The sequence below is a fragment of the Telopea speciosissima genome, chromosome 10 (assembly GCF_018873765.1).
Source record: "Telopea speciosissima isolate NSW1024214 ecotype Mountain lineage chromosome 10, Tspe_v1, whole genome shotgun sequence".
Classification (NCBI taxonomy): Eukaryota; Viridiplantae; Streptophyta; class Magnoliopsida; order Proteales; family Proteaceae; genus Telopea; species Telopea speciosissima.
In genome coordinates this window covers 46,757,992-46,879,231 of record NC_057925.1, presented here as the reverse complement: position 1 = coordinate 46,879,231, position 121,240 = coordinate 46,757,992, and the positions used below count along the sequence as shown (strand labels likewise).

Genomic DNA, 121,240 nt, shown 5'->3' with positions numbered 1-121,240 from the left:
TAGGAATATAAATGCATAATTAAAAAATCCGTATTTGATTCGTGTTGATATCCGAATATGTATTTGAAAAATCGGTTTCGAGAACTATCAAAGCCATTTGGAAGCTAATTGAATAAGGATATGAGATTAGATGGTCCAGCTTAACCACATAACGACCTATATATTGGATTTCACCACTTGGTTAACAACGTCAGTTTGATGCTCTAACTTCATCATATAACTCGATATATTGGATTTCTCTGAATCCTAACCCGACCTATAACTTTACCTATTTGACTTTATAAGACATTTTCAATCTTCTTTTTTTTTTTTTTTTTTTTTTTCAGATGCAAGTTTTAGATTGGCTGAAAGTTATACATTGATGGTGATGGTGGGCCTACCAGCATCAACTTTGGGTGCAAGGTATCTCAGTTATTAAGCTAAGCTGCCTTGTGACAGTAATAGGTGGGCAAAGGTTTGGTGTGAAGTGGATACGGCTGTACTATCTCACATTCGCTTTTTTTGTCACTTTCGAAAAAATGGGACGGGGAATGCTACGGCGCAGAGAGCAGCTTCCACTAAAGAAGGGGTGGGTGATCCAATCGTCCAGCCAGGAGAGAGATATTTAAAAAAGAGTGTGGTATGTAAGTTCCAAAACTATATCTGGGAGTGTCGTGAGGCTATCTCTCTCCTCCTCGTATGAAAAGCCACCTCTGCTCCTTGTTTTGAGGAAGAGAGATATAGACACATGGAAGTGCTGGCATAAACCACACTCTTTGACAGAAAACTGCTTCCCTTCTAAATATTTTGAGCCAAACAAGTCGTTAAAAACTAATGGACCGAGTTTCTCTGCATCATGGCTAAAGGGGAATCTCTACAGCTATTATTCCCATGAGTACCACTAGATTGCATTAGGGAGGGGTAATTTTATCTTTGTCAAAAGGGGTGGTGGTGTATTAATGATCACTCAATGGAGAGAAATATTTAATGAAACTAGAGAGTGTGGGATGTAAGACGGCCTGTAACAAGAATCTGCACATTTTTTCTCTTAAAAAAATATTTCTAGAACTCTATCCTGGAGTGTGGCCTACACCAGCACTCCCATGAATCTATCGCTCTCCTCCCCATATGAAAAGTCACCTCTGCCCCCTTGTTTTGAGGAGAGATATAGACACATGGAAGTGCTGGTGTAAGCCACATTCCCGGACAGAAAATTACTACCCTATCAAATATTTTGAGCCAAACAAGCCATTAAAAACTAATGGACTGAGTTTCCCCGCATCATGGCTAAGAGGGAATCTCCACATCTATTCCCATGAGTACACTAGATTGCATTAGGGAGGGGTAATATCTTTGTCAATAGGGTTGGGAGTGTAATGATCACTTAATGGAAGAAAGATGAAAGAAAACTTCTTCCAAAACCAATTTCATTTAGAAGTGAGTATCGATCATGGTTCAAGTAATCTAAATCAGTTACAGTATCAGCCTCCGCTGATTCCGATCCAGCCGGAATCTATAGGAACAATTCTGAACCCTAGAAAAGTATACTGGATCGACCGACTTGGATCAGCCGGAATTGGGATCGAACACTGCTGATTACAATCGAATTGGAAGATTAAGCCAATCCACTCCCGATTCCTTATGTCCATAGTGAAAACACCTCCGCCAGAAATTCCTCTTACGTTATTATTGCGGATACATGGCTCTCACGCAAATTGCATCCTTGTTTTCATGCTTCAATTCCCTAAAACAATAGGAATTGGAGTCCAAGAATGACTGAATAATCGTCCCAAAAGTTCAGTAAATCTTAAATCTTAAAGACGTACAATTGGTACTTGTATCCATCTCAACCTTTCGGTGAAGGATATTAAGAAATCACAAGTGAATCAATGTACTCAAAAGAACACCATCACAAAATAAATCAGCCACAAGAAAATGTGATTCACTCAAAAGGATTTCAACAGATTACTATACCCAATTTTTATATATGTATAACCCGATAAATAAAATGAACAATTAATTTTTTTCCCAGCTTCCTATTCCTGTAGTCAAGTGTAGAGAATGGCTTACACTCTGTTGCAGTTTAAGGATCATCAGTGTCATTTCCAGTATTTTCTTGTTGTGCCACAAGAATAAGCATCTCCAGCCGCTGGTCAAATAAGGCGGCACTCTCATCTCTCTTGTCAAGCTCAGCAGCTTCAGCCTCGAGCCACTTCTCCCGCAGGTCATCAAGAATATTTCCTTGGTCAGTGTTCACACCAGCTCCTGGAGCGCTTGGAAGGGTGGTGCGAAGTGAAGAATCTCCAGAGGGTGGGGGAAGTTCCAATAGCATTGCCCGGAACTCACGTGTATCAGCAAATGTCTCGAAGTTGCAAGAAATAATATCGAGGCAGTATTCCCTTATCTTTAGAACAGAATACCTACAACACGACCAAAAGATACGAGAGAAAAATGAGCTTGTATATGGATCCTCTGAAAATAATGAAGAGGACTTCAAAAAGACTGACCAAATCTGTGGCTGGCTAGATGGGTAAAAGATTTTCTCAAGGAAAAATGTATTTATTGAGATTGTTTTACAACTGAGTGGATTTGAATAGACAAGCCACTTATACATTTGAAGGGCTATGCTCGATCAAAGTGTTTACCCATTGATTTGGTTCATGTGTTGATGGGACATATGTACAGCTTATCAGTGTACTTTAAAGTTCATAGATCTGATTTATAGTCTTCCTCAAATACAAATACTCTTTAATTGTACTATCTCACAGAAGGATAAAAATTCTAGGGTTACTGTTACTCCAACTATCAATCAAGGACGGGGAAAAAACAAGAAACGCAAAATAAAGCACCATACATATCTGATAGCATCAGCCATTGGCACAGTTCTGCAGGAGAGACCATTTCAAGGTGTGGCAACAATGCATCAGCTACAGCACGCTTCAGAGGAAATAATAGATATCTTGAAGCAGCATCAAACATTTCTTCGGCCTACACAATCATAATGCAAACAGTACAGCACAAGCACAAGCTGATTAACATCCATGCAAGCACATGTGCACCCACACCCACACAAACTCACACTCAGAGAGAGAGAGATTCCCAGTGTCGACAAAATAACATACCTGGTTTGGATCTATATCCTTCAAACCATCTGTGTACCTGAAATCATTAAGTAGCAGAACTAAGTAGTGATAGCACATTCTAACCAAAGTCAACTGTTTACCATTCTAAAAAGTGGTAATAGGTATTTCAATTTTTTTTTCCAGTTTCCATTTTAGGCAACGGAACTTACATATATTCTATCATCTTCTCAAAAGCCTCTGTGCTTAAATCGTGTTCTTCAAGACATGGAAGAGTATCACCCGGCAATCTATTGGTCCCTTCAAGAAATTCAGTCATACGAGACAACCTTGCTTTGAAGTATTCTGACCTTGATGCTAATATCACTTGATGGCAGCGGAAAATCTTGCCATCAACCCTTATGCAAATATCTGCAAGATCATCTCCAAAATCACTCATCAGCAATGCCCTAACTCCAGACACTAGTTCCTCAGTACCATTTTCCAGATTTTCTTCCCTACGGGACTTGGCAAGGGAACATTGAAGAATTCGGTACAAGGCTGCAGGAAGCCGGTCCTCCTCTGGAAGGGACAGGCCCTGTAAGATAAATCGTTTCTGAGAATTATCCTCATCCCTCAGTGATTTATAGTCAGCATATTTTTGGTGGATCAACTCTTTCCCAAGAGCCTTCTGAAGTTCTTCACATTTGCAGACTTTGCAAATTCGTATGAGATCTTCCATGTCATCCACTGCAACCTCAAGTCTGTCAGAATAGAAGAAATGGAAGAGGCTGTATAGGGCAGGATAAGATAACTTTCCACTTGAGAACCTCACTTCCCTGCGGTTTCTCCAATCTGACTCAAATTTCTTCATATAGAAAGCTGACCGAGCACTTAAGATGACTCTGTGAGCTTCAATTGGCCTGCCTTGCACAAAAAACACCACATCGGGAGGAAACTGACATGAAGTGGATGTGTCATTTGATAAAGTACCTGCTCAATTATCAATAGTCCCATATCAGTATCTCGGTAAACAGATTTGTATTGACAAAGAAGAGGGGGGTTGAGGGGAACATCAAAAATACCACAAACAGGAAAAATGTTGATGGAGAGCAAAATCATTTCATAAAGAGTCAATTTCTAAACACAAACTGTCACTTAAACATACAATTATCAAAGAAACGTCCTTGTGAAAAGTTGACCAAGTGCCAACCGGAACACAATTTTGATACTTCAAATTAATTTCAAATTCATATGGTGGTACAAGACTTCAAATTCCTCCTGTTTGTTAAAGCTAGGCCAGAATGAAAAGTTAAGGAACAACACATGAGGAACTTTAGCCAAAAAAGCTGCAGAAGTAATTCTTGAATGGTCATATGCACCAATAAGAAAGAAATTACAACACAAATTAGTCATGTAGCTCAATTGGTTAGAGAGTTTCTCCCAAGTCCCAATACAACAGCCAAATACCTTGAGGTTTCAAACCCCATGAAAGTTCCATGCTCGGAAAGCTTCAGACACCAAGTGCAATCTCTTTATTATATATAGGGTCTTAGCAGAAAAGATAACAGAACCCCACAGAACTCTAATTTGTCCAATATGAAAGTGACAGACCAAAGAAGCAAACCAGTGAGGGGGGGAAGAAGGGGGGGAAAACCCTAAATGAGGCCTCCTGAACAAGTGATTCAGTTAATGAAGTTACAGCACAACTTAAAAGTAAACCTGTCAAAAAAAAACACCTTTCGGCTATAGTGCCACTTTAAGTAAGTTTTCAAAATCTAAAGATTCATACGAATATAAGATCTAATGTTTTTATCCAAACCTAGTACCCTACAACAACTCTATACTATGATTTAAATATTTTTTACTTTGGATTCAATTCCTAAGTGTAAGTGACTGCAATCAGTACTGATCTCACCCTGTTGTCATTCAAAGGTACAATCCGAACCTCAAAATTTGTTGCAGTTCATGATAGTGGAAATCTTCAAAATGTTAGATATATTTCTTCAAGTGATGGGTGGAGGGAAATAGTAATTTTAAGAATGAAAGTGGAAAACTAGCAGAATCCATTTCCAATGCCCACAAGGTCTTATTTCATCTTTTAAAACCAATCTAATTGTTCTCATTTCCACTGGGATAGCTCATAGAAATGGCAACACAAGCACTAAAATCTAATTTTTGTCAAATCCCATACTCTACTGACCAAGCTCTTAAAACCCCAATACAATGACATTAAGAGGAACACCTTCACCAACAAACAAGCTTAAAGAAAACTGCAGTAAATATTTTTTTTGATAGGCAAAGAGAGAATACTTTTAAAAAGAAAGGCAAAACAATGAGAAAATAATCTCTAATTGATTAGAATTTGTTGACTAGAAGGCTAGTCAAAGAAAACAATGTCTTTGTGACGCAGTTACACAGTCACACACAAGAATAGTTTCTGTTTTGATGTTAGATGGTTATGGGATTTTGTTTTTAATGTTGTTAGTTGTTATGGGCGCAATAATAAAGCACAAAAATTTAGTCCAATGGGGGTGCATGAATTTTACGTCTTTTCCTTGAACCATTAAAAGCTTGAGAGTCTAATTGCTTGTTTGGTCCTAGCCAAATTACAATTTCTGAAGTTGTTTTTCATCTTTAATTTATAGTCAGTTTAGGAGTCTGATATGCTATTTCTAGTCTACTATTTTAAAGTAATGGTTTGAATTGTATTAGGATTAAGGTTTCAGCATCAATTGAAGGCATTTCCTCCATTCCCCTTCTTTTCTTCTATCAATCCCTGCTACTCTTCTCCGATTTCTATCATTGTTCTTTTTTATTTCTTCAAGGTTAGTTCACAGTCTCATAATATTAAGCCATATCGATTGAGTTTCACTTTGATTAGGATTCTTGTACAGATTTCCTGTCTTAGATGTATTTTCATAATTTTGGATTCTTGGTCGGCAAGGTAATGTAATTTATATATTTTCAATATCTCCTACATGGTTTGCGTAGAGTGCCAATACAATCTTCTTCTTCCTCTTGAGATTTATGAAACTAACACAAAACAGCACCTGATTTCTTATTCTTCCTCTAATTGGTTCTAAAAACCGCCCAATCAATTTTAACCTAGCACCATCATTTCTTGCGGTTCAGCCTTAGAAAAGCCATAACCCTAGACTGAGCTGCATCACTTTGCTATCTAATAAAAAATTATCCTAGATTGTAATTAGTATCTAATAAAATATCATAAATTTCACTTCCCCTTGGTATCATAGTTTCCTTCCGTCCCTCTCTTACCCAACCCCTCCCCTGGTAAACAAGATTGCTACCAAAGGTGCAAATGCTAAATGGTACTGGTGTGGTTGAAGTGGAGTGCCAGAACCAAGGTCTTAAGGATTATCTGATCCTCAATAGGATGACCCAGAACAGATCTAGAATAATACAGATCAAGATCAATCAGGATCAATCCAATTCTTGATCCCAATAACTCATTTCTTTTCCTGAACCCATACACCAAAAACGACCAAGGTGAGAAAGATGTGCCTTTCACAAAGTGACTGCACATTAATAACGCTATTCTCAACAAGATGGTGAAGAATATCTTCCCCCATGAGAACACTTCAAGATGAAAGATAGCTAGTCCAGCATCCGGCTGATACCATTCGATGGATACAGTAACAAAGGCAAATGCCGGCAGATATGCCCTCATTTATGAAGTTCCAAAATTAAATAAAGACCATGTTCTAGAAACAGTTTTGATGTGAAACCTCTTATGATACAAGACCAGTTTTAAGATTCCAGTTGAACCCATACAATGCCCTACTACATTGATTTACTGCAACCAAACATAAGGTCACAAGCATTACTAAATGTATTTTACAGTCTTATTTATGCGATTACTAGTAAGATTCTGAAAGACAGTAGCTAAGGCACAGGAATATGTGAAAAATGTATACATGACAATTTTAATGCATACTTGAAGTAAATAAATTTCTATATCATTAAAATCAAATTAAGGTTTTTTAAAAGTTATTTCAGATTCCAGGTGAAATTTCAAAATGATCTCAATTCAGGATCTAAGAAAAAGTTCTAAATTTTTTATTTCAAAATATACCCTCAGAATTGTTATTGTTTTGATTGTCAATTATAAGGAGGAGAACAAGGAAGGTGGGAGACTGGGAGCAAGGAAAATATCTTTCAAGCAACAAATGTATTAAAAGTAACCAATCTAAATTCAACTTGTTATCCAGTTTGACCCGACTTCCTCGATCCAATCTGCAGGAAAAGTAGGGCGAATTTTTCTACTGAATACCCTTTAGATGCATCCTAATGCACAGTACATAAAAGCAACAAGACAAGCAGCACCTATGAGTAACAGATGAAATACACTCCACACACACACACACACACACACACACACAAACTAGACTATAGATACCAAGTTTTAAACTAAAAAAAAATAAAAAAATATTATTGAACCTAGACGGTTCTAAGTACATAATGCGTTTTGGATATGAAAACCTTATATGATGTGTGTTTGGGAGTTCTAACATATTTGTTAATATGCTAAGAGAATGATGAAACCCAAGTACTTGAGGTGGAACACTTGAAGGAAGAGACGGTATGTTAATTGGAGAAAGAACTATTGTTGACAGACAACTGTGTGGAGAAAGATTCAAGAACTTCAAGTTACATCAAAATTGAAGAATCTTTCAAATTTAGGATTGGTTTTATATTTCTATATTCTTGTAATCCTATTATAAGATATCCGATGAAAAAGCCCAAGTAAAAGTCACCAAAAAAAAACATAAATGAACAGACCCAAGAAACTAGGGGTTTGACATACAAAAATGTCTAAGTTTATTGTTCATGGCCTTCTGTGAGTCGGTGACGAACATCTGTGCTTAAAGAGAAAAGAAAAAGTTAGACTAAGTTCTCTCGGATGAACTATCACGCTTATTATTGAGTGTCCGTGGAAGATCCGACAGACTTTCGAATCTATCTTCCATCCTAATAGAGACTAAGGTTTCGGATTCCCTATTCCACAAGTTTCCATGGAAGTCGCGTGCACTTCCATGCGGAAAGCATTTAATGTTCCGCGCTAATACAAGGTTGAATATTTTCAACACATTGAATGCACCACTTGGACTCTAACCAACTATGTGGGAACTCTAACATCTTCATTAATATTGAGGACCTCCAACAGCTAGTTTAACTTGATAAACAAACATGATTTTCAGGAAACTAAAATGGTTTGAATACTTCCAATAGTTGGGAAAAACCATGCTCGACTCTACAAGCTAGTTTGTTGACTCTAACAGCTAGTTTGTTGCCTATATAAAGCCTAAGTCATTTGAAAATAAAAATACTGAACCTACACGAAAAATATCTTCTTGAGAAGGGCTATCAAGAAGTAAACTTGTGTGAATAATTGTGAGCTTAATTGGTTCAGTTTTCAGGCTTGAGGAAGAAGCCATTTGGTTGTTTGTACTCCATGTACATGTTTGTGGATGTGTTCACTGTTGAGAAAGAGTCATTGGTCTATGTGACCCGGGTACTCAATCCGAAGGACTATGATTGAGAGGTGAAGAAATCCTTGGTTTGTGTGACCTGGGTGCTCAATCCGAAGGACTTTGATTGAGAGGTGAAGAAATATTTGGTATGTGTTATCCGGGTGCTCAATTCGAAGGACTGTGATTGAGATGTGTAAGGCTTGATTACTGCCATTTGGAAAGGGATCGTTGATAGTGAAAGAAATCATTGGTCTGTGTGACCCGGGTAATGGATGTAGGATCAGTTGGATCTGAACCACTCTAAATCGGCTGTGCACTCATTGCCTCTATCTTTATTTCTCACTTGTACTCTCTACTTTTTATTTAATAATTGTTTTTGCACTGTTATTATAATTGTTTGATTTATATTTTACAAGAAAAATCCATCATCCAATTCAAACCTCCCCCCCCCCCCTCTTGGGTGTTGCCACTGATCCTACATTCCTATTCTTAGGTTTTTGGATGGTGCTGAAATATAACATTCTTTCCCCATACATTCGTATCCTTAGCCTAGTTTGGATTGCTACGAGCTTAAAAGTCAGAGTGAATCTCATTTTGGCCTACAATGTGGCATTGATGGTCTTCAATGGAAGGAAGACCATGAGAATCTGGGTTTTGTACATAAGTTTCATGCCTAAATGACAAAGTCTTGGGTAGTGGCAGCAACCTATTTAATCTTTTTCAATAAGTGACCACTCTTAAAAGGAAAGCATATGCCTCAGGAGAGTAATATCCACAGAAAAAGATGAACAGCATTGAATTCACAATAAACCCTTTGACATGAGATATCATTTCCCCCTCTTCAATTGTATTAAACCATTGTCCCCGTAAGTTCTAATCTAGTGCAGATTTTAACCAGAAAACTCCTCTCCAAATTTTCTCTCCTCTTGGAGAAGTGACCAAAATGCTCGATCTCTCCATTTCAGTTAATTAATTGGTATCTTCAATTAATATTAATGAGTGATGTGGTTGGATGGCTACAAGCACATCCCGAAATTTTACAGTTTCTCGTTTGTTTCAGGGAGAGAAGTAAGGTTTGAGTTCTATACCATTAAAGTAAACGGGTACCCATTGATTGTTCCTTCAATTCAGAGGAAACAGGTCAAACAGCTCCAATCCAATCAAGCCCAAAAAACAACTAAAGAAAAAAAAAATAAACACAAAATTGGAAGTTGATTAACAGACCATGGAAATGGGTAAGATTATCCGACTGTTCGAAGTAAGTTCGATTGGCTCTGGACCCAAGGAATGTCTCTCTCAAAGCAGCCTGCAACGGCCCCAACGGAGGCGGCCGAGCTTCAAAAGCCTTGAGCAATTTCCTGACTTTAAGGTTCAAAGAAGCATAATGACATCGATCGCCATCGAACGTGTGCTCGGAGCATATCGCACCGCTTTCTAGAAGCATCCGAGCTGCATCGAGGTGGCCGGCCAAGCACGCGTAGTATAGAGCAACAGAATCCCATTGATCTCTGGCATTTACGTTTACCCCTGATTCGAGCAGGTAACGGAGCCTCTCGACATCTCCAGCCCTGGAAGCTTCGAATACATCGCCGGTCGGAACCTTTTTGAGAGGAACTGAAGCTTTGAAGTCTTCAGGATCAAGATCTATTCCGTCCAGATCGGAATCGATGGTCCATTGTTGTCGGTCCGACATCTTTAGAAATTCTCTGTTCGTTTTCTAGGGTTTCGATACCCTTCGTATTACGATTATTACGAACAAAATTCATGTTTTCTCGTACTAGAGTTTTGATTTTTGCCATTTACGAAAGATGAAATTCATATAACTAAGCATCTTCCGAGCGGGCTATTCACAGTAGAGAATGGCGAAGCTACGAAGAGTCTGTCAGTCTGAACTCTGAATTAAAGGCGCGGGAACGTCGCGCAAGTGCAACAAAGATAAGCTTTTAGTTTTAGATGATATTTATATGGTGGACTCTTTGAATGTGTGGCATACTGGCATGGGATCATAAGATTCTACCAGTTGGGTTTCCTTATAACGACGAAAACCATGCTTGTACACGTGGCCTTTGAGTATTTTATGTATTAATTAAAGGAAGAACAACACCATCCGGTCGTGTAGCCCTGCACCAGTGCAGTGGCCAATGAGAATGGCACGCATAGACATCAACATAGATGAGATTTTACCTTCTAAGATATCAGATAAAATTGGAACAAATCATGGAACCATGGATGAAAATTTTTTTTTCAAGAGGGTGGATAGGTAATTCTACGCACTCTTGTATCTAAGGCCATGCGACGAGGGAGTGTTATTTTTCCCATTAATTATTGGGCAAGTGATTGTTGCATGGATGTGTGGCCTCAGATGAAGAGCGCACATAAGCATCAACATGAATGAGATTTTTTATTTTAGGGAGTGGGATGGTAATTTCACGTGGTCTTGTGTCTGGCGGGTTTGTGCGTTATGGTCATGTGTCCCCTGCACTAGCGTAGGGACCACCAATGAGGGTGCCGCACAGGACATCCAACAGGAGGGATGTGACTGTCATTTTCACCCCCTCCTTGTGTGCAGGTGCAAGGGAATGCGACGAGACAACGTTCTTTTTCCCTTAATTTTAATAGAGGATTCACCAAGTTATCGACATGGAAGGAATCTCCTACACTACACCAATGGCAATACAAAAATTTTGTCAATAAAACCCCGGATCTGGCTCGTCTATGGCCTGGGTGTGAGTGGCCATCGTGCTACCCACAAGCCCAGGCCCGACACGTGGGATCCTTCAAATCTGATGGTTGTAAATTATTAGATTCAAAATTCATAAACCATACACAATCCCTAAACCCCTAACCCGGTTTTGGTTCACTAAGGGTGTGTTTGGTTGTGTAAGTCTATTAGAATATGGTTCAATTCTGTACATGATTAAGCTGGAATCTAATTCAGTGGAATCGTAGTGTTAAAAGATTAACTGTTTGGTTACTACGATTCTGAGAGATGAATCATCTTGGAAAACTGTTTGATTACCCTGAGTCTATCAGTTGGATTCATTCTGAATCTTTCTGAAAATTTGTTTGGTTACCCTGAGTCTGTCAGTTGGATTCATCCTAAATCTACTTGAAAAATTGTTTGATTGACCATGATTCTATGAAAATGCTCAAATTCTCATTTTAAGTTACACTAATTCTAAAATCAAGTTTTTTTTTTTTTTCCCAATCATTTGTTACTATTCCAAAGCATTGCATTATAAGTCATACAGTTCCTTGTCATATGTCAGGCTTCTCTCCTCCCACACTTCTTTACTTGTTGATGTCTATTTTCTCAAGGACATGCTCCAACGTTTTTTTAATGCTGCTCATATACCCTTCTTAGTTGTTCAAAACCTTCAATTGCTGTCTGGGTGTATCCCTGCAGATAGTTTGTGGTGGGATTTGGTGCTTGTGTGGTAATAGTTGGACCCGCATAGGAAGAAGACACTTCGTGCTTTGAAGATGAAGACTCTCCCTCATCTATAAATTGATGCATTCCACAACTATTGTTTTTTCCCTGTAAACTATTGAAAAACATATTTATAAATAATTTTCATCTAATGAAACAAATATCGAAAAATATTAAGCTGAGATTCCTTGTCAAATTTAAATAATTAAAAAAACAAAGGTGTGTGTGAAAATCACTTTCTTCTTCTCCGTAGCAAAGCCTTTAAACACCTAGCATTAAAGAAATTAATAAAAATCATAAACTTGGGGGGTGATTCTGCAGCATTAGCATAGATCAGACTCTAGGTTTCCTTATTATTGTGCTTAATGTGCAGTTGCATCACAGTAGGTAGAAGCAAGATGTCAATCTGGCCATCAAGGAATAGTGTATAGGCTCCTCCATCAGTTAAGGCAATCAACACCTCATCATAAACACAGGCCTGCAAAATATGTTTTTCTCCTCATCTTCCAGTACAGGGTTAGCAGCCACAAGTGCATCCTGCACTCAAATATAGAGTGAGTTATAGATCTTCCAATACATATCGATGACCTTCCGGAGGTTGGGTAGAATAGACCCTATAGACCGTAGCTCAATTCTAATGTAATACTGGTTTAGAAAGCTAAACAGTACCAATAACAGAAGTACAGAACTGAATCCCAGAGATAGAAATTTAGATCAAAGAGAACTGACATATAATCAAATCAGATGGTCCGAAGTCGGTTAACCTTTTGGGATTGGTGTGTGGTTTGTCTGATTACATTTTCATCAAAAAAAAAACCAAAGTTGCGCCGGGTGCGTAGCTGTGTGGGTTTAGTCCCACATCGGGTGCATGCGTGTAGTGTATATATCCACCATTCCACGGTCCTAAATGTTCAGTTAACCTTTTGGAATTGATGTGTGGATTGTGTGATTACACTTTTGTCAAAAAAAAAAAAAAAAAATTCAGATGGTCCAATTAGACCAAATTCAAATCAGTTCCTGTTCTAAAGTATAGGTGGTAATCAGTTGGTTTGGACCGATTTCGGTGTGAGAATGAGTGAGTCCAAAACATGATCGATCCAACAAGGGTGCATCGGTTCCGATTTGGTCTGATCAACAAGAATTTCTAGTCGAAGGCCTTGTCTAAGGTGATGAATAACTCTTCAAAAGTTGAGGATGCTCTGTTGTTCAGATCTCCTTAGCAAGTTAAGGTGTAAAAAAACACTTGTATATGACATCCTTCATCAAAATATGAATTGTGGAAAACAAAGGATGACTTACTTGATCAATGGAAAATAAGAAGGAAGAACAACCATAATAGGGGTAAGTAAGAGAAGTGTTCTCACCATAAGATAATATTGGGATAAGCTAATGGGGAAGGCTATCTACAACTAGGGGGGAGAGAGGGTATATTTTTGGCACAATACGCAATCCAATCTATCCCTTGACCTCCTGGGGGCATCCACTCAACTGACAAGCCACCAACCAACCAAGCTAGCGGTTGTTTGCAACTTTTTTACCCATGGTTCATACCCATCAATCGAGAGTATTGTCCTCTAGAGCCGATCCCTAGTCATATCCACATTACAAAACATCTTTTAAAGTCTAATTAGGTGATAGCCCCAATATTAAAACAAAGAGAGCAAAAGAACTTTATTCGAGATACCGGACGAGGAGAAATGACTGCCCCTCACCCATGAAAGTTCAAAATCCTACCCCTGTCGATGGCCCTATAGATGACTGCCCCCCACCCATGAAAGTTCAAAATCCTACCCCTGTTGATGCCCCTATAAATGCCTCAAGGTGCACTCCCATTGGCCCCACGTTGAGGCAGGGGCCACATTCCTTGACAGAAAATTCTTTCCCTAATAAAGAAAGAGACATATAAATTGAAGGGGCGCTGTTCTCTGTGCTGCAGTGCAGGCTGCACCCATGAACATGGGGATAGGCGCAATGACCACCCTGCCCCCTTCACAGGCTGCCCATGTGCCTGGGCGCGGCGTAAGCACAGAGAACATTCTCCCTAAATTGAATCATAGTTAAATTTGGACCATCGGTTCAACAAAGGTGAACAAAAAACAACTAAACACAAAAGAGATTTAACAAAGAGAAACTAGAGTTCAACCAAGAAGAACAAAAAACAACTAAACACAAAAGAGACTAGACAAACTAGGCTGGCCTCTTCTTCTCTTCAATCTCCTGCGGGAAGGAATTCAGATCTGCATCAAGGATCATAATCAATTGCTACTCTGGAAACTGCTTAATGACAATGGCAATCCTAGATTTGAGATCTGCTGCTTGCTGTCTCACCTTCGCACTCTTGGTAGTCAAGAGCAACTCTATGCTACCATATATCACGGGAAGATAGGGTTTCACTCTAAGCCCAAGAGCCTTAACCACTGCCTCAAACCCATTGAGCATAACGTTATCTTCATCACTGGTCTGCTGTTGTAAAGCATATAAGCTTCCATCCATAAGCTCCTCTTCCAAACGATTATTAATATCAGAAGCACCCAAGTTCGTAAGAACCTTCCCAATTGTCTCCATTACCATCCGCCTATATGGTTCACTCTCATCTTTAAGATCCTCAAATAATCTCCCTATTATATCAGCAGCACCAACTTTGTTTGCAATCTCCACAGTTGTATCTAGCAGTTGCCTATAGTTTCTGGGATCCAGTGCCATCGATCTAACCCAGAAATTAGGAAAGAACTCAGGTAAAATCATAGTACGAATGTAGTCAGCGTCTAATTCTGTGTTCATACACTGCTTCGTGAGGGACGCGAGTTGTTGCTCTATCTTCTCCCTCTCTTCCTCGTCTATGGATGCCATGTTTCCTTCTCAGAATCGTTCTCACAAAAAAAACAGAGGTTACAAAACCCTAGGATAAGGATTTTAAATCGTCAAAAAACCCTAAATCTTCACTTGTTGCTCCCACGGGAACTGCGAATTCAATGGAAGAGTCAGTAAACAGATTAGGATATCAATTACCGACTGGTAATGGAGACATAACAAAATTGATTCATATTAGGATTCAAGATTCAGGAACAGAGTTTGAAATTGAAACTCTATAACTCAAAAACTAAAACCCTAGGCATGAATAAACAAACCCGATCGCTCTCTTTCTTCTCTCTTGAGCTCTCCCTTCCGAGTTACTTGAGATTATGACGATGACATTTGCGAACTATCTATATGATAAAGTCGGTTATCTGGCTAGCCGTCTGATCAAGATTAGCTTTTTTTTGTTTTTTCTAATCCTGATCAGATGGCTAGCCAGATAAAGATTAGCCACGTCACATTGAATGAATTGGTTCCTCTCTATTTTTATTTCTTTTATTTATCAAATCACATGGTAGGGAAAGGTATCTAAGAGTATTGTGAAAGGGAGTACTAAAAAGGATTTTTATCCCCTCAACTCCTAATTTTACAATTTCGGTCAATTATCCCCATAAAATCATGATATGTGGTATTTTTCAATCCAACGGTCATGAGAATATCCAATCTTAACCCAACCCCCAACCTCCAGCACTAACCTAACCCAATCTCTCTCCTCTCTCACTCTTCCCCTTCTCTCCCTACCTTAGTTTCTCTTTCTTTCTTCATTCTTCTTTCTTCTTCTCTGGAGAACACTACAGTCATGGACGGTGTGTCCATTCTCTAAGAGTTTTTTGACTTTTCAGATGGATACGCCATTGGGTTCAAAATGGCCTCTTGTATGATACACAAGTAGAATTAGATTTTGAGTGGAACTTCAGTCCTATTATCTTAACTAATTTGATTTACGAGATGATCCCCAAATATATATGCAGCTTGGGTTTCCTCTCTTTGAACAGTTGAAGCTGCAACTATGACAAATCAATGGTCATGATACCTCCAATATTCACCGGGCCAATCAACGGCCACCACGTGTCACAGGGCGACCCGCTCCAAAACCAAGGGGAACGAACCGGGGTCCCAGCACCCAGGCACTGCCTCACCTAGGCGCGGCCACACCCAGGCGCGGCCACACCCTGGCGGCCTCTCACCCAGGCGCGGCCACACACCCAGGCGCTGCCTCACCCAGGCGCGGCCTGCACCAAGGCACAGCATCATGGGCACAGACGTGAGGTGGGGGCTACTCACCTATGACCCGATCGTATCGCTACAGACTCATGTCACCACCAGGACTCTAGGCCACCGCTTAGAAGTCACGTCACCCAGACGGATTCAAGCACCAATGACGTTATCACCACACACGGGTATCTATCCACCAAGGATCTTGATACCACTAGGACACTCCCTCCCGCAGGGAGATGGTCAATCAGGATAGAACCCCGTTACCCAGGGCCTCTATCCACTCAACGGCACAATCGCCATCAAACTGGGACTCTCCACACCGCCATACACTACTATAAAAGGCAAGGTACACAACCCCATCAGGGGAGATCAAAACTCATACTGACTAATCACTATTCATCTATTTGCGCCAGGAGATCTAACTTTGGCATCGGAAAGCCCTAGGCCGGAACCACACCGGTTCTCTCTGTTGACCCCTTGGTCCACTTGCAGGTGATGGCACTCGCAGGACCGCTCGACGATTTCTTGACACAACAAATTGGCGCCGTCTGTGGGAACGACGCTAGCCATTACAGCTACTAGCTCGCTTCCATATTCATTCAATGGCACGAAGGAAGACTACCACCAACAACAACGGAGCAAGGAATGGATCACCACCCCCAGAGTGCTCTCACCGCAAAGCCAACGACAAGGACCATGTCCCTCTGGAGGAAGAGATCCCCCTTAATGACCAGTTTGTGGTCGACGAGCCCAATAATGACGAGGTAGACGATGCGATGGTGGAGGTGATACCTAACCCCAATGCTCCAGCCACTGTGGGTCAGATCAACGACCTACAACGACAGATCCTAGATGAACAACAACTCTTTCGAGAATACTTGACACAGTGTGCGACGTCTCATCGTCGAAGGACTTCACCATCAGCAAGGGTGGAGTCCGTACCTCGACAAGAGCCGAACCCTAGGAGATCATCTCCCAGGAGCGTGAGATCAGAGAGTTGCGCGACAGGCAACCCCCACTCCGCAGCGGGGGGAGCCTTCCCAGCGTCCCAGGAGAACAAGAGACCTCTCACCACGGTCAGAACGTGGGAGGACACCAACACCCAGGGCGAGGGTGTCTAGCCCGCAGAGATCGGTCCGGAGGTCTGTGTTCGACGGACGACTTGAAGAAGGTCACATACCACGACGAAGCCAGACCTACAGAGAGGAAAGCCCCTCAACTTCACGACAGGGGTCATCACGACGTGACCATTCACCATCCCGCCAACACTCAACGTGGGAGGGGACATCCAGGAGAGAGCGTGAACGGGGTGGCAACGAACGTCCGGCCAGGCTTGAGGGACAGTCACGGGACGAGGAGCTCGATCAAAGACTCCGCGACCTGGATGAGAAGCTGGAAGGGTTGAAGAAGCAGACCAAAGGTGAGGCACATTCTATACCCAGACAACACCCATTCTCGATGGAGATCATGTCAGCCACGCTACCTTCCAGGTTTCGACTACCCACCTTTGAACTCTACAGTGGTACCACTGACCCTAATGACCACATCAACTACTTTAATGGCATGATGACGCTGTATGGTGGGTCGGACGTGGTCTCCTGTCGGGCATTCCCTGCATCCCTCAAGGGAGCAGCCACATTATGGTTCTCCAGGCTACGACCGAGATCTATATGCTCGTTCGCAAAGCTATGCGAACAGTTCGTCACCCGTTTCCAAAGCAGCGTCAAGTAGAAGAAAACCACCGTCAATCTACTGAATGTGGTGCAGAACCCTGGGGAATCTCTTAGGGAATACATTACCAGGTTCACCAAGGAGTCCCTGGAGGTTCGAGACTTGGATGACCAGACACAACATGCAGCCCTAGCAGGAGGCATCAGGGATCTGGACCTGATCAAGGACCTGACACGTCATGAGACCAGGACTATGAAAGAGCTCCTCGAGCGGTGCAACGAGTTTGCAAATATGGGCGAAGTACTACAAGCTAGAACGAAAATAATCGAAGCCAAGCCACAGGACAACAAGAGGTCAGCACCTGATGACCGCAAAGAGGGTAAGAGGTCGAGGATAGAGCGTCGACAAGAGAAGAGCGACCGCCCATCTAAGAGGACAGTCCGCCGCCCAGAGAGAAGTGAGAGGGCAAGCACCCCTGAGTTCACACCACCAGGTCCCAGATACTCATGCAGATCCAGGACCGTGACCTACTCCACTGGCCACGACCCATGCTAGCAGAACCAGAGAAGCGAAACCCTAACAAATATTGTCTCTTCCACAAAGAGAATGGGCACGACACAGAGGAGTGCTATCAATTGAAGAGAGAGATAGAACAACTGGTAAGAGCAGGAAGCTTGAACAAGTATGTGAAGGGGAGACGTGACAACCTCTCAGACCAAGGAGATAGAGGTCGCGACGGAGACAGAGTGGAACCGAGATGAGAAGAAAGAAGAACAGATCGACAAAGAGACCGCCCAGAAGAGCGGAGAGATGCAACAGAACCTAGTGGCACCAAGGGACCTCCTATCCTCACCATACTTAGAGGATCGGGGCAAGAGTCCACCAGAAAAGCTAAAGCTTATGCCAGGTTCGTGGGAGTGGCAGAGAAGCCAAGCAAGATAGCCAGGACCGAGGCGGTGATCTCCTTCTCGGATGAAGACCTAGAAGGACTAAACTTCCCGCGTGAAGATGCTCTGGTAGTACAGGTGGAGGTAGCCAACCGACTGCACATGCACGTGGTACCGATAGACACAGTGCGTCGTTGACGTACTCTCCTTGGACGCCTATCGGCAGTTCGGGTTTGGGGACGACCAGCTCAAACCAGAGCCCACTTATCTCCATGGATTCTCAGGTGCCACCGCCTCCATCAGAGGTACCATAGAGCTACCCATCACCTTCGGGGTACACCCTCAACAAGTAACCATCATGGTGAATTTCATGGTAGTCAAATCCGTGGTATCCTTCAACGGCCTCTTAGGGCGACCATCACTGACAGCCCTTAGAGGAGTTATATCACCACTTCACCTGAAGATGAAGTTCCCCACCGAGAATGGGGTAGGCGAAGTCCGAGGAGATCAGAAGAAAGCAAGGGAGTGCTATGCCACCTTCATGAAAAAGAACAATGGTAACACCCGTGGAATGGCACTCTGCCTAGAGAGCATGGTCAGTGACCAGAGAGATGAACTGACAGAGAGAAGGGGAAGGCCAGTGGAAGACCTCATCCCATGGCCCCTCAGCCGGGACGACCCCTCCAAGGTCGTTCAGGTCGGCTCGCTGCTAAGCAAGGAACAGAAAGAAGGGCTTGGACACCTCCTCCAAGCGAACATGGATGTCTTCGCACGGTCGACCTCCGACATGTCGGGAATACCACGTTCCATAGCGGAACACCGACTACATGTCGACCCAACCAGGAAGCCCGTTCGACAGAAGCGGTGTAACTTCGCCCTTTATCGACAAGCAGCAATCAAGGAGGAGGTCGAGAAGTTAAGCCGATCAGGATTCATCAGAAAGGAGAAGTTCCCAACCTGGCTCGCCAACGTGGTCATGGTACCAAAGCCAAGTGGGAAATGGAGGATGTGTGTCGACTATACCGACCTGAACAAGGCATGCCCAAAAGATGAGTACCCACTGCCCAGGATCAACCTACTGATCGACGCCACCGTCGGCCATGAGATGCTGAGTTTCATGGATACCTACTCCGGATACAACCAGATCCTCATGTATGAGGATGATGAGTCTTACACCGCATTTCGGACGGACAAAGAGAACTACTGCTACAACATCATGCCGTTCGGGTTAAAGAATGCAGGGGCCACCTATCAGAGGATGGTCAACAAGATGTTCGAGGAGCAAATCGGGCGCAACATGGAGGTATATGTGGATGACATGCTCGTGAAAAGCATCCACACCAACCAACACCTGACCGACCTAGAGGAAGCATTCACAGTACTGAGGAGGAACCAGATGAAGCTAAACCCTGCAAAGTGTGCCTTCGGTGTAACGTTCAGAAAATTCCTGGGGTTCATGGTCTCAGTCCGTGGAATAGAAGCCAACCCATCCAAGATCAAGGCCATCCAAGAGATGGCACCTCCTCGGACGGTCAGGGAAGTGCAGAGGTTGAATGGAAGGGTCGCCGCCCTTTCCAGGTTCGTGTCACGATCAGGTGATAAGTGCTTACCATTCTTTAAAACGTTGAAGAACCTCCGAAGCCCTAAAGATTTCACATGGACAGAAGAGTGGCAAAAGGCGTTCAGAGAATTGAAGGAGTACCTAGAGAGCCCACCACTGCTTGGGCGACCAGAACCTAACAAAGAGTTGCAGCTCTACCTGCCGCCACCCTGTCATTGTCGGTAGATCTTTATTGAAGGAAGAAGACAAAGTCCGAGAGGCCCATCTACTACATCAGCCATGTTACGATCGATGCAGACCAGGTACACTAGGATCGAGAAGGTAGCCTATGCATTGGTAATTGCAGCCAGGAAGCTACGACCATACTTCCAAGCCCATACCATCATAGTCCTCACAGACCTACCCCTGAAGAAGATACTGCACAAGCCGGACGTCTCCGGGCGATTGATAGCATGGGCGGTGGAGTTAAGTGAGCATGACATCAGGTTCCAATCAAGGATAGCCATCAAAGGCCAGGCTCTTGTAGATTTCATTGCAGAGTGTACCCTATCTGAGATCGAATCAAAAATAGGGGAGCCCGAAGAGAAGGATCACGGATCGTGGGACATGTTCATGGACGGGTCGAGTAATGTAGCGGGAAGCGGCGCTGGTCTCATATTAACCAGCCCCGAGGGATTTCGTATCCAATATGCTCTCCGATTCACCTTCCAAGCATCCAATAATGAAGCAGAATACGAGGCATTACTAGCTAGACTCCGGGTGGCCAGAGCCATCCAAGTCACACACCTATCCACCCAGAGTGACTCCCAGCTCGTGGTGAATCAGGTGAATGGAGAGTATGAGGCGAAAGATGATAGGATGGCATCATACCTAGCACGTACTTAAGCATTGATCGAGGGTTTCGTGAAGTTCAAGATGGTTCGAGTTCCCGACGCCCTATCCAGGCTAGGCAATGAGGAACTCCGAAATTTGGCTAGCGCAGTCTATGTTGAGATCCTGCATGAGCCAACATATAAGGAAAAGCAGGTTAACGAAATCGAGGAGGGACCTAGCTGGATGGACCCTCTACTCAACTACCTCCAGAATGATGTCTTACCAGAAGACAAGGCCGAGGCAAGGAAGATCAGGATGAGAGCTGCGAAGTACACCGTCCTAGACAGGGTACTGTACAAGCGGGGGGCAACAGCACCACTACTCCGGTGCCTAGGACCCAAAGGGGCAGAGTATGCCCTAGCTGAAGTCCATGAGGGGATATGTGGAAGCCACATGGGGGGACGAGCCCTAGCCTACAAAATCCTCCGTCAGGGACAATACTGGCCACGAATGCAAGAGGAGGCCATCCAATATGCCAAGAAGTGCGAGCAATGTCAGTTGTTCGCCCCAGTACCCCATCTACCCGCCACCAAGCTGACATCAATCCTCAACCCCATACCTTTTGCCATGTGGGGACTAGACATCTTAGGCAACTTCACCGGCAAGGAAGCGAAAGTACCTGGTCATCGCGATTGACTACTTCACCAAGTGGGTCGAAGCTAAACCCTTGGCCAAGATAACAAAGACAGAGATGGAGAAGTTCATCCGCGATGACGTCATCTACAGGTTTGGGGTACCACGGATCCTCGTCTCAGACAATGGCAAACAATTCAACAACCCTAAATTCCAAGCATTCTGTCACAGCTACAACATCGACTATCGGCCTATGTCGGTAGCATATCCACAGGCCAATGGTCAGGTAGAGGTCACCAACAGAACACTACTGGAAGGAGTCAAGAAAAGGCTAGAGGGAGCCAAAGGAAAGTGGGTCGAAGAGCTACCAAGCGTCCTCTAGGCATACCGGACTACAATACGGACACCCACAGGAGAGAGCCCATTCCCCCTAGCATATGGCACTGAAGCATTGGCGCCAGTAGAGGTCTGCGCCATGTCCCATAGGGTTCTGCACTTCAACGAACGTACCTATATCGACGGACTACGGATGAACCTAGACTTTATAGATGAGGTCCGTGAGAGAGCACTACTAAGGAACGTCGCCTACTAGCAACGTACTGCCAGGTACTATAATGCCAGGGTCAAGGAAAGGCTATTCCACCAGGGAGATTTAGTCCTACGGAGGGCAAGTGCATCACAGCCATAGAAGGCAGGGAAGCTGTCACCCAACTGGAAAGGACCCTACATAGTCTCCAAGCAGATACGTCCAGGGACCTACCGCTTGAAGACTCCAGGAGGCAAGAAGGTAGACCGTACCTGGAACTCAGAACATCTGAAGAAGTATTACCAGTAGAAGCAAACAGCTCCATCAAGAGTAGCCATCAAGAGTAGCAGTAGTGGTAGTGATAACAGCAATAGTAGCAGTAGCAGTAGACGACATCACTGTTTCAAGGTCAATTTGAATTTCATTCAAAATAAAGAGATGTTTCAGGAATACTTGTCTTCTTCTACCACTCAATCGAATCACTGCCACTACATCAAGGCGTCATGCCACCCTAGAGGCTTTATGCCTAAGGCAACATGCCACCACTGAGGCTTTATGCCTAAGGCAACATGCCAACACTGAGGCTTCATGCCTAAGGCGACATGCCACCACTGAGGCTTCAGGCCTAAGATGTCATGCCACCACTGAGGCTTTATGCCTAAGGCAACATGCCAACACTGAGACTTTATGCCTAAGGCAACATGCCAACACTGAGGCTTCATGCCACCACTGAGGCTTCATGCCTAAGGCGTCATGCCACCACTGAGGCTTCAGGCCTAAGGCGTCATGCCACCACTCAGGCTTTAGGCCTAAGGCGTCATGCCACCACTTAGGCTTTATGCCTAAGGCAACATGCCACCACTGAGGCTTTATGCCTAAGGCAATATGCCACCATTGAGGCTTTATGCCTAAGGCAACATGCCAACACTGAGGCTTCATGCCTAAGGCGTCATGCCACCACTGAGGCTTTATGCCTAAGGCATCATGCCACCACTGAGGCTTCAGGCCTAAGGCGTCATGCCACCACTGAGGCTTCATGCCTAAGGCGTCATGCCACCACTAAGGCTGTATGCCTAAGGCGTCATGCCAACACTAAGGCTCTACGCCTAAGGCGTTAACCCACCAAGGTCCGAGGATCACCAAGGCACGACGCCACTACCAAAATCCCATGACTATCAAGGGTCAGAGAGCATCAACGCACAAACAATCACCGAGAGACAATGCAATCAAAGAGAAGCAAAAGCGATCACATAGAAAAGTCATAGTAGTTACAACTCAAGTTCAAAAAAGGGAAAAGGTTGAGACGTCTACAGGATCGGTACGGTCGTAGGGTCAAGGACCACAGAGTGGTGGGTCACCTTCGACCCAGCAGGAGACATCATGTCCACCTCAAGAAGACGCGTAGCAGCACCCCCCTCAGGCAGGGCAGCCTCTACCTCTGACACTGGAATGCTCTCCACCACAGCTACACTCGAAAGCGCCGCAGTAAACTCAGAGAACCCCAAGACAGAGAAGTCATAATCGGGGGTCACCTCCAGGACACAATCGGCTAAGTCCCGGACCCCTCCCTCATAGGCGGGCTGAAGCTGCGCCTGATACAGCGTCGAGAATACAGAGGACGCAGCCACAGCTCGCTCACCTGTAGATGCCAGCTCTGCCTCATGCCTTCCCCTCAACAAATGAAGCTCCTCCTCCAAGGCAAGAACCCTAGCCAAGCTCTTGGCCGCACCAGTAGAGATCACACGCAACTCCTCAGACACCTCCAGGAGCTTCCCGGATGCCACCGCGAGCTCCCCCGACGCCCTCTACGCATCAGCCTCGGCCCTCTCACGGGCATCGATCTGTCCGTGGAGCTCCCTCTCCACGTCACGCAGGGTGTGCTGTATCTGCACCTCATGAGAAGCGTGACCCTCCAATCGAAGCATCGCCTCAGCAACATGGTGATGGACCTACAATCAACATGGCAAGCGATAAAACAATCTAAGAATAAATGGAGCAATGAACATGACGAGACAAAAAAGGGATAACTCACCAAAGCCATATCATGGTAGAGAGTCTGGGCCAGACAAGCATCGCTAAGCCTCTGCAAGGCCACCCTTGCGGTAGGGAGCCTGCCCCTGTCCATCCACTCCAGCGACACGCCGGCTCCGGCCAAGGTTGAGCCCTCTGGCACGCCTAAGGTGATCACCAGGGACTCATCCAGCGTGGGAAGATCAGTGGCAATACTACCAGAGGAACTCACACCTTTCCCCTTGGAGAGGGGCAATACAGAAGACCCGAAAGGAGCGACAAAGGAAGGCAGAGGCACAGAGCCTGAAACGCCATCATCATCAGGAAAAGTACGGGGAAGGAGGACACGCACACCAGAGCTCGTCACGTGGGCATGTCCTGGTCCACCCTTCCTCTTCGCTCCAACTACCACAGGCGCAGAAGCACCACCAACATCGGTCACTCCAGCAGATGGACCACCCTGGGAAGTGGCCTTCCTCCGCAAATTACCACGGAGCAAACTGAAGTCCGGACGCGTATCCACTGCATAGACCGCCCAACCAATCAGATGACATATACATTCAAATACCAACATGCCAATCAAGTACAAAAGACAGTGCTCTTACCAGGACTCAGCTTCCAGAGAGACAGGAAGGCCTCCGAGTCCAACTCTTGGACGTGGAACGGATCGCGACCCAGGCACAGCTTGAGGGAGTCACCCTCAAAATCACTCAGCTCAAGCCCCGGATTGACCCTCTTGAGGTCAATAACTTCCCTAACAGTCCATAGTGGGCATCGAGGGACCGTGGCAAAAAAGAAGCGATCCCTCCAATACTTCATGTGGCTAGTGATCCTCGTGAGAGGCTCCACAGAGGCATAGGGCCCCTTGAGCACGTGGCGAGCAAAGTGATAACATCCATGGTTCCCCTTCTTCAACAGATAAAAGTGGGAGAATAGGGGAACAGTGGCGGCAGGCCCCAGGTGGGCGAAGAAGACATAGAAACCCAAGATCACCCTCCAAGAGTTGGGCAACACCTGCCCAGGGGTGAGGTGCCAATGCTCTAACACCAACTCGACAAAGCGAGGGATAGAAGGAGAAGGCCCTGGAGAAAAAATAAACAGTAGACAGATCTCATCCGCATGGTGAGAGAAGGCATGCTCGCCAGGCCCAGGAGTACGCAACATAACCTCAGCGGGAATATGGAACTCCTCACGGAGGGAGACCAAGTCAGAAGGTGATAAGATGCTAGCAACAGGGCCCAACCTATCAGCAGGACCGGCGGCTGAGGAGGCCGCCCCAGAGGATCGACGATCCCTACTGGGACCGGAGACACTAGAAGGTCCCACACCTCCATCAATAGCATTAGGGGAGGGTATAGAGGATGGAGTACCCACAGAAGAAGGCGATCCTGGGGAACGCTCCTCTATAGATCCAACCCCGACTGAAGCAGGGCTAAGGTCACCCGGGAACGACATGAAGGACAAGAGAGGAATGAACTACTTACTCAAGAAAGCGATCTCCCAGAAGCTAGCAAGAAAAAATGAAATGAAGGCCACCTGCAAAATATAAACAGCAGATCCATCACATACAAGAAGAAGAAAAGTGAAGAAGCGCGAGGGTCCATCACAACCACGCCGCGGCAACCAAGCGGCCTCATGCCCCACAAGAGCGGCAACCCCGGCCTCGCCCCAGTAGGCGCGGCCACCCAGGTGCGGCCACACCAGCAAGGCGCTGCCACCCCAAGCGCGGCCACACCCAGAAGCGGCCACCTAGGCGCGGCCACCCAGGCGCCTCACCGAGGCGCCACCCTACAAAAAAAAAAAAAAAGAGGGAAAAGAAAGAAAAGGGATCGAACTTACCTCAGGGGGAAGGCGATCGCACGGGGAGGTAGGCACACGATGACAAGGCCACACCACTAGCACGATCAAGTGAGAGACACCACCAAAGGCAAAGCACTCAAGCTAAGCACCACTCAAGCCCTCCCAGCAAACAAGACACCAAGTGAGCACAAAGCAAACACAAGGGCCCAAAATAAAAAAAAATGGATACTAGTCTAGGTGACCCAAAGACAAGCACATGCTGGGCACCAAAAAGAGGACAAAAGACAAAAAGTGGAATGCAAAGGAAAAGTTAAAGGAGACCAAAATGGGAGACAAGCAAGAAAGAGGAATGAGAAGTGAAAGAAAAGAAAGTAAAGGAGAGGGACATATGTCTACAAAATATAAAAGATGAAAAAGTGCAGGAGGAAAGGTTTGAACCCCCAACCTCTCCTACCTCATTACTAGATTTACAGACAAGCCTTGCAAGGAAAGTCTATTCGTAGCGGACCCCTCACTATGTAAAGGCATCTACTCTCTTGGACATCCTATCCCAAGAGAGTGGGGGGCAAATGATACATCCAATATTCACCGGGCCAATCAGCGGCCACCACGTGTCACAAGTCGACCCGCTCCAGAACCAAGGGGAATGAACCAGGGTCCCAACACCCGGGCGTAGCCAGCACCCAGGCGCGGCCTCACCCAGGCGTGGCCTCACCCAGGTGCGGCCACCACTCTGGCGCGGCCTCACCTAGGCGCTGCCACACCCTGGCGGCCTCTCACCCAGGCGCGGCCCCACCCAGGTGTGGCCACACACCCAGGCGCGGTCTCACCAAGGCGTGGCCACACCCAGGCATGGCCTCTCGCCCAGGCGCGGCCTGCACCCAGGCACAGCATCATGGGCACAGACGTGAGGTGGGGGCTACTCACCTATGACCCGATCGTATCGCTACAGACTCATCTCACCACTAGGACTCTAGGCCACCGCTTGGAAGTCACGTCACCCAGACGGATTCAAGCACCAATGACTTTATCACCACACGCGGGTATCTATCCACCAAGGATCTTGATACCACTAGGACACTCCCTCCCGTGGGGAGATGGTCAATCAGGATAGAGCCCTGTTACCCAGGGCCTCTATCCACTCAACGGCACAATCGCCATCAAACTGGGACTCTCCACACTGCCATACACTACTATAAAAGGCAAGGTACACAACCCCATCAGGGGAGATCAAAACTCATATTGAATAATTACTATTCATCTATTTGCGCCAGGAGATCTAACTTTGGCATCGGAGAGCCCTAGGCCGGAACCACACCGGTTCTCTCTGTTGACCCCTTGGTCCACTTGCAGGTGACAGCACTCGCAGGACCGCTCGACGATTTCTTGACGCAACAGGTCACATGACAGACATGTCGTTCCCCCATAGAAGCATCTGTTGCAGCAGCTAATATTTGATAAAGAAAAATGGATGCAGGTTGTGTTATAGGCGGTGCACATAGGCAAATGTCTTTGTGTTTAGGCCGATTCACATTGGATCTGATTCCATACTCTTGATTCAAAAACTTTTTTTTTCTAAAGGGTTTGGGCCAATTCTCTCTCTCTCTCTCTCTCTCTCTCTCTCTCTCTTAAGATCGGTGTCCGTGACTGTTACCGGTCAGAGTGAGTGAGAGCAAGAAAGGCAATGGCGGACTGGGCACCATTTTTTGATAGGGGTACTGCTATTCGTACTCCTCTCACCAGGCTCCCCTTTTAGCTACCAAGGAACAATAGCCATGTGGAATTCGGTAACTTCAAGACCAACGGCAAAGCCATCGTTGTCCATACTCTCATCTTCTTCCCATCTTCACCATCCTTATACTCATCGTCGGCAGCCACCACAAAACCATTTGTTAGAAACCAAGGCAGGGAGGGACGGGGAGGATTGAGAGAGGAGAGAGAATGGGTTAAGTTAGGGTTGGGGTTGGGGTTGGGTTAAGGTTGGATACTCTCATGATCCTTGGATTAAAAAGTACCACATGTTATGATTTTAAGGGGATAATTGACAGAAATTGTAAGTTTAAGAATTGAGAGGATAAAAATCCATACTAAAAGTTGATCCACGCATCACTAGGCCCAACATCGACTTGTTGAAACCCGAGAGACTGATCGATTATTGAACATGACAAGTTCAAATATTGACCGATTAATAATTAGACAATCCCGGTGCAAGGTAGTGGCTCGATGATCGCTTGATCGGAATTGAACAAATAATAATTGACCATTTATAGCTAGATTAACCCGTTTAAGTCCATTTAGCCTAATTGTAAACAGTTTAAGAACGAACTGTGTATAGCTCAATTAGTTAATTAGCACATTTAAAACCCGATTATAGCCTAATTAACCTAAGGGCAAGAGATCTCTGCACAAGCGTCTGGGCCAATGGGTGAGCACACTTGAGTATCTACCTAGGGGGCAGAGGAGTCATCTCACGGTGCCCTGTGAGAGGGCAGAGGCATCATCTCACGGTGCCCTGTTAGAGGGCATAGGAAACACCACCAAGTAGAGATCTTTTTCCATTAACCTAATTACTAGTCTTGAGCCCGATTATGAACTAGTATAAGTGATTGACCGAATAGAAATGTGTCAATACACTTGGCATAAGAGGCCTGATTACCTAAACGACTTTTAGCTAGCCGGTCATGCCAGTATAAGTGATTGGCCGAATAGAAATGTGTCAATATCTTAGCCTAAGAGGCCAAATTACCTAAACGGCTTCTAGCTAGCCGGTCATGCCACTCTTGCACTTTGTATTGACATATTTATAAGTAGTATTGGACTAGTGGTTGGATTCAATATTCATCCATGACGAGCACCAACTCTTTCTACAGTGACTTTGTAGCAACCCAGCTCCCACTATGGTTTGAAGAATTAATATCTGATTATCGATTCATATTGGCATCCACAGAGGTTGATACTGATTCATGGCCAATCTTGTAAAGATGTAAAAAAATTTGGGCAAATATAACGTAACTAGTCATGTGTTCACTTTTCTACAATGAGTTCGCAACGCGGCAACTCCAAACGGGCTTCCAGTTCCTCCCCATCAAAGAAGAACTCGTCATTCACAACCTGGAGAATAAGGCTTCTTATTCACCCCTCCCCATTACCATCATCGCCTAGGTTAATCTCTACAAGTCCAAAAGCTTTTAGGTGAATCATTAATTAAATGAACGAATGAATAATCCACAATTTACTTATGTTTTTTCCCTTTTAAAACTTGCTTCTTAAACATTCTATAAAAAAATATATATATATCAGAAAAAGGTTGGATATGCTAGCGGTATACTGTATGCTAGCACCCCATGTGTTTATCTCTCTCTTCCCCCTTTAAAATGACTCTCTTACCCTTCAAAGGGGGGAAGAGAGAGATAGACACATAGGATGCTAGCATACCCATCCGGGCCATCCCTCTCCCAAAAAAATATTATCCAAATAACCTGCTAACATTGATATGTTTTTACTACTAATCAACCTTGAATGAGGAAACAAAAACAAAAATAAATTAGGCAAGGTGACTTTCAGGAGTAACAGTGGTAAACTGGTAATTGGGCATCAACATCTGGGTAATTGAAGGCCATCAAAACCGATAGAGAAAAGGAGATTGAGAGAGAGAAGGGGTCATAGGGAGGAAGCAAATATTGGGACAAAGATGGAAATTTATCCTCTCAATTGCAATGCACTATGCCCAATGCACCACACTTGAGAATCCAACTGTCCACCCAACATTTGAAGGATAAAAGATGCCATTGCCCATGTTTTTATGGTTGGATTCTCAAGTGTGGTGCACTACGCAATGCACCACACTTGAGAGGTTGAAAATCCGATAAAGATCAATAGGGAGAGATGGGTAGATAGAGAAGGGAAGATATATTTAAATTATTAGTTTACATGATTTTATGGGCGGTTATTGCTCTTAGGTTTTAATCTAAAATTGTTAATGATTATAGACAATTAAATATTTTGTTTATGTGATGTTCTCTGTGCTGCAGTGCAGGCTGCGCCCAGACACATGGGCTATTCTTGTCATTCAAGGGGGAGGGTGGTCATTTCATCCACCCCCATGTGTTTGGGTGCAAGCATAGAGAACATTTGGCCTTCGTTCATATAGTCATGATTTTGTATGTTCTTAAGAATGATAATAAACACAAATGTAAATGTACATATATGTGTACAATAAACTGTATCGCATAGGAGTTTTGAAAAGAAAAAACAATCATTTCCCAAAAGACTTCTTGACCTAGTCAAATAATAATTCTTGACCTAACCAAATATTGAAAAAAAATAAAAAAATGTTCACAAGTATCATCCTCAAAAAACCAACAGAAGGATTGGACTCCTCTATGGCGCAGTAAACATCTTGTGGCGTTGCAGAGAAGCTCGCCACCTGGACGAGCTCCCATTTGGACGGTGCAGATTGAGTCTCAATGTCGACATATTCATAAGCAATAGTGGGTACATTCAATATTCAATCATGGCGAACATTGACTCCCCTACAACGAGTTCGTAGCAGCCCAACTCCCACTATGGTTTGAGGAATTGATGTCTGATTATCAATTCATATCAGCATCCTCAAAGGTTGATATAGATTTATCATGTCCGATCTCGTAAAGATATAATAAAAAATTTAGGTGAAAAGAATGCTAACTAGTCGCATGGCTAGCGTGGTTCTTGCACCTAGACATAAACCAATGACTCTATGAACGAAAGACCATTCAACCCGAGTGAAATAAAAAATCCCATCCAAATCAATGCCTTTATGCGCACTTTCATTTGCCCCTGCGCTGGTGCAAGGTCTAGACGACTAGTTAGTGTTCTTTAGCCCATTTATTTAAATTTTGGAGAAAAATAAAGGTAAATCTATTCTATAAAAAATGATACAGGCCAATCTGATACCGTATCCATACCGATTCCTAAATCTCTGGCTCTTGCCTCCCACCTCCCACTGAGCTTCTAATTCCACCCCACCAACGAAAAATTGATTAGCTTTGGCCCCTAAGGCTATGTATGGCAAAGTTTATGTGTTTTTATGAGTATTTCTAGGTCTAGCACAGTTCTATGTATTTCTATGTTTTTTGAGCGTTTCTAGGTCATCAAATGTTATATGGTAACACTAAAAAAAAAATATTTCTATAACTTGGAAACAACATAAACCTGTATGAGTCGCACTTAACAGAATCGTTTCTCTTGTTCACAAAAAATTACATAAAATGCTACCTATGTTGGGGTATACTAACTCCACCTCCATGAGTGTTTTGATGATAACAAACATATAGACAAGGTTGTGTGTGTGGTCTTGTGTGTGTCTCTATGACAACAGGAAAATAAGATGAGGAACTTGAAGACACAAAGTACGAGAAGATAATAAAGAGAAGTTCAAGAACTAACCATTGAAGATCAAGACCATGAAGGCATGACAAAGCTTGACAAGTGTAGAAGACATCAAAAGAGCTTTTGAAGGTCGAAGAATGACATGTGAAGCAAGGAAGACAAAGATGCTTGTGTGCACTCTTAGAACACTCATTGCATACTTATACTTGCATAACTTAAATTAATAAGTACTTACATCACTTAGAGACCTTAGGAGGTTATAAATGAACCCCTCCATGACCCTTAAATATGACCAAATTGGTTGGAAAAAGACCCGGACCAATCCCCTCAGTCAAATGATCGGAATCAAGTCTTGACTGTGATCCGATCTAAGCATCCGGTCGACCGGATCTCAGTACATGCATAGACCGAATTGGGCAGAAGCTTCATGGGTATATTCCCATTGATGATCCGATCAACCGAATCATCGTCCCACTTGATCCGGTAGATCGGACATCGACCGGATGGCCCTATTGCCCTCCAACGGCTAATTTTTGTAACGACTAGAATTCGATTGACCGGATCAATCTTCAGGTCGATCGGATTGGTAAAAATAGAGCCGTTAGAGCACTTTCTGCACATATTTCTTAGACCATTAATGAGCCTATAAATAGAGAACATGTCAGACCTTTTCACCTATTAACTACAGTCCAAAATCCTACTTTTGAGAAAGGTGAAAAGTGATAATTGCTCTCATAATTGAAGTCTTGTCCGCATCAATCAAGAGTTGACTTCAAAGGCTAAAGAACCTTCCCAAGCTTACTCTCTAAGGAATAAATCTTAAAGAAGGTCTTCATTTTGCAAGCATACACTCGCATCATTTGGCACTTGCAAGGAGTACACATCACACTCCTTGCCTAGGTAATTTTACCTTTATTTCTCTTGTATTTAGTTTATGCTTTTAAGTTTGTAAAACATTGGTTGCATTGGCCTATACTGTACTTAGGCATTGCAAAGATCCTCTTATCCTCAAAAGATTTTGGATTCTCTTATCCTTAAAAGATTGGGATTCTCTTATCCCGTGAAAAAATATTGTAAAGGTGTTCTTCCCATAGTTAGCAAAAATGAAAACGGTAATAAAACGGAGTTTTACGGTACAGATTTTAAACGGTAAAAAATTACAAACGAACGATCAAATAAAACGGTCAAAAAAATAGAGAACGGTAAAAAATGAAAAACAGACAGTATGGGTTTTAAACGTTTATATTTTAAAAAAATAGAACAAAAAAAGGGTCACTATTCTCATATAAATTGAGGACTTTTTATTTGAAATACATGCTTCTATTTTCGGTATCCATGCATTGACTTTGAATTGAAGGTGAGATCATGAAAAATATAGCCCTTTGAGTCATCTTTACGTCGATGAAAGAATCAAGCCGATCAGAGTTCAAGAGAGAGAGATATGGTCAGTTAAGTCCAAGGTTGTAAAAAAAGCCAAAAAAAGGGGAACGTGTTTTAAACTTGTTTTAAACGTGTTTAAAACGGGAATGCTTGCCGTTTGCCTTTTTTATCGTTTGTTTGGGAAGCATACTGCAAAACGTGTTTAAAACGGTAAAAAACGAAAACGTGTTTAAAACTCCGTTTTAAACGCGTTTTTGCTAACAATACTTCTTCCCACCTACTGTACTGAAAGGAATGAATTAGTGAATTCTCTCAAGGTTGAGAGGAGTGGACGTAGGCTAAGTTTAGCAGAACCACTATAAATTTGGTGTGTCTTTCTATTTGCGCACTTTGCCTCTATCTATCTTGTTTATTTTCAAAGAAATTTTAAAAAGGACAAATTCACTAGTGATAACCTATTCACCCCCTCTAGGTTATCCAACAACCTACACCGTAATTGATTGTCTCATGTTTTTTAAATCATAAAATGTACAAAAAAAATCATTGCAAACTGAAAAAATAATGCCATATTTCTTTTGGGGGTGAAGGGGTGGGGGTTATAATGGCAGTGACCAACAGGAACAAAATCGCAGTGAATTCATGTAGAATACATATTTCTATTGAGGGTGAAGGAAGTGGGGTTACGATGTTCTTATTTGAGGATTGGCTCAGGTCAAACTTTGTCTTCTCCTCCTCTATGAATTACCTTCTCGCTTCTTGTTCAGAACTGAGATGACCATGTAGTTAAGATTTAAGAGACCTTTTCAACAAGTTTTGAGCAAGGATTTGGTATATCTATGAAAGTCAAATGACCCTTGCCCACATATGAAAATGTATCGAAATTCGTTACATTTAAAAATAAGATAAAAGAGATTAAATAGTATTGGCAATAGAAGTTGAGAAAAAAGAAGAAATCAAACTCGCCTAACATCAGGTTCACTCTCGAATATAGTATTATACTATTATTAGGAAGAGTACTGACATGAAAGAAAAGACCCAAAATACTGGTCATCTCAATGGCACGACCGTTGACATAGGTTCCCTTGGGTACCCACCAAGGATGATTCACCAGAACCTTGGCACCACTGGGAAAGCAAACCAACATCAATAATGCTCTCAAGGGTTGCTGGAAGTTTCCAAGCGTAGACACTTTGAGAACAACATCCCTCAAATCCTCATACAGTCTCTTTTGGATTGGCTCAAAGCTATCATAATCAGAGTCCCAAAAAATACTCTTCTAGAAAGCTGGGAGTGCAACACAGTTCACCAACAGTACTACTTCCTCCAAACCCATCGATTGAGTTAGAAACTTCTGATAAAATCAAAGGCAATAAATAACAAAGAAATGGATTGAATTCGACCATAGATGACCAACTGAATATAGTGGATGACACCTGCATGCTATATTAGGCTAAACGCCAAGGAGCTGCACTGGATAGAGCCCGCCCACATGAAATGGCTATCAATGCCGATTAAAACAGGGACGAATTGAACCCACCATCGAGAAAAGACAAGGCGAGCTTTCTAGGGTTTCCCCCAACAATCCAATCAGTGGAAGCATCCTCTTTAAAGAAATCTCCATCATCAAGCTTACTAGAGGGAGAAGGAGAGGTACCTAGAAGTGACTCAAAAGGATTGCACAAGACGGGTTGTGAAGAACCAAAGAAGATGAGAGGTTGTCAGAGGCGTGGCGAGGTGGGGGTATCATGACAGGGGAGAGAGAGTTGTCAAATGGTCAAATCTCAGAGATCACCTGTAAGGATGAGGCAGCGTGGCCTGATTTGGCTGAGTACAAAGAGAGCACCAACAGAGAGTTGCAGAGGTCGTGGGCGAAGAGAGCACCTGAGTTTTTCTCGGATTTGTAGAGGTCGAGTGAGAAGGTAGTCTTGCGAGTGAAGATTGTGAGGTTTTAGGGCAAAACATCATCTATGTTATGTTTTTCATGGAATCCCAAAATACCCTAGCTAACTTAAGTGGGCATTGTGTTTCTCTGAAAATTGTTGAAGTGTTTCTCTAATGTGAGAAACATGATTTTGGTTTTTTTTGCAAATGTGTGCTAAAAGTGTGCCAAGTGTCCGGTTCGTTTAAAAAAAATTAAAATAAAACTGGACGTACCATATAGTTTTTAATGTGTCTCTGTTCCAAAAAAGCGAAAAAACACTAAAATTGCTTAAAAAGAACGTTGCCATACAGAGCCTTATTTGTGATATTTGTTAGGAAAAATTACAGTATTAGACATATATGGGTTTGCTCTTACAAAATTATCCACTCACTATTTTAATTAACAAACAGGAAGCAGTTTTCTGTCCGTGAGTGTGGCCTATGCCAGCACTCCCATATGTCTATCTCTTTCCTTTTTAAAACAAAGGGGCAGGACTGCCATTTCATATGGGGAGGAGAGAGATAGATTCATGGGAGTGCTAGCGTAGGCCACACTCCCAAACATAGTTCTTTTTCCCTTAACAAAAATGTTCAGTTTTGGGTTTGTATTTACAAAACTAACCAAAACAATGATTTTCCCTTAATCAAGTACATATATATATATATATATATTTACCATTTTACCCCTAATTCCTCCATCCACCCACAACCACCACTGCTGGTACCATCATCATCACTAGGGCTACAATAGGGTCGGGTTGGGCTGGGCTTTATAGAACCCTAGCCCAACCCTAAGTTCCCTTATCTAGGCCCAGGCCCGACCCGACCCTGACTCAGGGCCAGAAAAATCCAACCCTGACCCACCCTCAGGGTCGGGCCTGGTTGACCCTGATTGTCCCTGATCATAGGGAGGGGGAAAGAAATGCATAGGCTGGAACGGGCCGGGGAGAACATTATCAATTTTACATAAAATAACACTATAATAAAATGTATTATATCACTTATTGTCTTCATATAAAATATATTATATAAAATTGTGGGTGATATTTAAAGTTTATAATGTATATATATTATATCAACATATATTTTATAGTATAACTTAAATCAAGGTCGGGCCGGGCTAGGCCAAGCTTAGCCCGAAGCCTCAACCCTAACCCGACCCGACCCTGATTCAGGGCCAAAAATTTCCAGCCCTGACCCGCCCTCAGGGCCAAATATCTCAGCCCAGACCCTATTCGGGCTCAGGGCGGGCTAGGGCGGGTTCGGGCCTACAGGGCCAAACTTGCACCCCTAATCATCACCATCTCTCCCTCTTGCTGACACCTCCTCTAACTGGCCGCAACAACCGCAAACCCTCTCTGCAACCCTAGACCCCACCTAAGACCTTCCTTCTCCTGACCATCTTCCCTGGTAAAAACTACCGCTGTTGCACCCGTTGCGAGCCCTCCTACGAGCACCACCCTCATGCTAGTGGTCACTTCCCTTGCAACCACTGGAAAACGCCTTGAAAACATAGAAAATCCATTTGCCATTTTCACTAATGGAGTTGTGAAATCTGAAATTATTTCCAGTATGTCTTTGTTCCTCTTTTCTTCTCTGTCTACTACCATCGTCAAAGAGAGAGAGAGATGATCAACGCATATTGGCGGTGCTACTAGTGGATGCTTGAGGCTTTTGAGTAATCTAGAAAAGGAAAAATCGTTAGGAGGAGCCATGAGGCGATTGCAAGACTAGGGCTAAGGGGTTTCAGGGAAGTCTTAGGCAGGGTTTCAAAGAAGGGTGGGGTTGCTCATAGGAGTGATGGACATGGTGGTCAGAAAGGTAGGGTAGAGGAAATCAGGGGTAAAATGGTCAAATAATATTCATTGTTGAAAGATAATTACTGGTTTGTCTAGGTTTGTAATCTCAAACCCAAAAATTGTGTGTTTTAGTTAACTGAAACATAGAGTGGTTAGTTTTGTAAATGAAAAAAGTGTAGAATTTTGTAGTTTTTCCTATTTTTTAGGGTAAAGTACACGTACCCCCCTATGATGCACCCAATATTCCTCGTACCCCCCTAAGGCTCTGACAATTCCGCGTACCACCCCTCATAATTCCACGTACCACCCCCACTTTACCCCCTAATGCCAGACAAGTCCAAACCGTTAAGTTTAGCCGTTAAGTGCTAAAATCTTGACCATTTTACGCTTTCTTCTATTTTTATAAATTTGAAAAATCCTAAATGCCCTCACCTATTTGTTCACAATATGAAAAGACCTTTGGGCATTGAATAATCTAAATGCCCAAACTAACCCTGGGTTCATGTAACATGACCCTTTTACCCTTCTTCTTGCTTCTTCTTCTTCTTCTTCCTCCTCCTCCTCCTCCTCCAACCTATAAAACACCCATAACAGAGGAAACGAAGGTCTGGCCTTCATCTCCAGCGAGATTCATAAAAATAAACTGATCTGTTAATAGCAGAAAATTTTTTTCAGTGTTGTTTCAGAGAATTCTTGACAGCAGAATAGCCTACCAACAATAACCCAACAGAAAAGAGGACGAACAGGCTTTCACAGGGGAGAATAGACAAGGAAAAGAGGATAGAGAAAATTGAAGGATTCTGTCAGCAGTATCAGCCACAGAGATGAGGGAGAAAGGAAGAGAGTAGAAATCATAGGGAAAAAATCTCACAATCGATCGATTCCCTTATTAGAACCACAAAATGGTAGGGTTACAGCTTTCGATCGATTCCCTGAAAGCTGTTCCCTAACCATTTCGGTAAAACCTCCTTAGGGTTACAATGACAGTCCAATAGAGGTGACAAAGACTTCCACTTTCTGAGCATTAACCCCAACTCTTAGAAACAGAGATTTGTACACAATCCACTGTAGTTTCTATGCAAATTTATTGCTATCCTAAAAGATATCAGATGAAGATTATTTCTCTCATAATCAGACGTCTTGGTGTGACCTGTCTTCTTCCTTTTCTTCCGATCATCACAAAATTGAGAAATTATGTAGCTCAATGTTGAGTCAGTTCCAAGTTAAAGCCTTATTGTCGTGTGAGATATAGAATCGAACCATAATCTTTGATGATCTTTGCAGTAAAAATTTCTAATAGAAATAAGGGAGGTGAAAGGAGAAACAAGGAAAGATGGAAAGAATCAAGTAACGACAAAAGTTATTGAGCTTCCCTCACTTTCTTGTCTGCTCTGGGAGAAATTAAACAGAGCGATTCAGATCATGTGATGAGAGAGAAAGAGGGAGAGACACTGGTATTCGAGATGGAGATGGGGGCTTGGGCTTTAGTTTCGTATGGAGAAAGAGATGGGTTTACAGGTTTAGGGTATTAAAGAAAAAGAAAGAAAAGCAACAGTGGGGAAGAAGAATGTTCGTTTGGGAGAAGTTCCAGAAATGGAAGATGGATTTTGGGGAAGATGAGGGCATTTTGGTAACTATGCCCTAGCAAGGGCATTTTGGTAATTAGGTTAGATTAGGTTCTTAAAAACAAATAGCTGGGGTAAAAGGGTCTTTTGAAATTATGTTAGGGCAAAAAGGTCTTTTCATATTATGAACAAATAGGTCAGGGCACTTAGGTCTTTTCAAATTTATAAACATAGAAGAATGGGTAAAATGGTAAAGTTATTAGCATTTAACGGCTAAACTTAACGGTTTGGACTTATATGGAATTAAGGGGGTAAAGTAAGGGTGATACGTGGATTTTTCAGAACCTTATGGGATACGAGGAATATTGGGTGCATTACAGGGGGTACGTGTACTTTACCCTATTTTATTAGGGTTAATCTGTAAATGATTCTATTTATAGTACCTGTGTTGGATTATGTACAGTACGATGCACGTGAGAAGCATGAAATATACATATATATGTATAGGGTACGATGCAGGTGAGATGCATGGTATAGATTTGTAGGAAAAAGAAAAAAAAAAATCCAAAAGAAAAGGACGAAGAAGAAGAGGAGAGCCATTCGTACTTCAAATTTCGCAACTGCTGAACCACTGAACCCTAACCTCACGACGACGTTCGTGATTCCGGCCATTCCTACGGGAGACGGCATTACTTGATTCCATTCCGGCGACTCTCCGGTGAGAGGTAGGTTTTGATTTCTTATTACCCGCTCTCTTTTTTTTTCTTCTTGTAATTGGGTTCTTCCTCCGTATTCTTCTCCCGTCTGTTTCCCCCCTTCTAGTTCTTCTTCTTCTTCTCTTATTTTTCCACCTCCTCCTCCTCCGGTGCTGTTTTTTCCCTTTCTTTGATTACTTGTTTATTGATTTGATGCACGGTGGATATTATTTTGTGATAAAACCAGCCCTTTTACCTTTCTTATTCCTTTTCTTTGACTGAATCATGAATTGCATGCTCATACTTCCATATGAAGTTGGATTCTTTATCAATGGACTGTGCTAATTCTTAACGACTATCCTGTTAATCTGTTAAACCTAGTTCAGCACCCTTGTGTTACATGTACAACTCTGAAAGATTGTGCTTGTTTCATTCACGTTTGTTTTTCCTTAGCTTTGTTAAATGCTACACAATTCTTGATAGTTGAATGGGCGTGCTTCATTCTTATTTGTTCAAGTGTAAGGTTGTACTGTAGCAGTGACCAGTTGGTATAGAAGATCATCTTGATTTCGTTACCTGCTTGATCGTCAATATTTCATTTACGTAATGGAGCACTAAACCCATTCTCCGTAGATTTTGTTGTCATTATATGTCTTGTAATGCTGTGTCTTTCATGAGCTGTTAAATTATTCGTACTTGCTGAAAAATTCATGAATGTGCTGCTTTAAATGGGCTGTTGATCAGACATAATGGATATATTGAAACAGAAAAGTGGGTGCCTTGTTGCCTGCGCTTAGGCGGCCCTCCAACACCTTGGGTTGCTTAGGCATCTTGACAACTAGATATGCAAGTAATTTGGCAAAAGATCACCAAATCTGTTTTTTTTGAGCTTTCCCCCCTCTTATTGTCGAAACCAATGAAACACTCAAAATGGGTCAAAATTTAGTCCCATTCCAATCGAATGGGATACAGAAAACGAAACAGGGCCGGAATTTTTGCTGAAATGTTGAAATTTCGGTCGAAATATTGCATTCCTACCGAGTAGCACTGTGTTCCGTTTCGACCTTTGTTGAAACTGAAAAATATTCATGGGATTACGGTGGTTTCAACCGAAATCTTGCACCATATTTATTACACACTGGATCAGTGGGGATGTCGACTCAGTTCAGTTCGTATGCAGATACCAAATATTTGACTAACTGATATGATATATGCATTTTCTTTTCAGGTTGCAAAGTAAGGGTGTGATTGGCAGTGGTTATCTTTCTGCCCTCTGAATTGGTTAAACAATGTCTTCTTCAGATGGGGAGGATGAGGCTGTGCCACAGTCTGTTGCAAATTATCATTTTGTAGATGACAAGGATGAACCTATTACATTTTCTGTTTTGCCTATTCAGTGGAGTGACAATGAGAGCCCAGAATTTACAAAAAAGCAGATCTTTTTGCACGGGACAGCGGATGGGTTTCAGAAAATCTATAAGCAGGTTATATCATGGAAGTTCGAACTTTCGGATGCACAGCCTGAGATTTCAGTGCTTTCCAAGGAGAGAAATTGGATTAATCTCCAAAAGCCAAGGAAGAGTTTTGAGGATACAATCAGGACAATCTTGATCACGGTGCAATGCCTTCACTTTGTGAGGAAGAATCCAGATACATCTAGCAAATCCTTGTGGGAACATATTCGGAAAGTTTTCTGGTTTGGCTAGTTATATTATCAGATAAACTGTCTTATCAATTTTATTATAGTGGTCATTGCAGATCTTAATGAATTCTATGCATTGTGCAGCTCATATGATGTCCTACCTTCTGAGAATGACCTGTTGGATAACATGCTTGTAATTCGGGCAGCTGTTCAAAGAGACAATAAATTGGCAAAATCGAAGGTCTTTTACTTTCTTGAATACTTTAGCTGTAGCGTAGCAATAAACATATTTTTTTGTTCATTTTACGTGTATTATATTATTATTATTATTATTTCATACAACAGACTAATCAGATGGCTTTCATTTTCATACAATGGCTGCAAATTTATTGAAACTAGAGAACCATAACCAGTTTCATCAGTGATTTTATTTATTTTTTAAACATAGAACCATGACATTGCTGAAAAACTTGACCAAATAATTTGATATATGCCCATGTTACTGTCATTGCAATTATGGGGGAGAATTTTATGGTTGGTTCTCTCTTTTGTGTTCTTTGTGAATTAAAAGGAGAGGAATAGGCGTCTTTTGATGAATCTAGTAGGCATTTCAATGAATTTTTGGGGATGCTTGCTACCTTATTTTTCAGTTGGTTCTTCATTCTGCAGTAGCTTTGGATACTTGCTTGCCTTTCTCATGCGAAGATGCTTATGTCTAAGTTCTTGTATGTGTTGGGTTCTTTTGCCCATATCTTTTGTGGGGATTTGTCAGAAGTTTCTTGATAGGTAAAAAAGAGTAAAAGGGTCTATTCTACTTTACAAGCATTGAAGCAGTGCTATCCAAAGATAGAAAACGTAGGGGCTATGCAGAAAAACATTTTCCAGCCTCTAACGATATCAAGAGAACCATTCTCCATGAATTGTTTGGTCACTAGGGCCTATAACATTTCTTTCTTTTTTGTGCTTGTTAAGCAGGTTCTGCATGTCTCTCAAATGCCTCGTCATTCTATTCTTTCCACATACTCAAAGCCATGGCAGCTGGGTTGCTATTCCTTAGGTTCCTTCTTGTCCTATGAAACTGAACCTACTTTCAATTCTCTAGGAAGGTAGACAAAATCCTCTGATTACCCAGTTGATTCCCTTTCTAAATTCTAAGAAAGCTCGGTTGGTGGAGATTCCCCACCCCTTGATAAGTTGGTTTTGCTGAGATTTGATTTAGTTGTTTTGCTTAATTCAGGTGAATCGAATCAGAATCTTGCAATTTCAAGCTTTTATCGCCACATCTGACTTCTTTGTTCATTGGAATTGAAACCTTTGTAAGGATGTGTCATCTCCCATGAGATATGGGCATTATGAATTTTGGTAGGAATCTCAAATGACAGTTGATGCTAATATAGTGCTTATCTATCAAACAGCTATACTAAATTATGGGAGTTGAAACTCTTAGAATTCATACTGGTACATAATAGTTTTTTGCTTGTTATTTTTCAAAAGGAAAAGGTTGAGGCCCTAAGTCTGCATGCTTTGTAGGGGTTTGAAGAAACAAATCAAGAAAAAAATATGGTTGTCAGTTTTGTGCTATGAGTAACTGATAACAAAAAAGTTGTTGGAATAAGTGAAGGGGATCATTTAGTTCAAGATATAAGGCTATGCTTCTTGTTGAGAGATTGTTAGAGAGTGCAAGAAAGATGAGAGCGATTTTGGGATGGTGAAGTGAGTGGAAGAAATTAAGTTGTTAAGATCAAATTCGTTAAGAACAAAATTTTTAGGAATACTTTTATTTGGGTTAAAAAGTGCAAGAAAGTGTGAAAAGTTTGTGGGACAAGTCCATAGTTCGAAAACTCACTTGTCTCGACCAGGTCAAGACGACTAAGATCTTGGCGAGTTGGTGTATTTTGTTTTTGGGTATGATGTTTCGGTGGGCAAATGGCCACTTTTGGCTCCGAAACTTTAAGAGAAGCTTGTTTTAGGCTTGATAAACATATATAAATCTTCAAATTGTTAAAAAAACACCAAATTTGGTGTTTTGGATTTGCACCCTTGGCTGGTAGTAAACGTCGAACCCTTAATTTAATATTGCCTATTCAGCACATTTTTTGAGTGCTATGAGACAATTGGAAAGTAAAACAAGTAAATTATGCAATAACAGATGAAGACACATAATATTGAATAATTATTTAAGAAAAGACGCATAATATTGAATAATTATTTAAGAAATAGCTGAAGACTTAAAGTTTCTACTACAAACTACAAAGTACAGTGAAGTGTGAACAATGCATATTACATAGACACCCAACCCAAGTACAGTGAACAATACATAAGTCATAGACACCCTGATCTTCCACGTCCCAACTCCCAACGATACAATGCTATGAGTATGTGATTGCCTTTTGATATGAACTATGACGTGCTGGATTGAGTCTATTCATGGTCCGATGGAGACGATGTGCATTGTCCTCTGTTTGCATGACATATGAATGCCGCATCATAGTGTTCGAGAAGAAATAAGAGTTGTCCTCCATAGCTGCCCTATAAACGATCTCATCTACATACTGCATGTATCCTATCCTAGGGTATATGTTACCGCAATGTGAAAAACCAGCCATTGAACCATTCTCACAAGATCTATACGGATGCTTGTACGGCTGGTGGGTTGGGTTGGAGAAGAAGCTATCGACAAAGGACGATCCAATATGTCCTTGTGATTGTGAGTAGGCGTCAAACGGATGAAGAAGATGCATACTCCCCAACACCAATGAAATGCCCATGTGGACTGTACTTTGAGATGGGGCATGGCAGTGCTCACTTCCTTTGCTTTCCCCTATACTCATCCCTCCCATAGTGCTAGACAAGCTATCAATGTCCATACAGTCGGCTTGCCCATCTGCTCTGAACCGGCGACGATTCCCTCTTGTGTAGGCTGCGGCTGGACATGCTTCGTGACCCGTATCCTTTGTGGAATGATCAAACTGGGTCTCTCCAGTGAATCGAACCCTCTGTAGCCATGTACTCATCCACATCAACACCCATCTCACTGGCTATATGGGGGTCAAACCTACGACTAATTTGATCCATCCCTTGTCCACTCCACCAAGGGATTCTCATCATCTGACTCAATTTGCAAAATGTCTGCGAGCTCGATCTGGGAAGTGTAATTCTCCATACCCATGTGTATGTGCTGCATCTTTAGTCTCATATTATAGTGCACATACACCAAATCAGCGAGGCATTGGGAACCTAATAGGTTGCGCCTCTTTGAGTGGATGAGCGAAAACATACTCCAGTTTCGCTCATAGTTGGAGGCGGAACATGTCTGGGATAGGACTTTGATTGCTATCCTCAAAATTTCTGCCGAAACCCCCATTCAATACCCACCATTCAACTGCAGTACAACAAGAATCCATTTATTTACATTTCACAAGTTTAAATACATATGCAAGTAAGAAAATATACTATTTAATTACGGTTAAGATACACCAGAATACCAACCGTGGGGGTATTCTGGTCTTTTACTGTCTTATTTTTATTTCTTGTTATGTTTTATGTATTCCTAGTTATATGTCGGGTATGACTAGGGCTATTTCTGACTTTTGGCTGTAATAATTCAATCTATAAATATAAGGCTTGGCTGATCTCATCGATCAACCAAGTATTCTCTCAATTCTAGTGCTGAGACAGAATTTTGTGCTATGGCACAAGGTATTTGTGAGCTACTCTGGTTAAAAGGTTTGCTACAAGATCTTGGAGTTCCTATTCGCCTTCCTATGATGCTATATTGCGACAACAAGATTGTCATTAGTATTGCACATAATCCGGTACAGCATGATCGTACAAAGCATGTTGAGGTGGATCGGCATTTCATCAAGGAAAAGTTAGAGGAAGGCCTTATTTGTGTTCCTTATGTGAAGTCTACTGATCAGCTTGCTGATATGTTCACCAAGGGACTGCCTGGCAGGGTCTTTCATCCTAGTCTAGTCAAGTTGGGCATGAGTGATATTTTTGCTCCAACTTGAGGGGGAGTGTTAAGATACACCAGAATACCAACTGTGGGGGTATTCTGGTCTTTTACTGTCTTATTTTTATTTCTTGTTATGATTTATGTATTCCTAGTTATATGTCGGCTATGACTAGGGCAATTTCTGACATTTGGCTGTAATATTTCAATCTATAAATATAAGGCTTGGCTGATCTCATCGATCAACCAAGTATTCTCTCAATTCTGTCTTTTATCAATTACTTACCAGCATCACCACCATTTCAGCTTGCCTCTTCGACGGGGGTTCCAAAACACCCTGTTCCGTCCCTGAAACTTTTGATCTATACCCATTTGGAAAATTGTATGTGTTAGGATCCCATTTTGAGTAATCACTTATTATATTCATAAAGAACTACACAACTCACCTCATTGTTGCAAATAGTCTGTTGGGCTATATTTGGCTCCAACTTTGCAACCACTGTATTCACTGCTTCTATAAGGTCCGAATTCATCCCAAGTGTATGGCTATATTGATACTTGGGGTTTAGGTAGTATGCTGAAAATTGACATATTGTCAATTTATTACATATTTTATGAAAGTATTAATAATAAAAAGTAATGTGAATTGGACGCATATAAGTTAAATACTCTCCAGCCTTATGTAGTTGATGCATAAGTTGAAGCTCCCAGCGGTCCTTGATAATCTTTATGAAGTTCCTACTGCCATGTGGCAGCGTATTGTAGACTCTGTCTTTCACCGTATCCACAACAACATACAATTTTGGCATGGTGGACTTGAAAGCAGAGCCCACCATCCTTAGGACCAAGAAAACTGCGCCTAACACTTTTACCACCTTATCCAACTGGATCCAAAACTCCGTAGATGCAATGGTTGCCTGTGCTGCCCTACCACAAGGGGAACTCAACTCCCTCCACCCAAACCATTCTTCAGATGCAGACATAGATCATTACCCAAAAAAGAAAAAAAGATGCAAACATAGATCTGAGTCCAACCTTATTCGTCTCAAAACTCTTTAATGCAATATAGTTTGTGGCGAATTTGGTGATTCCGCCTAACCAAGTCCCCACCACACTTCTCCCTGAGAAGGTTCAGTGCAAACCCATGGTTGTAAACGAAGGTACTCATCTGTCTAGCTCTCTCAACAATACTCTGGACCAATTTTACCTATCCTATGTCCTTCAGCATCAAGTCAATGCAATGGACTGCACAACGGGTCTAGAAGTGCCAGTACTTACTGTTATTCATCTACTTTTGACCAACCTTCTTGATGTTGTTTCCGTTGTCCGTTACAATCTGGACAACATTTTCCACTCCACATCCCCAACCACCTCCTTTAACAATTTATAAATATATTTTGCGTACTTTTTGTCCCTTGATACATCCACAGATTTGAGGAATACTGTCCTCCCATCATAGAAAACCATAAAGTTGGACTTTCTTGTGGGCCCATTCCAACCATCACACATAATTGTGACTCTGTAGCGCTCCCACATTACCCTCAACTCATCTATATAGTCTTAAAGCTCTTTTTTCTACTGAGGCAAATACACATTCTGGTAATAGCGCCCCATAGACGTTTGCTGAGATGCTGTGGAATAACAACCGCTTAGACACAACCTCCTCAACCATTCCCTTCACATTACTCCACATCCCTATAATTCTACGTTGCTTGTTTCCTTTTTCTTGTATCTGCCAAGAGTATGGGGTCCACTCATGGTGGGACCACTGGAACTAGAGGTGGAGGTGGAGCTACCCTAGTATTCTAAGATAGGAGAGGGGAAATAAAGGCTGCCTACTAGGCGGACCAGCTGCTCCACTACCACTACCACCTGCCGTAGATGGACCAGCTCCTCTGTGTCTACCTTGCTCCTTATGGAAGGGCACATACACAGGGTCATCATTTTCATCATCACTATCATAGTCCCCCTGTACCAGGTTTGGGCGGGTGGCATAAACTGCCTCGCCTTCTCCCTTTCTGCTTTCCTCCACTGCCCTCCCGTCATGCTTTCAGCTATGGCCCTAGCAATCTCCACAGGTACCATGGTGCATGCCGTCACATCTATGGCATTACCATCCAAATGTTGTTTCAGTCTTCTGACCCCACCTGACATCATCGTCTTGTGACAATAGTTACATCGTGTTTTTCATTTGTTACCATCAATGAGAATACCATGCAGCCATGCTATCTGTCTTATCACCTCTTCCCCTATCGCCTCCCCCGTCTCCTTCCCTGTCAGCCATTATCTCACATCCTTACTATTGCATAAAGAAAAATAAGCTATTATTAACTGAGAAACATCAAACCGAGACCACTAAAACAACGTTCTAGGCACTTATTAATTTTCCCCTAACCCTACCATTTTTTTCATAATTAAAAATAATTTTCAGAAATTTTTTTCAATAAGATATTGGTGTAATACAAGAAAACCAAATATGGTACAACATTTGAAGCCTCATTGCACTTCAATTGCTTTACGCCTGTACCATAAAATTCCGTTATTTTTCTAAACAAAACAGAATATTTTTCTTATTTACCCTATTTTTTGAATTTTTAAATAATTTTCATAATTTTTGGATATTAAAAATATCTTGCTGAAAATAATTTCTGACACCGTGAGCCTGTAGATTTGCCAACGGTGATTAACATATATATAATTGAGTCCCATCTAGTGTATATTAACCCTATTTGTTCACATTTTTGTTGTAGGAAAATCAATTTTTTTGACCAGAAAAATAAAAAAATAAATTTATAAACAGAAAAAAAAATTCGACCCATTGAGGTCGTAGATCGGCCAATGGTGTCTGACGTATAAAAAATCTACCCTCATACAACAAGTATTTGTCATTTTTTTTCTTTCAAAAATAGTAAGAGGGCGTGCCTTGTACCAAGTATAGTCTAGGTCTTGTACGAAGTATGACATCGGATAGAGCCTCTTGGAGGGCGAGGATCCATTTAGCAGACTCCAATTATCTGAGATTCTCTTGACGTGCTGGGCTGTGCCTCTTTCCTCTTACTATCTTTTACCTTTTATATAGCATTTTTCATTTTTCTATTTATTTTTATCTTTCATTCGTCATTTTCCATTTTTCATTTCTTTTCTCTTTCCTCATCTTTTCTTTCCCATCTTTGGTTAGAACTCAGTTTTTCTTACTTTGTTTTGTTTGGATCAATGTGGCCGACCCCATTAAGTTGGGATAAGGCTGAGTTAATTGTTGTTGTTTAAGAGGGCGGGCCTTGGTGCAACGGTAAGGTTGCTCTATTGTGACCAAGTAGTCATGGGTTTGAGTTTGGAAACAACCTCTCTGCGAAACAGGGGTAAGGCTGCGTACATTATGACCCTTCCCAGACCCGGCAGTGGCCGGAGCCTTGTGTACTGGGTAAGCCCTTTTTTTAGTTTTTGAGAATAGTAACTTTAGCTAAAATAGTTGAATTTAGTCAAATCTTCCACAGTAAGCAGTAATCGTTCTCTTCGTAGTGATGTGGCAACCCCCAGTAGTGTATCCTAGTAGTATTGAGTGATGTTGTGGCAAAACAATCAAGAACCAAGGTTTTTCCCCCTTCTGTCTCCAAACCACGCTTTTGTCGAGTCTGGGTCGAGTTTGTACCTTTTTATTAGGCACTTTGTATCATTTTGGTGAGATGATACAAAAGTACCAAAATCTCGTCGAAATTTCGGTTGAGATTTTTGAATTAATGCCACTTTGAAATATCACACTATAACTCATCTTGACCAGCTCGAGTTTCTCGAGATCCCGCTGAGATTTAGAACTATGGGAACATCTGTTTTGTGTTTTTATACTCAGCCTCTGTAACAAGCCTAAATAGGAGAACGTGAGTGTTGGAAAGTTTCAAATTCCAATGCAGAAACTGATAAGTGCACAGTTGATATAAAAATAAAATAAGAAAGAAAAAGAGAAATAATAGGAGAGAGAGAGAGAGAAAATAGGAAAAAAGAGGAGTTTGGGGCTTTACGGATGAAGCCGCCGACGCCTGGCTTGTTGGGAGGTAGCCTACCTCTTTCAAGATAAACTTTAGAGAAAAAATAGGGATTCCAAAGTCCCTTTCCCTCTTAATTACTTCCACTTAAATAACACAACTTACAATTCACGTACATAACAATAACCACTTACTTAACTGACCCTACTACTCCCATTACTCAAATGACTAACCCATCCCAACTAATTCACGTACATACAATAATAACTACTAAATATTAAGTAACTATTAAATAAGATAAACATGGAGTACGTAACAATCCTTCCCCCTAAAATTGGTCTTTCCCTCTAGACCATTAAATTGTTGCAGCATTTAAATATTCCATGATGCTTCAGCCGATGATGCCAGGATTCCGTATCGTAATAGGAAAAAATCCAAATTAATAAATCAAGAATGGTCATCTCAAGGTGCGTCAATCTCATTGCAGGGAATGTCACCTTGAAGGAAGTGGTGCTTGATTTGCAATTTTGCATTGCTTCTTCTTCTTCTTCGGACATTGCAGGCTGAGCATCTATTTCTCACAAATTGCTCCACACCGAGAAGAGCACAACTCCCTCCAACAATAACAAGAATGGAACCATAGGCTCCTATGCTGGGAGCATTTCGGGGTATAGGTCTCATGCTGCTTTGAACGTCCCTGAATAGGCACATCCTTTGCTACATAGAGCGAAAGACAAGGGCACAGGACACTGGAAGAGATGGCTAAGCTCAAACTCCAAAGGAAGCAAATCAAATAGAGAGGGAGGAAGAATGCAAGCAACAAATAGTTTTCTGCTCATTGAAAGTCTACCTCCCTGAATCAATATCTCGTTTTCCCTTTGCTGCCACGGAGAGTGAAGTTCCGCCTCTTTCTTAAGTTCTTTCTTCTTCTTTTTTTTTCTTCATTATTTCATAAAGCAAAGCCAAATTTCTTGCTAGAATATACCAGGTCTCCATCAAGCAAAGCCAAATTTCGTGCTACAATATCCTGAATCTCCATAGCGTGTGAGTAATTCTCTGGCTCTAATGCCAAATGATTAGTGCACGGATGATATAAAAATAAATATTTAAAATAAAAAAGAAATAGAGAAATTTAGGGAGAGAGAGAAAATAGGAAAAAAGAGGAGTTTGGGGCTTTATGGACGAAGCCGTTGACGTCTGGCTTGTTCGGAGGTAGCCTACCTCTCTCAAGATAATCTCTAGAGTAAAATTAGGGATTCCAAAGTCCCTTTTCTTCTTAATTACTTCCACTTAAATAACACAACTTACAATTCACGTTTTCATAACAATAACCACTTACTTAACTGAGCCCACTAGTCCCATTACTCAAATAACTAACCCATCCCTACAAATTCACTTACATACAATAATAACTACTAAATATTAAATAACTATTAAATAAGATAACCACACTACTAAATATTGAATAACTATTAAATAAGATAAACATGGAGTACTTAAGAAACTATCCCAACAAGAGAACAGTTGAAAAGCAACTAAACTCAACTCAGCCTTATCCCAACTAAATGGGGTCGGCTAAGTTGAGAAGCTACTATAGAGGGAAAAAATTGTCCTCTCCCTATGATTTCATGCACTCTCCATATTTTCTTGGCAAACAATGGCTGCCTTATTTTTTTTTCTCCTTTTGAAGTTCTTTAGATGGCTGAACCTACACTACCCTTCTCTCTAAACCACTTTTTTTGTGGCAGACTATCTCTCACTTTTTGAAGCTCCTAAGATTCTGAACGCTTAGGCTGTGTTCCTAAGATGGTTGGTCTTGGGTCTCTTCCTCCCCCCTTTATCTTGTCTTCATGGCGAAAGCACCTTTTTTTTCGCGCTTAGTTTTTATGGATATTTTTTTTCTTCCAAATTGTCATCTAATAGTGTGTTAAGTTTAGCCCAAATCAATTGTCTCAGGCAGATATGTAAAGCTTCGAAAATTGGTTGAAACATTAGCAGCTCTAGTTCACTGTTGAATATTCAAAGGGTGATAGCTAAAAACATGATGGGCAATGTGATTGAGAGGAGACACTATCTGGATCATGCCATTAAGCTTGACTGTAATCTTGGTAGTTGATGGGATCTAGTTTCTGAAATGGGGTAATTTTGGTATCGGGGTGAATTTCATGCTGTATTTATTTAGTTTCACTTTTATTGTTTTTTACTGTTGATTCTGCCCTTGGTGATAAGCTTGCCCTTCTTGTGATAGTGTAGCGCTCTCCTTTGTTTTGTTTTGTTATGTTTTGTACGTTCTATTACCTAGTCACCATCAACTTTTAATGAAAGCTTGCTTATTCTAAACTATTTCTGGGATAACTTGCAAAGGTTCATATTACTTTAAGATATTTACTGTCTTCATGATAATAATGTTTTAAGCAGTATCTACTTACATTTCTTGAGGAGAAGCCCAGGAAGAGGAGCTTAGATGAGGTTAGTGCTGTTGTTGTACTCTCTAGCTTGTATTTCAAGACATACCTCTTTCTCTTATTTGGTTGATATTTTTACTTCTATTCTAAGCTATTGATCCATACCAAAAGGATGGTTTGCAGGATGTTCAATGTGGTTCAGACGCAAAAATACGTAAATTTATTGTTGACGATGAAGATATGGAAGGAGATGAATCTGATGAAGAGAATGACCTTTTTGATTCTGTTTGTGCTTTTTGTGATAATGGTGGTACCATTTTGTGGTATGCTTTTTGTCTAATGGATCTTTATGTTTGATCAGTGTCATTTCATATTTTTAAGTTTCTTTTGAGAAATCCTGGAGTTACTCTAGAACGTTATTAGTGAAATCCTGCTATATCAAATTTTACTTTTGAAGCAGAAAATTTAAACCTGCATGCATACTTATCTTCAGAGAAGACTAATCATTTTGTCATTTTAGTCTTTCCTCAGTTTATGTACTGCAGGTGTTCAATTATCATTTAATTCATTATTGAGTTCTATGTTTACTTTCAGTAGATAGAGTACCATTCATGCAGGAGCATTTTAAATTTTATAACTTCTGTTTTTGTTAATTTCTTATTTTACTTTATTTACAAATTTTGCTGTTTTAGTCAGTTTATTTCTGTTGTAAATATATATTTCTTGTTCTTGGAAGCTTCTGTTTTAGGCCATATTTGGAATATAGGTTTAATTGATAGTTAAGGTTCTGGCTCCAAGTTAGTTAGGATTATTAAATTTCAGTTCTAATTCTACTTGGTTTGAGTTTGAGTCTAAGCTCTGTTTGTTTTAGCGTAAAGTGGGTGGAAGTAAAATTAGGAATGTGAAAATTTTCAGACTGTGTTCCATCAAAGTTAAACATAAGGGACGTACAGATCTGCAGCCAGGCTCACTATGCCCAAAAACTGTAAAATATGTTATTTCCTTTGATTTTACTTCCTGGCATTTTCACCAAAGTGCTTGTTTGCCTGAATTTACTATGCTGCACTGGCTTTCGGGATCTTGAATATTAGCGTACAAACTACAAAGATTTGCCACATTTACTATGGTTCGTAGTTAGCAATTCAAGCTTTGACCAATCATGAAGATATATGTGAAAACTATCTCTCTTTATCCTTGGTTAATTAGTGATCCTAGAGGGATTATATTGTGTTATTATGCAGTTGTGAAGGGAGGTGCTTGAGGTCATTTCATGCAACCAGAAAGGATGGTGCTGAGTCTCAGTGTGAATCCCTTGGTTTATCCAGGTTTCAGGTGGAGGTATGAACCTTCATAGTTCACTTTTTATTCTGCCTTCTTTGATGTCTTTGGTTCTTTTTCATTTCTTGTTTTTTAAACTCTATAACATTATACGGTTGTTTGCAGGCCATTACAAACTTTCTCTGTAAGAATTGTCAATATAAACAGCACCAGTGTTTCGCATGTGGAAAATTGGGTTCTTCTGATAAAGCTAATCATGCTGAGGTACAAAATTTCTACAGCATCACATTCCTGAAAGTTTTGTTTAACTAAGATGGCAACTGAGAGGGGGGGGGGGGGGTTGAGTCAGTGGTATTCATAATCCAATCCCAACTGTTCGTTTCTCAACTCACTCGTCGCCGTCACAAGCACTCCGGCTCACATCCACATCACAACCACTCTTTCACAAACACATACCTCGCAACCATATCACTACCATGTGGCTAGGTCTACCAGATTTTCACATACATTCACACCACCCTGCAGAGCACTTCACAAATATACATGCATCCACACAACAAAGCAACTCACAAGACAGAGTATATATGGTCCGGCAGTGTTCCTACATCCACGGTGCAAATGACCGCTTGGGCTACGACCCAAATCCGGCTTCGGTATGATGCACAATATAACAATTCGACCGCACCCACAGTTGGGAGCACCAATCCCTAGTTTATGTGACATACATCCAAGGAAGTAAAATTCGGAACTCAACTAGGTTTCGACCTCGGAAAAAACCGAGTTGACTCAAGATTTCGGTCAAGTTGGTTTTTTTTTTCTTCCAACTCGAAGGTTGGTTTCGGTGGGTTTTAGACCTAGTTTGGGTCTGAAACTTGGTACTCAGCCTATTTAGAGCATTTAAACACAATGACACTATCAGATTTTGCAAAAACAAAGTCCAAATAGGAGTTTCACTTAGTGGGAAATTAGGACAAACACTTATTTATGCCAGAAACAAGGGCAGACACAGGACAAACACTTATTTATACTTAATATCATTTAAGTAAATTCATTTACTTAAGATATTTTTCATAAATAAGCAAATACCCCCTATTTGAATCCAATAAAAATAGTTAAAAAATAAAATTCCAAAAGGAAAAAAAGTCAACCCCCCAGTTCAAGAACAAAAACTAGATTTTCGGCGGTAGGTGCAATTTTCAACTTTCTCATGCTGGGGTTTTTCTCAAATCTAAAAATTTCATAAATCTTAATATGGTAAAACATTGCTAAAAACCAAAAGTGCAGTAAAATATTCTTTTGTTTTGATGTCCAAAAAAATATTTTCATTCAGAGTGATTTTGACAGCATTCGCACACACCAAATTAAGTTTGATCGATACATAACTTCTTCGATATAAATCAGATTTAAACAATCTTGGTCTTGATTGAAGGAGTTATGTACCAGTCAAACTTAATTTGGTGTGTGCGAATGCTGTCAAAATCACTCTGAATGAAAATATTATTTTGGACATCAAAACAAATGAATATTTTATCGTACTTTTGGTTTTTAGCAAAGTTTTATCATATTAAGATTTATGGAATTTTTAGATTTGAGAAAAACCCCAACATTAGAAAGTTGAAAATTGCACCTACCGCCGAAAATCCAGTTTTTGTTCTTGAAATGGGGGGTTGACTGTTTTTTCCTTTTGGATTTTGATTTTTTAACTATTTTTATTGGATTCAAATGGGGGGGGTATTTGCTTATTTATGAATAATATCTTAAGTAAATGAAATACAAATACAAAACCATTTACTTAGATGATATTAGGCATAAATAATTGTCTGTCCTGTGTCTGTATACCAAGGTGTGCATAGATAGGTTTCTGTATATCAAAATGGCAATCTTAGTAGAACTCGACAGAGAACTCACGAGTTCTGGTACTTTTATAAGGTAAAATGGGTCGAAATATGGGTAGGGTCGGGTCGAGATCGAGATCTTGAATCGACTGAGATTTCTACTGAAGCAGGGGTAAGGCTGCATACATTTTGACCCTCCCTAGACCCCATAGTGGTGACTAGTGAGAGCCTCATGCATTGGCTACACCTTTTTTTTTCTAAACTACAAGGGAGCACTCACCCCCAATTTAGGTAACGCCCGCTACCAAAGAGCACCAACCCCTCCATCAAGCACCCATTCAATAGTCTCAATGATTACTATATGAACAGTGAATAGAGTGTCCTAGTGCACAAGGCTCCCTCCACTGGAGGGTCTGGGAGTGGCAAATGTATGTAGCCTTACTCCCCGCTTTGCAGGAGAGGTTGTTTCCAAGTTTCGAACCCACAACCAACAGGTTGCAATAGCGCAACTTAACCGTTGCAATATGGACAGTGAATAAGTTTCAATAAATCTCAAACTAGTCTAGGCATTTCATCATTCATTTTGCTTACGCTCTAGTACATACATGTGGGAAATACAAACAAATAGGTTACCTTAAACCAACCATGTTTTTCCTTTTGTGCGGCTCACATTCACCGATGCCTCTTTGCCACTGGAGCTTCAACCAAGTCAGCACTTGGAAACTTGAAGTTTCACACAAACCCTTGGTTTGTTTTCCTCTTCTTTACAAACCCTTAGATATGTTTTTGAATGCACTTGAAGATTCCTTCACAATCTTGATGCTTGAAGCTTTAATGTCAGCTTAAAGGAACTCTTCTTGCGTTCTTCTCTTTGGAGACTCTCCTTTCCTCTCTTGAGGTTTTTCTCACTTCAAAAACCCTCTCTAGATATATCCCTCTCAAAGAGCCAAGGGCTATTTATAATATCTCAAAGCAAATGGCCTCAGAATATTCTGCATTTACGAATTTCACGCCGCAACCGGCGAGCTGCTTCCATAACTGATGCACTTTGAGCTTAAGTGCTCTCGGCCAACAAGAGCTGGTTCCATTAGCCGGTTGCTTCAGTGATCTCAGCCTCTATCAGCTGGTTCCACTAGCCAGTTCCTGATCTCTGCTTATTTAAATGGCCATATCTCTCTCTCCTGAACTCCGATTGACTTGATTCTTGAACTGTTGGAATGCTAATCCAGAGATCTACCTTTCTCATGTTTTGAGGTTCCACGAAGTCCAAATGGAGGGCAACTCAAAACACCCATGAAATCAGTGTCACTACACATTGCACAAAGCTTGCAGTTTTCAGCTTTTCTCATTTTCCCTGCAGCTTGTGCACTTCTTCACACTGGCCATTCTTTCTCTTCCACATCAGCACTGCATTCCTTCACATGTTAGTGTTTGTGGACCCACATTGACTATGTTGACAACAATGACAACAGCAGTGGTCCTTTGCACAAGAAGTTAGTCTGGTGTTTTTTTTCCTTTGGCATTACAGAGTTTTCAGTTGGCCAATGCTAGTATAACCTAAATTAATGTGTGTGGAGACTTGATATTTTTTTTGTTTTCATTGATAGGTTTCTGTTCTTGAAATTTTGTTGTTCATATTGATGTCCTTGCTGATTGATTGCATTAATGCTTCAAGAAATCAACCCATTCCATATGCCCCTTTATTTGCATGAAGCTACATCTTTCTTGAATTTCTATCCTATTGTGCATCATCATAGTCTTTGTTGTTCCCTTCACTCCAAAATTGTTGCTTTTCCTCCCTTTTTGTTCTTTTGGCAACCCTAAATTTCGTATGGTTGTTTGTTGAGCCGTAGACCTTCCATCTGACGAGCTCATTCCTTCTGTAAGATAAGTTATCATCTCAAACCTTCTTAAAGTTCTGACTTTTCAGACTTCTGGCGGGCTCTTCTACATGCCTGGGAAATAGTGCGACTTCTTGTTCTTGTTGGAGGGTTCTACTTTAGTCACTGTTATAGGATCTCTTTACTACAGATGCTCAGTTCAGTATTTTAATTGCTTTAATCATGATTTCTTGGGCCAATTATAGGTATTGGCTCTATTTATTTGGGCCACCAGGGCACTTGCATCGAAAATTGTCTTTGATTGTATTTGTTGCAGCTAAAATGTATAGAAAAGTTTTATTGCCAAAATATGAAACCTAGTACAAGATAACAGAGGTCAGAGAAGACCGCTTAATTCATGGGTCAAAAAGGACCACATAACTATGTGGTCGCTTGGGGACTCACTCAACCCAAATGTGGGATTTACTCAACCACATGAGGACCTCAAACTCAAATGGGTACTCACTCACAGCAAAAGGTTACATTGGATTCAAAATTTTCCTTTCTTTCTACACTTTAGAATACAAATATATATGGGAAGTGGAAACAAGCAATTGAAATATAGCTGTTGAAATATAGTCATTGGAAATATAGCCATTGGGAAATAGCCTATTGGGACTCACTCACATCAGGAGTGAGTCCCCATTTGAGTTTGAGGTCCTCTTGTGGTTGAGTAAGTCCCACAATTAGGTTGCTAAAGGGTTCCTAGGGGAATTGAAAGGAAACTGTCATATGCCCCTAGGGAGACTTGGTGGTGGGATGATGAGGTCCAAGCAGTCATTAAGTCTAAGAAAGCTAGTTTTAGGACATGACAAAGGACTAAGGAGGTAGAGGATCTAAAAAGGTACAAATTTTCCAGAAATGAAGGTAATAAGATTGTGGGGAAAGCAAGGGCGAAAAAATTCTGAAGTTCTTTACAACATTTGAACACAAAGGAAGGGGAAAAAGCTGTCCATAAGATTGTTAGAATGAGAGAAAGGAAGAGTAGAGATTAGAGTAGAGATTTCGACCATGTTAGATATATTTAAAGTGAAGATGGTAGAATACAAATAAGCAATGAGGACATTAAGGAGAGATGGAAAGATTATTTCCACAGCCTACTGAATAAAGGCGTTCCAAGTAATAGTGCCCTAGGAGACTGCATTACTCATCTAGACATCACATGCCGTAGATAGATACGCAAAATTGAGTGTATGAAGTAGAAGAAGCTTTAAGAAAGATGATAGTAGGCAAGGCACCAGGCCCAGACGGGGTCCCAATAGAAGTGTGGAAGAGCTTAGGAATCTACGGATTATCTTGGGTGACCAAGCTGTTTAATAAGATTATGCACACAAGAAAAATGCCAGATGAATGAAGGAGAAGCATCGTGTTTCCGATCTACAAAAATGAAGGTGATATTCAGAGATGAAATAACTATAGAGGCATAAAACTATCGAGTCATACTTTAAAGTTATGGGCAAGGGTTATTGAAACCCACCTGAGAAAAAAAACTACTATTTCGGAGAACCAATTTGGCTTTATGCCAGGAAGATCAAAGATGGAAGCTATTTTCTTATTTAGGTTATTCAAGAGGCTCATGGAATGATTTAGAGAGGGCAAGAAGGATCTCCATATGGTTTTTATTGACCTAGAAAAAGTAATGTAGCTCTAGATAGGAGAAGGATCCAAATAGAGACCAAGTATCAAGATCAAAAGGGGGCTGCTGGTTTGAATGCACAGATTGGGTAATTTAGGGCAGAATTAGGGTTAGGTTTATGAGAATGGGGTCAAATTTTATATGGTTTTAATAGGCAGGTCTAGGAGAAGCAAATGGTATAGGTTTGATGTAGTTTTAATTAAAAAATTAAAATTCAGAAATTTTGGGTTAGGGTTTCGGGTTTTGAAAATTAGGAAAAAGGGTGAATTTAGGGTTTGGAGTGGGAATTCTGGTCAGGGGTTCTAGCCGAGTCCTAGGAGGAACAAGGGGGTGGTTCGGCTATGGTTTGGTGCAATTCTGATGGCTGGTTAGGTCTAGGAAGGATTTGGGGTTTTCAGGGTTTTGTAGAGACGAGGGGATTTTAGGGTTTGAGCTAGGAATGGGGGGCAGCAATCTGGATCGAGTGTAGGGGCTACTGTGGTGGTGTTATGCTTTAAGTTTGAAAGGATATGGATGGTTGAATAGGGCTGGACAGTCTCTAGACAACCTAGGATTTAGTGGAGATCGATGGGAATGGATTAGGGCTAGATTGGAGGATTAGAATAAGAAGGAATGTTGCAAGAAAATTAAATAACTTATTGGCTGTTGCAGAATTCCAATAACAGTAGCTTGAAGATGAGCTTGAGCAATGGAGAAGGATAGAACCACCTTCAATCTTAGGGACCCTCTCAGCCATCACGGCGTAAGGAGTCGCAGGAGATCCACCTACCCTTTCTTCCTTGATAGAACCACAAGGCAAACGCTCACAAGGAGTAGCAGCAGCAACAATGGCAGCAATTTCAATTTTTTTAATTCATAAAACTTTTGGGGGAGCCTCCCATGATTTGAACTTTTATAATAAAAGGCCATAGGCCAAATCCTAATACAAATTAAACTCTTCCCTCACTTAAATTGTGGAGGGGGGTAAAATTTTAAAAGGTTAAAAGTCCTATCTACCCGTAATAACTGAAAACATAAGACACTTAATTAAATCACTTAAATTGAACCATGGTTTGAACCGGTTCAATTTAAGTTTACAAATAAGCTGAAATAAAACTAAGTATGGAACCTACTAAATGTAAACCTAAGCTATGGCTACCAAACTAAGCCCTAATTTCAGGGGTGCTTCTTCTTCTTCCTTCGGGTGTGGGTACATGTTGCTGCATCAAAAAGCATGCAACAGTCCCTAGAGAGCTAATCTGGCATATACTAGAGAAGAGAAGAGTTTCAAGTGAATACATGGACATAATTAAAGATATGTATGATGATGTGGTGACTAGTGTAAGAACTATGGGGGGGTCAATGTAGTCAATTTCCAATTACAATTGGGTTACATCAAGGATTAGCCTTGAGCCCTTATTTGTTTGCGCTTATCATGGATGATTTAACCATACACATTCAAGATGAGGTCCCTTGGTGTATGCATTTTGATGATGATATTGTTTTGGTGGATGAGACAAAATTAGAGATTATTGCCAAGTTGGAATTATGGGAATCAACCTTGGAATCAAAGGATTTTAAGATAACTAGAACAAAAGCAGAATATATGGTGTGTAACTTTAGTCACAACAGGACAGTTAATGAGGTGGTGAAAATTGATGAGAGGAGATTCTACAAAGTGATTATTTTAGGTATCTGGGCTCAATCATAAGTAAAGAGGATTATATAGAGGATGATGTTGCTCATAGAATTAAAAATGAAGTGGAGAGGTACGTTTGGTGTGTTGTGTGATCAACGTATTCCTTTAAAGCTCTAAGCAAAATTTTATAGGACTGTCATATGACTGGCAATGATGTGTGCTGCAGAATGTTGGACAGTTAAGAAGCATAGATAGATTTAGTGTAGGAGATGAGGATGTTGAGATTGATGTGTGGCAAAAGTAGGTAGGATAAAGTAAGGAATTGTTAATAAATTAAAGAGAAAGAAGGAGAAAGAGAGGAGAAGAGAGGAGGAGAGGAAGAAGTGCTGCAACAAGTTGGGAGTCACAGCCGTATGAAGACCTGCCCCAAAACATTCAATAGATTAAAAATAACAATAGGGTAAACAACAAAAGACTAAAACACCCCTAAGAGGGAAATCGTGAATTAGCTCTAGCGCTAATTCACGACTTCCCTCCCCCTTTCACGACAACTTCTAACACTCCCCATCAAGTTGGAGCATATATGGTAGTCATGCCTAGCTTGTTACAAATATAATCTACTCTCACACTCCCCAAAGACTTTGTAAACACATCAGCAAGTTGCTCCCCGGTTCAAACATGACGAGGAGAAATAATTCCTTGTTGCAGCTTTTCACCACAAAATGACAGTCAATCTCAATGTGTTCCGTTCTCTCATGAAACACAGGATTAGTAGAAATATGAATGGCAGCCTGATTATCACACCATAATAACATTGGAGAATCATCACTGAACCCAAATTCTGTCATCAGCTATTTAATCCACATCAGCTCACAAGTGCCATGTGCCATAGCACGATACTCCGATTCTGCACTGGACTGAGCTACAACGGTCTGTTTCTTGCTCTTCCTTGAAACAAGATTTCCTCCAACAAACACACAGTAACCTGAAGTAGATCTTTGATCAACTGGAGACCCTACCCAGTCAGCATCAGTGAAACCTTCAATCCTCTCATGACCATGATCAGTATATAGAAGACCATGCCCTGGAGCTTTCTTGACATAGCGCAAAACCCTTATAACCACATCCCAGTGAGACGTCCGAGGAGAGGATATAAATTGACAGGAAAGGAGATGTCAGGCCTAGTCACAGTCAAATAGTTGAGTTTCCCTACAAGTCTCTGATAATTCTCTGGATCATCAAGGATATCACCATCATCTGCCATTAGTTTCAAATTAGGATCCATAGGAGTATCCAAAGGTTTAGATCCCAGTAACCCTGTCTCTGAAAGCAAGTCAAGAACATACTTCTGCTGTGAGAGCGAAATCCCTTTCCGTGATTGAGCTACCTCAATACCCAGGAAATATTTCAGACGTCCCAGGTCCTTAGTCTGAAATTGCTGTCTCAAATGTGTCTTCAAGCTCTCAATACCTGAAGAATCATCTCCTGTGATAACAATATCATCTACATAAACTACCAAAAATATCCTCCCTGCATCAGAATGCCGAAAAAACACCGAGTGATCACTCTCAGACCGAGTCAGTCCAAACTCCAACACAACATGTGTAAACCGGCCAAACCACGCCCATGGCGACTGTTTCAGCCCATACAATGATTTCTTCAGACTACACACCTTACCAGATTCCCCCTGAGCAACAAAACCAGGAGGTTGCTCCATATACACTTCCTCATGGAGATCACCATGCAAGAAAGCATTCTTGACGTCCAACTGAAACAAAGGCCAATGGTGTGTAGGAGCCAAAGAAATGAAAATGCGAACAAAAGCAAGTTTCGCAATAGGAGAAAAGGTATCCAGGTAGTCTATACCATAGACCTGTTCATATCCCTTAGCAACAAGACGGGGCCTTCAACCGAGCCATAGACCCATCAGGATTAACTTTCACCACAAATATCCACCGACAGCCAATGGCAGACTTACCAGAGGGTAAGGAAACAAGGTCCCATGTCTGACTGTCCTTCAACGGAGATAATTCCTTAGTCATAGCAGCCCTCCACCTAGGGTCAGACAAGGCTTCTGCAACAGACTTAGGAATAGGATGACGTTCAAGAGTAGACAAACAAGCAACCAAAGTAGAGGACAAACCAGGATAGGACACAAAGTTAGAGATAGGATGTTGGGTACAACTCCGAACACCCTTACGAAAAGCAATAGGGACATCTAAATTAGAAATAGCAGGAATAGGAGGCGAAGAGGAGGTACCTATTAGAGGATTCGGATTTGGAGGCGAAGAAGACGAGGTAGAGGTAGCTAACCGGGTGCTATATTTGTCATAAGTTGGAATGCGAGGTGTAGGCTCGTCGGATGAGTGACGGTGGAACACAACAGATGGCTTAGTAGGAGGTGGCGTTGTAGGCAAAGGATCCCTCAAAAGAGAAGAATACTCGACAACAGAGATGGGCAGATCATCATCCAAATCTGAAGAAGGCAGCGAAGACTCAACAAACGGAGTGGACTCAAAGAATTTAACATCAGTTGTAACAAAGTATTTCTTGAAATCAAAAGAATAGCAACGATAACCCTTTTGAGTGTTAGAATACCCCACAAAAAAACATTTAAGAGCCCTAGGATCCAACTTAGAGTGACTGGGACGATGATCCCTAATAAAACAAACACTCCCAAATACATGAGGGGGTAAAGCAAACAAAGGTTGAGAAGGAAACAACAAAGAATATGGAATACCCCCACACAAAACTGAAGATGGTAGACGATTAATAAGATAACATACGGTCAAAACTGCATCAGCCCAAAAAATTTTAGCCACTTTCATCTCATACAAAAGAGATCGAGTGACTTCCATTAAATGTTTGTTTTTCCTCTCGGCCACACCATTTTGTTGAGGTGTGTCCGTACAAGTGGACTGATGAATGATGCCATGTTGAACCATAAATGTAGTAAAAGGAGCAGAAAAGTATTCTTTAGCATTATCACTACAAAGAACTTTTAATGAAGTATTAAACTGATTCTGAATTTCAAGAACAAAAGCACAAAAAATAGAGAATAACCCAGAACGATTCTTCATTAAATAAATACAGGTAACTCTAGAATAATTATCAACAAATGTAACAAAGTAACGAAAGCCCAACTAAGAAACAACCGGACAAAGGCCCCATGCATCAGAATGAACTAAAGAAAAAAGGTGGGCAGCCCATTTATTGACTCTTGGGGAATAACTTACACGGTGAAGTTTCCCAAACTGACACGACTCACAATCAAGACTAGACAGAGATTTAAAACGACTATCTAAAACTTTCAAACTCTCCAAGGAAGGATGACCCAAACGACAATGAATCTGATGAGGAAGCGCCATACTCGAACATGCCACCGCTGATGTGTCCTCAAGTAGATACAACCCCCCAGATTCACGACCTCTACCAATCGTCTTCTTTGACTTGAGATCCTGAAATACACAATAGCCAGGGAAAAAAGTGACAGAACAATTATGAGCTTTGGTGAATTTGTGAACAAACAACAAATTAAATGGAAACTTAGGCAAATAAGAAACAGAGGATAATGACAAAGACGAGGTAGCATGCACAGTGCCTGTACCTCGAACCTGAGCTAAAAACCCATCAGCTAACACAACATTTGAAGAAGACTCACGAAATGAAGAAAAAAATACCTGAAACCCCAGTCATATGATCCGAAGCACCTGAATCAATGATCCAGGGACGAGAAGTAGATGAAAGGTATGCAGTAGCATTACCTGTCTGAACAGTAGCAGCAGAGAACTGAGATGATCGGGAACTCTGAAACTGAGTAATGCGCTCATAATCTTCATCAGACATTGTCACAGTCTTACCCTCAGGCTTGGAGGGAGTGGGAACACCTGAATCACTACTAGCCAAGTTGGCAAATTGAGGTGGTTTACCATGTAGTTTCCAGCAAAAGCGCTGAATATGGCTAGGCCTACCACAATGATGACAAGTCCTCACTTGTCTTGAAGTTTCTGAAGCACTAGAAGTGGGAGCTTTACTAGTGCCAGTCCCTCGACCACGACCACGACCACGACCACGACCACCACTATTACCTGGCCCATCATTAGAGCCACGGTTTGGTGGAACAGAAGCAAGAGCAGAATTTTCAGCATTGTTGGTTTCTTGGCTGCTTTCACGGGAAGCACGTAAAACTCGAGAAAAAGTTTCCGAAAGAGTGGTGACCTTATCTCCACCAAGAATTTGAGACCTCACTGACTCAAATTCCTTCCGAAGTCCACCCAAAAATACCATAACAGCAAGTTGTTCTCGTTGGTTTTGCATCACTTGCACATCCGATGTAATAGGAAGGTCAACTCCTCATACAAACGTTTGAAGTCAGCAAAATATTGAGTGACATTGAGATTCTTTTGATCCACTTTATAGAAAGCCTGGGAAAGATCATATATACGTGATAGGTTGTCTTGTCCAGAGTACAGGATATTCAAATAGTCTCATAATTCCTTAACTGTATCAATATGAGTCACCAAGTCTGCAATCTGATTTTTCATTGAATTCAGCATCTGGCTCAAAATCCGTGCAGTGACAGTGTCCCGTGATGTATCATCAATAGGTTGCGATTTTGTCAAATGATCCTGTTGGTCACTGCCAATCAAAGCCAATTGAACCACCTTCTTCCATTGCTGGAAATTTGATATTCCCTCTAACTTGCGATCAGTAATACGATGAGAAGACGAAAGCTTAGTCACCGTAGTCTTGGTGATGCAGATCCTAGCCTCCTCGAATTGAAGAAGCCACCCTAAGCCTAGGGTTTTAGTTGGAGCCTTAGTTTAGTTTATTTTAGTTCTATACTTAGTTTTTATTTTGTGTTTTTAATTGAACCGGTTTAAATTGGTTGCATCCAATTGGTTCAATTGGTCTACTTTAAGTGAAGTGATCCTATTGGCTAAGAGGCTCTTATATCCTATTGGCTAGTAGGGAATCTTCTTTTATTTAAGTTGTTTTTAAGTCAGTAGGGGTAGATAAGTCCTTTCCTTTTAAGTATTTAAGTTATTTTTAAGTTGGTCCACCTCTCCACGATTTAAGTGAGAGAGTTGATTTGTAATAGACTTAGGAATAAGGCCTTTGGCTTCTTATTTAATAAGAATCGTGGGAGAGGCTCCCCCACCTATTATGTTTTTAAAAAATTCGTTTCTCTATGCTGCTACTTGCTCTTTGAGAGTGTTCCTTGTGGGTAATATCAAGGAGCCCTTGTAAGTCATATCAAGGGTGAGGGCTGGTGGACTCCGGCGACTCCTTGCATCTTGTAGATCGGGAGGTCCTTCTTCTTCAATAAAGTTTCTCCAAGCTACTGTTGTTGCAGATCTGCTATTCCGGTGAGTGTTTACAGTTTCTGCAAGTTAACCTTTTCTTCTTCTTCCCTCCAACCTAACCCTAATCGATCCCCCTTAGACCTTAATTGTTTTAAACCTAGTTATCCTGTCCAGCTCCTTTCCACCATCAGATCTGTCCCACTTTTACACCATAGTCTCAGCAGGATATCTCCTTCACTTGATCCCCTTTCTGCCCCCACTCCAACAGCTAAACCCTAATCCCCCTCTTCCCTATTAAAACCCCAAAACCCCAAGATAGTCTCAATTCTGTCCAGACTATTTCAGCCATCCGAATTGACCAATAATTTGATCGAACCTTCCCCCCCCTGCCAGTAAAACTCGACCTGATACTCAGCCCTAAAATCCCATCCTAAACTCTAGTTTTCAACCTAGATTCTAAAACCTAAAACCCAAACCCTAACCCTAGAATTTCAGAATTTTAATTTTCTGTTAAACCTATTTAAAACCTATATCATTAGCTTCCTTTTGACCTGCACATCATTACTAAATAAAACCCTAGTTCAAACTCCTAGTCCTAACCCTAATTCTGCCCTAATTAACCTAAACTGTCCCAATCGGCCAGCCTTTGTGTGTGATCCTATGACCCTGGTTCATAGTGGGATTATTCCTAACTAGGACTACATCACTTGGTCTCAACCATTCTTACTAAGTCAGATAATTTAAATAGCAGAGACAGCCAAAGAACAATCCACCAAATAATCCCAATTAAAAAAAATCGAGAATCACCCCCAAAGTATAACACAACTCAAAGCACAAAATCATGATAAAAAAAAAATCGTGAATACTCCCAATGTCGCTGACTTCAAACACTTACTCCATCAACCTTCACGTCCCACAACAACTCATCAAAATCATCCGTCCAAAAATAGACCTAGTTCTTCACATAATCATGAACTGGTCTCTAAACAAAAAACAAAGACAGCATAGGATGCTGCACCCCTTCAAACGAAAGACTGAATAGTCTACAACTTGATTGGTTTGTAGAAGACACCTTCAGCCACTGTAAAACCTCGATCAAAAGAGAACAATGAATCTCTGGAAGTCGTGAACCAGTCCCTATGGATCCAGCGTTGATACCATGTTAATAACTTAAAGAGAAAGAAGGAGAAAGAGAGGAGAAGAGAGGAGGAGGAGAAGAAGAAGTGCTGCAACAAGTTGGGAGTCACAGCCGTATGAAGGCCTGCCCCAAAACATTCAATATATTAAAAATAACAATAGGGTAAACAGCAAAAGACTAAAACACCCCTAAGAGGGAAATCGTGAATTAGCTGTAGCGCTAATTCCCGACTTCCCTCCCCCTTTCATGACAACTTCTAACAGGAATGACCATATATATTAGAGCTGATTTGGGAGTAGCTCCGGTACATGAAAAAAAAAAACAAGAAAGTCGTTTTAGGTGTCCTGGCCATGTGCAATGGAGGCCTTGGTATGCGCCAGTACGGAGGAGTGATTTGATTCAGATTGAACTATAAGAGCCAGGGGCAGGCCTAAAATAACCATAGGAGAAGAAGTGAGGAAAGACATGCTTAGCTTAGGCCTTGTATCTGTATGTCCTTGAATAAAGCTGATCGGAAGCAAGGACCCACTCATGTAGCCGACCCCATTTAGTTGGGATAAGGATATAATGTTGTTGTGGTTGTTGTTAAAAGATCCATTTGAATGTAGCTATTGGAAACATTTTGTAAGGAGTGCATGGGAGAAAGTTTTGTGGGCATTAAATGTTCATCAACATGACTACATCAATCTCCCCCACTTTGAAAGAACTCATCCTCGAGTTTGGTACAGCCATCTTCATCATTCAAGTCTCATGATCAAGCTTCTTCTATTCGTGCTCTACTTGTGACATGGTGTTGAAGATTGGAACTTGCTTTGATACCGAGTTGATGCAACCAAAAAATATAGAAGAATTTTATTACCAAAATAAGAAATGCACACTATAACTAGGGTCAGAGAGGACCGCTTAATTCAAGGATCAAAGAGGACCACTTAACTCTGGTTTGCTTGAGGACTCTCTCAACGTAAGTGTGGGACTCACTCAACTACAAGAGGACCTCAAACTCAAATGGGAACTCACTCAACCCAAGAGTAGGACTCACCATAAGAGGTTACAATGGACTCATCCCTGACCCGTGTCAACAAACAATTCGAAATACCTCGACTTTTTTAGAACAAGTCTGACCGAGTCAAATAGCAAGGGCTATCACCTTCTTTGGCCAGATCTTCCAACCTTTTCACAATCTAACTGGGGTTCGCGGTGGTGGAGGAACCGGATCGGAAAAAAGAGGGATTCTAGTTGTAAGATAGCTAATGAATCAGTAAACATAATCAACTTGAATTCGGGACAACTATTCGAAATCTTAATGAAACACTGGATTTGTTATCTGAAAACTATTAGCCCCAGACGAGGTTTGTGAATAAGTGATTGTCTGGTAACGGATCATTTATCATAAAGAGGATGAGCTTCAAGAGAATGATTCGGAGTTCTTGCAGAGTGGAACCATGTAGTACTAGACACGAGATAGATCTTCCTAAGAACAAGGTCTTCTACCCTTTCCCGGGAGTCGATGACTATTCAACTTGTTGCTCAGGTGTGCGGTGGTGCAAACCACCCACTCAAGGAGCGGAGCCGGAGATTCTTGTATTATTCGAGTTTGCTGGGCAGAAGATTTTTTTTTCTTTTTTTGCTAGGAATGGAAAGTCCGCTTTGAAATCGTCCGCCTTGCACCCACCCCCGAGTATATGCTTCAACAGGAATCATACAAGGGTAGATTGATACAATAGAAACCTATGGTAAAATGCCTGCTCGTAACCTAGTAGATAAAGTACATTACATAATCGTTTTAGGGATTGGCAACTTATCCATTCAATGACTTTGGCACTGCATGTTCCCAAAATGGTGGGTCGGGTGAATTCTATATATATATAGAGGAGAGAGAATTTTTTCTCCTTCATGTTGAATGTAGTCTATCACTTTGAGGTCATGAGAACCTTGTGTAGAATTTTGTGAATATTGGCTTGAGTCAGAGTGACTACAACCGTCTTTATTTATAATGTAGAGAAGAACATTCTGGAATGGGTACAAGGACAAAAATACCCTTAGGACAATTCTACCCTTGAACCCATATTACAACATATATATATATATATTATATGGTAAAAGAACTCTGTCCGGAAGTATGGCCTATGCCAGCACTCCCGTGAGTCCATCTCTCTCCTCTCTATGTTAAAAGACACCTCTGCCCCCTTGTTTTAAGGAGGAGAGAGATATCTACAGGGGCATGCTGGCATAGGCCACACTCCCTGACAGAAAAATACCTCCCCTATATATATGTATAGGAAGGGGGAACTAGCCATTGGAAAAGAGCCATTGAAATATAGCCGTTGTCAAAGTTTTTTAAAAAAATGCATGGGAGAAAGTGGAGTGGGCATTAAATGTTCATCATCATGACTACATCATTATCCTTCCCATTTCTCCCGGATTGGGGGGTTTTTATTATTTGAATCCCTTGTCAAACTTTCTTTGCTGATTGCTTATCAGGTCTTTCATTGTGCTTCCGCAACTTGTGGTCATTTCTATCATCCTCAATGTGTTGCAAGACTGCTTCATCGGGGAGACGATGCTAAAGCTCAAGAACTTGAGAAAAAGATTGCTGTAGGGGAAACATTTACATGTCCTGTCCATAAGTGCCTTGTCTGTAAACAAGGAGAAAAAAAGGAGGATGATGATTTGCAGTTTGCAGTATGTAGACGTTGTCCTAAGGCGTACCACAGGAAATGCTTGCCTAGGTACTCAATAATCTTTTGACTTTTATATTATGGGATTTTTTTAATAGGTTGAAGGAAACTTCACTTCATGGAAAATCAAAGTTTGTTATCTATGATTGCTAGAGTTTCATTTTATTGATTAGGGAGATCGCGTTTGAAGATTTGGAGGATGACGATATCATACAAAGGGCTTGGGATGATCTCCTTCCGAATCGTATCTTGATATACTGTTTGTAAGTTTTAGTTCTCATGTTTTTCTTGGTTTTAATTCTTATTTTTCGTTCATATGTTGTCTACAAAACTTCTTACTCTATTTATATTAACAAAGCGATTATTTGTCCAGGGAGCATGATATTGACGAAGACATTGGGACGCCAGTGAGAGATCACATTCTATTTCCATATGTTGAAGAAAAGAAGAAAAAGCGTCCTTTTGAGTTGCAATCAGGCAAAGAGAAGATCAGTACAGAAAATAGAACTGTAGGTTCTGATGACTCCACAAAAAAAAATACTGTGAGGACTCTGAAACAACTTGGAAAGGTGCCTTCTGCTGTTAGAGATGGTAGTTCTGTTGAAAAAAGTGTGAAACAACTTTCTGGGCAAGGATATGATTTGTCAAAGAAATCCACAATAGTTGGCTCTAGGAAACCTCCTCTCAAAGAGAAGACAAAGCCCGTCTCCGACACGCCTTCTACAGCAGAAGAAAGCAAGTTATCCTTGAGAGAGGAGAAGTTGAATTCAGTGTTGAATAGAGGGTTGGAACCAGTTAAGAGTAAGCAGAAGGATGTAACCGGTGGTAAACTTGGAACCATGACCGTGAAACCTGTCTTGAAGAAATCAAACAGTTCTTCTTCAGTTGATCCTGAAACAAAGAAAAGGTAAGATAAATGCCTTCCCCATTCTTACTGCTAGTTTTCTTAGCCTGGAAATTTGATTAAAAAGATGGGCGTACCCAGTGCACAAGGCTCCCACCACTGTGAGGTTTAGGGAGGGGTCATAATGTACGCAGCCTTACCCCTGCTTCACGGAGTGTCTGTTTCCCGACTCGAACCCGCGACTACTAGGTCACGATAGAGCAACTTACTGTTGTGCCAAGGTCTGCCATCTTTAGCAGGTAGAAACGTTACTATGGAGTTTTCCAAAGTAGCTCGAGGATTATGTTTAAAAATACTAACAGTAACTAAGCCCCAGTCTCCGTTCTCTTCTGCTCCATTCTGCTTGGAAATCTACTATTACCTATTAGAGTTTTATGTAAGAGAGAAAGAAACCAAATTATCCTGGAAAATTGATGTTGACACAATAATTTTGTTGGTAGCAAGCAGCTGACTTTGTATTTTATTTTAAGCTGCTGATTTTTGTTTCCTAATTGCATTCTGAATCTTGGGAAACAGCCTCTCCATGAAGCGGGGTTAAGGCTGTGACCTGTGTACATATATTACTCTCCCCAGACCCTGCAGTGGTATGAGCCTCCTGCATTTTTTTATTGTGATCTGAATCTTATATGTTCATTGCAGGATACTGGATTTAATTCAATGTTATTCATCATCAATCACCTTAGAGAAAATCACGGAGAAATTCAAAATGCCAGTTACACATGCACACTCCTCAAAAAACATGGTTGACAGGACCATTACTCAGGGAAAGGTGGAGGGTTCCGTTGAGGTATGTCTTATCCATGGCAATTTTGAAACATGGATGTTGCAATTCCTTCTAATTTTTATGTAATCATTAAATTGGCTGTAGTTTGAAGGTCCAATTGATATCCCCACTCCCCTCTCAGGCTGCTCGTGCGGCTTTACAGAAGTTTGAAGAAGGATGGAGCATTGATGATGTGAAGGAACTTTGTGCACCTGATGTCCTGTATAAGCTAGTTCAATGGAAGGTGTTATCACTTTTTCAATTTTTTTATTTACTGGAAAACTGAAATTCCAATCCTAGTACTAAGCTTTCACTGACACAATCATTGATTTACTGCATATGTAGGCTGCTTTCTTCTTGAATATACCATTTTACTCTCCATCATCGTACAAGTGTTTTTTTATCAGCTTGTTATCCTGAGAATTCCATGTTCTGTTGTTACCTGATTTCTATGGTACAATGAGTTTTGTAATGCATGGAATAGTTGTATTTTCTTTTTACCCTCCTGTCAATCATTATGCTAGTTATTACATTTTTTTTTTCAAGGAGGGAGGGGATATTATTGGCGAAAGGAGAGAACATACAATGCACATAGCACAACAATAACAAATGTAGGCAATGCCTGAAACCCACAAAGGAGACAGATCAATCAATGGGGTAGTGACCCAAAAACAAAGGCTGTCTAATTGTCTCACCCGTTAAGCTCATCAACCCTGGAAATTAGCTGGTTGCATCCTCCAGACAAAAGTGAAATTGAAGATAAATTGCCATGTTTTTCTTTTAAGTTATTATTGCGAAGGCCCATCAGTATTGGTTCAAAGGCAACCATTCGTTGTCGTAGAGCCTCCTTCAACTGCTAAGTCCATCCATCCATTAGATATGGACTGTTCAGGGTCCTTTAGAAGTCCTTCAGCTCCTCTGAAGTGGAATAACAAATACAATATCTGAGAAAACCAATACAATATCCCTGTTGTGGTTCTTGAGTGGCTCACCTATACTAGATGGGCTAGTTTAGGACGAGTTTCGTCCCAGGCTTGAAGGAATTCTTTTTGATTGCAAAGCTTGGAGGAGCGAGCGGAGCTTGAGATTGTTCTGGGTCATCACTTTGATTGTTTTATCACCCAACGGATCTGGCAAGGAATTGAGGAAAACTTGCTTGATGTTGGGATCATCAAGTCCTTCTATGATGTAACATCGTGCCATCATCCGTGCAAAATGCTGGTCCAAATCAGATCAGAGGAAGGAGCAGCATTTCATTTTAAGGAATTCTTGTCGAGCCTTGTACTTTAGATTTTCAGGGGGACCAAGAAATTCCTTGTGCAAGAAGTCCATAAATACTTCAATGGATCTGGCTTGGACGACTTGCATCTATCAGTATTCTCCATGGTCTAAATATCAGTCACGGAGCATTCCAACGAAACGGACACAAAATTTGGTCAAGATTGATCGTATTGTAGCACCTTCTCGTAGAAGTTCAGTGGTAAGCCATGCTGATGCAGGCTCATCATAGAAATTGGCTTATTTCTTTAGAAATAGGCCTAGGGTTGGGTTATATACATGTTGGGCCTTTGTTCCCAAGGGTTTCTATGTATTAGGCCACTTTAATGAGCCTAAACTAGGGGTACATAGGTTGCATACGGGATTAGCCCAGTACTTAGTTTATTTTTATGTTTTTTTAATTGAACCGGTTCAAATTGGTTGCATCCAATTGGTTCAATTTAAGTGATCATGTGACTTGGTTAAGTGGTCATGTGATGTAAGTTGGGCTGGATTAGGACTCTATAAGTCCAGCCATGTTTTGAGTCTATTTCTTTTAGTATTTCAGTTTCTTAGTCAATTTAAGTTACCTAATAGGTTAGGGATAGGGTTAAGCCTTTCCTTTTTAGTGTCTAAGTCTATTTTTGAGTCTTCTATATACGTTTGTAAGGGAGGCCAACATTGAATACGAAGTTGATTAATAAAAAATGTTGTTTTGCTGTTGCCTTTGCTGCTGCTGCCATTGCTCCCTTTGTGTGAGTGTTGCCTTGTGGATCTCAAGGTGCTAGGGTGAGTGGACTCTCATGACTCCTTGCGTCTGTCCAGTACCGGGAGGTTCTTTTTCTTCTTCATTCAAGCTTCTTCAAGCTGCTGCTGCTGCCTTGAAGGAGATCAAACCAGTAAGTAACTTTAGTTTCCTGCATATATCCTTCCCCTCTTCATCCTCTAACCTAATCCATCCTTTCCCATTGACCCAATCAGATCACTACAGCCAGCCTTCCATCCCCTCCATTAAACCTGCAACTATTCCTTCGAATTTTAGCTTGATCCCCAAGCATTCACCTTCCAACCATCAGATCTGTGCCAAACTTCCAGCAAACATCCCTCCCTCTCCCTCCTACACTCGATCCCAATTTGAGTCCCATCTGACCATCTAAATCCTAGTTTTCAGCCTAGATCCTTAAACCTAAAACCCGAAACCCTAACCCTAATTCTGCAGATTTTTCAAACTTAACCAAAGCCAATTATTTTTATCCCATAATAACCCCCTAAACCTGCATATTAAACCTATATAAGACCCATTCCCAAATTCCCATCCTAAACCCTAGAATTAACCTAAAACCTAGTGCTGTCCATTCGAACCGGCAACCCCTTTTGCTATTGATCCTGTTATCTGGCTCCTAGTAGGTCTCCTACCTATCTAGGACTACATTACATGCAGCAAACTCAGAAAACCTTTGTGGCCATCTGGAGACATGAATATCATCAATAGTGGAAAAACTGTCTCGTCTCCTGTTCTTGTGGAATAGGGTTCCGAGGGACTGGGGTGTGTGGGGGTCCATTTACTTCATCTTCCTCATCAGTAATTATGGGCTCAGTTTCAGCACGTGCCTGCCGCTGCTGGTCGTTGCCATTCATATATTGTTCCGGGATGTGTGGGGGAAAGTGATCTGAAGTATTGTCAGAACTTTCAGAGTATTCTAGGATTTCCAAAGGGGGTTCTTTGATTGAAAGGGTGCGGAGGTAAGCTGAGAGAATGTTTGTATTTTCAATTATATTAAGTGTAGAGTTGGAGCCAGAAGAGGAGGTGGGTGGAACATATGGTTGTAAGGGAGGGGGGCCCAGAGGAGGAAGGTTGAGTTCGGGGACGAGGATAGGGTCTCATATGAGATGCTAAATTACGTTGTTGATGTTGAACTTCTTTTGGCATTTCAATGTGGAATTTGGGAAGAGATGAGGAGGAAGAAAAGGGGTTTGATGGGTAAGAAGTGGGGATATGAGCATCTATGGAATTATCATAGGCAGGCTGTAAGTAAGAGGGACTGGATCTTGGACGGGGAATATTAAAGTGTTCATCCTGGATGCTTTGGGGTTGTGCTTCAAGAGATTTCTTTTCTGCTTCCTTTTCCCGGATAAGCTGGTGTACCACTTCGAAATTAGAAACTGTTGTAGCAATGTGCTGAAGTTCTGAATGGAGAAACTCAATTCTTTGTTGGAGACTCTTGATGGAGGAATTTTGATGGGATATAGATCCTTTGATTTCTTCCTGGTTCTGAACTATCCGCTGTAGATAAGAATTCTGGATAAGGGTATTTTCATTTTGCCAGTTCAGAGTTGCTTCTGACGGGGTGAGCTTACGTGATCCATCTGGAAGAACAGTATTGGGAGCGTGGATCTTCCACTTGTGCATGGCGTTTTGAGAATCTTCATAGTCTGCTTGGGAGGGGGAAATTCCTCAACTTTGGTGAAGAAGAGGACGAAGCATGAGGAGTCAAAACTGCACAAGGGATGGCCGGTGCTGGTGGATCTGGTGGTGGAAAAATCCTTGGTGAGGGCCTGCAAGTTGGAGGTTCTGGAGGAGGTAGGCTTGGAGTCTCATCGAGGGGTTGCTTGTCATCACCATAATATACCAAAAACTGGTATTTTCCAGGATCATCTCCCAGAGGGGCCAACAGTAGGATCCCCAGCTTGGTATCATTTCCATAACTCTTGCTCAGAGGATGATCTGCCTTTCTTTTTTTGGGTTTGGACCACATGGATTCATCATCTGAGGAAGAGGAGCAGTCTGGACAGTCACACATATCAAACCATACATGACCTGTGGGAGGCTGAAATTCATAAATTGGATGGCCATCATGTCCATATGCTTGGATGGGGACATTTTGGAGAGTGTCGAATTCAGTTGGAAAATTGGGAAGAGCTGTCATAAGATCGGGAGATCGTGGGAACTTGATCTCAACCGATCAATCAGGGTGAAGAGAGAATACTGGGTCAGTTGAAGTGACCGGTTGTGGTTCAGGCTGTTGACTCTGCTCATAAGCTGTTACCCATGATTTAGGAATCAACTGAAGTACTTCTGATCTAGAGATCTGTCGGGGTAAATGAGTACAGGTGGGAACCTGGTTGGAATCAACATGGCCGAAAAGAGCATCTTTTGAATGGCCTGTGATGATGTCGAAAGCATGATTCTGCAATTGATAAGTCATCTGATAGTGGAGGGTTGTTGCTATCGGTGTTGAGACTAGTGGAGCAGCAGAAATTTGGACTTGAACCTTTAAGGCTGTCGGCAAATGAACATCAGAGGGGTATATTAAACTTTGGGAACAGTGTAAAGAATACTGTTCCAACATTCAATGTAGTCTGAATGTTGTAGATCACTGCATGTTCATAAAGCTTGACTCGACTATCCAAAAGATCAACTCTTGATGCTACTGGAAGTCCTTTTCAGCCATGAAAAGTTAACGCCAACCGTATCACACCAAAATGGAGGTGGGTGTAGCCTTCAGCACTTCATTGTCGTATAGCTTGAGAGGGTACCACCAATGTGAAGAGCTGTTCTTTTTCAGTGGCTGGGATCTGGTACTGATCAAATCGTGAGGCCTGTACATATTTCCGAAGAGCAGGGGTCTTTCTTAGAGATAAAATGGCCTTCACAGTCTTTGATGCTGTATTTGGTTGCTTGAGAAAGACAGTGTATGGACTCAACAAAGAGTAATTGGTCGGATGAATTGTCTGATCCTTTGGAAGATAGTTTATCTCATAGAGATAGTCTATCTTATTTGCTTTTGTCATTCGCAGAGATAAAGATGAGGAGGAACTTCGAGAAAAGGATCGCCGAGAACTTTCAGAAGTTGAAGGAGGAGATAGATAATCACTCATTTTGAAGTAAATGTAGTCGTCGGAAGAGATCTATCTGGAATAATTGCTGGATTTAACATGCCTCGAAGATAAAACTGAGAGCACATACCAAAGAGATCAAATATCCATGAGCGCTTGCCTGAGACAATAGGGCAAAAAACGGCCTGTGCCTTGAATGCCCAATACAAGTCTCAAGGGACTTTATCATGAATATCTTACTCTAAGGCCATGCAAACAGACTTATCCAATGGGAATCTCGTATTCATTTCCGCCTACCCGTACTTTAGGTGCATTAAAGTGGCCTATTATAAAGAAAACCCATTGGACCAAAAGCCCAATACATATGTAACCCCAACCCAAGGCTTATTTCCACTAAAATAAGCTCACTTTTGTGTTTTATCTGCATCAAGTGAAGCTCATACAATCAGGTTCGATCAGAGGCACTTGTTTGTGCTGGGTTATCTTTAACAGGGGTGTCAATTATAAGCCCGCACCGGTAGGGCCAATCGAAACGGACCGGATAAAAACCGAGGCCGACACAACCGACTGACCGAATGTCTCTTTTAAGTGATTTTTTTATTAGATTTTGATTTAATCATTACTGGAATTAAAGGTTTTTTTTTTGGTAATCGAATTAAAGGTTATTGGCACTTGGCAATTGACATTATAATATATAATATTTTAAGATATATAATGGTTAATAGTGGACAAGAATGACAGATTGTGACATATATAGTTTTTATAATATATTATATCCACCGACAAGGTATTAGTTTCTACTCGAACACGTCTCTTCTTCTTCTTCTTCTTCTTCTTGTGTTTCAACCTTCCATTAACTATGTGAAGCGAGATCGAAGCTTTTCGCTATAACTCTGCGAGACAAGAAACGTGACTGCTAAGGCCCAAGTACCCTCACACCGTCGCTAACCTCTGATTTGAGATTTGGGATTTTCCCCCTTTTCCTTCCCTCCAAAGTTGTAGACAAGCTTGTCCCATATAGATTTGAAATCCAAGTTGTAGTAATCTCCTCCCATCCCTCACTCAATCTTTCATAGTTTATTGGGGCTTTCATTTAATAGAGATTGACGGCTAGCGGCAGAGTGTGATGGAATGAGTTTTGCTATTTCATTACCAGTTCTATCTCTCTTTCTCTCACTCTCCTGTGTCAATGGCCTGTCTGCCAACATTTTTCCTTTTCTAATGCCTATGGCCAGCTCTGTTTGCCGTAACCCTCTCACCCTCACAGAGCAGGGTCTCTTCCCTATCAGTTTCAGGCTAAACGGACAGTCCCCCTGCATCTTTGATATTCTTCTTCCGACGTTAATCTTGTGGGCATAGAGATTTGGGACAAAATTCGGTTAACCCGGCAACCGACCGACTGTTTACCAGTCGGTCACGGTGGGAAGATTTGTAGACCGACTCTTTAATCGGCCGTGCACGGGCTGGGGTATTAAATTGGTAGGACCGATGAAGGCCCGACCGAAACCGGCCGAGACCGACCGGTTGACACCCCTAATCTTTAACATCTGTTTCTTATGACCAAATGGCATTTTATCTGATGCAAGCCCTACGTTGAGGCATATGTCAAGTAACTGAGTAAGTAGGTTTAATCAATTAAAATAATAATTTGCCTTTGAAATATTGTTTTAATTTGTGCCTCCATTCATGAAAATTAATGGTTTGAACAGTTATAACCATGGAAAATTCCATTGTGCACATTGGTTTAAGGGTATTTACGGATTTATTTTTTTTCTGGGGTTATATTTGTAACTTGATAATTATTCTGATAGCTGTCTACAGGAGTTAGAGTCGAAGTTAGCTTTAAGGTCTGTTTTAGGATACTATAAGGAGCCTTTTCCCCTTTTTTTGGTCCATTATATTTTTGAAGTTTAAACACCCCATTGAGATTTGTATAGTTGAATGATTGAAAAATTTTATTTCGTATGTTATGTGCGGATGTGTCAAAGGGTTGGTTTAACTGACGTGTTCTTCTTTTGATGGGTTTCTTAGGAGCCTAAATTGTTAGCTTCCAGAAAACAAGAGATGACCAGGATTGCAGTGATGTGTTTATGACCAGAATCTCAAATAAATAGCACTCAGATATTTAGGAACAGCCAATTTTTTGGTCAAATGCAATATCAGTATAGGAGAACATATAATCAAAATTTGAAGTGGATCTGCCACTCGGATTGAGTCACAGTTTTATTTTGTGGCTCAATTGGCTCCAATGGGCATCCTTAACTTCATCATCTTTCAGTTCTTCTCTCTCATTCTTCCTTTCCAGGTCTGATTTCTCTGCAATCCTTTTCTTGATCTTCATAATTGTGTCTTAATCTTTCTCTTCCTTTCTTAATACTATTCCCTTTTATTTCTTCTTTTCCTGATACTGCTGTACCTTTGGAAAAGAAGAAATAAAACCGAATACTATAAAGAAAGGAGGAGGAAGATTAAGTAACAATTACGATGATCAAGAAAAGGACTGTAGAGAGATCAGACCTGGACAGGAAGAATATGAGAGAGAAGAACTGAAAGAAGAGCACGTCAGTTGAACCAATACTTTAACATGCAACAACAGCATATGAAACCAGTTTTCCAAACATTCAGCTATATCAATCTCAATGGGGTGTTTACATATATGAAGGAAAAAAAGGAAAAGACAACCATTGGTATGGCTTGCAGATTCCTCCCCACATTGGTGTCATGAGGAACCCTCTATTTTATGATTATATGCAACATAGAAGCTATATCAATGCAATATGATATATTTATGCTAGTAATGACCTTATATGAGAACCCACTTATTATAAACAAACTGTAGAATATATATAAGCATATTTATCAAAAAACAAAGCAATAAATATAAAGCAATGTAAACTCGTGAAGTGCCAAAAAACTAATATAATATAAGGCGTGCTGCCACAAGGCATCCATGGCGGGCGCCTTTCTTGGTTCAAACAAATTGTGCTGTCATCTTGGACTCCAGAAGGCGCCTGATCGCCTAGGCAACTATGCTATCTACAACTGCCTGAATAATTATCAAGTTACCATAATAACTCCAGAAAATATATAAATCTCTAAATCTCTAAATATCCTTAAACTGAAAGCCAGGTTTGAACCTGGTGTCTCCAAAAGGCTACATTCATTTTATTTTGGCTTCTGAAGAACCTAGACTTAAGTTCCCATGTTTGTCAAAGTTTTCACAAAGGCTACATTCATTTAACTTTGGCTTCCGAAGAACCTAGACTTCCTCTTAAGGATAGTAGCTTGTTTCACCTTTTTGATACAGGAGCTCACAGTCACTGCTAACTCCTAATCACAAAATCTGTCTGGTTGCTTAACTTGCTCATCACCTGCATCAGTATTCTAAATTTGCTTGCTACTGACCTAACCAGCAAAAGGAGATTTAAGCAGATTCTAATTTGGCACCACATTGAGCATTATCAACTTCTAATTTTGGCAACAGCTAGAGCCTAAATATTTCGATGTTTCTAGGGAAATTATTTTTATACCTGTTGGACTAAAATCACTGGATTGATTTTATTTTGGTGCTTGTCAAAAGAATCATTTCAATTTTTATAAAAAAAAATCCATAATTCAGACATTTTTAAACATTCCATTGTCCAGGAGGGAGCCCTCAAATGCTGAGACTAAAGCTAACATATCTTCATGCTGGCAGAGCCCAAGTTTTTACCCTTGCACCAAGAAATGGTCCTCTTTTCATATAGTCAAAAATATTCATTTGAATCTGAAATACTTGTATGGTTATGTTCTTCTCTGTAGGCTATTTGGGGATCCCATTGCTTTTTCACTACTTCAAACAATATCTATTTTGTATCTCCATTTATCTTTTGGGGTTTTTGTTTTGTGAAAGCTTATAATTTGGTTTTCGTGCACTTAAGAATAGCAAGGATGCAGTAGCTGTAGCGAAGACACAAGATGCTGATTTCATCATCCCAAGTTTTAGACTTGTTTGATACTTGTAGCCGTTGATTATATTTCTTATATTTTACAATGTGAATGAATGGAAATGATACTCTGTTGGCTTTACTGAAATATTTCTGTCTTGTTGTAGAATAAGCTTAGAGTATATCTTGCGCCCTTTCTTCACGGCATGCGTTATACATCTTTTGGGCGCCATTTTACTAAAATTGACAAGCTTAAGGAGGTATTTGAGTTGTCCTTATATTCATTGACAATAACATTTTTTATTATCCAATATCTTTAGACTTTTTACATGGATTCATTGTAGCATATGAGGGCTAGTATCTACAAATTTTAAAAAAAAAAAAATCCTTGAAGCTGATGTTTAAATAGTAAATGCTGCTACTTATATTATTCGTTGTTCTTGTGGTAGTATTACCTTTTCCATTATTTGATGGTCATTGTCATCCATTATAATTTGAAATTTGGCAATGTCGAAAGAAACCTTGATGTGCTATGTTTTGAAATTCTTGTTCTTTTATCCCTCTTGTGCCTGTTCACTGATAATCTATCAAGGATTTAGATCTTAAACTCATGGATTGGGTCTGTCACGGTTGATTCAGATATGACCCCAAGTTGAATTGGGTTAGCTAGCCATGGATCAACCGAGTTTTGGGGGTTGATTGGTATTGCTCTCAAGACAGCTTATAGCAATGAAGATTATAATCTGAGTATTGATGCAGTTAGACATAGTGATAAGTAGGGATTTATGTAATTAAAATTTTTTATTTATCTTAGAGTCGTGAGTCCTTAGTAGCAAGTAGGGTTGAGTAGATAGAGTCAAACTCTTTTTCAGTCTTAGGATATTTTTTTTTGGCTTAATTCTATAAAAGAGCATGTAACCCACAATCGGGTTTAGTTTGTTAGAAGGAAATTTTATTTGGGTTAGTTTGACTCCTGCCATAAGCTGTACTTGTCTTTCTCACCACCTCTCTGAAATTCTTCCATCTCTTCTCTATTTTCTCCCTAGTCCCTACCTTGCTGCCACAATGTTCGTACCCAGCCCCTGCCCTGTTCTAACGAGAATTACAGCCCCAATTTTTATTTAAGGTAAGTTTGTTTTTCTTTAGGTCCACACCTCCCACGAATTAGAAAAGGGAGGTGATGTTAGAGTTAGCTGGCTAGGAGTATTTACACTGCTAGGCTGATCAGGAATATGGATTATGCCCACCATAAATAAAACAATTCGGTGGGAGAAGGGGGGGGGGATTATTCTCACTTCTGAAGTTTAGAAAAAAAAAACTGCTATTGTTGCTCTGCAACTTTTTTTTCTTCTTTGACGAATTGCTCTGTGTCTGATCTAAGCTGGGTGGTATTGGTGTTTAATCCAGTTGACACCATGCGGTGTGAAGCCCAGGTGGTTCCTTTGAAGAGCTCCTTCAAGTTTCAGTCCAAGATTCAATTTTTGTTCAAGTTTTTCAAGGAAACAAGCTGCTGCCAGGATAATTCTGTAACTCCAGTAAGTTTGAAACATTCCCCATCCCCCAATTCTTCTTCTAATCCTCTACAGCCCCAACCCTAGTTTTTCCCCTTTTTGTTTCTTAATTTTCCCATTACCTAAAAGCTGTACTGACCAATCCACCCATCAAAACCACACCAAACCAGAACCGAATTTCCATCTCTGCCCCTATAGCACTCGATCGAAACCCTAGCTCCATCCTCCCACTCTAAACCCTAGATTCCTCTCTTTTCCTCTTTTTAGAAACCCTAAACCTAAGTTGCTGCCCATTCAAGATTACACACTTCAATCCTTCAAAACATCTCAGAACTTTCATTGATGGACTCCCCTACCTCAACTTGATAACCCATACATCAAACCCTAACCCTAATTTCACCAAAAACCCTATTTTTGACCTAGTCGATTCACCTATTCATTACAGATCTTGGTTGATTGGCTCCTAGTTTGACTTTTCAAACCTAAGACTACATTACCAGATCAAAGAAATAATTAACAGAGGCCTAACACAGCCTATCGCAGGGCTGAGACAGTGACCCAAAAACCTTGGCATAAACTCTCCCTAATAAACCCAGCTACAGTGAATAAAAAGGGACAAGATTGCCATTGAAAACCAGAGCACAGAATAGGGGAGAAAACAAGTATCTTTTGTCTCAATTATGGGTTCCATGGGAATCTTAAGTGTGAATACCGGATCGAACTGAGGAGGGGGGGGGGTGAATCAGTTCCCTTAATTTTTTACGTCTTCTGCAAACTACACAGTCGCTTATAGTCTCACCTTGCATCACCAGAATGTGGCCAGGTCTACCAACATTGTAAACCCACTCTGCAAAACAGGGATTAGTCTCTAACAAATAACAGTAAACAGAGAGACATGATGTACGTGGTTCACCTCACAGTATGTGAAGGCTATTTCCACGGAGCAATACCCCTCGGGGTTTCTTATATGCCCAATACTCAACAACAGTACAATTAGCTGCCCCTACGGCCAGGATACCCCTTACCCTGTTTCAACCTCTCACCTCAGTGAGGGCAAGGACTTCAATCCCCAATATAAAATGGCCTCAGCCTTACAATCAATCAACCCAATAATTAAATTTCAATCACAAACCCAACCCATCACAGATTATACTCTAGGTTCTGCCCAATACATTCAATAATTAAGAAATAAACCTAGAACATGAAAACAATGGTTTGTGAACATGTTTACCTTCTCAAAGGCAAATTCCCAACTCCAAACGAATGCAGTGAAATCTTCAACAGAATGTATCAAGCACTCTACTCCATTGTCAACAACCAAACCGATGTCCTCTGACGATTTCCTTCGCGACTATGCTCTCGAATCATGCCGGAATGGTAGAAAACGACTTCTCCTCGATTTCCTTCTTCACTAGGGCTCCAGAGATGCGTTTTCGGTCCTTTAACGAGAATATATATACAATTCGAAGAGATACCTTTCGGACCAATAAGAAAGAAGCAAGAAAACGCAAATCCTTGTTGCCAACTGAATACTGTTTTCACAACCACACCACTGCCAAATCCTTGTTGCCAACAATGACAACACTGCCAAGAGCACCAACATCAAGAATAGTTCTCCTACCATCCTTCTTGGGGAGGCCTTGAAGGATTAAGGACCTTCAAGGCAGAAACCACCTTGTAGCAGAGTAATGCAAATATTCATTTACTTGTATGAGAAATCAAGTACAATTATGGACTTCACGTAACCAGACTCTTGATCCGACTCCAAATATGTAAATCCCATGTCAGGTGTAATGGGAAAGTTTTGACTCCATGAGGCCTTGATAGTATGCTATAGGAAATAAAAAATAGACTTAGACTCAAATTAGTCATCTAAAAACTAAATAAGGAGAACCAACTCTATGATAATGTAAATTGGAAACCCTAAATTGAAATGAAATCACCTGGCAACCCTAATGGCATCGTGTAACTAGGCTCAATTCTGATGACTCATGATGAAGATATTAAAGCCAAATCCTTGCTCACCTGAGATGGAAGTGGGAAAAAAAAACAAGAAAGGAAACTAATATACTCAACCAATCCTCTCTTCAATGCTATTTGGGCCCAAGGCCTAGAGATTCTCCTATATGATTAGTTCTAGATCTCAATTTAGTTCTTCTTTAGGTTCTCGCTCCACGTCATTATATCTAGGTAATCCAATGCAGTCATCATTCTTGTTACCTTTGTCCTTTGAACACCTTCACCTTGCACAATATCACTCCTCTCTAGTGCAGTCCCCAGCATGGTTGGGGAGTTTGGATTTGGATCATCCAGAACGCCTGACAGGATCACCGATCTACATTTTGGTAGTATTCAGATCTTGGAGTGGATTACCAATCCACATTATTTTAATATTTGTTCTAATCTGGTTGCCTTATCCAGTGGTCTGGAGATCGTCCAAATCGCCCAATCTCTAATTCTAGATTGGTATGTCCTGGGGACAGTCCAGACTGTAATACTGATCTTTGCATCCTTGGTCCTCAGTCTTTCACTGCTCTCCCATCTTGTCACTTATGTGCTTTTCCCTTGAAGTTCCTCCAAATTTATTTCTGTGATTGGAATATTATTGCAAAAGATAATTTGTGGAAACTAGGTAACCTGGTATACACCAAAACCAAAAGATTATTTATTCCTAGTTTGTGCTTGTTATACATAACAGCTTCCTTGTTCAAACAAACTAGGAATGATGATTGCTTTGTGGAAATTAGGTAATGCTATTTAACTTGTTCTTTCCTGTTCATTTTTACCCCTGTTTTTTTTTAAGGTTTTCCTTTGTTCATGCTGTTTCAGTTAATGGTTTTGGCATTTTTAACATTTTAATTTCTTTTTATATCTTTTATTATGTGAAATTATTTGGATAAAGTGCACACGGCATTGATATATTTTAATAACCTGATTTGCAGATCGCTGACATGCTCCACTCGTATGTTCAACCTGGTGATACGGTAATAACTAATATTTCTTTTTTTGCATCTTTTGCTATATTTATATATATTTTAGATTGTCAAATTATTCATTGGTAATTTTATTGATTTATGAAATAAATTAACTTGAACTAATCAATAAAGATGTGATTCTACCATTTTGCAATCAATTAGCTCTTTGGTCAATTGAAATCCACTAGCTTGGTGCTCTGAAACTTTTGTCGAATCAATTTGAATGGGCCAGTGAGGTATATTCATTTCCATGAAAATGAAACTAAACATAAACGCACAAAAGAGAAGCAAAAAGTGAGATATACCTGCAGGGACACAATGGTTTCAAAAGTGGAAGAGGGGGGATCCTGAGTATAATGTCTCAACCTTTTTCTTCTGTACTGATGGCTCTTCCTTGTCTTAAGATCTTTTAAGACACAATGAGAAAGATAAAAGGTAAAAGAACATTTATAGTGTCTTGGTAAGTTTACTAACCGAAAGATGACTTAAAGATGATTGTGGTACATGAAGTACATATGTTAAAGAAAAGGAAGAAGAGAAGGAAGAAGACAGAAGCGGAACAACACCTGAATGGGCTAATGTAGCAGTGGATGAGTCAAGCTGCTGGACATGTTTCAGTAATTGGTTGACCAGATCATCGCTAGACAAAGGAACTGATTGACTACCTATGGACAAAGAAGCAAGATTAGTGTCAATAGATGACACGATATCAGAATTCCCTTCAGCCATTGAAGTATTGGCAAATTGCTGTGTCCACTGAAATTTACCATGCTTAATCCAACTCCAAGATTATCAATAGTATGATTTATCATGCTTAATCCAACATTTATCAACACTGACGTAGGACTTGGTCAGTTTGTTGTCCATGACCTCCTCTATTACCACTCCCTCGACCTCTTCCAGGAAAAGTAGAGATACGACCATGACTACCACTGCCAGGAACAAAGGCAGAACTTTCCTTAGAAGAGGAAGATAATTTTGATTCAGCGAGAGAGGGAAACAATATGGTGATTGGTGGATGCAACAATAACCTTCATTCATAGAAGGAACTGTGTTGCTAGCAAGTTAACTTTTGATAGGCTGGAGATCAGAATTCAAACCAAATAAAAATTTTGCGATCTGAAACTTTGCATTTTGAGTCTTCAACAATTCTAAATTATTGGTGAGGGCTGATAGGAATTAAATTCCTCCCACATTCATTTGAGAGCACTATAGTAGTCACCCAAAATATTTTCACCTTAAAGAAGATCTTTTCATAGAGGTCATATATTCTAGACATATCTTTATCTTGGGAAAAACTTATTTGAGGTCATCCCAAACACCTTTAACTATAGAATGATACATAACATTAACAGCAATAGGCGGGTCTATACTCTTCCGCAGCCACACAAGCAAAGTGTCATTCTTGCACGCCCATTCCTCACAATCTTTAGAGTCTGCAGAGGTACGGTTTGAAAGCAGATACTTCAATTTCCTTTTGCATTGGTTTAAACCTTCACAGTTTGTGCCCATAGAAGGTAGTTGGATGCACCATTGAGCTTAATAGCAGTACTTGGACATTGATTGAGTCCACTTGGAGCTTTGAATCACTCATAAGACCACAAAGGATAGAAATCCGGCAACCAATAGGTATTAAGCACAACCACAGACCACAAGGATGTGATAAAATCTTCCAATGGCAATCCACAGGATAGATCAGAGATGAACCAAGCTACAATCGCCAGTCAATAACAGAATAGTATTAAATCCACAGAGGATCAATAACACAGTCTGAAAGAACAAGAGCAGTCCAAACTGCAGAAACACTCAATACACAGAAAAATCTTCCTTTAAATTACAGGGAGTGTCAAAGATCTCTAAATTTTGGGGCAAAACTTCTGCAATATAGAGAATATGGCTTCAAATTTTGCAGAGGTCTTACAAAGGGAATATGACTTCTTGAAAAAATTCTCTGGAATTAGGGTCTTTCAAGATACTGCAGAAACGTAGATCTGAAGATCAAGAACACATAATATAAGGCTTCCATATAGAGATTACAGAAACATAGGCAGGGCACAGAAGTAGATCAGACCAGCACATCCAAATTATAAAAAAGCTACCGTAGGAGAGATTTTCCATGTGCAGATATAAACTAGACAACCTCTTGCTTAGGGTAGGAATGCCATCCACATGATAAGAGATAATCAACAATATATCAGCAGCACGCCAGGCAAGTATCAATCTTCGTCAACATAAAAAATCCTAGTTTTCATATTATATCAAGTAGGGTGATGCAGATTTATCACCAAATTGGGCTTTTTTTATTAGGAATAAGTCTAGGATTGGGCTATATACATGTCGGGCCTTTGATCCCATGGGTTTTCTATGTAATAGGCCACTTTAATGGGCCTCAAATATGGGTAAATAGGTTGCATACGGGATTAGCTCCCATACTTAGTTTTATTTCCATACTTAGTTTATTTTTGTGTTTTTTAATTGAATCGGTTCAAATTGGTTGCATCCAATTGGTTCAATTTAAGTGGTCATGTGACAACTTAAGTGGTCATGTGATGTAAGTTGGGCTGGATTAGGACTCTATAAGTCCAGCCATGTTTTGAGTCTATTTCTTTTAATATTTTAGTTTCCTAGTTAGTTTAAGTTGCCTAATAGGTTAGGGATAGGATTAGGCCATTCCTTTTAAGTGCCTAAGTCTATTTTTGAGTCTTCTATATCAGTTTGTAAGGGAGGCTAGCATTAGATACGAATTTGATTAATAAAAATTAGCTTTATGCTTGCTGCCATTGTTGCTGCTCTTTGTGAGTGTATATCCTTATAGATCTCAAGGTGGTGAAGGGTAGGTGGACTCCTGCGACTCCTTGCATTGTGAAGATCGGGAGGTTTCTTCAAGTTATCAAGTTGCTGCCATTGTTCTCTGCAATCCAGTAAGTTTAAACCTGCTATTTGTTTTTAAACCTTCTTCTACCAGCTTTTATTTTCCCTTAGACCTAATCCACATTCCCCTCCATCCATCAAGCCCTAATCTCCATTAAACCTGCAACTCCTACCTCAACTAGGACTCCCTCATAACTACAGATCTGGCCATCAATTTCGAACCATACTTCCAGCCTATATTCCCCACACCTCTCCCTACACTCGACCTTAAACCCAGTCCATAACCCCCACTATATCCCCTCCATTCCTCCACTCCATTAAAACCCAAAACCTGCAACTCAATTCTGTCCAGAATTGCAGAATTTTAAAACCTTCCCAAATCTAATTATTTTTATCCCATAATAACCCCCTAGACCTGCATATTAAAGCCGTATAAGACCCATTCCCAAATTCCCATCCTAAACCCTAGAATTAACCTAAATCCTAGTGCCGTCCATTGGAACCAGCAACCCCTTTTGCGATTGATCCTGTTGTCTGGCTCCTAGTAGGTCTCCTACCTACCTAGGACTACATTATAGGGTTTCATTGTAGACAAGGCAACATTGGTTGCTGCGCACCATAAGGAGACAAAAACCTAAATGGATTCTCAAACCAAGAAGGAAGATGACAGACACTGGTTACTTGGTGCTCTTATACCATGTGACGATACTAGGAACAAAGAACCAGTACCTGTTCAGATATGGAGAAGAAGGAAAGTAAGAGAGAGCGAGAGAGAAAAAAGAGGGAAGAAGAGAACAGAATGGGAAAAACCAAAGGGGCTGACGGCTTGAGTGATTGCGAGTCCTCAATCACTCAACTGTGACCTTATTATTTTAAGAGGACAGCTAAGTACAATTACAAATAAGAACAGGTTTATGTGTAATTTGGTTTTCCCCTTGAGGTGGTCTGCCTCATGTAGCGTTTTTTCAATTATTTGGAATCTTATTGTTGATTCGCCGTTTGGTATGGTGTATGTTCAGTTCCCGTGCCAGAGGCTGCTGATATCTCCATAGTGTGCTAGCGTCCCCTCCTATGAGTAAGTAATAGTTACCGTCAAGCTACCACCAGTGCTTCAAATACTTTTTTAAGGGTGTACAGAAGATGATCAAAATCCTTCTTTTCTATTGGGCCACAAACCGACCGACCTAGGTAAATTCATGAGCTCGATTATTCCTTGCTATTCTTAATAACCATTTGAACCCTGATTTGTCTTATGACTCATCAATCAGATGATTTTTTTGAAAGAACTGTCAAGGTGCGAAAGTTAGGCCTTTTTTTGCTTCCTTTCCTTCTCAAAAGAGTAGATCATTCACTTTCTCCAATCCAAATTACACACAATCCCACTAATAAGAAAATAACAATACAAAAACACCCCTATATGGTGCAGTGTAACTTCTTAACATACACTGCAGAAGATTTTATTTGGTTGACAATTGTTAGGAGTATATTATAAGTTTTGCAAACTCTATATGTAGAGTTGAATGAATGGGTTTTATTCATAGTTTGAAATCTCGCGATATTTTGGTATCTCGGGCTGGTTGAGATATCCGAAATATACCGAAATATGGTATTTTTTCTACCATATTTCGACACCCCATCTCGGTGGGTTTTTGGCCATATTAAAGCCTGATACTTCATGTACACCCTTATTTAAGTTAAATAAACACATTTAAACCTTCATATTGCAAAAAAATGAATTCAAAGTGGTGTTTTGGGTTTGCACCCTTGATTGACAGTATACGGTCGGACCCTAATGTATAAATTGTTAAATACACTTTATTTACGAAATATACCGAAATTTCGACGAAATATCACGAAATATACCAAAATGTGGACTTTTTTCATTTCGTATGGTCATCTCGTCTCGGCAGTGTCGAGATATCCGACATATACTGAAATATCGGCGATATATCGCGAGATTTTGAACCATGGTTATATTAGAGAGCTACCGTGGATTATGAATCATGAGTTGAGTCAAGTATATCTCTCCTTGTTTAATCTCCTTCCTTTGATCTCTAAATCGACTCTATTTGAGGTTTTTGACACTCCAAAATAATTGTTCGACTATATCATTTCTACAGAATCCGGATGATCTGGTATTTTATGTGGTGCTCGTGGGACACCACGTGTTTTTTAGGTGTACTCTTCGGAGCTTTGTGGCAGTTTCTGGTTTGGGAGTCAACTTTTCCAAGTGTGCAATCTAAAAAGTTGTGGAGGTGGACTATCTTGCTGAAGTGGCCCATGGCCTTCACTGCAAATTGGGTGGGTTTTGTTTGGTCTGGGGGCATAAATCTACAGGTGATTAGGATCCATTTTATTAGGATGGAAAAGAAACTGGAGGAATAAAAAGTTCAGTATGCACACAAGGGGCACAAAATTATTGTCATTTAGATTTCTTTTGCAGCGTCTGCAGTGCTATGATTTGGAGTTTAATTGGTCTTGGGGTTATATCTATAAACTAGAAGGTATATGTAATGCATTGTAGTCCTGATCTACAAAAATAAAGGTAATATGAAGAGCTATAATAACTATAGAAGCATAAAACTAATGAGTCATACTATGAAACTATGGGAGAAGGTTATTGAAGCACATCTGAGAAGAGAGACTCATATCTCGAAGAACCAATTTGGTTTTATTCTAGGAAGGTCCACAGCAGAAGCTATTTACCTATTGAGGAGGCTCATGGAAACATGTAGAGCTAACAAGCAGGATCTCCATTTGGTCTTTATTAACCTGGAAAAAGCCCATGACAGGGTCCCTAGAGACTTAATCAGGCATGTTCTTGTGAAGAGAGGGGTGTCTTGTAAATATATAGATGCTATTAAAGATATGTATGAGGGCGTGGTGACTAGTGTGAGATCTGTTTGAGGCCACGACAAAGAATTCCCAATTACAATTGGATTACATCAGGGATCAGACCTAAGCCTTTTTCTGTTTGCGCTTATCATGGATGAATTAGCCAAGAGCATTCAAGACGAGGTCTCGTGGTTTATGCTCTTTGTAGATGAGACAAAAGCAGGATAAATGCTAAATTAGAGGTTTGGAGATCAACCCTGGAAAATGCTAAGTTAGAGTTGTGGAGATCAACCCTGGAAACAAGAGGCTTCAAGATTAGTAGATCAAAGACGGAGTATATGAGGTGTAACTTTAGTCACACTACAATGGAAAATTGAGAGAGAGAGATACCGCAAAGTGACTATTTTAGATATCTGAGGTCAATCATAAACAAGGATGGTGACATAGATGATGATGTTTCATAGATAATTAAAGTGGTATGGATGAAGTGTAGAAGCGCAAGAGGAGTACTGTGTGACCAACTTATTCCTTTAAAGCTTAAAGGAAAGTTTTATAGGACTGTTCGACCGGCTATGATAAGGAATGATCGTGTAAGAGCTGATTTGGGAGTTGCCCCAATCAATGACAAGCTTCGAGAATGTCGTTTGAGGTGGTATTGTCACACCCTGCTCCTTATAACCTAGGAGATGTGACTAGGATGCTTACATCATCCTACTCAGCCTGCCAGGATCTCTGACGTGGTATCTTAACATCACAATCCATACTCAAACTGTAAACAAATCAGAGCAACAGAAGATAAAATATACGATCCATGTAACTGGACATCTAAGTGATACAGTTATTACATAACAAAAGTTTATTCTTGTTCTTCAATTCAAGACCCAAAACATAGTAAATTATATCATTTATACAAACCCATATAATATAAAAAATACCCAAAAGAGAATGGGGACATCAAGTCCACAATCCCAATCTATAGTAGGCATAGTCATCACAGGTACAACCCAATCCATGCTCTTTAGCATCAGGGTTCCACCAATCCATCTCGCCTTCCTCACCACAAGATGAGGTATCCGTAAACGCCAGTGCAACATCACCTGCATCAACAGCTAAAAAGGAACACACACGTGGTGTGAGCTTCACTAAGCTCAATAAGGGATGGGGGCATGCAAGCATGCACAACAGTAGATGATGCGGTTCATGAGTTCATTTTATATTTATAACCTAACAACAAAACTAAGTCTCAGGTAAGATGCTACTGCAACACATTAGGATGTATGCTTGCATGCCCCCATCCCTAGTCCCCGAATGCAACCTGGGTCCCCCAACGATACTGACCTAGTTGCGAAAGGGAGCTTGCCAGTCCCCGAATGCGACATGGGTCACTCAACAAACCTTGATTATACCCCGCCAACCTCGGAATCATCCATCGGACACCTGACTCGGTCCGCCTCCAGCAATAATCACATCATACCATGGAAGTGGTATTCAGGCAAATCATCATCCGAATATACCACGAAAGGCCATCCAACTCGTAACCCCTGTTGGCTAGGGGTTGTAGCAATCGGGTTGATTATCCTAACCATCATTCATTCTAGATGTTCAATATGCGTCACATGTATACATATATGTCTAGAGCATAGTTGTCACGACGGCTAGGCAACCCAAGGCGCTGGAGAGGGTCCAAAATAAAGGCGACACCAATTAGGCGAACAAGGCGTCCAAGGCACCGGCCTAGGTGACCAAGGCGCCTGGACGCCTAGACAACTATGGTCTAGAGGCCGAGATCATAGTACCGGAATCATCTATCGACCACACCATCCTCCTGTCTCTATCATATACACACATACAACAAGTATGGCGAATACGGTACCAGAATCCACCTCGGCCACACCGCAACCCATTTCCATTCTGAATGCATTACATGTTTCTATTACAACAGTTATAAATGTAAACACAATTAGTATGGCGATTACGGTACCGGAATCCACTTCGACCACACCACAACCCATTTCCAAGCCTACAACTAATGCACATGATGTACATAATTATTTCATTAGTATGATGATCACAGTACTAGAATCCACCTCAGCCACACCAGATCTCATTTCTCAAACACAATCCACAAATAAGATTTCAATCAATTAAGCATACATAGTGAGGTTATGGAGTTAACAAGCATAGATAAGATTATAATTGATAGAACATGCTATGCGTGCATCACACAATGATTAGGTGATTCAATTCCAAAATCAAAGCGCGATAAAATCCCCGACACGCCTCACCGTTGCACTTGTCTCTGACCGAATTAGGTGTACATTAAATTAGACTAAGTGTTGGAGGAATGCCCGAAGAATTCCCAGAAGGGCAAAGTAACAATCAACTCTGGGAATCCACCGGTAGAAGTAACCGGTTTATCAGTTGATTGACTGGTTAATCATTAATGATCGGCCGGTGCTTGAAGCAGGAGCTTCAGATGAAAAGTTTACCAACAGGCAGAACCCACTGGTAGAACCAAACTTCTGCTGGTGGTGTTCAACCGGTAGTCAGTCCAAGAACTGAACTTTTATTTAGGCCTCAACCGACGTCATGCGGGGGTCATTTCTGTTTCATAGAGATTGTAGGGGATTGCTCCGCCTACACTTTAAACCTAACGACATCGGGTTTCACCGGTTGAAACCAGAGATACGATCGATTCTCCGATTTGAAACCCTAAAGTTAGGGTTTGGGCTGTTTTCACCCAAACCTCATAGGAACAATTCCAGAATGGGATTGGGAGTGTGTAAGAGAGTCATATGCTCTCACACAACCACACTCCAGCTGGCTTCCAAGCACAACACTGGGCAAAAATCCTAAGCCTAAGCTTTCAGAACAACAGAAATGGAAAGAGAGAGACAGGGAACAAGCGCCCCTACCTGAGATGGAGCAGGGACAGCAGCAAGTGCGGATCCAAGCCTCTTCCTTCCTCCTCCTTCCTTTCCTTCCTTTCCTTCCTTTTTTCTTCTTTCTTTTCTTCTCTCCCTTCTATGGTTTTGCAAGAGTGAGAAATGAGCTTTAAAGCTCAAGTCTCCTTTTTGTACTTTTAGACCACTAAGGTCTGTTTGCCTGCCTACCGAATCAGTCCAAACTAATTAATTGTCCAGTTGGACCTCGTGGGCCCACCACCTTGGCTTCATATTGAGTACGAAGGTAAAGGTGGGTCTCGCATTAAGTTGAGACATGTGGGAGAGAATTTGATACGGAACACCGGGTCCCACAGGCAGTAGTTCAATTTCTAGACAACAAGACCAACCGGCTAATCAGGGTTTGTCTGTGCTGATTGGCCGCTTGGTCAATTCCAACTCTGTTCCAGCTGAGAATTCAGCAATGCTTTCCCCCACTCTTAAGGGTAGTTAAGAGAAGTTTGTGCATGGTATCATGCCAGTGTATTACCATGCTTTCAAAGGTATAATTGGTAAGAATGGGCACCTTTGATCAGACATCCAGCAGTGGATTCAGATATCCATCTTTACAGGCATGGAGGAAAGTGATGCAGATTCACCACCGAAATGGGCTTATTTCTTTAGAAATAAGTCTAGGGTTGGGATATATATATGTTGAGCCTTTGATCCTAAGGGGTTTCTATGTAATAGGCCACTTTAATGAGCCTAAACTAGGGGTATATAGGTTGCATACGGGATTAGCCTAATACTTAGTTTATTTTTATGTTTTTTTAATTGAACCGGTTCAAATTGGTTCAATTTAAGTGATCATGTGACTTGGTTAAGTGGTCATGTGATGTAAGTTGGGCTGGATTAGGACTCTATAAGTCCAACCATGTTTTGAGCCTATTTCTTTTAGTATTTTAGTTTCCTAGTGAGTTTAAGTTACCTAATAGGTTAGAGATTGGGTTAGGCCTTTCCTTTTTAGAGTGGAAGCTTGCTTTTGAGTCTTTTATATAAGGTTGTAAGGGGACAAAGCCTTGAACACGAATTTGATTAATGAAAAGCTTTTGTTTGCTGCCATTGCTGCTGTCCTGCTCTGTTGAGTGTTGCTCCTTGTGAGTGTGCATCCTTGTGGTTCTATCAAGGTGGAAAGGGACTGGTGGAATCCAGACTCCTTACGCCGTGACGGCTGGGAGGATCTTCTTCAATTCGAAGGTGGTTCTATCCTTCACATCTGTTCAAGCTGCTGCCAGTGGAATCTCCAGTAAGTTTGACACCCAATTTCTTCTTCTAACCCTCTAATCCTGTCCCCCAATCGATCCCCTTTATTTTTGGTTTGAATCCCATAAACCGTAACTCCATTAAACCTTAGATCTTGCTGCCCAGCCATATTTAACCATTAGAATTACTTCAAATTCAAACCACAGCCTCTCCTTAACACCCCCTACACTCGACCCAAGCTGTTGCCCCTATTTGTCTTTCAAAACCCTAAATTTGACCTAATTTCTAAACCTAAAACCTGAAACCCTAACCCTAATTTGTGGAATTTTGAATTCTCATCTAAACCTAACCAAATCTAGCTTTCTAAACTCCCCAAAACCTGCCTAGTTTAATCGTATAAACTATATTCCCATTATCCTACCCTAACCCTAGGAATTGACCTAAATCCTAGTGTTGTCCATTCGAACCAGCAGCCCATTTTGTTATTTGATCCTATTGTTTGGCTCCTAGTAGGGCTCCTACCTATCTAGGACTACATTAGAAAGTCTACTCATCTACCATGATCCAAATATCTTTTCGATACCTTGACAACGATCCTACGTGGATACTCAACATTTGCAGCCCACATGCTAACAGAACTGAGAATTGCTGGAGGAGTACCTACGCATTAGATTCCAATTAGGATTGATTTTGGCACGGGTGTAGAAGGTATGGCCATGTTCAACGATGGCCTGAGGATGCCTTAGTACAGAGGAGTGATCTGATCTAGATTGAAGGAGCTAGAAGAGCTAAGTGCAGGTTGAAAATGACCATAGAAAAGGTTGTGAGGAATGACATGAGCAGTCTGGGTCTTGTACCAAGTATGACATCAGATAGAGCCCTATTGGAGGGCAAGGATCCATGTTTTGGACCCGATCTAGCTGAGATTTTCCTGACTTCTTGTGGTGTGCTTCTTTCCTACTTTCTTTTCTTTTCTCACTTCTCTTTTTTTTTTTTACTCTGTTTGCAATGATCCATGTAGCCGACCCCATTCAAACAGTTGGGACAAGACTGAGTTTGTTGTTGTTGTTATTGCTTTGTATGGGCCCTCCCAAATGACAAAAATACAAATGTAAGAATAAAATGGCAATTCTGTAATTAAATAGTAGTTCAGAACCTCTTGAAATAATGGAAAACAGATTCTGGGACTGAACCACAATTAAATTTGAGGAACAGGGCCAATCTGGAATCAAAGAACTCAAAAACTGGAGGGGCTTTTGGTAAATACCATAAATTCTGGTCTGTCTTATAATTACGAGAGGAGGTTGTCTTCAACCTCTTCACAAGTAAAACGAAGGCGGAAATCAGGATTGCTTCGAAGGAGAGAACTATCTCCTGAGAACACCAGTCAGACTGAAACTTTAGGGGCTTATTCTTCACTACTAATCCTCCCAAGAATGACAATGCCAAATTGAAAGAACAAGCAGCAGTGTTGAATTGGTCTGAAATCATGTCTGGCTGTAATCTTCTGACCAGATCTGAATTTTGATTGGGATCTCACAACAGAGGGAGCTTTTGGGTCTGAGCTCCTATGTTATGAATCACCCTGGGGAACAGAGCTTAGTCCTAGAATCTGAGAGAAAAGATAGGAAGGATTGGAGAAGATTGATCCAACCATGTAGGGCTGCCAGAAATAAAGCAGGGAAGAAGAAAGAACAGAAAAGGAATCTGATCTGAGAAGAGGAAGGAGACCCAAGGAGGGGGTAGCTGCCGTCAATCAACCACAGAGAGAGCAGGAGCATGGATTAGAATATTGTAACCAACTCCCTAAATAAATTAGAGGCAGTTTGTAGATGGATTCACTCCATCAAATACAAGCGTCTGTTCCATGTTTTGCCTCCTCTCTTTGTTTGTTCTGGTTACTGATACTTAAATGGGGTTACTTCTGCCCTTTGTTATTTCATTATATAATTTTGTTAGAGAAGCGGGGTTACTTCTGCTTTTTGTTATTTTCTTTACGTGATTTTGTTCGAAGTGGGATTGGTGCTTTGGTGGTCTTTAAATATGTGTAAAGAGCAGGTCTCATTCTTTTCCAATGTTATAGATTGATCCAACTTCATGAATTGGAAAAAGAATTGTTGAAAAAATTTGGTTGTGGATCTGTAGAAAGGGGTTTCAAAGAATTTCAGTTGTATAAGTGATTGTAAATTGGTAATGCTGGTGCCGCTTATCTCTTTTTACTTCATTTCTTCCCTCCTTCTCCGTCAACTGCTATGCTCCCAAACTTTAGATTTTGTGGGGGTTGGGGGGGGGGAGAGGAGAGGAGAGTGGCTAGAGCTGTTATTTCTTGTTGTAGCCCAAAATTTATGAATACTACTTGTTTTTCTTGGGCAGATAGTTGATTTCTGCTGTGGTGCCAATGACTTTAGTTGGCTAATGAAAGAAAAGCTTGAAGAAACTGGCAGGAAGTGTTCGTTCAGGAACTATGATCATATTCAGCCAAAGGTATTTCCTCTTTTTTTTTTTGGGTGCCATTCTTGTGTTCATGTAATATTCCAAAATTTCTGTTTCTTTTTGGGTCTGGATCTGCTAGGATTGATAATCTGATTTTAATATCAGCTGATATGGACCAATCATCCTTATGTTCTATTCAATCCAAACAGGTAGTACTGTGTATAAGCATGTAGCTCCAAATATTATTGAGATGATTTTTCCACCAAAAAGGTTGATGTTTCCTTTTGGTGAAATGCAGAGTGATCCTCTTTGGGGTGTGGGATGTGCTTTGTTCTGCTATACTTCTTTCCGTTGGCTTGAATGGAGCCACTAAAGAAGCAAGCCATTATGACACATGGGCACCTTATCCATTCCCCCTTTGTGCAGCACTTCTACGGTTGTATTTATGCATAGATGATATAGGGGTGTGCCAAGGAAATAATGAATAAATGGTGAATTGTAGGATTTAACTGAAAAGTTTGTACGCCTCATTTGTCATTTCTCTTGAACTTGGATCATGACACTAGGAGTCTAGGGCTGATCTAGACTGAAACATTCTGCAGATATTTGGCATGGTAAACATCTTATGATTTGGGTTCTGTCTAGGCTACGTCACTGAAAAAGTACATGTTCATTCTATAGCTGTGAATTCTGTCCATAGTTGGGGACAATGAATCAAGAGGTGTTTTCTGATTAGAGTGCAGGGAATGTTCACGTACGTTCAGATGGAATTCATTCTGTGGGAATGTTCCATCTGAACGACTGAGTTGTTCACAAACGTGAACATTCACCCCCCTCTGATTATGCGTGCTGTTACTGCTGTTTATTCATTTGTTTGAAGCCGATATCCTCAAAGGTTTAATTATAAACAGACCCACTCGAACTATTTGGGCCACTTCAAGGTCTGAACTGCTGAAGGGGTGTTATTTTTGGCAGAAAACCTTGAGATTTATTGTTCTACTCCTACGCATGGTGGGTTTTGCACATGGATACACATGAATTAAATGAGAACGACCTGTTGTGGGGTTCCGTCTGTTAGATCTCTTGTGACAATGTGTGGCTGCCCAGGCTCAAAAACAAGTGAAATTTGTAGTATTGTTCAGGTGGGTTTGGTGGATTGAGCAACGAGATTTAAGTGCATTTTGGTGGTTTTAAGTGCGGCTCTAAAATTTCAGTTAATTAAAACAGCAAATATAAAGAAGGGAAAGAGATTGCTGCTGGGTCTCTAGCACCTCCACCAGTGTGCGGGCCAATGAGAACGCATGCAGTGTGGGTGCAAGAGATGGCATTTTGATTTCATGGGGAGGGGGCAGTGTGGTACTTTCGTGCGCTTCTGTGTCTAGGTGCAGGAGCCACACAGGCCACGTGACCAGGTAGCGTTCTTTTCCCCTTTAAAGAAATCTTGGCGCAGTAGTTATTGCTTTCCATAGGTGTTTTGATCATGGCCAGTTTTGGGCTCATCACTGGGTTGATAACTACGCCTTATCCCACAGAAGGTTGTCATTGAGGTTTTTCCATGTCCCAAATTCTTTGTCCGGTTTTTCATTTAATGCATTAAGTTTCATCACATTCTGAATTTACCATTTGTTATGCAGTCTTTTTTAAAACTTAAAAAAATTAAATTAAATTAATGATAAATAGGATAGTGGGGGACAATTTTTGACATTTTTAATAGGATTAGTGGGTAATTACCAAATAACTACCTCACCTTAAAAAGTGAGATTTGTCAGAATGAACATTGCGGGACGGAGGGAGTTGCTATGTGAAGATAATATCAGGAGGATAGAGCATAACCCTTGAGCACTTCTTTTATTGACCTGAGGTCTCAGAGCATTAAATTTCATCACATTCCTACTTCATTGTTTGTTGCTTAGTTGCTTAATATTCATTTTATGTGATACGTTGTTTCTGATTTTAATTTTGGTGTAATATATTTCACTATGCCAGGTATGAGTCACCTTGACTAGATAATCATATAATCTTTTTTTGATGCTGTCGATATTCTTGTCCGTCTGTTCAAAAAAGGAAAGACTAGATTTTTAGTATATCAAACAGGGCTTTTGGTCCATCCATGTAAGAACTCTAGTTGGGACTATACTTGAATGGACTGCTTCCTTCTTATAGTCATGGCATACCATCATGCTGTGAGAGGATGTATATTCAATTAAACCATATCCTGAGTAGTTGGTTCAGCTTCACAAATGCGATTTCAGCATTCCATTTCTTGACTTTAGATATTTGAAAACTTGATATCATTTTATGGAAGTGAACTGGGCCTGAAGTGCTGTGGTGCTGCGTATGATTGAGTTTTCCACTGCTCGATATGGCACGTTCTGTTTTTAAGTTCTCCCCAGGAATTTATATTTTGACTGATTTGGAGTCCTGTTTTGTAGAATGACTTTTGCTTTGAGAAGAGAGATTGGATGAAGGTCTGGCCAAAAGAATTGCCAACTGGATCCCAATTGGTAAGATTTTAAATGCTTTTTGTTTCTATTTGTAATTCTTTTACCTGAACCTTCTACTTTCTTCCAGTACCTTTTTGTGCATAGTTTGTTTCTTGTTTTTTTACCCCATCCTTTGTGCATAGTTGAAAGCTACTCTATTTTTTTTTGAGTAGATCATGGGTCTAAATCCTCCATTCGGAGTTAAAGGTGCTCTAGCAAACCAATTCATTGATAAGGCCCTTGAGTTCAAGCCTAAGATCCTCATTCTTATCGTTCCACCTGAAACAGAAAGGTAGTAAAAACTTTTCTTTATTTGGGGGGGAGGGGGGAGATTTATGCACTTCTCTTATCCCATCTGTTTTCTCTTTACTAAAGCTCACATTTATTCTCTTTTTTAGATTGGATGAAAAGGAATCACCATATGACCTGATTTGGGAGGATGATAAGAAACTCTCTGGCAAGGTATGCTTGGAGAACCGGAGAACTTTGAGATGTTTACTTGTCTTCGATTTTGATTGATTGAATACTTAAGGATGGAGTGTGTTCTGGTGTCTGATTTGCATTTCTTCCTTTCAGTCCTTTTACCTTCCTGGGTCTGTTGACGTGAATGACAAACAAATGGACCAATGGAACGTAAAACCACCACTGCTGTCTCTTTGGAGCCGCCCTGATTGGACTGCAAGGCACAGAGAAATAGCTCTCAAGCAGGGCCACATATCCAAGGAGCAGAGAAGGTCATCTATGGAAAAAAATAATCTTAATGATGCACGAGTTTCTGATCATTCACCAAAAATAAAACCAGTCATTGATAATCGTAAGGAAGATGATCATGATCACTATATCGGTATCTCTAAATCGAGTCACATTCTGAGTAGAACACATGATCTGCCCGAGCAAAAAAATGAAACAGAACCTGAAGAAACAAGAACAGTTGTACCTGAAGAGCAGAAGGAAAGCTTCCCACTGAAACATGATGTCAGAGTCATCCGAGATAGGCATGACAAAAGTGCTGTTGGAGAAGGCCATGATAAGCATCATAACCGTAAGAGGAACCAGTCCTCTGAGAATCCAAAGGAATGGCAAGATAAGAAGAGGCAAACAAAGGCTAAAGCTGATGCACCATCCGAGAGAAAATATGACAGTGTCAGGCCTCAGTCCAGAGAGAAACACAGTAGAACACCTCCAGTGGCCAATTCCCTCCTAGACAGGACAGATTCCAGAAACTTATTGGAAAATCATCCATCTGAAGGCCATGAGATTATCCCAGAAAGGGCCGTCACCGATGAAAGCTCCCGACACTTCCAGCCCGGCCTTTCTGGTTCTGGTTTAGGATTTTTAACTGGATATGACAGTGGCAGGCCTCAGTCCAGAGAGAGACACAGTAGAACACCTCCAGTGGCCAATTCCCTCCTAGACAGGACAGATCCCAGAAACTTATTGGAAAGTCATTCATCTGAAGGCCATGAGATTATCCCAGAAAGGGCCGTCAACGACGAAAGCTCCCGGCATTTTCAGCCCGGCCTTTCTGGTTCTGGTTTGGGGTTTTTAACTGGATATGGAGGGAATCGTAGTAGTTTTGCCTCTGAGGATTTTGATGATATTGAAAGGAGGTATAGTTTGAGCTCAGGTAACCAGTTTTCGGGTGGGACCCATATAGGGGCAACTGGCAGTAGTTCGACCCTGCCCCAGGAGTATGGGGTTCGCGGTTCGATTGAAGAGTTCTCACGGTACACTAGAGACGGTATGGATAAGTATGGTGGGCGGTCATACGTGACTGAACGGGATGAGTTCAATAGGAGGGAGGATATCAGGTCGCAGCTCCGTCTTTATGGCCAGCAAAATGGTGAAACTTTGCCCCGCAGCAGCACCCTTCAAGCTGGTCAATCGCTGTCTTCCACACCTTATGGGCTTATGGGTTCAGCAAGTGATTCATCCTACCAAAGGATGAACTCATCAGCAATGCAGCGGTACGCACCTCGCCTTGACGAGTTGAACCACACAAGGATGAGTACTTATGGGGCTGATACTTCAGGGACTGCTGGTAGAAGTGCTTATGACGTGCAGGGGACGCAAAGTGGCTTCCATGTTGACTCGATCGGCTTTGTGCCTGGTCCACAACGCCCCTTCTCCCACCATAATAACTCATCTGGCTGGCTCAATGAGTGAGTCTTCTCTCACAATTAAGCCGAGATGGCATGTATTGTGTGTACATATCTTATCTGAAATTGTTTATATTTTTGGTTGTCACTACCAGCAATGGTTTAGTACAATTTTACTGCTTCTGTTCCTGCTCTCTGGACCTTGTGCCAAGCTTTTTGATCAACATCGAGTAGGCCACATTAAGATCTTAGGGAATGGCATTACGCTTATCTCCCTAGGCCCTAGTTGAAATAAAACCTATATAGCCCAGTTTGTTTCGTTTGATTTTTTTGTTTGGGCAACTGATATCTTATGTGAAAACGATTTTTTTAATGCCTTTTTTTTCTTTTTTTGGAGAAAGTTTTCTTCCACCCATAGAGGACGGTTGACCTACCATTCTAACGTTCACAAACCTCTTTAGGGTTTTATTATATGTTTCCAAAATGCCCTCTTGATGCCCTCTTCCTATTCACTGTGGGTGGAGGAAAACTCTTTTTTTTATTATTATTTTTTACATTTTATGTTAAAACAAATAATGAAAATTTTTATTTTATAGGAAAATTTTCTTTTTTCGCCTCCGTGCATGGAAACCAACTTAGCCTAAGAAAAGCCATTATGTTTACATCATAGGGTACATTAGAGCTACAATTTCTTAAGTAGTTGATAGGTAAATGTTTTACAAAAACTCCACACTTTTCAAACAAAATATTATTAGATAAAGGATCAAGTTTTCGTCCACCAACGGCGAATGGGATGCCATTCATTGCGGGGTGGGAGAGGGCGGGAAGGGTATCAGGAGTGTATTTTGGAACATACTAAACCCCTTAGATAGGTTTGTGATTCCTAGGATAGTGGGTGAACTGTCCTCTTGGGTGGACTGAAACTTAAATCTGTAGATAAATATTCAATAATACATAAAAAAAAAGAGTATATTTTTTATTTTTTTAAAGTATATATGTATTTATTTATTTATAATACTTAATAACTGCGAGTGTAGATGGTTAATTTTGGCTTAAGGGTGGATATAATATTTTTATGAGCTTATCACATGGTAGCGTAGCTATGTCCAGAGCACCATTTTCTTTATAAACAAAATAGATTAAAGAAGTATGGGTCGATCATCCTTTGATAGTCAATACTCTTCCATCTCCTACCAAATGCCCATGGCCGAGGTTTTTGTTTAAAGACTTCCTTTATATCTCTAACCATACCCAAGGAGTTAAGTTTACTAGGGAGGGTAATAGGTTCTGTCTAACTGTTGCTAAAAATTTGGCTAGGAATGTTTGCTCGAACAATACTGTAAATGATGTTTATTAGTTGTAATATATAGTTTTTTTACCATAAAAAAAAAATAGATATTATGATTGAAAAGATCGAAATGTTGGAATTGAGCTCATCTCCAGGGAGGCGTGTGCCCAGGATGCTGCCAGGGGGCATCCAACGGTTGAGCTGTGTCGCACACATCTCGGTGCACGTCTAGCCACCTAGGGATGTGTGCGGTACAGCCCAACGGCTGGCAGCACCCTGGGCGCTCCCTGCTCCCTGGAGACGATCCTGATCCGAAATATTGGGTTATCACTGAGAGAATGTTTCAAGTCCATGTTGCCTCTTAGGCTGATAGAAAAGCTGAGATACACCAAACCTCCTTTATAAGAAGGATATTCTTTGTCCTTGCATATTGTAATCCTTCAATAATTCCCTGCAGCTCAGCGTCAAAAGAGTTGGGTGATTGTAAAAATCCTGTGACAACCATAGTGAGAGATCCATCCACTAAAATGCAAATAGGCCATGCAAAGGTTCCTAGGGTTTGGTTAGCAATCCCTACGCATATTAGAAATGGGAAATTAAAAAGGGGGAGGGGGGTCAAAATATGGATACAGAGAATAAGAGAAGAGACATCAATTTGATCATCAGGTGGGGTGGGGAGGAGGGTGAATGTTCATATCAGAAATCTAATTGCGGATCGAATTAAGGACATACTTAGGATCAGGCTTTGCTAAAATGTTTGAACAAAGAACGTCCGTTCTTGACTAAAAACGTTCTTTGGCGTTTCTGGTCTGGAACTGCATTCTGAGATCGAAAATGACTATTTAGCAATGGTCTCAAGAACGCCGTTCATAACGAAAATGGTGTTTGGTATAATTTGTTCTTGCTATTTGATGTTAATCACAATTATGCCATCCATGTAAGGAAATAAATGTCTCTCTTACATAACAAATTGAAACTTAAAATCTCTTATAAAAACACTTAACATAAATTAAAAGTATCTAATAAAGAACCAACCTTAACATAAATTAAAATATGGTACCTTATAGTTAATTAAATCTGAAATTACAACTTTAACAATCTAAAACTTATATTAATCTTCTTCTTTCTTCAAATCTAGCTTGGTAAGACCTTCAAGGATGTCTTTGAACATCTTGACTTGATTCTCTGAGGATGTAATTGCACTCTTGCAATAACCTTTCAGAAATTTCGATGAAGGCGTAGCCGATACAACTGTTGAGCCTGAGAGACAAACCCTTGAGACATTAGTTTGTTGGCTAGAAGATGAGGCCGTGCCTTCTTCTATCCATTGGAAATATCCACAACCTCGATTACCATTCTGTAAATTCATGTATATTACGGCTATCATATATAATATATAAATCAATGATAAAATATGTAACATAAGAACAAATATAATAGTGTATATCAAAATAATGGAAGATATTAGTGTAGTATTTATCGCTATAGCTTTATCCCAAACATTGTCATCGTCAACAGTAGCCATGTTGGTGATTGAGTTCCATCCAAACCCAGTCAATTGAAGTAATGATTTAAAACTTTCATAATCTATCCTCATCTTGTTGAACTTGTTCCTTATCTGTTCCCTATCAAACACCCTACCAAGCGTGGCTTCTAATCGGGTATGAATGCCATCCCACCCATTCTTGTTAAAGGTTGCACCAGTCTTGTTGCCAGACCTTACATTATCTACCATGAACCTAACTAGTACAATAACACCTCATTGCTGGACCAAGTGACAAGACCTACTTTTGTTTTTCCTTTTGCTTTTGATAAAGTAGCCATAATATCTGAATATAGGTAACAAACATTATAAAATAAAAAAACTACATAGAATTAAAAGGAAGAGGAACTGAATTTCTGGTTGTACTTCAGGCCCATAAATCATCTATAAACAATTCGCTATATATGAAAACAAGAGCTTTATCAAATAATTTTAAACAGATATCTACCTAGATTATCCAAAGTTCAACATTTCAACACCAAATCATATCTTCCCACAGAAAGATCCAAAGGTCAACCACCCATTATTAGCAAATCAATTAAAGAAAATAGTTTGGCTAGAAAGATGTAAATGCTCATGAACCAGATGCATGAAGGCCTCACCTTCTTCCTGTTTTGTTTAGTTTTGGAAGTTTTATTTGCTGGCAAATCTAACACTTAAAAATACCCTTTTAAGAGATATCCCATAATGCAAGATGAATGAATTGATGAACATGTATAGAAGAGCCATGTATTCTCTTCCTAACATTATATACCATGCAAATAGAGAAAGAGACAGCCATAGGGAAGGAAATGTAAAGCCCTAAAATAAAATTTCTAAGTTGCCCCTTGTTGTTCATTGATAACCCAAGGAGTGGAATCATGGTTGTTCATAGATTATCCAAAGACTCATAGGGCCTTTTGCCTTATAGTTATTAATCGGCGGAATTTTTTTTCAAAATGCCCTCTATTACCACAAGTATACTCAAGGTAACACAATACACCAAACAATACCTAGCACCTATTTGATTAACTCTCTTAAAACCATCAATGGTGCCATTACAAGGGTAAAAAAAGTCATGAGGGAAGGAGATCGACCATTCTCCTTCACCTGTTCCTCTCTCCGATCACAATCCCTCTCCTAACCCCAAATGGGTTCTTTTCCTCTCTCTGTATTTCCTCAAGAACAACAAACTATGATTTTACTTGCAATTGACAAAGAGGACACTGTCATGAACTGATTCAGCACAAGGCATGCCATCACTGCTCAAGTTACATGGTGAGAGCACCACAAATGCACATAGAGTCACATCATTGCAACACACACTAAAATCCCAAAACCCCTAACATCCATACCGAAAAAACAAACAGAAAATTAAAACAATATGTAAAAACCCTAAAATCCCTAACATCTATTCCAACAAATCAAATTTGCTCAATTAATTCCATAAATCCCATACCTTTCAGTAGAATCCTTCAAATTTTAGGGATGTTGATTCTATTCCTGAGACAGTGAGAGACAAAAAATGAAGAACTTGTCAGATCTTCACAGAATAGGGACGATCGAGAGGGAGAGAGAGAGAGAGAGAGCGAGACAGAGAGAGACAGAGAGAGCATGAAGGAGAGAGCGAAAGGAAGAGAAAGCGAGAGGGAGAGAGATAGAGAGAGCGAGAGGGAGAGAGTGAGACATAGAGAGACAGAGAGAATGAGAGAGGAAGCGAGAGCGAGAGAGGGAGAGAGAACGAGAGAGAGCTAGAGAGAGATGAGAGAATGGTACCTCTGATCACCTTAAAGGGCGCAGTTGCAGTGACGAGGAGTGAACGAAACATTCAGTTCTCAATCCCACAGGACTTGCAGTCCAAAGACGCTTAGACCATTCACAAGAGAGGAAGAGATGCCAAATTGTATCTGCACAAGAACCACGAAAAACATAATGTGGTTCGATCGAGATCCATTTGGAGAGGATAGCTTTAGCTGGGATTCCTGCATGTAAGACATGCCCCCCCCCCCCCCCCAAAAAAGTTTAAATTTGGGATGTAATTTAATTTCCAAAAAAATCACCACCAATTGGAGAAATTAAACCTTCTCAAGGGGCATTCAGAAAGGGAGATAAATCTAGCAGCATGACGAGCCTTCCTCTCCATATTATTAATCAATGGAATAGGCCGATTTCAATCTTAAACCCAATTGTACTTATATCGAGTGTGCACGAGTTAATCTGAGTCATGGTGATTTCAATCGATTCTCGATTTATTTTGGGGCAAGTTGAATTGAAATCGATGGAAACTTTAACCTATACCTGATTCCAAAATTTTAAACCTTGTTCCCTCTCTCTCACATTATTGGGAACAAGAATTTTAAACTCGAAATTGGGTGTTGAATCCGTCTTTGCCAATTGGAATCTACCAGAATTGGTCCTAAAAACCCTAGAATAGGATGCTCTAAACATCCAAAACCAGGATTAGGCTGGTCCAATTATCAAATTCGGCCGATTTGATTTTTGAAACAGTGATAGGGAACTCATCAATACATGACTCAACCTGGTATACCATTTCGCATATCTGATTCTGATTTTTGAAATAGTGATAACGAACTCATCCAAACATGACTCATTGTGGTTTTCCATCCATCCAATCCACAAACATTAATGGTGAACCGCCTTTGGTTTCAACCAAATGGGCCATCTCATCCACCCCAGTTAACCCAAAAGCTGATCTAGTATGTACTAATAATGCTGCATATATGTGCAGTTTCTAGAAAAGTGCAAAGTTGTGAGTCTTGTGACTCATTATCCCGGATCCTCCAAGTCCCCCATAATTTGGAATGGGGCTTACTATGGGCCTTTGGCACCAGTACCTCTTGCTCTCGATGTCAATCCTTCAAATTAATTCATTGGAAAAAGATTCTTCCATTCCTGAATAATGATATATTTGTCAATGCCCCGTAATATGTTTTTTTGGGCAAGAGATCGCAATCTAGTCACGTGGTCCTTGCACCAGTGTGGTGGCTAAGGAGAGTGTCTGCAAGGACATAAACATGGATGAGAATTTTGATTTTAGGGGGAGAGAGTAGGATGGTAATTTTGCATGCTCCTGTGTCTGAGTGCAAGATCCATGTGACCAGGCAGTAGTCATTTTTCCTAATTTTTAATTAAATTAATATACCCTATATTTTTTTGTCAACAAAATATCAGCATCATTTTGAAGTACCACTTGGCTACTATTTAGTTTACAGTGGCTAAAGAGCTGTGAGCTCTAATCCCCTTAATTAATTTGACAATCCTCTATAAAATTTATAAAAATAATAAGGGAAAGAGAGGCTACCTGGTCGCATGTGGCTCGTGGCTCCTTTGCCTAGACACAAGGCTATGCGAAATGACAATCACACCCACATGAAAAAGGTGGAAATCCATGAGGGTGTGGTTGTCATTTTGCGTGTCCAGGTGCAAGAGCTACGCGCTCCACAAGATCAGTTAGTATTCTTTTAGCAATATAATAACTAAAAATCCCTAAAAAAAAAAGAGACAGAGAAGAAGAAGATCACTATTAGTACTCAAGGCAATCAATTAACAAGAATGCCACTATTCAATTATTGAAAACACCAATCTCAGATTTTGTGAGTCTCATCGATCTTATGGTCCAATGACATAGTCAGAAAAATAATTTTTACTTTTTATTCCTTATTTTATAGATTCCAATGCCAAAAATCACTATATTTTATAGATTCCCACGTATGGAATCCCATTGCAATTAAAAGGCATAGGTTCTAAGTTGCTAATACATCCCTGACTAGGACCGGCGCGCTCTGATACCAATATTGGGTTGCTGGGAGTATGATGATTGATCGTCACTAGCAGGATGATTCTCCATTAGAGTCAAAAAAACATGTAAAACGAAGAAGGCAATAGCAGACTCATGAGACAAATTAGTTCTTTAGGGATTTTTGGGGCTCCACTGTAAGTGATAGAGATGGTTTTCAAAGTCTATTATTTATAGACTCTATATTTCCGTTAGAGATTAACAGAATTCCTATCTATTAGAAATCGTCCCAAAAAATCTCTCCACATTCCTCCCTATACGGGGTAACTGAAAGAGACGTTAGATGAGGCCAACGTGGCACATCACCAACCCAATCAATTTAGTTTAGGCTATAATATGTATAATCAGTCCGTTTTATTCGATTTCATTTGGTTCGTACAGGGTCTCGCTAATTCGATTCAAATCCGGTTTAAGTGAAAATAATCTGTTGAAACACATAAAATTCGATAGGAAATTACAACCTCATGAAGATACAGTCTCACAATGTCAAAACTGGTATCTTTCAACCATTTATATACAACTGAACAAAGCAAATTCTTTGCAACTCATGCTACTATTGTTTGAGAATTTGGAGCAAAGAAAAGCTAGGGCTTTCCTTATTTCATTTCCCTCCTTCAAAGCTTGGATCTCTTTGGTGAACAGTACTGTGGGTGAAATCTTGGATCCGATTTTCGGTCCTTTTGGCCCTTTAGCTTCATATTATTCAGATCCCCTCCCCCCCCCCCCCTCCAGACCAAGGGCTATGGAGCTTGGTTGTTTGGTTCTATTTGATGATGGGAAGCTTGTCTTAGTGGCTACTGACCACCTGTTCCCTAGTTCGATCTGCTCTTGATGAGAAAGCCCTTGCTATCGGGTTAGCTCTTCAGTTAGATTTTCATGCTAGTCTGAAGAGTATCATTGTCCATTTAAATTGTTACACCTTGATCGAATGCATTGCAAACGCCATGGTTCGACCACCTACTAAGATTTTCACCATTGTTGGTGAAATTTTAATTCTACAAACTTGCTTTGAAGTTTGTCTATTTAGACATGTGAAAAGATTGGTGAATGTTGCCACCCATTCTATTTTTAAATAGGTGTGAACTATCCTCATCGTGGATTGTGGAGGTCATCCTCCCCCCCCCCCAACCTCTTGTACATCCCCTTTTGGTTAATGAAACCAAATAAATTTCTTCCTTTTTGAGGGGTGTTTTCACGAAAGAAAAAAAAAAATCAAAGAAATCTATAGTAAAGAATTTTACACAACTCAGTAAAGACACGTGATTGTAGGGTTTAGTATGGTTTAGATTCGGTTTGATTTATACTGATTACACTTTATTCGGTACAATTCAAACATATGATTTTCAGTACGAGTTTCAATTTGACTTCATAGTGTAGAACGTCTATTGACCTTGTGGTTTACTTAATGATGGGTGACGATTGAGAAAATCAGAGTTATGAAGACTATTTAAAATTAGTCTTCAAGTGGGAGAATGTAAAATAAATAAGAAAGCATGTCGACAACAGGCATGGATTTAAAACTCATAAAAAAAAGACATGTGACATGCATAATCTCGTAGAAAAATAATGTGTGGTGCCACCGTCCTTTTATACAAAGGTACACGCTACTTTACAAAACACGTGATATCTTCGGCAGTTGTATTACGTACTTTTTTCTCGTTCCCCTAATTTATATAAAAAACCAAGGTATAAAATATGACTTGCACCCTCGCTATCACCTTAAAATTTTAGCACAGTAGTTGAGCCCATACTTGGTATCAGAAGATAGACAAAGTCAAGTTTGCACCCTTTGAAGGATTATTTGAGGTAGTGACTATACCTACTACACCTATTGTAGAAGTGATAGATTTGAAGTAGGCCCCACATGACTGAAGGAGTCGTGCTTAAATAATATGAGTTGTTTTCACACTATCACCTTAATGTTTTAACATAGTGGTTGCTCCCATACTTAGTCTATATTAGCCATGTGTCAAATTTCAGAGACTTATTTCATTAAGGGAAAAAGAATGTTGCTTGGTTGCGTGGCTCTTGCGCCTTAACACAGTAACACGCAAATACCACTTGCCCCCCGCAAAATAAAAAATCCATCCATGTTGATGTCCTTGCATGGGCTCATGGCCCCGTACTAGTGCAGGGGCCATGCAACCAGGTAGCGATCTCTTGACCTTTAATCAAATACCTCATTTTTATTGGCATGCATCTCGTGTATATCCATGCATGTGTACACGCAAGTCAACTCCACTAAAATACAATGAGAATTTATTTAAAACAATTTTTCATTAATTAAAATTTCTCATCACTCATTTAAGCATGCAAAAACAATAGAAGGATTAGTATTATTATCATTTTCTTCTCTCATGAAAACTTTGCACTAGTTAGTTTAAGGAGAAAGTTTTCTTCCACTGTAGGTGGAGGAAACACCTCGATCTGACAATCTTAATTACTCTGCCCTCACATTATTCCATTAGACGAACTTGAAAGCACCGTTCCCTTCATAATGATGCCTATCCCACTATCGAAATGACTCACAATCAAGGGATTTGCCTTCACCATGGTTGAAGGGAAACTGGATCCTTAGTTGGAAGCCTTTCATAATAACTAAACTAAAGGGAATGAAATTGGACAAGTGATTTTCGTTCACCATGATTGCATCATTATTTGCAAATTATTTTCATACCCTGTTCACTACATCTCGGCCTCTCGATCCCAATTTTGTTGAAAGTCTTTTCCCCATATCCTCTCTAATGAGGATAATAATGTCATTTCTTCCTCCTTGCCCCTTCGAGGAAGAGATAAAAAACATTGTTTTTAGTATTGATGCCTATAAATCACCCGGAATGGATGGCTTACCAGCTATCTTTTACCATCACGATTGGAATGTCATAAAACCTGATGTCCTGAACTTTGTTGGGATGTTCTTTGAGTCCATCCATTTATCATTTGGCATTTACCATACTCTTCTACCTGTTATCCCCAAAAAGGATAATGTCTACCCTGTGGATGAATTTTGACCCATAAGTTTATGCAATGTGTCTTATAAAATTATTGCAAAAAACCCTTGCTAGCAGGTTGAAACTTCTCCTCAGCAATTTCATCCCCCCATTTCAAGCTGCTTTTGTTCATGGTCATCAAATCTTTGACAATGTCATCATTGCCCATGAGATTTTCCATTTCTTGAAAGAAAAAGAAAAAAAGAAAGGTAGGCTTTCTTGTTTTCAAATTTGACATGTCCAAAGCCTACAATAGATTGAAATGGGGGTTCATTAGGGATATTTTCGAGTTTCTTAGCTTCAACCAAACTTGGTGTAAGATTATTTGTAAACTCTTTGCTTATTCCTTTTCAATCAAACTCAATGATAACTCCTTTGATTTGATTGAACCCTCTAAGGGCATTCATCAAGGCTGCTTCCTCACCCCTTACATTTTCATTTTGACTAGGGAATGTCTGTTTCCTAAAAACTTACCGAAACCTCAATCAATTCAAAGGGATCAAAATATCCCGCTCTACCATTAAAATTATCTATCTTCTTTTCGGTAATGATAGCGTGCTCTTTTGCCAAGTCACAACTGAAGATGTCATAACTCTAAAATCCATCTTATGTCTTCTTGAAGACCTCCCTGAACAACATAAAAAAAATTTCAGGAGACTTCTTCTTCAGCCCCAACACCTCCCAGACTGCCAAACAAGCTATCTAATGGATCCTAGGATTTAAGGAGATGGACTGTACATCCAAATACCCAACGCTTTCCTTTTCCTACTAGGTCCAAATGCTCTCTCCTTAACCTGCTTGTTGATTGTGTACGAAATCGATTATCTGACTGGAAAGTAACCTCCCCTCTCAAGCGGGCAGAACTGTTCTATTCAAATCAGTACTCAGTGTCACCCCTACCGTTTGGATTCCATTCAGGCAAATTTTTGGTAAGGGAATCAAGAATCCAAGAAAAGCCTTAATCTTATTTCATGGTCCTCTATTTGCAAACAAAAATCTCATGGAGGGTTAGGGTTAAGGCAAAGCTAGCTCTATTCATAGAGCTCTTCTCCTCAAACTTGCTTGCAGTCTTTTCTCACTTAACTGAACTACATTTGGGTTCGTATGATCTAAGCTAAGTACATCCATTCAAAATTAATCATTGACAAATCTACCCAGTAGAGTAGAGGCTCATGGTTCTAGAACAGTCTTAAGGCAACTTTCCTTGACATTAACAACATCATTTGTTGGAGGGTAGGTGATGGATTTTCCATCAATATCTAGACTGAGCCATGGTTGCCCAATTTCCAAGATTTTTGCATCCCTCCATTGGTGATGATGCACACTTTCTATTCCAATGTTGTAGATTTGATACATAACAGATAATGGAACCAGAATTTAATCTCCTCTATCTTCCCTAAGGAGGTAGTAGATGCAATTACAAGGATCCCATTGGTCACATCCGCATCAAATCTTCATATCCATCACCAAATCTGGAATTCACATCACCAAAGCTGTGGCATACCAACTAAGTGTCTCTAATTCCAATCATTAGTCCAATAATGATATTTTGCTTTGAAAAACCATTTGGAAACTCAAACCCAAAATTCAAGCTCTTCCTTTGAAAGATCCTTAAGGATGTCCTTCCCTACCTCTCCAAACTCAAACATATCATCGATACTGATGATCAATGCAGATTCTGCAAATCTAAATTGGAAAATGAATGACACCTCTTCCTTGTATGCAAATTCTCCAATTAACTGGTTTGCTGGTTCCCTTGGCCTTCGAACTGAATTTCTCCACAGTAATGGCCTCTCAAATTTGATCAAGGGTTTTATCATCAACTCAAATTTTACAAAATCTAATCAATGTCGCAATTTGATCACCTTCTCTATCACATCCTACTTCATTTGGATCATGAGAAATAACCTGATCTTCAAGAACATTAAATCCAATCCCTATCACCTCCTTTACCAGGTAAGTAAATGAAGACCTTCAGATCCTCCCATATCCAGTTGAGCAACCTTCACCGTCTCCGTCACCTAAATCCACCCCTGACTTTTACCTCAACCTCCCCACACCAACCACCCCATCATCATCACATACAATAGTTTCGATCTATCCACAAACGAAGTCGGGTGGGCAGCTATTATCATCTCTAACAATCATTTCTCTCTGTCTACTATGAATTCTGATACTACAGAAACAACCCAAGAAGCCAAAGTGAGAGGAATACAAGAAGGAACATCAAAAGCATCATCACTTGGTTTCAATAACCTTGAACTCTGGACATACTCCAAAGAAATGGTACAATGGCTGACAGATCTAGTGGCTCATTCATGGTTGCGGGAGCTTTCTGCTACTCTCTTTGATATGCACTCCTTTGTTAAAACTCTGAACTCGTTTTGTATTAAGAAGATGGACAGATTAGCTATTAGTGTAGCACGTAATCTCGCATCACAAGATAGGATTAGGAAGCTGAATGAATGCATTACTTACAATGTAGCAAATTTACGTTTGCAGTTGTTTAATGAATTTATTTTCTTACAACAAAAAGAATGGACAAGGGATTTCATTTTTTCTAAGGTGGGGAGAAATGCAGGGTGTGGGGCTAAGTATGGTTCTAAGTATCAGTATTGTACTGACGTATCGACCAATACATAACAATTGATACCGATAAGGATCTGGTGTTCCAGTCAAAAATTGGTTCCTTTTTCAGATTATATCCCATGCAGATATGTATAATATCGATATTGACAGTGACCGATACAACCACTGATACTGATACCGATATCTATAACCCTCAAGCTAAGTGCCCAAAACACAAAACAAGAGTAGAGCAGGTTTAGGAGCAAAAACACAAGAAATGGGCTCTAAGCAAACACAGAATAAAATAAGGGATAATGTTCCCTGTGGGGGAGTGCTCCTTCTCTGTCTCTCTCCTCTGTCCATATGGGTCATTTCACATGGAAGGAGAGAGACCAGGGAAGTTACACTCCCCCACAGAGAATTCTCTCCCCCCCCCATAAAATAATAAGTTGAGAGTGACTTCAAAGCATGTCTGTATATATAAATGGGCTCTAAGCTTTATTGAATTATAAAAAAAAAAGGATGGGAAACAGAGAAAGCACCTTCAATGTTTATTAAGTACAAATTTCATTTAATTTGAGCATACTCTTACTGATAGAGTGGTTTTTTTATTTCTTTTTTAATTATTTTCAAAACACTCTCAAACATTTGAATTTAAAGGATTGGAGCGCAGAGGCACCACTCCTATGAGAAAGATTTGGTCACTAACCAGCTGGGGAGGGGGGGGGGGGGTTGGTGGGTGTTTGGGCATCACTGGAGGAATAAACTGTAGCTTCTTACATGTTTAAAACAGAAAAAAACTACAGGTCAGAGAGATATCCACCAAAGCCCTGACCTGAGTTGCAGTGTGATTGTATATTTTATCACAACTGAAATGTACATACATTTACCCATATTACAGCCTGAAAACATATCTGTAAACAGGCTACCCCCACTTTTGGAAGCTTTCCATAAAACAATCCTATCTCTAGAAGGAACACCAGGCCTAAACTGGGTGCTGGCTATGACACATTCTGTGATCAACTTGTTACCAAAACCAGTTATTTGTCATCCATCTTTAGAGAATTTAGCCGTCTTAATCTTTGGTCGAGTGCTGCCATGACTGCTGGTTCTTGCTTTTTCCTTTGCTTTGTTATAGTGTTGGTTGTCATGGAACCAATCTTATCAAAAGCCACCTGCAAGAAATCATTCAACTGGTTCACTCACTAATCCAAACTGGTTTATTCATGTCCAGGGTTTCAAAAAGAAATTGACTTACTGTCAACAAGTCATCAGGATCAAAGAGATGATGGGTTGTTCTCTGAAGGATACTGATTACATCACCAACTTGATGGGTCATTAACAACTCTTCTTCCTTCATCTGCAATCATCAGCACATACAGCACATCTTCAGAACAACTTATCTTTGTGGTTCTGAACATGTTGGGGGTGTAATTCCTAAATGGCACTATGTATAGGAAAAAACGACATAAATAACATGGAAGAACAAGCAACAAGGCCAAACTGAGGTGTGTGTACCTTGAATATAGCCAAGGCGACATGAAATAAAACTTTTGCCCCTTCATTGAAAAGGACATCCCACACTCGCATGGTTGTCTGAAAATTGAATCCACCAGAAAGGAAATAATAAGTCAAAGAAGAAGCAAGAACAAATATTATGTGTTTATGAGAGACAAAAAAGACGGAAAGGAGAACAAAACAGATGAAAATTTCTTGACCTCTGAAGGCAAGCTCTTAGAGAAGAGACATAGGAACCACTCTGTGGTGACAAGGGAGACATCAAAACCCAAAGCATCCAAATGTGCAGCTATCCTGCATATAGATGTAGATAATTTCAAAATAGTCCCGAGCACAGTAAAACAAAGTGAACTGTCATAGGCCCAGCAAAGAGAGAAGGGATTAAAGAAGAGGTGAGAAATACCTTGGGCACTTCTTAGCTAGCAAGTCTTTGAAAACCCTTTGCTCAACATGGCATCCTGACAAATTATCAGTGTAGCAGTCATTCACTAAGACATTTTCCAAAAGGACAGCAAGCGTCCAGAATGCATCTTCTTCGGTTTTCATCACTAGCAACAACAATGCTGCTACATAGTTTAAACCCTGCACCAAGGAAAATTCAAGCCTTAATCACATGATTAGAGAGAGGGAGGGGAACTATTCTAAGAATCAAGATCAGCATCCAAGAAATAACCCTACCTGACAGTATCCAACACAAGAATCCCGGAAAGAATAGCCAACAAGAACACGTCGCAAAGCTGCATGACCCTCTGGAGTGTCTAACCATGGATGACCAGGGAAAGTTCGTGGTAGATCCTGTATATCATCATAGAACGAATCAAAATAAGGAAAGGAAAGTGCATGACATCACAAGGCACGATCTATATCAACAAGATCTGATGTAACAAAGAAGCTTCATTTTTCGAAATTGTGCCATCTTGGATATCCCATGCCCATGACAGTGTGTGATACCAACAGGTTCAATACTTGTATTATCATTTTAAACATATTTATGGATGAATATATTTTAACTAAATTTAATACAACACCTGGATTCTAATTTTACCCTGCATCCATGTCATGACAGATATACAGTAAATTCAAATCCATAGATTTTTGCATAATATAAGTATCTAATGCAATTACCAAAAAAAAATCTAATGCAGACCAGTAATTTACAGCAATCTTAAAGAATTAAAAGATAAAATTAGATTTAACATCTAAAGCATATGATGACAACATAAAATATATGGCATTTTCAAAAGGGTGCATCTGCTTTGTAACCAGACATTCTTGCCCTTTATACAATGACATGTCAGCTATTAAAGGATCTAAACATACAAATTCCCAACTCTACACATTAGCCTAATACATCCCCTCTTTGCAACTCCTTTGCTCCGACTTTGGCGGCTATTTCATCACCCTGTTCATTCGACCAACTATCTTCCACAGCAGCGGAAATGGATAAGCCGGACAAGGCCCCCAGATTCATCACCCCGAGCCTTTCAACACCTCCCTCAGTCTTTGCTTCCTTCTCGAGCTCATGCTGACCAGAAGAAAATATGACCTGTACTACATGATCGATTCCTTCAGCTGCTGCAATTGGTAGCTTCAAAATTGATCAAATACCTTCCTTGATCCACTCATTGTTCTAAAGGGGCAAACGAATTGGTCAGAAGAACCCAGAACCTCTCTCCTTTGTGGGTACTCGTCGGTCAGCACTCGGTCAGTGGTAAAGAAGCGGAAGTAATACAGCTCTTCCAGTTCCCGGTAGCCACTGGGACATCCGCCCTCTCTCTACTCGTGATCATCCCCTATAAATTTTAGCCGCCTCTTCTAGTCTTTCTCCTCTGTTTCCTCTCCCCTTCTACCCAGAAAAAATACAGCCTAATCAATCTACCAATTATAATTTTTAATTGTCTTTATGCTGTATACTGGGATATCTACAATCTCAATGTGAACTGTTCTTGCAGTTCATGATGGCAAGAGTAACAACTGAGGAAATCGCTGCCTTTGCAGTGGTCCACAGCCTTATTCTTTTTCTTTTATTTTTGGTAATCCATTCCCTTGGAATTACATTCTGATTGCATTCATCATCTCAAATCGATAGAAGCAAAGGAATGGATTTTTCCTCTCCGATATCTGTTCTCGCTACCGATGGAGTGGAGTATACATAACGGGGCCATTGCGAGTGCTCAAGTGGTGGATAAGCATTTAAAGGGTGGGGGTCTTTGTTTGAAAGAGCAAGCTCAGTTTGAAGCATTGAAATCATTAGATGGGGCAATGGCTTTTGGATGCGAAAACCCAGATTTGATTTTTGAGTTGGGGTTTAATATGCAGAGCACCGGAGCTCAAATGCAGCCTTACGGTGTGAAAACATGGTTTATAGATGCAACAAGGGGTTCCATATTAACAGGTTGGAGATTGCTTGTTCTGGTTGTCTGCCCAAACATGGGAATTCGAAGGCTAAAGTTGCCAATGGTGCCGCTTTAGATGAGACTGCACAGTGGGAGCAAGGACCGTTGCTCAGATTGAAGGCAAAATTGAAGATCTGAAAATCATTGCCCATGGTGGGGATTTCATGGTTTGACGGTTGCAGTTTATGGCTTCATGAGTATTCGGTAAAAAACGTAATTTCCGGCAATGATCTCCTGTGGTTGATACTGTTTTCAAAAGGTAGAAGATAACGAAGTGGCTTTGGCACAAGTTGAGTCATTTATCCAAGCCAAGCCTCATGAATCAACTGAACTAAGTCAAAAATAAAATTACCCCTCTCCCCAATCCCTGATTCCAAATTGCTCAAAAGAGGAAGCCAAAGGTAGAAAAAAGCGGTTACAAAATCTGTTGTAAATAACTCGGTTACAAACAGATTAACCCTTTTCAAAATATAGAGCTTCAAAACTACAAGAGATTTGTTCTTGATCTCAGGAACCAACATTAATTACATAAAACAACGTTGCTCACTTTTTTTTTTTTTTTCTTTTGTGCAATAAAGCCATATATTTAACAAACTGAGAATTACTTCAAATTTCATCTTGTAATCCAACATGAGGATGAAAGCCCACCTACCTTGAACTGATCAAAATTATGGCAAAAATTCAGAATTGGAATAGCGTATAATTTAAAATTTTTATCCCCACCCGAACAAGCCATGTTTAGGACACAATATTTACAGCTTGTATGGTTTAAATTTATCATAGAACGGCCATATAGAAATTTAGATTCATTATCAGCAATCATGAAGCAGGCTCAATCAGTCTATATTTTCACCATTCACCTTCAACCACTCAGATGCAGCTGCATAGTGTTTCTGAAACAAAGTATTTTGAGAATTACAAGACATTTCATGGGATTCTTTAGATTATTAAGCCATGCCATTGGAAAAATTATCAAATGGGTTCTGTTGGAAAGTGCAGAACTAAAAGCGGATCGTCCTTAAATATTACAAAGAAGAAAAATTCACAACTTACAAAGATCACCCAAAAAAAATATAAAATCACAGGAAACAGAGAGCGTAGAATCAGAATATGCTAACCAGTACTAAGAAAGCAACTCTCTAAATGACTTACAATTTCAATAAAAAAGGGAAAGCTAATAACTTACTTGATCGATCTGCCGTGTAGCAGGTGTGACTTTCCCATCAACAGCATTGGTCAAATCTTCGTAATAGCTTTCAGGCACTGTCGATCGTTTTTTGGCCGCACCAGACACAGAAAACCAGACCTTAGGTCGTAGAACAGGTGGGATTCCCTTCCTTATGAGCTTCTTCAAGGCAATTGTATTGGTGAGTACCGATAACTTAAGGGAGGACACAGCAATGCCTTCGGTATTGGAAGAAATCTGAGGCTGCAAATACCAATTTGCGCCTTTGCTTGCCTCCAAAGCCCACCATACACGGCCTTGCTGTCTCACCTTCTCTCTTACCTCGTTCAAAACGTTCACATCGTCGACATTCCCTTCTACAGTAAACCCATAAAGATCTTGGAATTTGACAATGATGTTTGCTCTTCTGGTGTGGATGCTGGGTTTCCAATATGGCATTTGCTGCTGAAATTCATGGGAGATGTCCCTTGTCGTATGGGTTCCATACATTTCTCTAGATTTTGGAGAATAAACCAAAACGAAGCAAAATAGAAGAGGATGAGAAGATTGTAATGGGTAGGTGCCGCTTATTATAGATCGGTAAAATCCCACATTGCAGAAGTCATGATGATACTATTTCTTTCTCAAGTCCGAAGGTTCGAAATCTGAAAAATTACAGAGAAAAAAATTGGTTTTTCGAAATGGGTCTGAGAGAATATTCATGGGGAGAATGGATCACCAGGAACTCACAATTACTAAAGCCATCGAAGACCCTTTTGAGGAATGCAATTCAAATAAAAAATAGACCTTTCCTTCCCCTCAAAGACATCTCTTGGAAAAGTAGGATTTCGGTGAAGAAAATCTGAAAGGATCGAAAAAAAAAAAAGATTTAAAAATTGAACTAACAGAAAAATAAACTAAAGCCCGAGGCCATTACAGATTGAACAAAAAAAAAATTCCCAAAAAGAAAACGGGAAAAAATGTAGAAAAAAAAAGGGATTCTGGAGATGGGTATTATGGGATAAGAAAGTTTAAGAAAAACCCGCATTTTTAGAAGCCATGAAAATAGAGAGAGAGAGAGAGAGAGAAAACAGAAATTTTTGCAGTTAGAGCATGGAAAAGAAGAGCAACGACAGGAAACTAGTTGGTTTGAGGTGGAATTTTGATGGGGATATTCTTGTTTGGAGTTGAGGTCTTGAAGGTCAGAAAATAATAAGAGAGGCTTTTTAATTTTGTGGTGGAGTCACTGTTCTACTTCATATACCTAATTACAGTATAGACTATACAGAGAAAGAGAAAAGAAAGGTTGAAGAAGATGTTTTTTGATGATTGATGATGATGGTTTGGGAGTGTAGAGGAGTAGGTAAATATAGCACGTGTTAGAATTTAGATGAATTTACTGAAATGTCCTCATTTTACAACTCCAAAACCTAAGTGCTGATCAGGATATTTTGGGTATTATAATAAGTTTTTCTTTTTGAATAGGAGAGGGGTAAATTAGTAAATATAATAGACAACGAAAATCATTGTTAAGTTGTAATCCCATGTTCTTATCCGAATTGTTAGCCCTATTATTTAGGGGGAAGAAAACAAAAGAATTGTTAGTCCTATTCGGGCAAAACAAGCGAAGGATCAGCTCGCACGTTCGAGTTTTTTTCTTTAGATTTTTTTTTTTTTTCTCTTTCTTTTTTATTAAAAAATGGTCTTAGTTTTGTGTAACCATAGGTTTTTTGACATTGTCACCTTATCAAAGGGTAAAAGGACTCTACCTGGGTTAGCGGTGTAAGTTTGGCCCTGATGAACTCGCCCTAGTCTGCCATGAGCCTGACCATGGCGTAGGCTGAGATACCTTGGCCCTGAGGGTGGATCTGAATAGGGAATTTTTGGTCCTGAGTCAGGTCTAGGCTAGGCCAAGGTTGAGGCCTTGGGCTTGGATTGAGCATGGCCCAGCCCAGCCCGTCCCTGTATTCTTCTTCTTCCTCCTCCTCCTAATCATTCTTCTTCTGTTCCTCGGCCTGCCCTATCTCTATATCTACCTTCCCCTTTCACATAGTAAGGGTCGACCCAGCTCAGAGGGGTGGTTTAGGGTTGGATTTTTCAAGCCCTAAGTTAGGTTAAAAAGCCTAGCCAAATCAGACCCTATTGCAGCCTTAGTGTGGGAGCATGGCTCCTACTTGCTCCCACACCCAGACACATGATGGAGTGAAATGATCACACTGCCCCCATGAGAGCGAAAAATCCTATCCTTGTTGATGCTTCTATGTGCATTCTCATTGGTCCTTGTGTTGACGCAAGGGCCATACTTTCGGATAGAAAACTCTTTCCATATTGAGAAAAAGAACTCTATCCGAATGTGTGCACGTTGTGCACAAACACAATGGGGGTGAAATGATTGCCCAACCCATGAAAAGCAAAAATGTTGTCCCTATTAATGCTTCCCCGAGTGCTCACATTGGCCTTTGCATTGGCGCAAGGGCAACGTGTTCCCCAAATTTTATTAGAGTGTAAAAAAATGCGATAATGCTATTTACACATCATAATAAATATCCCCATAAAATGCTATATAGAAAACAAGCTTTAAAAAAAAAAAAAAAAAGTTGAAATGATATTTATTAGGGTGAAGCGGTGATGAATGATGATCAGTTGATCACCTTGTGTGTTCCTCCCTTGTCTGTCCTGTGGACCTATTCATTCAATGACTCACCCTTCCACATCTTTTCTCGACACGTCGTGCAACATGGAAACATAGTTTGAAACTCGGTATCGGATCAGCCGGATTGGGATCGCTCAATGGCTTTACGAGGTATGGACCGAGTTAATTATATGTATCTTGGATCGCTTGAATCGGGTGGATGGGCTGATCCGAAAGCCCCGTATCACTCAGCAACAAAATCCAACGGAAATAATTCTAAATCTACACAGCTTTGTGAATAAGACTACCTTATGTAGATTTTGGGACTGCCTTGATAAATAGTGATACTCTTGTTTTAATATTTACCATGTGATAGTGAGAAGAACACTTATATTAACTAGATCAATGAATCGTTATCCCCTCCAATTTGCTGCTCCCTCCAATTCCTCACATGGGGGTGAAAATGATCACCCTACCCTATGCTCAAAAACACTGCCCAAGATGGGATCCACTCCCCCCTATTAGAGAAATTGGCGGTGCCCACGAATTGGAGGTGATAATTATTCCTAGATCAATGTGATGGGAATTCTACCCTTCATTTATGGATCATTGTTGACTACCATACATTCTTAACTAATATAATACTCTAAAGTTGCTCTAGGGTTACTATAATTCTACACAAAGTAAGTCAATATGTTAGATGAAGCAGGCATGCTCCTTAGCATGTGTCTATATTAGTCTTTGGATGTCAAATTTCATATTCACTTTTCGTCGTCATATATGCTCTCACGTATCTCTTGCATTTTCTTGCATTTTCTCAGTAGTCATTACTGTTGAATTTTTTTAATACTTTATTTTATCACTTGACGAACTCCTTATAAATTGGAACTTGACATAAGCACATATTAAGATGCATTGACGATGACACTAACTTTTATTTGATTGGAAATAATGGTGGCCAATCCTGATTCTGATCAATCTGGATTAACCAATCCTTATACGGAAACGAGGGTTAGGACTTATTGGGACCGACTTCTTCATTGATCGATCTTGTCTGATCAGGACCGACTCGGATCTCGATTCGAGGCCAGAGGTACCCAAGAGGATAGGACCTGTGATTGTGGAACATTTGAATCATGTGAGTGCTTAAAAATAAAAATGATGAGAGGGAAAGGTACCCAAGGCCCCAACATGATATCAATTAAAAGGATTGATGGAGATAGGGTGACTTGTACCACAACCTACCCCCTCTTTTTATGAATTTGTTTAGAGAGAGTGAGAGAGATG

General features: G+C 40.7%; 3 protein-coding genes and 2 long non-coding RNA genes across 6 annotated transcripts; 2 read left to right on the top strand and 3 right to left on the bottom strand.

Annotated features, from left to right (window-relative positions):
* Window positions 1-2,007: 2,007 nt before the first annotated feature.
* Window positions 2,008-10,398, bottom strand: LOC122642519 (BTB/POZ domain-containing protein At2g04740). The gene is made up of 5 exons (XM_043836023.1): window positions 9,758-10,398; window positions 3,272-4,031; window positions 3,102-3,138; window positions 2,834-2,967; window positions 2,008-2,399 (listed from the first exon to the last, which is right to left on the bottom strand). Exons 1-5 carry the CDS (start codon window positions 10,224-10,226, stop codon window positions 2,063-2,065), a joined length of 1,737 nt encoding a protein of 578 aa, XP_043691958.1. The 5' UTR covers window positions 10,227-10,398; the 3' UTR covers window positions 2,008-2,062.
* Window positions 10,275-29,698, top strand: LOC122642521. Its single transcript, XR_006330057.1, has 3 exons — window positions 10,275-10,410; window positions 17,451-17,457; window positions 29,685-29,698. It is a non-coding gene; the product is annotated as an uncharacterized LOC122642521 (long non-coding RNA).
* Window positions 14,324-37,798, bottom strand: LOC122642520. The gene is made up of 4 exons (XR_006330056.1): window positions 37,786-37,798; window positions 36,917-36,930; window positions 21,305-21,308; window positions 14,324-14,912 (listed from the first exon to the last, which is right to left on the bottom strand). It is a non-coding gene; the product is annotated as an uncharacterized LOC122642520 (long non-coding RNA).
* A 760-nt stretch (window positions 37,799-38,558) lies between these two features.
* On the top strand, window positions 38,559-100,144 carry LOC122641979 (protein ENHANCED DOWNY MILDEW 2-like). Of its 2 annotated transcripts, none has more exons than XM_043835343.1 (20): window positions 38,559-38,697; window positions 39,896-40,363; window positions 40,454-40,550; window positions 50,663-50,713; window positions 50,833-50,972; window positions 51,891-51,987; window positions 52,093-52,191; window positions 67,822-68,069; window positions 68,192-68,281; window positions 68,392-68,925; window positions 69,562-69,709; window positions 69,828-69,929; window positions 78,873-78,965; window positions 83,159-83,200; window positions 95,416-95,526; window positions 97,908-97,979; window positions 98,132-98,250; window positions 98,357-98,420; window positions 98,535-99,190; window positions 99,317-100,144. In XM_043835343.1, the coding sequence occupies exons 2-20, from the start codon at window positions 39,957-39,959 to the stop codon at window positions 100,122-100,124; spliced, it is 3,978 nt and encodes a 1,325-aa protein (XP_043691278.1). In that variant the 5' UTR covers window positions 38,559-38,697; window positions 39,896-39,956; the 3' UTR covers window positions 100,125-100,144. The 2 variants fall into 2 exon arrangements, with proteins under 2 accessions (XP_043691278.1, XP_043691277.1); XM_043835342.1 differs by having other exon boundaries at window positions 50,821-50,972.
* Window positions 100,145-113,060: 12,916 nt separating this feature from the next.
* LOC122642874 (TBC1 domain family member 2A-like) lies at window positions 113,061-118,193 on the bottom strand. Its single transcript, XM_043836479.1, has 7 exons — window positions 117,343-118,193; window positions 114,439-114,555; window positions 114,164-114,342; window positions 113,961-114,054; window positions 113,761-113,838; window positions 113,501-113,602; window positions 113,061-113,417 (listed from the first exon to the last, which is right to left on the bottom strand). The coding sequence occupies exons 1-7, from the start codon at window positions 117,829-117,831 to the stop codon at window positions 113,283-113,285; spliced, it is 1,194 nt and encodes a 397-aa protein (XP_043692414.1). The 5' UTR covers window positions 117,832-118,193; the 3' UTR covers window positions 113,061-113,282.
* Between the last annotated feature and the right edge of the window lie 3,047 nt (window positions 118,194-121,240).

Bases quoted from the DNA above. Each gene is read 5' to 3' on its own strand.
- LOC122641979 (XM_043835342.1), top strand. From the start codon at position 39,957: ATGTCTTCTTCAGATGGGGAGGATGAGGCTGTGCCACAGTCTGTTGCA. The intron at 69,930-78,872 runs GTGTTATCACTT...GTCTTGTTGTAG, and splicing joins ATAAGCTAGTTCAATGGAAG to AATAAGCTTAGAGTATATCT. The intron at 98,421-98,534 runs GTATGCTTGGAG...TCTTCCTTTCAG, and splicing joins ATAAGAAACTCTCTGGCAAG to TCCTTTTACCTTCCTGGGTC.
- LOC122642874 (XM_043836479.1), bottom strand. From the start codon at position 117,831: ATGTATGGAACCCATACGACAAGGGACATCTCCCATGAATTTCAGCAG. The intron at 113,839-113,960 runs GTCAAGAAATTT...TTCAATTTTCAG, and splicing joins CTAAGAGCTTGCCTTCAGAG to ACAACCATGCGAGTGTGGGA. The intron at 113,418-113,500 runs GTAAGTCAATTT...GATTTCTTGCAG, and splicing joins ATCCTGATGACTTGTTGACA to GTGGCTTTTGATAAGATTGG.
- LOC122642519 (XM_043836023.1), bottom strand. From the start codon at position 10,226: ATGTCGGACCGACAACAATGGACCATCGATTCCGATCTGGACGGAATA. The intron at 4,032-9,757 runs GTCTGTTAATCA...ATAATTGAGCAG, and splicing joins TAATCTTACCCATTTCCATG to GTACTTTATCAAATGACACA. The intron at 2,968-3,101 runs GTATGTTATTTT...ATGATTGTGTAG, and splicing joins AGGATATAGATCCAAACCAG to GCCGAAGAAATGTTTGATGC.